The sequence below is a fragment of the Xiphophorus maculatus genome, chromosome 6 (assembly GCF_002775205.1).
Source record: "Xiphophorus maculatus strain JP 163 A chromosome 6, X_maculatus-5.0-male, whole genome shotgun sequence".
NCBI classification, from domain to species: domain Eukaryota; kingdom Metazoa; phylum Chordata; class Actinopteri; order Cyprinodontiformes; family Poeciliidae; genus Xiphophorus; species Xiphophorus maculatus.
In genome coordinates this window covers 2655593-2780541 of record NC_036448.1, presented here as the reverse complement: position 1 = coordinate 2780541, position 124949 = coordinate 2655593, and the positions used below count along the sequence as shown (strand labels likewise).

At 40.5% G+C, this 124949-nt stretch overlaps 4 protein-coding genes and 1 long non-coding RNA gene across 6 annotated transcripts; 4 read left to right on the top strand and 1 right to left on the bottom strand.

Annotated features, from left to right (window-relative positions):
- The first annotated feature begins 7320 nt into the window (after positions 1–7320).
- LOC102217170 (adseverin-like) lies at positions 7321–27660 on the top strand. The gene is made up of 17 exons (XM_005802351.3): positions 7321–7428; positions 10992–11179; positions 12421–12575; positions 16669–16830; positions 18729–18878; positions 19253–19342; positions 19490–19622; positions 20554–20642; positions 20727–20942; positions 22086–22219; positions 22305–22395; positions 23752–23922; positions 23996–24170; positions 25887–26002; positions 26143–26220; positions 26373–26433; positions 27008–27660. The coding sequence occupies exons 2-17, from the start codon at positions 10999–11001 to the stop codon at positions 27166–27168; spliced, it is 2163 nt and encodes a 720-aa protein (XP_005802408.1). The 5' UTR covers positions 7321–7428; positions 10992–10998; the 3' UTR covers positions 27169–27660.
- Positions 27661–28667: 1007 nt separating this feature from the next.
- Positions 28668–49988, top strand: wls (wntless Wnt ligand secretion mediator). Of its 2 annotated transcripts, none has more exons than XM_005802348.2 (12): positions 28668–29049; positions 33501–33773; positions 36974–37098; positions 37665–37826; positions 37945–38081; positions 41314–41482; positions 45119–45216; positions 45312–45375; positions 46369–46512; positions 47462–47545; positions 48208–48361; positions 49166–49988. In XM_005802348.2, the coding sequence occupies exons 1-12, from the start codon at positions 28944–28946 to the stop codon at positions 49273–49275; spliced, it is 1626 nt and encodes a 541-aa protein (XP_005802405.1). In that variant the 5' UTR covers positions 28668–28943; the 3' UTR covers positions 49276–49988. The 2 variants fall into 2 exon arrangements, with proteins under 2 accessions (XP_005802405.1, XP_014325487.1); XM_014470001.2 differs by having other exon boundaries at positions 28684–29049; positions 48208–48376.
- A 1526-nt stretch (positions 49989–51514) lies between these two features.
- On the top strand, positions 51515–84381 carry LOC102238393 (guanine nucleotide-binding protein G(I)/G(S)/G(O) subunit gamma-12-like). Its single transcript, XM_005802347.2, has 3 exons — positions 51515–51843; positions 79235–79343; positions 81644–84381. Exons 2-3 carry the CDS (start codon positions 79251–79253, stop codon positions 81767–81769), a joined length of 219 nt encoding a protein of 72 aa, XP_005802404.1. The 5' UTR covers positions 51515–51843; positions 79235–79250; the 3' UTR covers positions 81770–84381.
- Positions 84382–90371: 5990 nt separating this feature from the next.
- gadd45a (growth arrest and DNA damage inducible alpha) lies at positions 90372–93800 on the bottom strand. Its single transcript, XM_005802345.3, has 4 exons — positions 93622–93800; positions 92587–92688; positions 92284–92506; positions 90372–91307 (listed from the first exon to the last, which is right to left on the bottom strand). Exons 1-4 carry the CDS (start codon positions 93669–93671, stop codon positions 91194–91196), a joined length of 489 nt encoding a protein of 162 aa, XP_005802402.1. The 5' UTR covers positions 93672–93800; the 3' UTR covers positions 90372–91193.
- LOC111608777 lies at positions 92562–94500 on the top strand. Its single transcript, XR_002752844.1, has 2 exons — positions 92562–92649; positions 94245–94500. It is a non-coding gene; the product is annotated as an uncharacterized LOC111608777 (long non-coding RNA).
- The last annotated feature ends 30449 nt before the right edge of the window (positions 94501–124949 follow it).

Here is a 124949-nt window from a genome sequence, read left to right as displayed (position 1 = left end):
TTCGACCCCACGCCTCTCCAGGGGCTCTGCTCCTAGGCGGCATCTGGTGGAGGAAGTGGGAAGCAGCAGGCTTCCACAAAAAACAAAACAAAACACCGATCCTGACACCAGGCCTCAAATTCCAGTTCAGCCATGTCTAAACATAGTACAGATTTGCAAATAAAAATGTATGCAAAACTTCCACCAACAGCCTTGAGGCCTTTGCAAAGAACTTGGAGTGAGGATTGCACCTTAGATTGCCTCCTCTTGCTCAGCAGACGGACTAAAGATGGCCAGTCTCAGCCTTGGCGCTTTTTTGTGTCCAACTTGTTACTTGGAAGACAAAATTTCCAAAAAATTGAACTGCAAAGTTCCCCAAAGTCAAATGTATTTACAGACAATTTACTAAGATGGGGGTACCTCACCGCCCAAGACCTGGATTTCCAACATGGCTGCCAACCGGGAGGAGGCCCCGGGGAAGACCCAGGACACGCTGGAGGGACTATGTCTCTCGGCTGGCCTGGGAACGCCTCGGGATTCCCCCGGAAGAGCTAGAAGAAGTGGCTGGGGAGAGGGAAGTCTGGGCCTCCCTTCTGAAGCTGCTACCCCCGCGACCCGACCTCGGATAAGCGGAAGAAGATGGATGGATGGATGGATGGGGGTACCTCACCGCCCAAGACCTGGATTTCCAACATGGCTGCCAACCTACCGATTCGTTTAGAAAAATAGACACAGGGGTATCTCAAAGCACAGTTTCTGGCTCCTCCCTCGTTTTAGTTTAGAATGTTGAAAATGTTAAAATATGCAAACTTCAAACAAATATCCAAGTACACATGGAAAAGCTCCATATGTACTCACTGATCTCATTGTTTCCTCGTACAAATATTGGTGGACTGTAGTTCCAACAGTTTGTATCTCTTTACAACAACATCATCATTTGTGGGCGTGTTTATTTGTGTTTAAATGTACAAGATGATTATTACCTTGTATTTGTAACATAGTTGTACTTTTCTTTACCTGGATTGACTTGAATAGGAAATATGAAAACAGAAAGTAAGAAAAGGACTGTACAGTAACATAAGTGATGAAATGATATTGCTAACAGTAAAAGCAGTCAGCTCCTGTCAGAAAGCAAAGATGCGTAGCATTGCTTCTTCAATAAGGTTTGCGAAATTTGAATGTGTTGTCATTTAAATTTTGAAATGTGTTGTCAAATGAAGCCGTTGAGTCTTTGCTTCAGAGGAAACTGAAGTTAATCAGTGGATTTACAAAGAAGACGATCTGCATGCATTTGCACCAGGTCACATGAGAGCTGCTGCAGATGCCAGAGCGTGGGTTGTGTGCCATGGTTAACCACATCGGCACTGGCGCTCTGCAGCAGCGCTGAAAAGTGTGTCTGGCACGAGTTAACCAGAGAAGGAAACTCATAAGGTCACAGTTTTTCAATTTGACTCTAACAGATTGCACAGGACAATGGATAATAAAGCAGTAATGCTCATTGTTTGCTCACGGCAGAATCAGGATGTTAGCTCTGTGGGCTGAGCAGGCCGATAACGTCTGTCATCCAACAAAAGACAAACTTTAAAGGAGCAACCTTCCAGCTGCAGATTTATAACGTACGGATTTTCTTCACTGGTCTACGTATTACACCCTGACAGATTCATTTGTGGCGTTCACAGTAATAAACTATCCCTCTGATATTCATGAAGAGGCATTACATTCGTTCTGGTCACTCTGTACAGGTAACAGGATCCATGCCACAGATTCTTTCAGCTGGATTTGCATGAAGATCGGCATCAACATGTTGCTTTACCAGGCAAAGCCCTGAGGTTTGCCTCAACATCGTTAAACACCCTTATCAACGGTGTGTGCTGTGAAAGGACAGCGTTATCTCACTCCACAGCTACTCCACATGCACCAGGTTACAGCTCATGCCCTCCTGCCCCCACACACACACACTGAAGTAATGTGGGGGTGGGGGTGGGGGTGGGGGGGTGGGGGGGGGAAGTTATGACGGCTGTGTTAGGCTGCAGGCTAAAGGCTGGACTGCTGCAGACATAACAACCGTCTGAGCTGGAGCTGAGCTCTGGTTCTACTGTAAGCTGCCATGAAATTCACACTCATGATGTGAATATGTCACTGATCATTTGTGTTGAATACATCAAAGTGTGTATCCTGTTTGCAGTGGCAGAGCTAGACTTTTAAAGTTAGTGGTAACACATACAGTATGTAACAGACATATGTATGTGTATATCTGAGCGTATATTTTAGGTGGTATATATACCACCTAAAATGATCAGTTTCTCTGATTTGACTTTTTATAGGTATATGTTTGAGTAAAACAAGCATTGTTCTTCATTTTATGAACTACTGACAACATGTCTCCAAAATTCCAAACAAATATTTATTATTTATTTGCAGAACATGAGAAATGGTGAAAGCAACAAAAAAGATGCAGCGCATTCAGACCTCGAATGATGCAAAGACAACAAGTTCATATTCATTTAGAAACAACAACACTTAATGTTTTAACTCTGGAAGAGTTGAGACATTAATATTTGGTGGAACCAGGAGATTTTCAGTGAGGTTCAGTGAAGTGGGCTCTTCATTTTTTTGTAAACAAAATATATAGATCTAAAGCTCAAAAAGTCAATTTTACGCAACACTGCCCCTTTAAACTTTAAAATGATGCTCTCTATCGTGTAATTTTTTATTTTTGTATATATCACAAACAGTCTTATTTAAAATCCTCCATTAAAGGTGTGAATACTTTGTGTCATTTGTGGGATTTTTGCTTCAAGCCCCCCATGATAACGATCTAATTCCTGCTGGTCAGGGAGCATTGTCCATGAAGCTCACCAGGCCTGCATGTCACATCCTGTTTGAGCCCCTCTCCCCCCACCCCCCTTCACCAAATCCACACAGTAACAACAGCGTGGCACCGGTGAGTTCCAGCTGCCAAAAGGTCAAACAAATCATGACACTGAGATGAAACAGATATATTTGCTTCTGCTTGTGTGAATTTAACAGTGCTGTCAATCGATTAAAGAAAAAAAAAGTAATCAAATTAATCAATATGCTTAACTAATAAGAGAAAAAAATGGTGGTTCAGATTTTCACCATTTATAAATATGCTATATATAAATATGTTAAATATGTGTTTATAAACACGTTAAATATTTAGTTAGTGAGCTAAATGTTTAGCTTGGAAACTAAATATTTAGTTTGGAGTAAAATATTTAGTTTGCAATGTAAATATTTAGTTTGGAAGCTAAATATTTAGCTCTGACTAAATATTTACCTTACAAACTAAATATTCAATTTTGAGATAAATATTTATTTTGGAAGCTAAATAGTTAGCTTGTCAATTAAATATTTAACTTGAAACTGTGACATTTATAAATAAAAGAATAACACGGTGAAAATATGACTGAACAATGAGCAGAACTTTTTTTTTTCTTGTGACAGGCTACATAACCCAAATTTTAGCCATTTAGTTTTCTCTGTAGCTTCACAAACGACAAGTTATCCTCTTTTGTGCTCCACCAGAATTAGCATTTTGCAAAAATGTGAAGTCTTTTCTCTAGTTTTTGTTGTTAACGTATATATCACTTCCATTTAAACATCTGTTTGTCTAGAGCGCTAACATAACGCTTTCACAGGCTTTCATAGGACGTCCTACATTTTTCTCATGACTGCGTAAAAGCTTTGCTCCTTCCATGAATCTGAATCTGCATGCTTCTCCTCCGGTCTAAAACGATGAAAGGATCTGTGAAGACATCCACACTAGCTTCTCTCTACCACCATCAGCAACATAACTTATCACAATGAAACAGAAGAGCTCCTCATCACATGCTTGTCTAATTCAGTTAGTTTTAGTTCAGTGGTGTCCAGAGTCGGTCTTGGAGGGCCGGCATCCTGCATGGTTTAGTTCTCTCCCTGGTTTAACACACCTGGATCAAATGACGGCTCGTTGAAGGCCTTGAGAAGAACACTGACCTGCGGAGGAGGTCATTAAACCACGAGGGAGAGAACTGGTTTGGGCACCGCTGCTTTAATTAGTGTCAGAGCGGGTTTGCTAGTTTTTAATTAAATATTGTTTAGTTTTCATTTAGTTTTAACTTTTAACTAACCAAAGTTTTATTTTTTTCATCCGTTGGTTAATTTTTAAGTGCAGAATTCACAAAGGTCAAACAATTGTATTGTGATTGTATATACATGGATTGGGTAGTGCACAGGTGTCCAACTCCAGTTCTCAAGGGTCGCTGTCCTGCAGTTTTTAGATGTGCCACAGGTACAAACACTGGAATGAAATGGCTTAATGACCTCTTCCTTGTGTAGATCAGTTCTCCAGAGTCTTGCTAATGACCTAATTATTCTATTCAGGTGGTGCAGCAGAGGCACATCTAAAAGTTGCAGGACAGTGGCCCTCCAGAACTGGAGTTTGACACTCCTGGAATGAATATTCAGCAGAAGATGCAATTTTTCAAAAAGAAAAGACAATGTATTCAATTATGGCGTTTTATCACAGCTTTTACTGCTGCCACTTTATGGACTAAGTGCTGCCAGGAGGAGTATGGAGTGCCAATTTGCCAACATATATACAGTATATACTGTATATATACTGTACATATATATATATATATATATATATATATATATATATATATATATATATATATATATATATATATATATCAGTTTGACTGACTCAAACACAAAAATGAAGGCTGTTTTATTTGTAGCTTCAGTATGTTTAAGTTAATTTTATAAATGTATGACATACTTCCAGTTAGTTGAAGTTTTTTCCCCATCACTTGCAGTATTTATTTACAGTTTACAAAAATATTTTTTTCCTCAATTTCAGTTTTCATTCTTTTGTGCCTTTCAGCTAACTGTAGTATTGTTGCGTCTGACATGAGTAAACACGTAAAAGCAGAGAGAGCAGCGCAAACAGAAGAGAAGACCTGTTCCAGCCTGAGGGATTAAACAGTGATGAGTACACACACACACACACACACACACACACGGCTCCGCTCAGCAGGTTCTGACCTGCTCCCTAACAAAGTAAAGCACCTGTAAACTATTTTATCTGTTTACAATGCGCTAAAAGCAGCATTTTTGTCTTTTTCCTGCTGGACTGGGGTGGGTGTTTACTGCTTTTTATTTTTGTTTTGTACAGAGAAATGATGCTTCTATTAAAAAAAAAAAATTCAATTGCAAAGGGAAATAAAATAGATTAGTGGTCTCATGTATTTAGAGTTTCTGGAGGTTTTTATTCCTATGGAACCTCCTGCAGTCCTGATCTGTTGCATTAACATAACAGGAACTCCGACTGAAGCACCTTCTATTCGTTGTATTTTTTTCACTTCTATATTGTGCGATTCTTGGAAAGTTGAGTCAAACACACACACACCTGACTTACCTCCGGGAATCTGAAGTAATTACCCAGAACATTAAAACCAGCTCCAAGAAATTAGCTAGGCGAGGTCATCTAGGTGGAAGTTCTGCTTCCACATTTTTTCACAGTGGAGTCACAAATATCAGTGTTGGGATTTTTACATGATAGACCAAAACAAAGCAGTGTGTCATTTTAAAGTGAAAGCAAAATAATGCATGGTTTTTAAAATAGTTTCCAAATAAAAATCCGAAAGGCTTAATTTGCATGTCTGCTTTAGTCTAGAATAGAATAAAAATAAACTTTATTGTCTTACTGGAGGGAAATTCAAGTCTAACAGCATAATTAAATTCATAAAAAAATATGTCCAAGATTAACAATCACAACGATATTAGCAATAATAATATAGTGTAACAGATTATAATATAAAAATACTGTAACATTATTAGAATAGAAATGTTGAACTCATGATTGAAGGAATATGACTTCTGATGCCATTAAAGCTGCAGTACGTAACTTTATCAAAAAGATTGTTTTACATATTTGTTGAAACTGTCACCATGCCATGGCAGTATAATATGAGACAGATAATCTATGTACATGAAAACCTGATGCATACACATACACACATACATCCCTGTACTTCTTCTTTTTTTCCTGATTTTTTTAAAGTGCTAATAGCCTTTTATTGACAGTTTTTTTGTTGTTAAAAAATCCCAAAAACAAAATATGTTGACCATATTGAAAAACTATGTGTCATTTCTTGGCAAGTCGGTGGTCCACACACACACACCTGCATACACAACAACAAAGCAACCACTCAACCTAACATATATGATTATGGACCATGGGAGGAAGCTGGAGTACATAGACAGGACCCACAGGCACACAGTTTGCATGTCCCTCTCTCTTCCTGACGCATGAAGCCTTGGAGCAACAAAATGAAAACCACAAGGTGAACAGATGGGTGACTGCTTTTAAAGGGGAAGGGTTATATATTTTTTTAGGCACTCAGTGAGATTTTATAGCACAATCGAGTAACTATGTTAACATCAGTTGTTATAAAATGCTGTGTATGTCAAATATAACTTAAAAGAAATTTGACTTCTTAAATTAACAACTACAAATTGGGCCTCTGTCTCGTTAAAAACTCCTACTCTTTCTGAAAATTCCACCTACAGGAAGTCATCACAACATGGCTCCTCTATTAACCCTTTAACAACATTTTTACCAGCGTTATTATGAGAAGCAGCTCCTATGAGCTCATTTGATGCACACTTCCACCAGATGTTTGCTAATTGCTGCTGGCTAGTCTGAAGGAGCTGAGAGGCGGAGTTGTGGGCCAGGGCTGCTTTACCAGAAGGACTCTTGGAAACTGCAGCTCTGAGGAGGAGCTGCATCTTGTAGGCGGAGCTAGGTCCACCCAGGCGTTTTGCACAACTGAATAGTTACCATGGAGATTAAAGGATTTCTCAAGAAATTTGACAGAATGAAAGCAACCCTCCATGAATGTTTTTGATGAGGGAATAACATTACAACATGATGTAAAGCTAAAAAAAAAAGTTGAACATTATTGCTATTAACATATCAATAATTTAAGATAATACTGCCACTTTAAGGCATATTTGGCGATTCCCAAAAAGAAGAAAAGAAGAAAAAAAAACAATGCCAGGAAGTTGGCAGGGAACTCTGACCAAATGATAATGAGTTTAAACTTTTCACGCAGAGAGATTAACTCGGGGTGAAAGTTTTTTCTGTTCTTCCTCCCCTTTCGGTGGCCATGATGTTGACTGATATTTAAAAGCTGAAGTGGTTTCTAAACAGCGCAGAGTGACAGGACTAAATCTACTCCTGCTGCTGCTGCGGACCAATCAGTGCGCCTCCGTCCTCTGACACGGGTCCAGCCTTCCTCTTCCTCCTCCTCCTCGTCTCTTTTTTTTAAACTTCACGGTAAAACATAAAGACCGTCCTCAGACGGCCCACTCCTTCACCTCCAACCTCCAGCGGCACTTCTGCTCCTCTGCTTGTGTGATTCATCCTAAAATAAAACTGTGAGTGACCCGTTTGCTTTGGGTTCTGAACATTCGGTTCAGTTTTTGTTACAGAATGATTCTGATGATTACTTCCAGAGTTCTGACTTTTTCTGATCATCTGCTGCTTTCTTTGGGCTCTTTGCTTGTGCGGGATTCGCAGGATTACTGCGAGATTTTCCAGATGTCTGTGTGTGTGTGTGTGTGTGTGTGTGTGTGTGTGTGTGTGTGTGTGTGTGTGTGTGTGTGTGTGTGTGTGTGTATGTGTGTGTGTGTGTGTGTGCGTGTGTGTGTGTGTGTGTGTGTGTGTGTGTGTGTGTGTGTGTGTGTGTGTGTGTGGGCGCGCGTGTTTTTTTTGGGGGGGGTGGGTCTGGGATTGCTGGGACGATCGCAGTGTGAGAGCAGGAGGTTGTAGAGGTTGGGGTCAGTTATTGGTGCACATCTTGGTGTCTTTATCCGCAGTAAATCAAATAGAGTGCAAAATACGGTTAAAGTGCGCAAAGTTCTTGAATCTTATATACTACTCGGGGGGAAAAAAGAGAAAAGAAAAAATGCACTGGAAACTGGAGTCTGTTTTTATTTTTAATGCATATTTCATATTAAAAATAATAAATTAAGTCTGAGATTAAGAATGAATGAGTAAATTTCATGCATGCTCTTCGCTCCATGCCCCCTCAGTGTAACTGCAGTGACTGTTGATAAAGTGCATTAGTCGCTGCAGTGGAGACAGCGGGATGGCCGCGCTGATCGATCTGCGGAGATCTTACAGGAAGTCCGCTTTCCTCTCTGAAACCTGAGCTGGATGAGCTGACACTCAGCTGAGCACACTCCTCTGTAATAACAGTCCTTAAGGTTATTATGACATGTGTGTTTTTCTGATCAGCTTGGCGCACATCATGCAGCCTGACTCCGTCTGCTGAAGTAGACGGAGTCAGGCTCTCAGCAGCTGTAATCCCGCAGACGTGTAATCTGGCTCTTGTGTAATCACGGAAAAGACAGTCGGTATAATCTCTGAAAAGTGAGTACCGACACTCACTTTTCAGTTTTTATTTATTAAAAGTCCCAGACTTAGTAATGCTTATTAACAGAGCCGGCCAGACGAATACGCAACTAAGCCGCTGCAGGAAGCCTCCAGGCCACCGGGGGGCGTCCGAGAGCTCCTGAATGACACAGGAAATATCTCAGCATGTTTTTTTCCTGTAATGTTATTTGCAAAGCAATCTCAACGAGTAATGGACTATTTTCACGTTAACACGTTCAGATTCTGCAACACTCTACTTATAATAAATAATATCTGACAGGATGAACTAGTCAACTCAAGAAATGTATTCTTGACTCATTGTTGTCTTAAATGTTCATCAATCTGTGGGCCCCACAAATTAAATTCTACCGGGCCCCATTCAGTCTGATGGGAATCCTAAGAGCTGCTTAAAAAACAGATGCGACTTTAAAAGGTTGGTCAGTCTCATCACCATGGCTACAAGGTGATTAGCCTGTTTGTTTGAGCACAGATGCTGATTACATATCTGTTGATAGCTTTATAGATGTGGATCTGTCCACATAAAGATGTGGATATACTGTAGCTTATGCACTATAAGCTATATAGGGTTATAGCTTACGGCCCGGAATCAAAACAGGAAGAGTTACTTTTTACACTTTCAGGTGTTTATTTAATAAAATAGTACAGATGGAGCACTCATCTATGATTAAAAAAAGCAATATTCTGATTTATTTAGCATTTTCATCAAACAAAATATTTAATTCACAAGTTAAATATTTAGTTTGTAAATTAAAGATTTAGTTTAAAAAACAGCTGAATATTTAGTTTGCAAATATTAAATGTTTAATATTGAGCTCGAAATTAAGTATTTAGTTTTTGATTTCCAATTTTGACTTCCACTGATTCACGTCCTGCTAAAGATCCCCCTGGCGGCTGAAGAAAAATCCACAGAAAAGCGGCAGCTGGCTAAAAGCCACATGGTTCAAAGAGTGGGAGAAAAGTAGCGGCTGATAGTCCAAAAAAAATCTGGTAGCATTTTTTCTGTGTGACAGGCTAAATCAACCAAATATTGTAGTTCATTTTTTACTGTGTAACTTTACAGTCGGCTGCCCATGCTCATCATCAGTATGAATATCATAATAAATTCATAACTTTTAGTGATGCAACCGATCCCAGGGTGGAATAATTTTCCAACAAATTACATTAACCCCTTAACTGGCGGCAAAAAAGGCAGAATATTCAAACAAACTAGATTTGTCCCATGGATGGGATACCGCCAGCTAATGGGTTAATGAACTGCAACAGTAAGAATTAGATGCACCAGTTTGAAATGAATGCACATCGTCTCTAATTAAAGGAGGGTCAGAATTATACATACAGGCTCAATTATATCCAAACACACCCACCTTTATTTTGATAGCACTTGGTATAATTCTGACCGTCAGCTCGACCTCTCTTCCTATCTAGCTCATTCAGATTGCGTTGATCCAGTTTTTAAAAATGGCCGCTCCATTTTAGTAGAAATGAGGTCGGCTCATTGTAAAACTTCAGTGTTTCTGAAACTTCCGGCTTTCTGTGTTTCAACGCCGGTTTGGTGTGCTTTTGGTATTATTCTCCTGTTGGAGCTCCTGGATGACAAACGTTGGTTTTAAAAGGTGGAGCAGCGATACAGGCAGTAACTGGAACGTCCGACAGTCACAGCAGTATTATCGGTCAGCAGACAGCACTAACCAGCACTTGATGGACTTTGATTAAGGTCACATTTTGGGTTTTCACCGGTACCTCAGAGACCCACTGGTTCCAATATGGGGTTCCAAAACTTTTTTTTTGGGTGGGACATCTTTTATCATTATTCATTTATCATTTTTCATACCCTGTTGGTGCGGCCAGTGCTAGTTCACCTCAGCAGTAAGTGACCAGATAGGACACCTAGAGCATTTTCACACAAATGTCATTGTCATGTGTTTTTTTCAAAAAGCCACAACATCCTCAAAGGTGAGCAAAGTGTTGGGCTAATGGCGCCGTGGCCAAGATACAATAAATCAAGTTTCACTTCCAGGTTGTGACCAAAGAATGTTAGCAGCTCACTTCTAATGCACACTAACGTTGTTTTTATTTGTTCTTAATACCCGACTGATGCTTTTGCTCATTATTAGGGACGCACTGATCACCTTTTTCACTTTCGATTAAGATAACACTACCTGAGGATGCACTTATCCCCAGCAGTGGGGAGAAGTGAGGTTTTTCAGAACTGACTTATCTAGTTTTATAAAAGCACCAAATATTCAAATAAGACAATAGATCACAAGTTAATAACTGATAACCACAGCAGGTTCCGCTCTCTCTGTTCTTCACTACATCCCCTGTTTATGAGCGCTGCTCAGGAAACACATCATGACACCGATGCTAAAATAGAACCTACTTGTCACTGTGTGCTTATGCTGGCTGTGTGTTTTCTGACTCTTTACCATCTACCCTGCCTTTAGGTTCACAAACATCTATGTTCTGCAAATTCTTTCCAGGCTAAATCAGCTTGAACTTTAGTCTCTCCTGCATCTCCATGTTTTCCCATCTCTCCCCTCAGAGCCATCATGGTTTCCCACAAGGAGTTTCAAGACGCGGGGAAGAGCCCGGGGCTGCAGGTGTGGCGCATTGAGAACATGGACCTCAAGCCCGTCCCCAAAGGGCTGCATGGCAGCTTCTACACGGGGGACGCCTACCTGCTGCTCTTCAGCACCTCAGCACCGTCCTACAACATACACATGTGGCTGGGTGAGACTGCAACACACACATAAAACACACATAAAACCCCAAGATGACTGAGAGAGCTCCTGCAGGACAAAACGTATTCTAAGTCTGCCCTGACTGTAGATTTTATGATTTCACTATTCATTTTCTAATGCAATGTTTATTTCTTGACATTGACTAACGAAACTATTCATAGCCATTTGAACATTTTCAAAGAAAAGACAAACAGGACAATGATTCTAAACATACAGCCAGAGCGTCAATGGAAAGGCTTACATAAAGGTGTCAGAGTGGCCCAGTCAAAGTCCAGACCTGAATCCATTTGGGATTTGGTGGCATGACATCACCTTCTTAAATGAATGGCCCAAGTCATCTTTTTCCAGAAGTTTTTTTTTTTGTCCAAAAATGACATAGGCCAATATTTTGGGATGGTGACCATATCTGAAATTTCCGAAGAATAATAGGCAGAATATTTAATATTCTGCCTATATATATTTGCAGCTGCAGCAAAATATAGTTCTGCAGTTCTGACTCTGGGGGATTGAATACAAATGCACACCACACTTAAAAGAAATTTAACACCATGGGTTCTTTTTCTTACTTTTACTTTAGACCAATGCACAACTTTGCATCGGTCTTTCACAGTTTATGCATTACAGTGCTTTTTAATGTCTTGCTATGATAATTCTAAATTTCACTTCCTCTCAAAGGTGATGCAAGTATTGTGCATGCATGCAACACAGTGCTTACACACAAAACAACCAAAACAAGATGAAATAGCAAGATGAACTTGCTATTTAACTTGCTATTGTATTCTCTTTTGTATCCAGAAGAGGATATAAAACATCCTCTTTTGTATGGCAAGCTGAAAAATTCTACCCTGAAAGTCAGAGCTGCTTGTGAAATTCCATTAGCATTTTCTCTTCTCTGTGGTTTTCATTTTCCGCCCCCCCAGCGCAGCCAGTCAGGTTTAACTTCTCTGAACATTCTGAACTTAAACCTGGAGTCAGTTGTTCCCTGAATACTTCAGCTGCAAAACAAGAACAGGGACCCAAAAACAGAAACCGCTGTGTGTAATGCAGCAGGAAAATGTCTTTAAACCACAGAAATACAAATAAAGTCTGGTAAGGTGGAATAAAGCAATGTGTCATTCAGGATATGTTTGTTTGGTTAATGTGACTAAACCAACCTGAGAGCAGCCGTTTGCTCTGAAAGAAGCTCAGTCCTTCTGAAACACAGAGAGCTGCTGTCTCTGTCCTCTGCAGGCAACGAGTGCTCACAGGATGAGAGTGGAGCGGCGGCCATCTTTGCCATGCAGCTGGACGACTTCCTGGGCGGTGGGCCGGTCCAGTACAGGGAGGTGCAGAACTATGAGTCCAACACCTTCCTGGGATACTTTAAGTCAGGAATCAAGTACCAGGTGAGCTTCGCTCTCTGACTGGGCACAATATTATCTGGCTTATATGTATTTTAACCCGATAATATAAAACATGTTTGTGTTCTTTTCAACATTGTTTTCACCTTTCCTTTGTTTTTGATCCTTTCAGCTGTTAATCAAATACAATCAATAACTTTCTTCATTGCTTACCTGTTTACACACATCTTTTAATAAAAAGTTGGAACATTTCCTGGCGTGGAATAAAGCAAAATCCTGAAACAGTTGAGTGAAAATCAAATATGTTGAGACGTGACCTTCATTAAAATAATTTCGTAATCCTGTATATTTGCCTTAAATAGCTGTTTTAACTATTTTTCTATATATGCATGTCTTCACATTTGGAAATAATGTTGAAAACCTCACTTAGGGTTCATTTGCACTCTCATAATCATTACAATTCCTGTTTCTCACTAATGTCCAGCAGAGGCAAAATCTCTGCTGCCTTTTGTTAAGAAAAGAACTTAGGAGATCGAAGACTGCATTTTCATCTTATAACTACTGAAGCTGTTCCAAAAATGATGGAAGTCCCTTTGAAGTTGAGTATTTTAGAGATAAATAGAAGGACCATCAACCTTACAGAAAATAGAGGGAATAAATCAGTGGTTTTCAACCATGAACCAAGTTATAGAGAAGTATTTCACTATCAGTTGGCACGAGTGAGGATTGTTTTCGAACTCATACCCCCTCATCATGGAAACAACATGAAGAACCGGCATTCACTAGAACACAAACTAATAACACTCAAACAAATATTAAAAGTTTTTCATATTTTACACTTTATGTAAAAAAAAGAAATATATTTTAAACTCTAGAACAAAGATAAAAATAACATACAAATAAATTCAAATAAATGAATTTAAATGATAAATTTGATAACTCTTTGGTATCATTTGCGAGACTGTTCTTTCCTCTTGGACTCGTGCTGATTCTCTTATGTCACAGCCACAAACGTCACTGTATTTTATCGCTTAAGTCTGTCACGTATCACGTTATAAAGTAGTGTTACAGCCCTCCCCCCCCCCCCCCCCCCTTTTTATGAGGAGGGGAGTAACACGACAGTCACAATCATTTGACAGAGTCCAGGTGAATGTTGTAAAAAGGAGGGATTTATTGATAACGAAAATCCCCGAAGGCTCACACAAACTGTGGGGGAGAAACGGGCGGTTAGGGGGGTGCCAAATCATAGAAAATAATAAAACAAAACAGGGCCTAACTACCGTCTGAACTAAGGAAACAAAAGAAAACAAAAACCCTGCTTATTTTATCTAACAAAAGTTTCCACCAAAACTTTACATGGGTGGCACCCACCTCCTTTCCTAGTGTATCTAACAGAAAATACACCTACGTGATGAAATGTACAGGGTACCCCAAAATTTACCTCGCCCTCTAACTCCCACCACAAACCTTCCCACAAAGAGCAACAAGACATGCGTCAGGAAACAAAGCCAGCCGGCAGCTCTCCCCAGCTGGGCTGCTTAAATAAGGCCTCCCTGCATGCTGATTGGCCCATAGTTGATGAGGATCAATCAGGGGAGATTGACAAGTAGTAATACTTCTGTAAAGTGGGTGGAAAAGGATGCCTTGTTTTGAAAACTAGAAATCTGAAAGCTGTAGCATGCATGGGGGGATAAATACAAATGCATGCCGTACATTTCATCTTTTTATTTCTTAAACTATGCATCATTTTTCTTCCAATTATTTAACATGTGCTTCTTCTTTGTGTTGGTCGATCACATAAAATCCCCATGAAGTTCGTGGATGTAATGTGATGATGTGTGTAAACGGCCAGGTTGTAAATAAACTTGTCTACAAGGAAGCTGACAAGTGGCAGTTATTTTTTATTTTTATCACACAATGTAAAGCATGTTTTCAATGCTGATTTATTGCTAATTAACAATTATTTACTAAAAGGACGTCCCATCATCCCGGCATCATGCAGCTCATCAGTCACAAAACTTTATGTTCTATAAATAAAACAAAACTTCAGCACTGAGTTGACGACTGAATAATGAAGTAAATCTCTTTTTGTTTTGACCTTTTTGCTGCTTCTAGTTAAAGTTTTACCAGGTTAAATAAAAGGGAACAAAATTCACATACACTGTGAGAGTCAGAATGACCAGTGGAATGAAAAAGAAGAAGAAGAAGCTATGATCAGATGACCTACACATAATTACCCTGTTTAATGATTGCTATGTCTTCTGAACTTTGGCACAGAGGAAGTTATGATTAGAAGTTCAGAGAACACGCAACACGTTCCGCTGAGAGCCACTTCAGCTTCGGGGTGTGTCTGATTTTGATTGGCTTTAACTCACCCAACCAGCTAGTTCAAAGGGGGACATCTGAAGCACAAAGCCAAACCACTTTTACCAGCCATGTGTTTCTCATTCAGACACACATGCACACACAGTCATGTTTTCATGTCTTGTGGGGACTTTACATTGACCTGCATTAATTTTCTACAGCTTAACCCTAACCCTCACGTACCTTACTCCTAACCCAAAAACTGCATTTCCCCTCAGGGGGATCAAGAAAAATGTCCCCACAAGGAGCAGTGGTCCCTACAACCTCACATTGTAGACAGAAATAGGTTCCTATAAGGATATAAAAATCTAGTTCACACACACACACCCACGCACCCCCCCCCCACTAGTGCACGCATTTACACACACACACATGCACACGCCCACGCCTGCACACACACACACACACCCACACACACACACCAACAAACTACACCTACAAGCTGAGCTTTAGCTGAATGCAATTAGTTCAAATTCTTGTTTACTACTTCAGTTGGAGTTTGGAAACTGAGCTGCACATGTTGGTCCAGACGTCCTTTCACAGTGAAGCAACAGAACCAAACTTCATCAGCTTTTCCAGGGCTGGCAACTCCATTGTTGGGAAACAACAGGGGCTGCATTGTTACCGTGGAAACTTTTAACAACCACACAGCGGGAAGAACAGCATAAATCTGGTGTTCATTTGGAGGTCCAAACAGCGAATGCCTCTGAATTTAGTAATCCGTCTCTGGTTGAAGGTCTGACTCATGCCACAGAAGGCTCCACTGAACCAGCCACTGAACTGCATGCTTCCCTTTGTTGTTGTTCTCATGAAATGACAGCTTTAGTTTCCATCAACCTCCGCTGCCAAAGAAGTCACACTGCTCCTCTCCAACACGTCCCATCAGGAGCTAATTTGCATGTTTTCTAAAACCTGGTTTTGCTATGCTACAAAAGTAACTAACAAGTAACTGTTGAGCTACAGCTAGGAGCTCAACCATTGCTTAACATTGATTTTAAAAGAGTACTAATTCCAGACTATTTCACTTATAAGAAGAAATTTCCCCCATGTTATAAGTTAATTTATCTGCCTAATTTGGTTATATTTATTCTGTAGGGTAAAAAAGGTCCTGTGTTAATGAAAAGCAGCAGAAGGAGCCATCAAACAAAACAATGTGACCGGGGAGCTAAAATATACTGAGGAGAGAGTGGGTATAACAGAGGAGTGAAGCAGGTGTGGGAAAGTGAAGGAATGATGAACAGCTGGGACAGGGAGCAGGATGGTCAGCTGAGAGTGAGGTAAAGAAGAAAAACAGGGACAAAACACAAACTGAACTAACACAAGGAATAAACTAAAATGACCAGATATAAGAAAGCAAATGAGAGAGAAATGATCAAAACAGAAAATACCTGAATCTAAAAGTCCAAACATCTACAGATCAGAACCGTGTGACTGAGTGTAAAGTGCTCTGAATGGTCGATGTGGCTCCTGTTCTAATAAATTGTTTATTTATTCGATCATTTTTAATCAAGTGTGGTTAAAAGTTGAAATTTTATGTTCTGTGGTTGAAACTGATACAATGCATGATATTTGCTTGATGATTTTGATGATAACATTTGACAAAACGGTTATTTTATGGCATAAAGCTCTTTGAACTGCCTCGTTGCTGAAATTTGCTCTACAAACAAACTTTATTTAATTTGAAAGAATTCTTCTCCCACCACAAAGTACGTGTTTGGACCGTGTGATGAGTTTGGAATGCTCTCCAACATTCAGCTGTGACTTTCTTCTGCAGAAAGGGGGCGTGGCTTCAGGCTTCAAGCACGTGGTGACCAATGACATGAACGTGAAGCGCCTGCTGCACGTAAAGGGCCGCAGAGCCATCAGAGCAACAGAGGTGGAAATGTCCTGGTCCAGCTTCAACAAGGGAGACTGCTTCATCATCGACCTGGGAAAGGTGAGAGTCCGTATGATGCTTCTGAATGTCCAGCCGGATAAATGATAACTTCATAAGTTGTTCAGAGTATAAGGTTTTATGACTATCATTTTGGTTCTACTGGTGGTTTTTTATAAATTTAAAGTGAAAGTGTAGGGTTTTTGAGATTTTTTATATCCATCCCCTGACTTAGACCTTTTCTGTGATTAGTTGGAGGGTTGCTTAGTCTTCATACTGTAGTGGTAACCAGGGATACAGAGGAATCAGTGAATGGACCTTCCATACTCAAGTGTCTTTGAGACACACAATGCACTCAGGTGATCTCCATTCACTTATTGTGAGACGACTAGCACTAGTTTGCTGGACCTCTGTTGAATGAGGTCAATCACTGTAAAGGTGAATGTATACATATATATATATATATATATATATATATATATATATATATATATATATATATATATATATATATATATATTCTGAAATAATGTCATATTTAGGTCATGTATGATCAGACCACTCCGGAAAAATGTGTTCCGGATTCTTTAAGGATCCAGAACACATTTTTGCAGTGATATGTCTCTCCACTGGCTTTCTTTCTTTAAAGAAATGCTAAAAACCACCCACTATCTTCCCTTAAATAGTTACTTTCTTTACTTTCTCTCTTTGAGGTGAAAAAGACTAAAAACACCCACTATCTGCCTTCTAGATAGCTACTTTCTTTACTTAAAGGTGAAAAAAGATTAAAAGTAGCCAGTATCCAACTTTTAGATAGTTACTTTCTTACCTTAAAGGTGGAAAAAGAATAAAAATACCCACTATCTACTCTTTAGATTATTATCCTTACTCCCTACTTAGTATTAACCTTAGTTCACCAGCAGTCTGAGCCTGTCCCAGCAGAAATAAATAGAAAGCAAACAAACAAACAACAACAACAAAACCCAATTGAAACAGTCCTCACTGTTAAGGTTCTTATGGATCTGGTCAGTAGCCAGTCATGGGGACGAGACCTCAGACTCCCTTCGTTTGATGTGGAGGTGGACTGAAGTCAAACTCCTAATGTATCTGATCTCCTGTCGCCCTCGATCTCTCCAACTCGCTGGATCCTGTTCGTGACGTCAAAGAAAACTTTCAGTTTTCTTTAACAAAGAGTGAGGAAAAACTGTTTCAAAACCCAAAGAACCAGAGAAAGAATACATTCTTAATCAGTATTTATTCAAAGGCTTTACAGCATTTGAAGTCTCTGCTCACTGAACACAGTCAGGAGAAAGAACCTGGATCAGAACACAGCATACAGTTTTATAGGGAGGGTTTCACTCCATTCACATAGCTTGACAATCTACTTGGTTACAGAACAGATTTGAAGCACACGTATCTTCTTTCACTAGAGGAGTCAAGCACATCATGAGGGTGCAATGTAGAAACAATTTAATAGAGAAAGTCTTCTGACGCCATTTCTCTCATCTTGGTGTGACACCAAGATGAGAGAAATGGCGTCAGAAGACTTTTTTATGGGAATGTTCATTACACAGGAATCATTATACTGCATTGTTTTACTTATAATCATGTGGTGATCTTAACATTTTCCACTACAGGGGATAAACAGTTTTGCAATACACTGTATCTGGTGTTGAATAAATGTAATGTAATGTTTCAATTGTTGATTTTTGTGTTTTTATGATGCACTTCGAACTGCTTCGTTGCTGAAATGTGCTATACAAATAAAATTTAATTGGATTATATAATTTTGAATTAGGGAAAAATTGGACGGAGGGTGACGGCCTGTTACTCTACACCCAGAAGGTCTTTTGACTCCTAAAGTCATAAATGATGCTACAGGTGATGCTCCTGTCTTCTTGTCTTTCCAGACAGTTGAGGGTTCAAACATCCTTTCCTCTCTTTTTCTCCCCGTCCTGCAGGATGTGTATCAGTGGTGCGGCAGTGAGTGTAACCGTTTCGAGCGGCTCAAGGCCTCCCAGGTGGCCATCGACATCAGAGACAATGAGAGAAACGGCCGAGCCAAGGTGCACATGGTGGAGGAGGGAGGCGAGCCCTCTGACATCATAGAGGTGAAACATTCTCACATTCCTCTTTTTTTTTTTACCCCATTTTTCCTGATGAACCACATCGAGCGTGAGCCTCAAACAGGTTCGTTCTGTGGAATTAATGTTGGTCGGCGTGGGAACGGGTGGACACAAAGATGCTCTTTGTCTCTGTGCCAGTTCTGTGCCACGGTTACATCGTAAACAATTCCTTTACATCGCAGAGGAATAATGAACCCGAGGACAGGAGGGAAGTTTGAGATTGATCTTTTTTTTAAGTTTAGTTTTGATCTGGCTGATGTTAGAGGGACCTCACATCAACCAGTCAAACTGCTGCCATTCTGCTGATTTCCTGATAGAGACAAAATCACAGTGACTGACTTTTCAGCTTGTTTGTTCAGGCTCTAGGATCCAAACCCACCATCGCTCCCAGCACTCCTGATGATGACCAGGTGGACACCTCCAACAGGAAGAAGGGCGCCCTCTACATGGTAAATATTAAACTGACTGTAAAGTCTAATAACTGCATGGAACCTCCTAAAACAAAGCTGTTTTACTCTACTACAGTCTACAAACCACAGATTTTCTGTTTGCATGTTCAATGAATTTTAATGTGACTGTGTGTTGTTGCTCTTCAGATCTCAGATGCCTCTGGCTCCATGAAGGTGACGGCTGTGGCTCCGTCCAGTCCCTTCAAACAGGCCATGTTGTCCCCTGAGGAGTGCTACATCCTGGACAATGGGGTGGACAGGAACATCTTTGTTTGGAAGGGTACCAAAAGTGTTCATATCTTGATGATGTAGCAGAACAATTATGAAAGCGACACTCCTGGGTTTAAATCCACCCATCATTGGCCAAAACACCTCATTAATGTTGGACTATTGTATCTTTGATCTTCAAGCTCGCCACATTAGCTTGAGGAGCAAAGCTGCTTGATAAGTTTGACTGACAGTCTATCAGAAAGATGAACATAGCAAATTTAGTTTAATTTGAATTGAATTTACTTGGTAGGGACAATGCACATTAATTGACATTTCTGGAAAAGCTCCAAAATTAGGCAAGCATTGCTCATCCACCTCATTTGCTTTTGCCGCTCCTCTCTCATCTGTCTGACGATGGAGTCGCGGATATGATCCTTGTCTGTTATGATCGATGAAAGAGATGGTGTGAACTTCTTACTTCTCACTTTTTTTTTTTGGTAAAGCTCTGCCTCCAAGAAGACCCCTTTAGAACTCTTTCGGGATTCGGGGTCAAAATTCACACATTTGAGTGTTTGAGATGCTAATCAGGTGACCGTGTTGTGAAAACCAAAGTCTTGCTGCCACCGTTGTACGTCATAACAACTGTCCAGAAGTAATAATTAAGAACAAAAGTCCTGCCAGCTGCACTGTATCTAAAACCAGAGGGGACAGTTTTGCAAACATGCAACACCTCAACCAAAAAAAAAATATGAACAAAAGTCTATGAAAAGAATAAATCACAGCTAACATAACGGAGCTGCTACAATTCTAGAGCACAACTTAAAGTGATAGTAAAAATCCAAAATAATATGATTATGACAATGATGAGTGGAAAGCCATACATGAACTAAAACTACATTTTAGTTCTTGCTGTCTTTTTTTTTTTTTTTAACGAATCATTTAATTAAATTAGAATTGCACCACAGTATAAACTAATGGCCTTCTCCTTTTAACTTTAACAGGTCCAAAGGCCAATGCTTCTGAGCGTAAAGCCGCCATGTCTGCAGGACAGCAGTTCATCAAAGACAAGGGTTACAGCAATAAAACACAGGTAAGGTCCCTGCATGCCTAACCAGTCAAAAACGTCCCACAAAGTGTTGATAAGCTAAAGCTAACAGTCAAGTTACACCTGCAGATTCAAGTCCTTCCTGCCGGAGCAGAAACGACCTTGTTCAAGCAGTTCTTCAGCGACTGGAGGGACAAGGATGAGACAACAGGACCCAGTAAGGCCTACGCTATCGGTCGCATCGCCAAAGTGGAACAAGTGCCTTTTGATGCCTCCACCTTGCACACAAACACAACCATGGCTGCCCAGCATGGCATGGTGGACGATGGCAAAGGCAAGATCCAGGTAGGAGTGTGTTTCTAAAAGCAACCTGGCACAGAGAGTCGGGTCGCCAGCCTGTGTGAAAAACAGGGTTATGATAGTTTTTGGTTTTTCAGGATAGTTTAGTTTAATTTTGCTGTTACTTTTTGTTTGTCTAATGTCATTAGTTTAACTAGTTTTAAGAGTGTGTTTTCTTGTTTTTATTAGTTATTATTAGTTACACTGCAAAAACACAAAATCTTACCAAGTATTTTTGGTCAAGCTTCTGGTGAAAATATCTTATTACATGTGGAATAAGACAAAACTAATTTACAAGTAACTTTTTAACATGTCCCAGCTTGTTTTAAGTCAATAATTCCTTAATATTGATGAAAACGTACTAGCTCTATAGGCAGATTATTTCACTTACGACATGGGAAAAATGTGTTGTTATAAATAATCTGCCTTTAGCTACTTGTAAGTTAGTTCTGTCTTATTTCAAATGTTCTAAAATATATACAGTATTCCAGAATCTAGAGAAAAATACTTAAAAGTTAACTATAATAACTTTGTTAAAAAGTTACTTGTAAGTTAGTTTGTGTTCTTGCAGTGTAAATATTATTTAGATTTAGCTTAGTTTTTTAATGTAGTAGTAGTTTTAGTTTTTCATATTTTGGTTAATTATAAGGTGCAGAATTCAAAAAGATCAAACAACATGTCTTTTTATTATGATTATGTATACATCAATTAGGTAATGAATACTGAACAGAAGATTTCATTTTCACAAAATGTCTTTAATTACAGTTGAACAACTGTAATGAAAGACATTAAAGACATTGTTAAACACAAGTCAGTTGACTTGTGTTTTCTCTCAGCTTTTGCTGTCGTCATTTTGTTCTGCCGACAGCTCACATAAACTGCCTGTGTGGGAAAATATATCAGTTTCACCTCAGTTTGAGATAGATTATTAAATACAAAACCAAAGACTATTATTTCAATCATTTCTGTATGTTTTAGTTAGTTTTATAAATGCCCAACATAGTTCCAGTTAGTTTTTCCCCATTGATCATTGTTTTTATTTATTTCCGTTAACGAAAGTGTTTCCTCAATTTCAGTTTTCGTTATGCTGTTCGTTCTCGTTAACTATAATAACCTTGGTGGGAAAAAAAAACATTCTCTGGTGTTCAGATCTGGCGAGTGGAAGGCGGGGATAAGGTCCTTGTGGATCCTGCTACTCACGGCCACTTCTACGGCGGAGACTGTTACCTCATCCTCTACAGCTACAGACAGGGGAGCAGGGAGCAACACATAATCTACACCTGGTGAGGAACTGGAACACAGACAAAGTTAGAAATGCTGGCGATGCGTAGGAGAATTCCTCAGACTGTGTGTGTGTTCCTCCGTCAGGCAGGGGCTGAAATGCACGCAGGATGAACTGGCGGCTTCAGCTTTCCTCACAGTGAAGCTGGATGACTCAATGGGAGGATCCCCAGTTCAGGTTGGAACACGACACACACAGACACCTCTTGGCTATGCAGGCAAACAGAGCATACTGGTATCTAGTTCTGAAAGTCATAGATCATAATAACAAACTACATTTACAAAAGGGGCAGTGTACAGCTCAAACAAAAATGTCACAGTTTGATGCACTCTACCAGATTAAGCTAAGTTGCATCTGCAAGTCCCTTAAAAGATAAGGGAAGATTTTCTTTTTTTCTAATGAAAAATGTGATTAAATTAATATTATTTTGAAAACTGAAATTTAATGAGACATTAAAACCTTCAGAGGACTGAAAATATGAAATTTGCTTTATTTTTAATGTATTCACCCAACTTTAGGTACAACTTGACAAATAGCTGTAACTTGATAAGGATCACATAAAATAGAACTCTAGTGCCATACTAATCTAAAAATCCAGTCAAATATTAATTGTTTTTATCTTGTAACCAGGTTGCTATGTATTGCAAATTCTTTGCTCAGGTCCCTCTTGAAAATGAGATCTAGATCTCAACGGGGTTTACCTGATTAAATAAAGGAATATTTGATAACACAAACAAAAATAACTACTGCAGATACACACCAGAGGGCAGTGTGACTTAAATTTTTAACAAACTATAATTTCACAATAGCGTTTTAAAAGAACACCAATGTATAAGAATTTAATTCCTTAGTGATAACAAGTTTTAAAGTTATGCTAAAATAAACCTACTCTACTGAGTTTTTATGTCTTGACTCATTTGATGCAGGACTTGTTAGCTTCATGTAATGTATAATCATTTAACAACCATGGCAACAAGTGAATGAACAGTGAATTACAGGCATAAGAAGAAAAATTTCAAATAAACAGAATATTGAGTTGACTGCCTTTGTCAAAGTGTTCAATGACATCTGCATGCATGCAAATATGAACTGTGGGGAAACCTATCACAGTATATCATGGTTCTGTTGGTACCATGACATACTACTGAAACGACCCTCTGATCCAGTACATGACTGGTTTGAGTTTTACCTAAAGAACAGACTTCTTTGTGCCAGTATGTGATTTTTCATCAGACAGAAATCATATGAGGGGTACCCCAAGGTTCCATCTTAGTGCCCCTCTTATTTCTCCGCTCGGATTATAAGAAATAATGCAATTAGTTACCAGTGTATGTAGTGGGAGTAGTGATGGACTCAGGCTTGAACCTTCAAAGTCACATAAAGACAGTTATAAAGTCAGCCTTCTATAACCTGAAGAACATTTCCAATATGTGGAACTGCAATTACTGCAACTGTGACCCAGTTGCAGTAACTAGAGAAGCTGCTGCCCTCTCCTTTGGATTAAATAAATAACTTAGTTCCACTTATCCACAGGTGAGAGTGACTCAGGGTCAAGAGCCTCCCCACCTGATGAGCATCTTCCAGGGCAAACCCATGATCATCCACAGTGGCGGAACTTCTCGTAAAGACGGGCAGTCACAGGCCGCTGCCACTCGTCTTTTTCACATCCGCCAGAGCTCATCCGGTGCCACACGGGCCGTGGAGGTGAGTTGGTGTGCAGGGATGATGATTTATGGGGTGTAGCACAGGTTCTAAGTTTTCTTTACCTCCGCTTCAGGTCAAGGCCTCTGCTTCCAACCTGAACACCAATGACGTGTTTGTGCTGAAATCCCCGAAAGGCCTGTTTGTGTGGCGAGGCGTAGGAGCCAGTGAGGAGGAGATGAACGCAGCCAAGCATGTTGTGGGATTTTTGGGTGGCAGTCCCAGCAATGTGTCAGAGGGCAAGGAGCCAGGTGGGTATCAAAGTCAATGTAGGCAGATAAAGACGATTTAATGAGATTCTTACCAGCCGACCAGCTCTGGTTCCTTCGATGGACAACTGGCTATCAAAGTTATTATAGTTAACTAAAACTAATGAAATAACAAAAAACTGAAATTGAGAGAATATTTTCATTAACTGAAAAAAAAAACACGGCGATTACTGGGGAAAAATAACTAAGTGGAATTATATTATGCGTTTATAAAACTAAATATATATATATTTTTTACCAGTCTTTCGAACTGAAATGACTGATATTTTTTTTGCTCACACAAGCAGTTTACCTCAACTGACTTGGCTAATTACTTTACTCCATACTCCTCCTGGTGGCCACGCTACACACAAAATTTTGACAGCAAAATTTGGGAGAAAACACTAGTCAGTTGGTTGTTCAACAATAATTTAATACATTTTTTGAAAATAGAGTCTTCTGTTCAGTATTTACTACCCAATCGATGTAAACATAATCACAATACACAATACAATACATTGTATAAAATAATAAAAGACAGAAAAACAAAGAAATAACAAGAATAATTTTATTACACATATGCTTCAGGTCTGGTTTTAATTTGACTAGATGCAGATGATTCATCTAGTCTACCAGAGCAAGAAGGCTGTGATTCATTTCCTGTCATGAATACCACCAGGTCATGAACTCCTAAACCTAACCCGTTTTTTAATGGGTACCGAGATGGGAGCCAGGGACAGTCTTGGTGTGGAACAACAAAACCAAAAGACAACATGATTTTATTTTGAGTTTTATTATGTTGGGAATTGAGGCATGGGGCCAGGAGTGAAAGAAGGACTTAAAAGGGGCAGTATCATGTAAAATCAACTTTTTTGAGCTTTACGTCATGTTATAATGTTATTCCCCAATCACAGACATACCTGGAGTGTGGCTTTGATTCTGTCATGCATGTTTGAGAAATCCCTTAATCTCCATGGCAGCCATTCAGCTGTACAAAACACTTGGTTGGACCTAGCCCCGCTTTTGAGGCGCAGCTCCTCCTCAGAGGTGTAGTTTCCAAGCTTCTGCCTCAGAGCAGCCTTCTCCAGCTCAGCTCCTTTAGACTAGCAAGTAGCAATTAGCAAACACCTGGTGGAACTCCACATCTGCTGAGCTCATTATATGATCTACTTCTCAGTAAGTAACTTGCTAAAGGGTTAATAGAGGAGCGACATTTTGATGACTTCCTGAAGGCGGAGTTTCAGAAAGAGTAGGAGTTTTTAAAGAGACCCAATTTCAAAGTGGTAATTAGGAAGTAAAATTTCTTTTAAGTCATAATTATATATATGACATTTTTACAGCAGTAAAAGGTAACATAGTTATTTAATTGTGCTTTAAAATAGCACCATATACCTGGAAAACACATTACTGCCCCTTTAACAAATATGCTGACATGACTATCTTTGCATTTGGCAAGTGCAGTCCCATTTGTCTTGTGCTAGACATCTGACCAGCAGTGCAGCAACAGGTGAGGGTGGGGCAGTGCTGTGTTAGTCAATGCTCCATATGAGAAAGCTCTGGTCAATCCAGTCCTTTTTTAAGCGTCTCACTACCTGAGGACTTGAACTCATTGGACTAGCATAAAGAAAAATTACATACCTTCAAGCAAGCAGATAGTCGGCTGCCCAGACGGAGCAACCTACTTTCAGTTGACAGCTGTTGTTTTTTCTTCCTTTCCAGCTGATTTTTGGTCTACTCTGGGTGGCAAAAAGGAGTACCAGACGTCAAAGAGCCTGCAGAGCACAGACAGACCTCCTCGTCTGTTCGGCTGCTCCAACAAGACCGGAAGACTTATTGTAAGTGGGAAACAACTTCCTTCATTTTTATCCGGAGATGCTAAATATATATTAGTTAAAGACATTTTATTATTGAGCTATAATGCATTAGTAAAATCTGCATGCTGTCAATCTGAGTTTCCATTTGCACTGGTGCTCAGGTGGAAGAAGTGCCAGGAGACTTCACACAGTCAGACCTGGCCACTGATGATGTCATGATCCTGGATGCCTGGGATCAGGTAAGATCAGAGTTTTTTCACTCCTGAAATGTAATTTTAGCACGTAAAGCTTCACAGACTGTGCAGAGTCATGGTTTTGATTTGAGCATCGCACTTGGCCGTAGGCTGCCTGATTGAACTTTTTACTTATTGTGTCTCTTTGCTCCCCGCAGCTCTTCCTTTGGGTTGGCAACGAGGCGAATGCAGAGGAAAGAAGCGGGGCTCCCAAAATAGGTTGGTTACATTAGAGCTGTAAACAAACACAGAGGGGATTCTCTTCTGTTAGGTGCTCTGAATGAACAGCTGGGGTGGCTCTTAAATGAAAGATGATAAATGTATCATGTTTTGGTCATTCAGGCTCCCTAAAGAATTATCACAAAGCTAAATTTCACGTGTAAGATGTGTGACAAAAATAGACGATTCTTTTAAAATTGCTGGAAACGTAAGTAGTGTGGTTTTCAGGTTTTTGTTTGACAAAAGGTTGCTGTAAGATGTGCTGATTCCACTTATTTTACATCCGTCTTATGTTAGATTCAGATCCAGGAGGGAAACCCAGATTCCCCCTAGCGTCACATTGTAGCTCCTAACTTCGTGGACAGAATAGATATTCATGCTGGGTTTGATTTGTCTTAGAAGTCGAAGTTCAGAGCTGAGCCTTGAGATGACATGCGTGCTCTGCAAATAAACTGAATTGACTTGATTAAGACTGAATTAACTAGATGTTAAAACTTAATTTTAAATGTCTAGTGTCTGCAGAGTAGAAGCTATAAAATTCTGTTATTTTCTCTTTTCACCTCTCGTATCGCAGCCAAGGATTACGTGGACTCGGATCCGTCTGGTCGAAAAGGACTGCCCATCACCACCATCAAGCAGGGGGCGGAGCCTCCCACGTTCACTGGCTGGTTCCAGGCTTGGGATCCCAAGATGTGGGACAAGGATCCACTGGAGAGCATCCGGGCCCATTTCTGAACACAGAACTCCAGCCTTGTCCTTTGCACTCTGGCTCATTATCTTTCAGCTCTCCATGTTGCAGATTAAGTCCTGCTTTATTCAAATACCTAAGTGCCAATAATAATGTTACCACATTTATCAGGTTCGCTCAGCTTACAGTCAGAGTTTGTTGCCTTTGTATAACAAGGGATTATAATACCTACCAAGAACCTCAGGTAAACGTAAAACAAAATGAAAAAGAAACAAAAATAGCACATCTCCTCTGTTTCTGTGTCCTGCCGGCGTCAGTCGACAAACCCGCCACATCTGTTTGTGTCTTGTTTAGTATGAAAAGGTTGTGCAGAACACACTCCAGTTACATCCTGCATTTCTTTGTTGAATTTCCTGCTTGTGAATTTTAGGACCCACCGTGTGACATTTGTAAACGCAAAGTGTGTTCGATCCCATTTTAAACGATCCTAAAATGTTCTTGCGAATGGCTTTTAAATAAAACTTTGTCGTTGAAACCTTTGGGTATGTGAACATTTTAAAAGACGGGAAATTCAAATGTCACCAAAAAATCGGATCCTGCAACATCTGCCAAATAAGTAAATACATAAAAAAGGAAGACAACACCTTAATCTATATCCGCACTGTCCTTTTGAAGGCAACCAGACTCCTCCTGTAATCTGGAACAAACTTCCAGAAACCTTTAAAGATGCTGAAACCCTGAGTTTCTTTAAACCACGGGAAAAAGCTATTTGTTTACACTTGCACTCAATTAATATTAACTGAAACATGAATTTCAATCTTATGTTCCATCTTTACAGCATCTTTATTGCCCCACTCCAATGCAATGTTTTTTTGTTTGTTGTTTCATATTTTCATCATGTAAAGCAATTTGAATAGTCTAGTTGCTGAAATGTAGAAATGTATTATACAAACAATTTGCCTCGCCTTGACACTTATACCTCACTTACAGCATCTCAACGCGTATAATCTACAGAAAAAAAATGTTTATCCTAAAAAAAAACTGGCAGCTCACAGTGGGCTGAATCCAAGTGTATAAATGAGTAGAAAACTGAGTGGAAGGTAAAAGTGTGGCAGACAAAGGTGTACACAAAGCAGAACTAACTTCAGTGTTGATTTGACTGTGCAGTAAAGACAATTCAGGCATTTGGTGCAGATTCACAAGGCATGGACTGGAGTCAGTGCTTCAAGAGTCCACATTTTAGCCTTAGAACAGAGAAGAACATGAAATTATAAAACATGCTAATTTTGATGTATATACATAAATATGAAAGCTGGGGGTTTTAGCAAACTACTATCAACGAACTCATAATATTGAAAGCAAATGTGTTAAAATTCCATTCTTTTGTTAAATTATGTTAAGATAGATGTCAGTGGAAAAAGTCTATTGCCGACTATTGAACACTAGGTGGGATGGGACCCTGAAAGCTTCCTTTAAATAGCCCGCAGGCGGGGGCGCAATTCCAGGCATCTGGCAGCACCGTAACCTGCATTACCAGCCTCTATTGCAATGCGGTGGCGCTCCGCAGATCTTCCCCGGTCTAGTGTGTGTTGGCTGTTTGGGGATAAAGCGCGGCGCTATTCGGTCATGTGATTCCTGCCTTTTTTCCCCCTCCTTCGAAGTTGAAAGGCAGGAGCAGAGCAGAGGAGGGGGCCCAGCTCAGCTCAGCTCGTCTTTCCTGCTTGTCGTGGATGCAGCCTTTTCTCCTCCTTCTTCCACCACAGTAATATTTGCTTTTCGCTCGTTTTTTTTTTTTTTTATTCAACGAAACATTTCTTTCACAATGGCGGGAGCTATCATCGAGAACATGAGCACCAAAAAGTTGGTGATACTGGGAGTTACTCTGCTTTTGTTTCAGGCGCTCGCCTTCATGGTCGGCGGGTTAATTGGTAAGTTTTCCTCCTTTATCCCACTTTATCTGCTGCTTAGCTAATGCTCGCCTATATGTCCGCGCGACTGTTTAAAAGCATACGGCAGAAACGGGGGAAAAAACGCGGAGTTTAAAATAGTTTGTTGACGTTGCACTTAACTTTTATCGGTCTAAAAAAAGCTTTTCACAGAAATAATAGCCGACCTGCTCTAACTTGTAGCTAACAGCGCTGGCGGAGAGAACCTTAAGCTAAAATCACTGCTGCCTATCAAAGTGTTGGCTGCATGCTACGACTGCTGCCTTCCTTTCTTTGAACGGCACTGGCGGCAGGGCCGGATTTCGCAAGATGTGGGCCCCTGGGCTAAGGCCACGCTTGGTGCCTTACCCATGTAAGTTTTTCTCTTTTTTTTTTATTTATCTTTTTCGAAATAAAATGGCTTGATAGTCAATATATTTAGTTTACATGGGAATAGTTTAGTCTTAAAATGTCCACATAAACCTGACACCTTTTCTATAAATAAAAAAATCTTAAAGTCACAATGCCAGGTTTATAACATCCAAGAATAAATCACGATAAGGAGCAATGGGACAAGTTTTTCTCAGGTGTATATCAGACACGACTTGTTAAAGAGATCAGATTTTATGTTTGTGCTTGCTGAGGCCACAATAAATATAACTAATCACACTCTCTAAAGTTAGCCATATCTGTTGATTCATTGACTGTTGATTATTTCAGATATCATTTTATCCCGAGATTGAAACAAGTGTGTTATGTTAATGTCAGTCACATGGTTGAAGTGACGTACTCTGAGCAGGGTATCCCAGGCATGCTGCTGGAAACATGCAAACCCCGCCAATCCCTGGATGTAGTACTTTCCTATAGAAACTTTAATAAAATACTGCGTTTGCAAGCAAAACAAAAATGTGTACATATTTGCATGTTTTTGGGGTCCCCAAAACATCTGGGCCATGTAAGCCTTTGTAAAAAATGTGACTCGGTGGCTGGGAGTGAAAACTGGTTAAAACAGGAAAGGTCACGCCAGATATTTAAAACAAAAACTAGTTGAAAATTATGTATCGACTTATGTGAAACATATATTTTGATTATATTTTTAAACCAATATGCAATATTCAAGCTTTTTAGAATTGCTACAGAAAACAAATACTGGGGAAAAAATGAACAATTTGTTAAATGCAAAATGGTAAAAAGTGTGAACCATGGACAATATAAAAGGGAAAGAGGTGGTGCTGTTAGGTGCTGAGCTTAACAGCAGTTTGGCCCCAAAATGTCATTCTGCTTAGGGCCTCGTTCTTCCAAGTTAAGCACGGCTGTCTCCTTTAAATTTATATAGTGTGTTTGCACTACTTTGAAACAAACTCAAAAGTTCTTTCCTCCAGTTAATTTATTCAGTCTCACCTCCTCCTCCTGTATGCATCGTCTGCTGTGGGTGGGACCCTGAGGCAGAATCTCTATCTTCCTTTTACTCCCCCATGAGTGTCTTCCTTTTTCCCCAAATTCCTTCCTATTAGAAAATGGAGCCGACATTTTTCTTTCTTTTTCCGCCTCATGACGGCGATGCACAGAAACCCCCCAAAACCCAGCTGTCAATCTTCAGTTTTGCCTTCAGGTCTAAAGAGGAGTTGCTGTCAGGGTTCCTCATATCCTGTCGCTCCCACTCTCTCTCTTCCTTTTTTTTTTTTTTAACTCTAACACACATTTATACTAAGTGGGAACTTCCACAGTCCCTCTCATCTCCAGCTACTTTTCAGATAAATTGGCTTGTTTGGTTTTTTCCTGGCTGAGATGGTTTTAATGAAGCCAGATTCTTTTGTGTTTGCTCGCCGGCCAGGGGCTGCGGGAGTAATTGAGAAGAAAGCTTTTTCTTTTTTTTTCTTTTCCCCTCTTGTTTCCTGACACACCCGGTGGCATGGCATGGGGTTAAGCGGGCTGAGGGGCGGCCATCATTGTGGACCTGCTGGACTCGCAGGTCCACTTGGTAATTAAACTCCCTGAGGGCTTGGGGGGGTTAATTCTGTTTGATGTCCTTTTGTTGCCGTGTATGAACACCAGTGGATCTAGCTTATGTTTCATCAGTAAATGTAACTTTTTTGAATTGGTATGTAATAATGCGACACATGTCATATAATATATAATTTCAACATAACAAATCACAATATTTAAAATCTGATTGTGCAATTGTTGTTTATTACACTATAAAAAGTTTTAAGTAAAAGAGGTGGTTGGTTAGGTGGTGAAGTAATTAAGAAGTTACAATGAACTGGTTTTGATGCCATAGACACCAGGCACCAGCAACTTTTTTTAATTATTAAAACTCGTTGAAGAAATATTTTTTCCAGTACCGTATCTGTACTGTTTATGTTTGAAATATGAAATCAAAGCAGAAAGACTAACACCTTTTAATAATTTGTTTTTTTATAATAATAAACTGTATAATATTGTGCTGATTATTTAAAAATGGCTTGTTTTGGACTGTGGTCAAATTATTGAGATTGGGTCATGGGAAAAAAATATATATATACATGCATATATAAAAAATGCATATATATATGCATTTTTTTACCCCTCCAGGGGGTCTTCTGTGGGCTCTAGTGTCCCTTATATGAAAGTAGGCTGAGAGAAAAGGGGGGAAGACATGCGGCAAATATTGTCGGGTCTGGGAGTCGAACCCTCGACGGCCGCGTCGAGGACTCAAGGCCTCCAAACATGGGTCGCGCTAACCACTACACCACCACGGCACGCCCAGGAAAATATTCTTGTCCAGTTGAAGCATATGCTGAGGAACTGCATAAAGTAAAAAAAAAAACAACACATAAAAACTGCATCATATTTAATTACAGTCATCATCGCATCGTGAGAAGAGTGATGGAAATTTGGGTTAATTGCTGTCATTTTTGTTATCAACATATTCAACACAGTTTAATATTTTCTTAAGTTTGTTCAGTCTTAAGCTTTTCCCACGCTGATATTTGGAGTCGATGCTCAAAGTTGAAAATGAAACAGATTTATTTTTTATCATCTTGCTCTGCCATATATGTATACATAGTGGCTTTAGCTGCTGTATAAGTTTTGGTCCCTGTGCAGACAGTCCTGAGATGTTTACTTGCTGTCTGCTGTGATTAATGCAGGGCCTGGCTCTGCAATGGGTTGAAGTCATTTGCTGTTATTGCATCTCTGTGGCAACTTCATTTATTTTAGCGCAACTTCTCAGACAACATGGCCGACTGTACCGGTTGACTTCTTCAGCTGTTCTGTGATAATTAGCGGTGCACTGATTGCAGTTTTCTGGCTGATCAGGCCTCTTTTAAAAGCCTGACTTGCCGATTCTGATTTTGGCTGATACCCATGGTTTTTGTTGCTAAATATAATGACAAATTTACTAAATTTGAAACAATAGCTGCATTTCCACTACAAATGTTTGCCAAACCTTGTTGATATTACGCTAATGTCACACTGTTTCCACTAAATAAGAAACACAATTAAAATCTCAGGTGAATAAGCTTACCACGATAAATCATTAAAAAAACCTGCTGCGCAATCATCTTCCTACCACTTCCTGTCGTCATTGTTTTTGTCTGTTCCATCAGTAGTAATGTCCGGCTGATCATGTGACTTGTGTGATGCAAAAAAAGTATTTCAATTTCAGTCTTGTTAAATACATGGGCCAAAAAAGCCGCCTCATCCCAGTGTGACAATTGTGTGTGTGTGTATATATATATATATATATATATTTTTTTTTTCTGAAAATTGCAGTGATTCCATTAAGCAGGTTTATTTTTGTAATTCCAATTTGCACAATTTTACGGTTAATGTAAACGCAGCTGTTGGTGTGACTGTTGTTAACTGTAGACGTTACCCAGTGCCCTGGTCAGTCTGACGGGCGCTCTCTCTTACCGCATAGCAAAAGGGGGAAGTGGCTGATTTTTGGACCTTTGTGGATGTAGATACGATCAGTAGCTAAGATTGGTTTTATGGGGAAGAATCTGCCAATCGGCCAAAGTTAAGAAAATCGGGGGCTTATCGATTGGTGCAATTCTAGTGGAAATAAAATCGATTCAGTTAAATTTCTTTAGCCGTTGCATCTACAACTCAGGAAATGAGCCTTATACTTGTGCTTCCACCTGGAAACTGACATAGTTCACATCCTACTTTGAGCTCTCTCAGCAGGAACTAAATGTTTTAGTGATGTCATGTGAGTAGAAACTATCAGCTTCTTGTGAAGCTCATGAATCTGAATGTAGAAAGTGGTGCTGCCTTCCTCACTGACCTCTTATTGCCTCAGTGATCAGGAACTGTCTTTACGTTGTTTCAGAAAACACTTGAACTCATCAGCTCCAACCTTATTCAGTTGCTAATTGCATTCAAACCGTGCAGCTGTAGAGGTTTCAGAGTAAAGCTTTCCTGCAGTACTTATTGTAACGTTCATCCCAACATTTCTATCTGTCCCACAGCTCCCAGTCCCACCAGTGCGGTGGAATACCTGACAACAAAATGTGTGGACAAAGACAAAGATGGACTGAAGACCAAGTGGTTCATGCCATGGGGTGGTAACCAGTGTAAGAAGATCAGGACGTTCGACGAGGCCACGGCTCAGAAGATCGAGGCTAACCACATTGTGTTCGCCGCGCACATTCCCATGCAAAAGAAAGAGATGAGCCCCTGGTTCCAGTTCATACTGGTCATCCTGCAGTTCGAGATCGCTTTCAGTATGAGCAACCCGATCGGTGAGAACCAAAGCAGCTTTATGAAGCTTTAGGAAGGGCTGCAGCATCAGGTTTTACTAGACTGAGAGGAAGATACTGAAGGTTAGAATTAAAAGGTATTAACTTCTATCTAGAAGTCATTTTATGAAGTTCTTTTGTAATTTTTTTTCCTGCATCTCTTTTGCATGTCTGGAGTTGACCAGCTGTTTACACTGTGTGACAAAAAACTATTCCTTCTAACTGCCTGACATTAAATCACACTGGATTGACCAGTTGAGATTACCCAAATTATGTTCATTTGTTTAATGCCAAAAATAAGAGATTTTATTTTGTGTTTTTGATTTCTTCAAATTCAGATGTTTACATACATTTCTTAGTATGTGGAATAATTGTGTCTGAGTCTTGCATAAACATTTTAGGTTTCCTTCAACTAGCTTGTTATGGTATTGCTATATGCTGTATTTTAATGGCATACAGCAAATGATGAAAACATTTTCCATTGCATTTAAATATCTGGTTTAATTTGTCAACATTTTGCCTTTAGTGTTTTACAGTTTCACAATCTGAAAGAAAATATTCTGTAACTAAAAAGCTCTTGGCAATATTTACCCTTTGGCAAATCTAATCGCTCATGTTATAAATTCCAGTGCAGTTCCTTTTTTCTTCCTTTTTTTTTTTTAAGCCTTTGTTTGCAAACGCCAGAGGAATTCAGAGGAATTTTTACTGTCAGACAGTTTAGTCCTAATGTGGATCCAGTTTGTGGAGTTTACCTTTGACCTCATCTTGCATTGTCTTAAGTTGTATCAGAGGATGTCTCTGCAGCTTACCTGTTCTGGTGGAAGACTGAAGCAAAAAGAGTAAAACGCTGGTTCTTATACTGAGCTTATGCTGGGAAAGAGCCTCTAACTGTTTCATTGTCTAAATGGTAAACTGTTGAAATGTGAGTCTTTTTGCAATCTAGAAAATAAGAATTTGTTTAGATTTTTTTTGTACACTTTTGAACCCAAACCGAGAAATGGAACCAATGGAATGTTTTTGGTAAAATATTTAGTAGAAACGTGTCATTTTGTTGGAGTTGCAGCTCAGCCTAAACAACGTCAGCCGAGTCATGAAGATAATTTCCTGGCTGTCGGTGTTGGCAGGCTTCACTGGGAATGTGTCAGGAGTCTGAGTTGTTTACAGGCTGGCCTACTGACAAACAACTTAGTGATTCAGCCAAGTCCACAGATGCCTCTCGTTGCCAGATGCTGCAGACTCATTTTAATTCGTCTTTTTATCTCTCTGAGTAACTCGAGGTGCTTTGGTGCTCTGGGAGACAGGTGCGCTTTATTCGGTGTTTCTGACAGCGGGATGCTGTGTGACACAGTCAGGAAATATACTTTAACACTGTTTAACACCAACGTTCTGTTGAACCACAGCAGTCTGTTTCAATTGTGATGCAAAGTAACAGGAAATGTTGACCTCTAGCTACGGTACTTTTGTTACTGTTACTTTTTTTTATTCAAACCATATTTGCATATTATGGAATTCAGAAAAAAAAATACAACAGGAAAAAATGGAATCTGGGGGAAAAAAAAGGGATTTGGATAAATAATAAAAGGGATTTCATATTGCCCTATTGAAGCCAGTGGAGCCAGGTGTGCCGTATTTATTTAATTGGCCTTTTAGACCTGTACTAATCCTGATCAAAGCTGGTGATGTCAAAGGTCAGCTGATTCTGACAAATGAACACAAAGCATCTCCTGCTTGGGCTGCCCTGTTTTTATTTTTCAGTTTTCATCCCTGATGAGTGTTGCCCATATTATCCATGTCACCTACCTGCCCCCCCTTGCCTTCCCCCTGACCTGTGTCCAGCACTCACACAGCTGTTGAGCAGGCTTAGTTTCCGTGGCAATAGCCTCTGGGTCGGAGTGGAATGTTTGCTTGAAGAGAGCTGACATTTGAGGGTGTCGGGCTCGACCAATGGCACGGCGGAGGAGCATTGCAGAGACACTCTGCTGCCAGCTCTCATCTGGTTCTCCCCCTTTCTTTCTTTTTTTCTTTCCTTCTTCCTGTCCTCCTTTCTGTCCCCTCTTCTCCAGCTCAGGCCACTGGGTTCCTTTCTCTTCTTTAAGCCTCGTTTCCTTCGCAGCACAAGAGGCACTCCTGAGAGCTGGAGGAGGAAACACTCTGCTTTGAAACGTGATCTAAAGATGGAGTTTTAATGCATAATAACTTACTGAGCTGGGATGTTGAAAACCAGCTTGGGGTCTAGTTAAAGGTTTTATCAAGCAGATTTGGGCCCCTGTGGAGAGAGGAGGATAAATAATTAAGCATCTTGGAGAAAACAATAATTTAAATGTGACTGTCGGACCGACTTCAGCACGTTTTGCTCAGTAAGTTGAGCTGCATGGCTGTCTGTCACCAGGACCTAATTTTGCTGTGCTGACTCATCATAACCACTGACAGACAGATGATGTAAAAATCAGTTGATGCTCTCGGTGCACTGAAGCCTGATGTGAATTAAACTGTCGGAACCTTATGAAAAAAACATTTATACATCAAGATGCACTGATACGATGTTAATATCCATATCGGTCCTGATATTGGGAAAAACTAATTCAACATAAGAGCGGATCTATTCAGTCTAATTCTATGCTATGCACTCTGAGCGATGTTATACTTTATTTTACATTATATTCAGAATTCCTTAATTCATTTTCTGGACCATTTGACAGTTCTATTTCTAATTGCACTGACTGAACACGTTAAAGTTGTTTTTACATGTTTGACCGAGTTTGTGAAGCTGTTGGTGTATTTAAGTGAGCTGTATTGATGCAGAGTTATCAAACACATTAGTAATTCAGTGCATTCATGTCTGTCTTTAAAGAAAAAGTTTTTGTTGAATACATCATTGTTTTTCTGTATCTGATTGGCCGATACTAAACCTCAGATATCTCTATCGATATCAGAACTGAAAAAAGTGTATTGGTGCGTCCCTGATCTTAGTGGTTTTGCGACATTTATAGCCTCGCAGATTTTTTTTCTTTATTGGCCTCACCTTTGCTGCAGCCATCCTCCCATCAACCCTGTCCAGCTCCCCTGCTTTAATGGTCCAGCGTAGCTGTCAGCCATAGTATTTTACATGAAGGCCAGGGTGTGAATACTTTTAAAAGACATTAAATCACAGAATTTGGTGCACCTGCTAGCTTTGCTATCACTGTGGTGATTGTCATCTCCAGTGGACGGAGCAGTAGTCACCATCGATGCTAGCCTGGCCTACAGAGACGATTTGATCAGCGAGTGGACAGAGATGGCTCACTCGTTGGAACATAGGAACCTGAACTGCAACTTCACCTCTGAAAAGGTAAAGAAATGCTGCGGAGTGTAACAAAACTCAGTTTTTAACCTGCAATGTTACAGCACATGGAATACAACTCATTCTGAGACCGCTGACATGAACTTTACATGTAATTTTCTAGCTGGGATTGCTTTAAGAGGTAAAGATTTAACTTTTGGTTTTTAAAATCATTAAATTGTCTGGCATCATCCTTCCTTACTAAATTAATTACATACACACAGTTCTTGTTACCTGTGCAGCACTTTGGTCCCTTTATTGTGTTTATTAGTTCTGTATTATAACTAATACAATTATATAAGCATCACACCATGTTGATCCTCTACTGTTTTTTATGCCTTGGTTTAGAACAAATAAATTTTTTACAGTAAGATCAATCTTTCATTGTGTTTTATTACAATTGTGTGCAAAACTCTTCATGTTTCAATTTTGATGTAAATGGAAAATCACCTCATCCTAGCACAAAACTTTTTTTTTTCCCCAAAAAAATTTCCTTGATTCCATTAAGCAAATGCATTTTTGTGGCAGCCAGTGATGAAAGTGTTTCCAACCTGCAGCTGCCTTTGTGTTTCCAGACCGCTGACAACGAGGGTCGTTACTACAAATGCGACCTTGTACCGTTCATGGAGGTGGGCAGCGTGGCTCACAAATACTACCTCATCAACATCCGCCTGCCGGTCAAAGACAGGAAGACGATCAACAATGGGATCGGGGAGATAAGAGACATTCGTCTCGTGGTAAGCTTTCCTCTGCTGCGTTTTTTAGATCAAATAGCGGTGACTGTGTGTGTTGGCGTTGGAGACCATTCACAGCTGAAAAGAACACTACATGACTGATGGATTTTATTTTCTCAAGAGCATCCATCAGAACGGAGGCTTTACTCAGGTTTGGTTCGCCATGAAGACTTTCCTCACACCCAGCATCCTCATCATCATGATCTGGTACTGGAGGCGGATCACCCTCATGACCAGACCACCCGTTCTCCTGGAAAAGTAAGCCACTTATTTCCGCAGTTACAAAAGAATATCCATCCATCCATCCATTTTCTGTTCACCCTTTGTCCCTAATGGGGTCGGGAGGGTTGCTGGTGCCTATCTCCAGCTACGTTCCAGGCGGGAGGCGGGGTACACCCTGGACAGGTCGCCAGTCTGTCGCAGAGCAACACAAAGACATACAGGACAAACAACCATTCACACACACACACCCCTAGGGAGAATTTAGATAGACCAATTAACCTAATAGTCATGTTTTTGGACTGTGGGAGGAAGCCGGAGTACCCGGAGAGAACCCACGCATGCACAGGGAGAACATGCAAACTCCATGCAGAAAGACCCCGGCCGGGAATCGAACCCAGGACCTTCTTGCTGCAAGGCAACAGTGCTACCAACTGCGCCACTGTGCAGCCCCTTAGGGTTTAAAGGGGCATTATTATGTACAAAAGAATAGAAATATAATTTATTGTCCTTTAGAGAGGGAATCCAGAGTAAAGGCTCTCCCATGCTTCCTCTGAGCAAAGTGGTCATGTGGTTGCAAAATGTTCCTTTCTTTTTTCATTGCTTATTCTTTACAAAAGCAATATCTAAAATGCTGCTTTTTAAAAATGTTTTTATTTAATTTTTTTGCTGCTTAATTTGTGTTTTTAATGTTGTAAAGTGTCCTAGGGTGTTTAGAAAGGTGCTCACAAATAAAATGTATTATTATTATTATTATAAATGAGAGGATTGTCATTTAAATAAAATATAAATATTTTATTCAACATCAGCAAAATATAACAATTTTCATTATGATTGAAGAGTTTGGTTTAAAGGGGCATTATTATGTAAAATGTTGTTTTCTCATCAAAAACATAACTGCAGTGTTGCTTTGACTCTTCCATTGGATATTTGAGAAATCCTTTTGTCGTCATGGCAACCATTCAGCTGTACAAAACACCTGGGTTGACTTAGCCCCGCCTCTGAGAAGCAGCTCCTCCTCTGAGCTGCAGTTTCCAAGATTCAGAGCTTCTGCCTCGCAGAGCAGCTGTTCCCCATGATTCCCCCATTCTGCTCCTTTAGACTAGCTGGCATCAATTAGCAAACATCAGGTGGAACTGCACACCAGCTGAGCTCATTATAGGAGAGGCTTCTCAGTGCAACGCTTCTAAAGACGTTGTTAAAGGGTTAATTGAGGAGAGGTGTGATGAGTTTCAGAAAGAGCAGGAGGTTTTAAAGAGTCAGAGGCCCAACTTCAAAGCATTAAACTACGAAGTCAAATTTCTTTTAAGTCATATTTGACATTTATACAGCATTTTTATAACGACTTCATTGTGCCATTTTTATAGCACAATGTGCCTGGAAAACACATAATTCTGCCCCTTTAAACTATAACTCTTTTATTTATCTGAAGTAGTTGTATGATGTTTGACATGTTCAATTTTAAAAATAAATCTTTAAGATCAAAAATAACTGTCTGAAAGGTATGATTCCCTTTGGAGGACCCCCTTTCTGACACTAACAGCATGAAGCCAGTTCATGCTGTTGGCAGCAGCAGCATAAACTCAGATCTCCTCTTTGCATCATTGGTGAGTTTAATCACCTGCAGTGTAAATTTTGCTGCATTAAACCAGAACAGCAAACATTCAACACCTGGAACAGCGGCCTTTAAAATGTGTCTCTGTCTTTCTTTAGAAACGCCATTCAAATGCTCACATTACTAGAATCCCTCGTAAAATCCAAAAATTAGTTGGACTTGTTGGGAACAGGTAGTGTAAGAGCCACGCTGGTTGCAGTGTGAATCCGTCCAGGGGCCCGGTGTTTGTGTAACTTCCTGCTGTGCCGGGACCACGGATCAGTACAGAGGCAGCGGTCTGCGCCGCAGGAAGCAGCCGGCCAAGTGTGAAACACGCTACAAAATCCTCCAGCACTCAACAGATGCATGCTGCACATGCAACACACACACACCGGCTTACCAGAAAGCAAATGCAGCCCACACACACACATGGATCCATGTGCACACAGTCTCTCTCCACCCCACTTGTCTTTTCCAGCTCAGCGCTCTTATTCCCAGATGACAAGCAAGCTCTTAAGAAGTGTGACTCGCCTTGCCCTATTTGTGGATAGTATATGATTTTTTCATGTTATAAAAGCTTCACTCGAGGTTCCTGCCATGCTTAGCCTCTAAGGCATCAGCATAAACCTCTGATTCCCTCTAAGTGAGGGAAGCTTTGGGTTAAAAAGACTCACTATGTGATAAAACTACATAAACTGCATTAAAATGCCGAATTTTTGTAGTTAGGGTTGATACATAAAGGCCCTGGAATGATGATGATTGTTAGAGATGTGAACCTTTCAGTGTCTTTTAATTCCAATTTTTAGGGTTGCAATTCTATTCAGGAACGATTTTTCATTCCGAATGAATTTATTTTGGATATTTAAAATGTCTTCCAGTTCCAGTGTTGGATGTTTATTAGAATTTAAAGTTTACTGATCTTTGAGAATGTGTTCTTTTAGTTGAAAATGTTCTCAGTACAACAATATTTATTGTTTATCGCAATAACTTCAAGGAAAACTTGTCAGCCAGCAGACTTTACCTTGATGTTTCTTTCCATCAGGGTTTGCTAAGAGAAGCTTGTACCTGCATGTCTCAGGCTACCGCCATGTTTTCTGCTCACATCGCTGCCCTGTCATTTCCACATTGCATGCTGAGACTTGCCTGCTCACTAATAAGGACCTTCGAGTTGTTTTTATCTTTTTCTAAATGTCTGTCTGCTATGGACTCGTTTTTCTCACAATCGCCAAATGAAGATACTGAATGTAGAGGCTTCTGTTAGCAGAGTGATGTGAGGGGGGATATATTAATATGTCTAAATTACTTAGAATATCAATTTCCCCGCTGATTATTATTAAAGTATATCCTGATTCTATTGTTTGATATTAGTATTTGGTTAATCTGAAACATTTACGTTTGACAAAACAGTATAAACAAAGTAAATCTGTGAGAAAGTAAATATTTTCTGAGCTCCCTCATCATGACTCCCAGCAGCCTGGCTTGGTGCGGTTTGTTCTTTAATAAACCTGCTGTCCAGCTCAGCTTCCTGCTGAAATATGAACCATCATAAAGATGAGAATCAAGTGCCAGCAGCTTCATTCCCTTGAGTAGCTGACATTCGGTTGCCAGGGAAAAGCCATCTTGTAAAAGTTTTTTTTTTTTTTTTTGCTGCTTTAAATTGTATTCATGTTTTCCCAGGGTGATCTTTGCTCTGGGCATCTCCATGACGTTCATCAACATCCCAGTGGAGTGGTTCTCTGTGGGCTTCAACTGGACCTGGATGCTTCTCTTCGGAGACATCCGACAGGGAATCTTCTACTCCATGCTGCTGTCCTTCTGGATCATCTTCTGTGGTGAACATCTCATGGTACAGTCTCTGTTAAATGCTTTTATTAGTCAAAGGAAGGGAAAAGGGTATACAATACACATCTCACTATGCACACATACTAATCAATAGACTCAATACAATACTGACAAAACTTTGCGCAAAAAGAAAAATTACAAAATTCCAATCCAGCAGTTTCAGCCCTTTTTTTTCCAACAGTAAAAAATGTAACAATAAAACAAAAAAAAGACAAATAAATCTAACCCCCCTTCCCATCTTAGCTCAAAGTCACCCTGAGAGAAAATGAAAAAAAAAATCAAAGTAATCGTTAATCAGATATGAATATTTATGGGCCTCTCCCCAGCCACTTCTTCCAGCTCTTCTGGGGGAATCCCAAGGCGTTCCCAGGCCAGCCGAGAGACAGAATCCCTCCAGCGTGTCCTGGGTCTTCCCCGGGGCCTCCTCCTGGTGGGACGTGCCCGGAACACCTCACCAGGGAGGCGCCCAGGAGGCATCCTGACCAGATGCCCGAACCACCTCAACTGGCTCCTCTCGATGTGAAGGAGCAGCGGCTCTACTCTGAGTCCCTCCCGGATGACTGAGCTTCTCACCCTATCTCTAAGGGAGAGCCCAGACACCCTACGGAGAAAACTTTTTGGCTCAGCTCTCTCTTCACCACGACGGACCGGTACAGTGTCCGCTTGACAGCAGACGCTGCGCCAATCCGCCTGTCGATCTCCCGCTCCCTTCTTCCCCCATTTGTGAACAAGATCCCGAGATACTTGAACTCCTCCACTTGGGGCAGGACACCCCCCTGACCCGGAGAAGGCACTCGACCCTTTTCCGGCTCAAGACCATGGCCTCGGATTTGGAGGCACTGATCCTCATCTTGGCCGCTTCACACTCGGCTGCCAACCACTCCATCGAGAGCTGCAGAGAACGACCTCATGAAGCTAAAAGGACCACATCGTCCGCAAAAAGCAGAGATGAGATCCTAAGGCCACCAAAACGGATCCCCTCAACACCTTGGCTGCACCTAGAAATTCTTTCCATAAAAGTAATGAACAGAATCGGTGACAAAGGGCAGCCCTGGCGGAGTCCAACTCTCACAGGCCGGCAATGCGGACCAGACTCTGACACTGGTCATACAGGGACCTGACAGCCCGTATCAAAGTTGCCCGGTACCCCATACTCCCGGAGAACCCCCCACAGGGCTCCCCGAGGGACACGGTTGAACGCCTTCTCCAAGTCCACAAAACACATGTAGACCGGTTGGGCAAACTCCCATGCACCTCCAGGACCCTGCCGAGGGTGTAGAGCTGGTCCAGTGTTCCACGACCAGGACAAAAACCACACTGCTCTTCCTGAATCCAAGGTTCGATTATCCGACGGACCCTCCTCTCTAGGACCCCTGAATAGACCTTGCCAGGGACGCTTAAGAGTGTGACCCCTCTATAATTGGAGCACACCCTCCGGTCTCCCTTTTTGAACAGGGGGACCACCACCCCAGTCTGCCAATCCAGGGGAACTGCCCCCGATGTCCATGCGATATTGCAGAGTCTCGTCAGCCAACACAACCCTACAACATGCAGAACCTTAAGGAACTCCGGGCGGATCTCATCCACCCCCGGGACCTTGCCACCGAGGAGCTTTTTAACCACCTCGGCGACCTTGTACCCAGAGATTGGAGAGCCCAACCCAGAGTCCCCAGGCTCAGTTTCCTCAATGGAAGGCATGTTGGTGGGATTGAGGAGGTCTTCAAAGTACTCTGCCCACCGGCCCACAATGTCCCGAGTAGAGGTCAGCAGCACACCATCCCCACTATAAACAGTGTTGGTGCCGTACTGCTTCCCCCCTCTGAGACGCTGGATGGTGGACCAGCATCGCCTCGATGCCATGCAGAAGTCTTTCTCCATGGCCTCTCCAAACTCCTCCCATGCCCGAGTTTTTGCCTCAGCAACCACCCAAGCCGCATGCCGCTTCGCCCGCCGGTACCCATCAGCTGCTTCTGGAGTCCCACAGGCCACAAAGGCCCAATAGGACTCCTTCTTCAGTCTGACAGCATCCCTCACCGAAGGTGTCCACCAACGGGTTCGAGGTTTGCCGCCGCGACAAGCACAACAACCTTGCGGCCACAGCTCCTATTGGTCCCCTCGACAATGGAGGCACGGAACATGGTCCACTCAGACTCCATGTCCCCCACCTCCCCCGGGACATGTTCGAAGTTTTGCCGGAGATGGGAGTTAAAGCTCCGTCTCACAGGGGATTCTGCCAGACGTTCCCAGCAGACCCTCACAACACGTTTGGGCCTGCCAGGTCTGACCGGCTTCCTCCCCCACCACCGGAGCCAACTCACCACCAGGTAGTGGTCAGTGGACAGCTCCGCACCTCTCTTCACCCGAGTGTCCCAGACATACGGCCGCAGATCCGATGAAACAATGACAAAGTCGATCATTGACCTGCGGTCAAGGGTGTCCTGGTGCTAAGTTCACATATGGACACCCTTATGCTTGAACATGGTGTTCGTTATGGACAATCCATGATGAGCACAGAAGTCCAACAACAGAACACCGCTCGAGTTCAGATCGGGGGGGGGTGTTCCTACCAACCACCCCCCTCCAGGTTTCACTGTCATTGCCCACGTGAGCGTTGAAGTCCCCCAGCAGAACAAGGGAGTCCCCAGGAGGAGCACTCTCCAGTATCCCCTCTAAGGACTCCAAAAAGGGTGGGTAATCTGAACTGTCATTCGGCCCGTAAGCACAAATGACAGTCAGGACCCGTCCCCCCACCCATAGGCTGAGGGAGGCTACCCTCTCGTTCACCGGGGTAAACCCCAACGTACAGGCGCCGAGATGGGGAGCAACAAGTATGCCCGACGCCTCTCACCTTGGGCAACTCCGGAGTGGAAGTATGTCCAGCCCCTCTCAAGGAGACTGGTACCAGAGCCATACGTCGAGGTGAGACCGACTATTTCTAGCTGGAACCTCTCGACCTCAAACACTAGCTCCGGCTCCTTCCCCACCAGAGAGGTGACATTCCACGTCCCAAGAGCCAGCTTCTACAACCGAGGACCGGACTGCCAGGGTCCCCTGCCTCGGCCGCCACCCATCACACAATGCACCCGACCCCTTTGGCCCCTCTCACGGGTGGTGGACCCATGTTTCCTCTTCGGGCTAAGCCCGGCCGGGCTCCATGGGAAAAAGCCCGGCCACCAGACGCTCGCCGTCGTGCCCCCCCCTCCACGCCTGGCTCCAGAGTGGGGCCCCGATGACCTGCGTCCGGGCGAGGGAACACAAAGTCCAATGGTGCCGTTCATCATTGGGGTCTTCGGGCTGCGCTTTGTCTGGTCCCTCACCTAGGACCTGTCTGCCTTGGGTGACCTTACCAGGGGCATGAAGCCCCAGACAGCATAGCTCCTAGGATCATTGGGTTACTTAAACCCCTCCACCACGATAAGGTGGCAGCCCAAGGAAAGGCAGTTTAAAGATTACTTTTAGAAAAAGAATATGACAAAATCTGTTGGTTTTCTTGAAGCTTAGTTACAAATTTGGAGTTAATGAAGCTGCAACATACACTTTAACTTTCAGTGAAGTAGTTTTATGTCACATTTTGTGAATAGATGTGTTTTTTTTCACCCCTGGTGTGATTGCCTTTGTGTTTCTCTTGCCTCTCTCTCAGGACCAGACGGAGAGAAACCGTTTTTCAGTCTACTGGAAGCAAGTCGGCCCGATTGTGTTTGGTTCCTTCTGCCTTTTTATCTTCGACATGTGTGAGAGGTGAGATGCAAAGTGTAATAAAGAAGAAAAGAAAAGATGTTTTCTATTAACAGACTTTTCTATTAACAAGACTGTCACTCTTTTTGTGTCTCTAGAGGTGTCCAGCTAACAAATCCCTTCTACAGCATCTGGGCTTCAGACGTAGGGACGGAGTTGGCCGTATCCTTTTTAAACCCGGTGGAGCAGAACCATTAGAGGAAAAAAGAAAATTAAAAAGCGTAAGCGGTTTTAGTTCAGAAACTAAAAAAAAAAGATGTTCTTGCTTCTTGCATCAACTACCAGAATCGACCAGCACAAGATACTGAATCAATCCAGATTATCATAAGGAATAATTCAGGGGTACCACATGGTTAGGCATTGCATAGAGACTCATTATGATGCATATATGTGAGCTTTGCTGTTTTAGTCCAGCTTGCAGATATGATTATATATGATCGATTTTTATTTATTTATTTATTTTGAGTCCTCATGACTTGAAGGCATTTTGGCCTCAGTTCTTCTATTCACCGCTCTGAAATAATTGCCGTATTTTTCGGACTACAAGGCGCACCGGATTATAAGACGCATAAAGCGAAACAAAATACGGTAGTCGGATAGGTCAGACTTTATTCAAATCATTAACAATAATTATTATTATTACACAAAAAAGTACACTCACTTTTTCAATCATTCATCTTCTACGAATCCATCAAATTCCTCGTCTTCGGTGTCAGAATTTAACAGTTGGGCGATAGCGGCATCAAGCGAGCCTGGATCCCTCTCGTCATCATCCGATTCAGTCTCATTGCTGTTGCTTGGCCATCTTGCCTTGTTCCCTCGGAAACTCTCCTTCATGTTCTTTACTTGACGCAGGTCATCTTCTTGTTTCCTCCACTTCCGTACCATTGGTTCATTAATATTGAATTGTTTCGCAGCTGCTCTATTCCCATACGGGTACACTGTTCATACATAAGGCGCACCGGAATATAAGGCGCATTGCCGATTTATTTTGCAAATATAGGGATTTTATGTGCGCCTTATAGTCCGAAAAATACGGTAATCCATGTATCGTTTCTCATGACAGACAGGCCAGTTTAAACATTAGCGGGACAATAAGAATATTTTAAATGTGAGTGCTGTAATCTTCATCTTCCTTGACCAGTTCATCCTCAGATGTCCTTCATATTTGTGGCAGGAATCTGTGCCTGTCTCTACTTCCTGTTCCTCTGCTTCATGGTGTTCCAAGTCTTCCGTAACATCAGTGGTAAAAGGACTTCACTGCCTGCCATGTCCAAGGCCAGACGCCTGCATTATGAGGTGTTTTTGGTTTTTCTGATTTGTTTAATAGATAAATACACACATACACTAACATTTCTATATCTTTAAGCGGTTTTGGGAAAATTGGGGTGCACCGATTGTAGTTTTCTGGCAGATTGGCAATTTCAATTTCGGTGTATTAGGCATGTTGCAAATTCCCTCCAAAAAAACTCATTAAAATTTTGAGATTGACGTCAGAATTTCTTTTTAGAAAAAACTTAAGTATGAATGTGAAAAGTAAAAAATTTGCTAGAACCCCTCACCCCCCTGAAATGTTTAGATTAATTAAAAATTTTCTAGAAAAATGATTTCCAAGATCCTTCTAGAAAATTTCTTGGGACTGGAAGCATAAACAATGAAAACGAAAAATGAAGTGCATGAATCCTAAGAACTCCCACTATTCACACATCAGCCAACAGCATCTGCTGAGATGGAATTTTTATTTTTTTATTATTATTTTTTTTATTTCAATTAAAATTAGACTGAGGTTAGGGATACACGTTTTGATGCACAAATGGGATCAAATTGTTACGTTGTTCTTTTGGATTCAAAACTACTACCTGAATTAAAACTTGCATTTCATAAAATACAGGTAGAGACAATCTTTGGGAAAAAGAAAACACTTTCTACCTGATCAGTATTGATTACATTATTTCATTTTAAAATAAAATCCAGTAAGCATTTTACAAAACAGTACATGTAGATTATATTGTCTTCAAAATTGAATTGTAAAATAAACTCAAACTGATTAACTTGAAGGATAATAATGTTCCTGGCATCAGCTTGTCTCATGAAACTAACACCAGTCAGTAGATTTGGATGATCAAAATTTATTGAAATTGTTCATATTGAATATTTGCATTCAACATAAACTCCTCCCATTTTGGAATGCAAGTTGATGATTGCTGTGTTTCTAAATCCTGTCACTTATTTCTCCCCCCATTTTTAGGGTCTGATCTTCAGGTTTAAGTTCCTCATGCTGGTCACGCTGACCTGTGCTGCCATGACCATCATCTTCTTCATCATCAGCCAGGTCAGACTTTTGATTGGACGCCTCTGGGTTTTTGACTCGTGTGAAGAAGCCTGACAGAAACCATGTGTGTAATAGTTTCACGTCAGAAGACTTCTTCCTCGCTCTAAAAAGTATCCGCTGATCTGGCAACGACTCAGCAGATCCAGATCCAGACTAGCAAACATCTGCTAATGCAAGTGAGAATCTGCTGAGCTCATTATCGGAGCTACTTCGCAGTGCAGAGCTGATAAAAACATTGTTAATAGAGGAGCCATGTTGGGATGACTTCCTGAAGGTGGAGTTTCAGCAAGAGCAGGAGTTTTTAAAGAGAGAGGCCCAATTTCAAGGCATTAAATCTTATTTCTTAATTTAAATCATATTTGACATATGTAACTTTTTTATGACAACTGAAGTGAACATAATTCCTTGATTATGTTAGAAAATGAAACAATGTCCCTGCAGACTGGAAACCTCAGCTTCTTAGATTTCTGCAAAGTATGAGCTCATGTTTTTATAAATCTGAGCATAATTACTCAGCATTTTCTACATGTCACTGTTTACATCATTAAAGTTATTTTTTTTTTCTAATAAACATTGTTATTTTACTTGTAAGGCTACATAGCCATTTGTGTATTCATATTAAATTAAAGCCCTCCTCTGCAGTGATGTGTGTCTGATTCCAGGTGAACGAGGGCCACTGGCACTGGGGTGACCGCACGGTGCAGGTCAACAGTGCCTTCTTCACCGGCATCTATGGGATGTGGAACCTGTACGTCTTTGCCATCATGTTCCTCTATGCGCCTTCGCACAAATGCTACGGAAACGATCAGTCAAGTGGTCAGTGCATTGCTGGTAACTATGTTTCTACTGGCTTTTCTGAGAGCTTTTGTCTTTAAGTCCTCGGTCATTCTCACTTTGCTCTCTTATGGAGCAAGAGTCCAGCCTGTCCGCTAAAGCTCTGCATTCATCCAGAGATTTAGTTTTTTTGGGGGAGAGCTAGTGGTGACTGAGAGGGATCCAGATTCCCAGGGGAAATGAAGGCTGCTGTTGGCCTGAGATGGTGGTTCTATTGGACTCTGGGCTCGCTTCCAGGGAGAGAGGAAAAACGGTGAGGTGAGGGGGAGGAGAGCGGTACCAGGAAGAAATGAAAACCACCCATCTCTTGTCGGAGACGAGAAAAAAAACAAGAAGCTCTGAAGTTTTGGAAGCGTTCCCTGAAGTCTATCAAGCGTCACCTGATGGGAGGGGGCGCTCTTTCCAGATTCTGCTCATGTTTGAGAGAGCTGGAAGTGTTTATGCTGGTGGAAATTAACCACAGCAGCTTCATATGGAAGAGCCTGCAACCCAAATACTTTATAGAGGCATGTTTTACTGTGAGTGTTGGGGTGTGTGTGTCTGGGCCAGGGGGTTCTACCGGCTGATATCCCAAATCTTTGAAATTTTCAAGCCACAGATTCACTGTTGGACTTGGAATACATGCATCGTTTTTCCCCACTGCATAAATACAACCTAAAATCCCAAAATGTGCAAAGTTTTGAGGGCTACAAAGACGTCTGCAAGGTGCTGCTTCCCTGTCAGGACCAACATGTGATGGTTGGATATTTTGGTTCTGATGATTTGTGTGTGTGTGTGTGTGTATAGGTGATGGTGGAGCCACCAGCGGAGAAGACATCCAGCTGACCACCACCATCACCCATGTTGATGGGCCCACTGAGATCTACAAAATGACTGGGAAAGAGGCCCAGGAATAGTTTACACTCTGTCCCAGACGCCTGTCTACTCTCCACTATTCTCATACACACCTCCCACCCATCGCCTCCCCCCCCCCTCCCATAGCGTCAACACTCTACTAGACAAGCGGTTGCTCACTCCCATCAGTAAACATTAAACCTGATTAGATGGCGCCATGTTTCCATAGTCGTCCATGTAACCTTCATGCCGGTCCCTCTTATTTCACTGTCACTTTTTATATTATACGTATATGTAGACTGTTGTGTTTGTAAATGTTGCACAATGTCTTTTCCATAAAACTGGGTACTGAAAAGCTGCTTTAGCTGGATGTTGCATGTAGCAGCTGTCACACTCTGGTTTTTAAACAGACTGAGAAGAAGGCAGTGAAGACATTTCAGCCAACTGTCCTGCTCTACCGTGTTCTCCTTCTTATCCAGGCTCACACAGCAGGTGGGTGACAAGCTGCTGGTACTATTATTCTGGGTTTCTTTAATCACTGGGGGAAATGTACACAAGTCATTTGCTACATTGCTAAATTATTATGCATTCATTGTGTTACAATGTAGATATCCATATTGGTTTTTTTTTATAAGAGTGCTTATTTTCAGCTTCACAAACTGTAGCACCAAGCTTTGAGTGTTTGGGAGGTAAACTGTAGCCTTATACATTCTGTATTTAGTTTAGTTTTTTCCCCTTTTGTATGCTTATTTAAATAAAAGACTTTTACTCTATATACTTCTGTGTTCTGAGCAGTTTTTTTTTCTTTAACCACTAATGTAAGTAAGAACAAATACTTATTTGGAAAAGAGGGGAAAACGAATAAAGATAGACTGAAATGATTGAGTTGCAAACGAGAGGATCTTGGAACAGAATAATTCTGATTAGAAAGCAGGAAGATGGCGCCCTCTTGTGGCTCAAAGTAGAACAGGCACTCAAACCGGAAGGGATTCTTAAAAATAAATGAACTTTTTGCGAGAACGTACCTGCTTCAGAGGGATGGCAACTAAAGTGGCAAACATTTTTTGGATAGTAGTTATTTATCAGTGATGTTTGAGGTCAGAGTTTTGACATTAGGTTAAAAAAACACGGCAGATATAAATTGGAAGCAAGCGATATTAGAGATTGTACTAATAAAGTTTCATAAAATATTAGTTTTTTCGCTGTAATTGCATGTATAGTACTGATAAGAAGCGTCCGGGTTATTATTTGGTATAAAAAGTCTTTAATCCGTATTTATGCAGATTGTTTTCAGTCAAAATTGACATGTTTTCGTAAACTTCCGGAAGTTCCACACATCCCTCGCTGCAGCAGTAGATAACTTGATTCTGTGAACCACCGCTTGCTGCTGAAGTTGGTATCTGATTCATAACGTTCACTTACGCACTTGGGTGGTTTTACAGATTAGACTCGACTAACTTTGAACGTTCCAGATCTAAAAGCCGTACAACTTTATAGGGAGAAGAACAGTTATCATGAATTAAATACAGGTTCTTCAGTTTGATCAGTATAATATTTGTTCCATTTTCAAAAACGCGGAAAAGGGCATTTCGGGTTTTTTTACTCCCACAATACTGCACGTAGACACAGCTCAGTGTTTCCTTACAGTACGCACTGGGTCTAAATGGAGCTCATCTGTCCATCGTCTTTACTGCATGTCCTTGCAGACTTGTAAGGGACCTAGTGCTCACCACTAGGGGTCACACAGACCAGAGAATTTAGAAGGGCCAATTAACTTGACATGTCATGTTTTTGGGAAGGAAACAAGAGTACCCAGAGAGGAGAACATGTAAACTCCATGTAGAAACAGCATCGGCTGGTTGGTATGCAAACCAAGGACCTTCTTACTAAAAGGCAACTTATCACCACACAGACGAGTTCGTATGTTACCCCAGTGGCTTCTCTCATGGTACTCTGGCTTCCTCCAACAGTCGTCCAGTGGCATGGATGTTGGGCTAATGGCCTCTGTGTGTCTCTGAGCCTGGGTCTTCTGTGATGCAGAGGCAAAATTTATAACAAATCTATCACAAGCAACAAGAAATTTAAAATTGGGTTATGCTTTCATATTATTTTCTATTCATTTCCATGTTAATTTGCATGTTTATGTTTGTCATGACTGATTTCTACAGAGACAACAAATGTTTTCCAACTGTTTAAGTGGGACTAAGTTTTTTTCCCCCTCCAAATTCCTTAAACTAGGTGAAACTGCCCTTTACTGAAACTTCAAACCAGACGCTAACTTCAAAGTCGCCGAGTCCCGTGTTTCGGGTTGGTCCGCCTCTCTGTCCTCCCGACAACATTCGGCAGTTTTCGTCCAAGTGAAGGAGGAAAAAAGGAAAGCAAACAGTGGGCTGACCACTCGCTCTGACACGCCACGAGAAAGTAGCCGCGGTTTAAACACCCACGGAGGCTGTGCGAGGAAAGTGAAGCTGTGGGGCGTCTCGGCAGAGAACAGGTGGTTTTATCCGCGGTGAGTTCACAGAGCAAGCGCCGAGAGGGAACGGTCTCCTCCCAGCTTCCCCACGGACACGGCTCGGCTCCAGTCAGTCACCGGGAACCTGTCTGACCTGACTCCACGCTGCACCGGGCAGGTAAGACTGACGTGTGTCGGTGTCGGCTCTCATTGACAGCCGCCCGCTTTGAGTAGAAGCAACAGTTGGTGTTGAGTGTGGAGACGTTATTTACTGTCCCCGTCTACATATTGACTCTGCGTGTGTCTGGGCGGACAGTTTGGTGCCAGTTTCCACGCAGCTGCTGGCTCTCCATAGTAAACCGTGACTCACTGCTTTCACCAGTGGGCTCTTCAACAGGTCTCCTCAGCACGGTGGGCCTTTTTGCTCCTCTCCCCCCCACAGGCTCCACCTACCTTCACAACAGAGGGAGTCCTTTTGAAAAGCAAATAGATTATTCTAGAGCAGCTGCACTGATGTAGATTAATCAGCCAGGCTAAGGATGATGGTTTCCATCAGCGCTGCTGGGATGAAGAGGAGAAGAAGGAGGAGATGTTTACATGTGGGTCATCAACAGCTCTGTTCATACACACACACACACCCTCCTGGTCATTAGGAGGACAGAATACAGACCAACCATTGATAAGGCCGACTCATTAGTATCCCATTCAGCTCCATCAAAGCCTCCTCTACATACCCATCAGCCCGAGTGGCCCACCTCAGGCCCAGGATCAGCTCCATTCCCTTTTTGTATGTCCTCTGTTGGGGTGCACCGATATATTTCCTTAATGTTAGGAGATCAGGGATTGGCCAGTTCATCTAATCTACCTCCACAAAGGTCTGAAAGTCTCCCCCAGTCCCTTTTAGAGAGGGCTCTGACAGACCCGCCCACCAAGTCATGTCTACGGTTAATAATCACTCCACTGTGATTAACTTGGCAAATTTGCTATATTTTCTGAATTTTCATACAAAAAAAACCAAACAATTGGAATCGGCCCAAATCGGAAACGGCAGATCAGGCTTTTTAAAGATCAGGTGTTGGCCTGTCATGATGACAAATTTTGCTGGATGACGAATTGTCTGAGTAATTATTGCGATAATAAACGATAATATTTGTGTTTTGACACCATTTATGAGTAATAAATTGAAAACAGCATAATAAAGCAAGTTCACCCTCTCCGAAACACAATAAACTTTAATTTTGTTCAGAACATTTAACACCGGAACTGGAAGATATTTTAAACATTCAGAATAAAACACAATAACCAAAACACAATAGATAATACAGGAAAAATCTCCACTTACAACCAGAACCAGAAGTAAAATGGATTATGATGTCTCTAAACATCATAATCCATATTCATCGTCAGAATGGAAATGATCAGCCTGATTTTAATAAATTACGCTGTTAGTTGATACATTTCTTATTGCGGCAGGCTTATATCGGTGATCGGCTGGAAAACTGCAATCTCTGCACGTCTTTTCCTCAGGTTTTATTTTGAAGAAATGAACAGTTTATAACAAGCAGCCTGCAGCCAGGAACATAGTGGCATCGTTGTTATTGATGCAAAATATATGGGTATCAACGTCGGTATCCGACATGTTAAAAATGTGCTGACGTTAATATTTATTTCCATCTTTTTGCTCTTTGTGTTTTGGGAGCGTGGGTCATGTGGTGTTTGTCTGGAGGATTTTTGGGGTGTTTAACTGAAGCAGAGGAGGCAACGTCAATGATGTGGTCATTTAAATATTATATAAACTCTATAATAATTTTTCCTTTATTATGTAATGCTTTATTTTTTTTCCTTTATTATCATTATTTTCTTCTTCTTCTCCCTCTAACATATCAACAAGATCACTCTGTACAACAAACACCAAATGGACTACACATGACTGTTTTCTTCTTTCACACATTTTGTTTTCTTTCTGTGTATATTCACTCAATCTTAACGCCTGTATTTGATTTGTTTACATGACAATAACAAAGAAGCAAATATCGGTTATTGGCCATAGCAGCAATATTAATATTGGACATCGATAATATTGACCCAGATCTTCACATCGGTGCATCCCCTTGTAGTTGCTTTGCTTTTTGAGATGAATTCTGCTCATGCTCTGATTAGAAGTCAGACTTTTCTGTATTGGACCAGACGTCCTGGTGTTTTTACTCCGGCTGCATTGAAAACGTTGAACGAGTGAGTTCGTCGCGACGACAGGGCTGATGCGGCTCATGGAAATGGATCATGATGTAAAGACCGTCCTGCTCGATGCAGGAAGCAGATGTGGCTCTGAATGTGTGGAAGTGAATTTCAGTTGGAGTCACAAACCCAGGGACACCTGGCATTTTCTCAGTCTGCGCCAGAATGCTGCTCGACTCGCTCAGCAGCTCTGCGGACAGGTTCTGAAAAGAGAAGCGAGGCGACGCCAGGAGCCGTCTCAGCAGCCGGGATCCGTTTCCTCATAGCGCCGGCTCTGGAATGCCGTCTGTGCACAGATCGGTGAGGCAGGACGTCCCTCACTGATTCCACTACTTCCTTCGCTGAATTAGCGATTCATGATGTTTTCCTTGCGTGTTTCTCACACTCATCCAACAGAGCATGAAGAGACAACGGCACTCAGCAAAGAGTTAGAGCTGCTCTCGAAAGTTTACACACCCCGGTTAAAAGGCCAGGATTAGTTGGTGTCATAAAATGAGACGTGGATAAATAATTACAAACTTTTAATGTAATTTATTCTTTAAGGACCCTGTTTGCATGAGCTAAGCCACTTTATGCTTCAGTTTTAACACTTATCTATGTTATTGCTTTATATCAGCATCCCACATCTTCTACACTCTCACATAGAAAAGTACAAATGTCTCAGACTCAGGTAATCTGTTGAATTTAGTTCTGGAATTTGAATAGGCCATTTTAAAATGTCATCTTTTCTCTCATGAGGTCATACTTCTGCTGACCTGGATTCATGCTTGGGCTCAATGTGAATATTTTTAACCTTCATGTTTCTTTGTTGGCAACCACCTGCAGAAAAACAATAAAATACCCCCAGAGCATGATTCTGCCACTACCATGTTTCGGTGTGGTTAGGATCTGTAGAGATGGACTGAGGATCTTTGGGTAATATTCCATTTACACGCATTTAGGGCCACATAATTAGGCCCTTTACGCGGCCCTCTATATTTAGAGGGCCACATAAATTGGACCTCAAGATAACAGTTGTGTACTTTGATATTATTTTATCAATCAAATCAAAGCAGTTATCTGTATCCTGCCAAATTACATCAATGTGAAAAAAAATGTTCCGTATTATTTAATTTTAATAGGTGATCACTGAATACAGACAACTGTTTATTAATATGTGAACAGTTTGTTAATGGGGAGCTTTATCAATACATTTCCTCAACCGGCCCTTTGAGGACATTCGTGCTCTTGATGTGACCCAAATTTAAAATGATTTTGACCCCTTGACCCCGAGCATTCTGGGGGATTCCAAGGCGTTCCCGGGCCAGACAGGATGCAGAATGCCTCCAGCCAGGTCTTTGTATTCCCATGGGTCTCCTCCCAGTGGGATGTGACCATGACATCCTTTTGATCCCTTGTAGCCTCTTCACGCCTTTAGCTAAAGGATCTTCTAGGACAGCTGAACCTTAAATCTGCTTTGTCAGATGCACTGTAACTGATGGTCTCCTGGTTGTTTACATTACAGAAAACTCCACTGTATCTCTGATACCGTCTGAATCCGTCTGATTCATAAGAAAAGTAATGCAATATGAATATGAGGCTGGCCTCATGTTCAGGATGGACTACTGTTTGAAGGTATTTAAAGTTGAAATGAAACCTGTAAAAACACAAAATCTTACTAAGTATCTTTGGTCTAGTTTCTAATGCAAATATCTGAGTTCACTTGAAATAAGGCAAAACTAACTTTCATGTAACTTTTCAGCAAGATATAGGAGTTTATTTTTAATCATTAATTCATTAATATTGATAAAAAGTGATAGTTCTACTGGAAAATTATTTCAATTAAAACAAGACTTTTCCCCCCTTTTGCTAGTGGAACTAGTAAGTTTTATCAATATTAAGGAATTATTTGTTTAAAACAAGCTCCTATGTCTTGCTAAAAAGTAACTTGTAGATTTCATAGAAGTAAATTACTTGTAATCAACTTACTTATAAGTAAGTAAGTTACAAGTAAGGTCTAGTTACTGAATATATTTTCAGTAACTAGATTTAGTCTCAGAATTGACACCAAACTATTTAACAAATAACCACTTTGACTTTTCTAAACGTATCTTAGGAGAATGGAATGACTTTCCTTTCCTTTTCTGTCAGGTTTGCAGTTCAGTGCACTAGGTGTGTTGAATTAGATGTGGATTATTAACTCCACTTTAATAACAACAGCAGCAGTGATGGAGGATATTCTGCTTTGTGTGTGGAATGCAGCCCCCATGAACCAGATCTAGCGTTTCATGTCTGTATCATTTAGACCAGCGTTTCCCAATTCCGGTCCTCAGGCCCCCCTGCTCTGCATGTTTTAGATGTGCCTCTATTCCAGAGCAGCTGATTCAAATGATTGCATGACCATCAAGTGCTGCAGAAACCTGTTGATCACCCATATATTCAATCCAGGTGTGTAGCAGAAGGGAAACACCTAAAACATGCAGGGCAGGGAGGCCTGAGGACCAGAATTGGGAAACACTGATTAGACCAATCAGACTGCAGTAAATTCTTTAGAACTGTATTAGATGAGTAACATGATATGCTAATGAGTTTCAGCTGAAGGATCTGATGGACTGAGGAGTTTCATTCTCTGTCCTTCAGATGTCAGATTACCACCCAGATATTGGTTTAATGAATGACATTCTTGTAGCAAATGACTGTGGAATCTGTTATTCTTTTAGATCGTACTGCAGTGTTTGATACTGCTGACCATAGTATTTCTCTGGTTTGAAACACTGGTATGGAACTGAGGGTTTAGCCCTGGATTCAGGTTGTTCCTGTTTGAATGACGGAACATACCAGGTAAAGGATAAAGGAAGTGGACCAAGAGCCTGGATCTTGATTTTTTGCAAGAAATGATTCTGGTGGGGTTCTTCAGGGCTCAATTCTTGGTCCTCTTCTTTTTTTTTCTACCTGCTCCTGTTGTGGTGTATTTTCTTTGTGCTTCAACAGCTGCCTGCCGTCCTTGACTCTGGTGGGCTTTGACATTTATCACTGGTTGTAGTTACCTCACCCGCCACTGCGCTCTGTATTGTAAAGCTATCATTTGTCCCTGCCTATGAGGCGATATTCATACTGGATGACTCTGGTGCACAAGTCTCCTATTGACCTGCTTCCTAATTATTTATGTACTTTCATTCAGAGAGCAGAAACCAGTTATGCCTTCTGCTCTAAGGATTGTTTGCACCTCTATGTTCCTTGTGTGCGAACAGAAAAACGTAACAATTTTAGTTGTTCTGCACCCTCAGTTTGGAACGCCTCACAATCTGAACTAAAACTCAGCTTGCTCATGTCATTGAACTCTTTTTGCAAAATAATAATAAAAAAAACACCCAACAACATCTTTAAATTAGTGCTGTCACAACTGCTATGCTAGACGTTTTGATTTCAAAGTGTTTTTATCTGGTTAAATAAAGATTTAATAATTAAAAAAAAAAAACCTCAGTCATAATAATACCCACAACCCACGTAATAACTTTGGTTGTCTCGAGTCATTCATCAAACTATGCAACAAATTTTGAAGTAATTATGGATTGGGATTTCAAATTAAACTAATCAGCTCTGTTTTAAAGAACTTTCTTATTTTTAAGAAAATATTTGTGTGACCACAAAGTGAAAAGAGGAGGAGCCTAAACGCTTCTTCACATCACTGTTTGTGTCACAGCTGAGTATTTGCTTCGCTTGGTTTCCGCCCTATGCAGGAGTAGATGCAATGAGAGCGGCAGAGACGCCACATACAGACACACCCATCAGTCGGTTTGCTAGCAGAGCTACTTTAATAAAACTCTCAACATGGGTGGGGATCGTTTAGTTTGGCCTGAAACAGGCCAGGTAGATCACATAGTGAACAGCATAAGCATAAGGAGCGCTAATTTACTAATCGAGTCATCAGCCTAGCAGGAAGTGTTGTTGTAGCAACAATCTCAGATAGGTAGGAGAGGCAGCACCTTCCACTCCCCTCATCTCTGAAACTATGTCATGGTTTTCAGATGGTGTGTTGCGATTGCACCTCGGTTTCCTCACTGCTGTTGATGCACTTTCTGTCTGCATTTCACTACTGGTACGTAATGTCTCCACACAACAGCAGAGCACCTGAATGCACCTGAGAGCTGATGGCTTATAATGCTTCAACCCCACAGCCTCTCCTCAGAGGCAAAGATGTCGTCTTATATGCCACCAACCAATCCTGAGGCTTTCTGTGACATTTCTTTACTAAAACTAGAAGGTGTGTTAATATTTCCAGAGAGGCTATAGTGTTTTTTTGTTTTTTTTGCAGGAACATGTTGGACCTAAAAGGTGACACCAATAGTACTTTTCTGACTCTGTACTCTGTTTTGGAATGTAACTCCAGGCTAAGTTCATGGTTTCTGCTGTTGTACCAAACATCAGGTTTCACACGACTGATTAGTCAACTCAGTGTCGCCATCTGGAGTCTTCTTCTGGTTGAAAGCATGTTGCTCTGCACAGAAATTATGGGGTCATAGAAATTGGAACATTTTGTCACATGACACGTGTGTGTTATGTATTTATTGGGAATTTACTTAAAAGATCAATACTAAGTAGTGCGTTACTGTAGAAGTTTTAATTGAATTAAATGAAAAAAAAGGTTTTTTTCTCCGCAGATTACATTACAAATAAAATTCTAACTTTGCATTATTTGTCCTCAGCCCATTTTATAATCAGAAAAGAAAACCCAGTGTAACCCTGGTTGGGTATATTTAGTTTTAGAACCAGATTTTAGTTCTAGATTAGCTCCTTAAATCTGTTCTCAAAGCGGGTACAGAATGTCTAATTGCAGAAGGGGTGAAATGATCAGCTCCATTTAGTTTTAGTATAAATTCTGCTGTTCTTTGAAAGCGTCAGAGAGATCAATAAAGAACAAACGACAAATTTGAAAGAGAACAAAGGCCAAAGAATAAGTTATATAATCTGGTGCTGAAGCAATCCGTAAGTTTCACGATCTGTTTATTATTCCACCGGATATCATTCCGTTTCCTTCTAATTGATAACACTGCAGACACTTCAGAACACTAAATACACTTACGTCTCTATACTGTAAACACAGAGCCACACATCGCTGGCTCTGATTGGACAGAGAGCAGGAAGTAAATGTTTGGAGTGTAAACTGTACCCAGGGCTGCTGGGTGAGATCAGATCTGGAACAGTCAACGTTTGTTAAATGAGCTGTAAATCTAACCTGGTTTCTCTTCTGCATTCTTATAGATCTCTGCAGAGCAAAGGGGATCGATTATCTTTACAAAAGTATTTACACCCCACCCTACAACAATGCTAAGTTGGATCCTTTAATGTGGTATGCATTTTCCACTTCACTTTAGTGGCCATAAATAAAACTAGGTGCAACAAATTGTCTTTTCAAATCACCTGATGACTTTTTGGACAAAAAAAAAAATCTGTTAAGGCCGAAATTGGAATCATCAGGTTAGTCTTTAAAATTGGTGCAGCCCTGTTGTTTATGTTAGAACAGGGTAAAAAACTTCCGGTGACAGCATGAGCTGCTTACGGAATATTTCCTTGACCTCCAGACGGCTCAGCAGATAGATTTCATTAAAACACTGAAGCTGGTGTATGAACAAGAGGTCTGACTTCAACATAACCTGCAGGTGTATGTCTGTCTGCTACATTTTTGGTTAAAACATTTTTGTTGTCCGTGTGGTGAAGTTATGGTGGCTGGAGTAGCAAGAAGTTTTACTTGAGAGAAATAGTTCATAATGGTGTATGGCCCAGTTAAACTAACAGTCATTTCTAAAATAAAAAGTTACTGAACTAAATGTAAGTAGTTACTACTCACCTCTGGTTTTGGGATTTTTGCTAAAACATCCCTTCATGGAAGTTTTGTAGTAGATCAGTGAAATCTTGTCCTCACAGAAAGGAAAGGTCAAGATTATTTAGTTGCATGTTAACAGATGGATTTTTAGAATTTGTGTAATTGCTTTTATAACTTTATCACATTGTTTCCGATCATCAGTCTGTAGCTCCGCTTCCATTACAAATGTGCACAAAACTTTGTCAATATTCTGCTGATTCTGAAACAATACAATTTCACAATTGCTGTGTTTTTATTAAAGAATAAATGCAATGAAAATCATGTGATTTCCACGCGATAAATCGTGTTTGTTCACACAATAAATCATAAAACATGCCGCAATGACATTCTCCTACTACTTCCTGTTGTCTTCTTTGTCTTTCGCGCCAGTAGCAACATCCGATTGTTGATCATGTGACTTGTGTGACGCGAGAATAGTGTTTCCATTGAAGCTTAGAAAAAGTTTAGCCAAAACCTATTATCAAAAAACTTTTTTTTTAAATTGGCATGCTTCCATTAAGCAAATGTACTTTCAAAATGTCAAACTGTTCAATCATATGGTCAATGGAAACACAGCTACTGAAGAGACTGATAATTATCCATGTTTATACCGGTTTATACCTTTGTGCAATACCCTTTTCTTGCCACATGGTGGTGGTGTCTGATCTCTTATCTTCCTCAGGTATGTCATCTTCAGGGGTTCAGCTCATTAACAGAAACCGAAATAATGAAATAATGTACTGTAAAGTTTTCAGGGGAAAAAAACGTTAGCTTTGCTCCCTTTGTACTTTAGTAAGTGTTTCTACACGATGTCAGCTTTATAACTTGCCTGATTTTTCTGCTCCTAATTGTGCAGACCTGTGAATGAACATACCATCTGTCACCCTGGCACTGCCAGGTGGTCCAAACATACTGGAAACCGGTCCATAATGCTTCATCTACTCCGTTTGTTCCCAGGAGAGAACCAGAACGTGTGAAATGTGTCTGAAAGAGGGCTAAACCTGCAGCACAGGACATTGTGCAGCTTGTTTTGTGTGTGTGTGTGCGTGTATGCGTGTCTGTGTGTGCTTCTTCTGTGACATGAATAACTTTTTCGTCATTTGTCCCATTAGTCAGTTCAGTTTGCATGTGTATGGGGTCCTACATATCATATTACTTTCAGGTTTATTTACTGGAAGGACCAAGTCGTAACAAACACAAGCATGGTGTCATTAATCAAACACACAGGCTTTTCATGGAAAAATCAATCATTTACCAACTCGATCCAACGAATTTTGTAATTAATGCATTTCTCAGAATATCAGAATGTATGTTGTGTTTTACATACATCGCGTTTCCTTGGATGCATCTGAGTAGAAGTAAAATCTGATTTATGAAGCCTTTGACAGAAAGCAGTGTGTGGTTTCCTCTCGCCCCGGGTTGGTAGAGCCGGTAAAGTGGGTCCCTCTGTCCTGTCTGACTGGTTGAAGAACTTCCCAACTACTCCCACGTACAGTAAGGCTTGCCCGCTGCAAGCTCCTTTCATCCTGTTTCCTCCGGCATTCACTGCATTTCATAAGCCAGAAGTCCAAATTTGGGTATGTCTTGTGAGAGTGGGCGATAGTTCAGCTAGCATAAAGCAGCTTCCTGTTAGACAGGTATGGAAGAAGAATAGAAGGATAACGCTAACAACATGCACATATCGTGACCGGGATGAGGGAGGGGCATGACCCTTTGACCTCCTGGAGGAAAGTAGAAGCTGCTGCGGAGGCGTGCAGCCCAACTTTGCTCTCCAGTGACAAATAAATCATTAACGACTGCTTGTGGTGGAATTGGCGTGTAAATTTGTCCCAGAGCCAGCGTCACTTTGATGGATTCTCATGTTTCCTTAGACTCCCAAAGCATCTCCAAACAAAGAGCAGTGTGTGCTTTGTCACTGAGGCCCAGTCGGGACACCTGTAGTTAGAGGGCAGAACGTCTGCAAGTTTCTGAAACAAGAAACCAAACTCCTAAAAGTCAGTGGAGCCCGCAGTGTGTGAGGCAGGACGCACAATCCTACCCTGTCTTCTTCTTCTTCTGCACAGGCTTGCTGTCTGTTCACTCGCTCCGGCCAGGTGCTTCATTCACACTTCGGAGGACCTCCAAGTTTTTGTTTGCTGTGATTTACAGAATTCATTGTGCTCTGAACAAGGCCTCCCATTTTGCACCAGGGATGCTTCCTGTTCAGTAGCTTCTCCTCTAGTCAGCTCTCTGACACACTTAATCTGGCAGTCTGAAATATTTGCTGGACAAATTAGTTTTCAAGCATCAAAAGACGGAAGTGAAGGGTAGATGAAGATGAGGAGGAGGAGAAGGAGGAGGCAGGGATCATTTTTAAAGGGAGTTAGGGGAGGACTGCAGAGGAAGTGACCCACAATGTGAGCCCCTTCCTGCACCCAACATGTCTCTGAAACAGTGGGAGCAGTCATTCATGTAGGTTCTGATTAATCGCAACACATTCCCCTTTGTGCCCTCTGTCTTAGTAAGTCTGCCATTTATTTGTCCTTTTTCTGTCTTCAGATGATTGAACAGAGATCGTTGAGATGTTCTAAGCTTTTAGAACAGGTTAGGTTCTAAAAAAACAACTACTAATTTAACCAAACTAAAAATATCAGTTGTTGCCAAAGTCTCCAATAGCTATAAAAGTTGCTAGGTTTGTTGCTAGTTGTTTTGTCTAAAAAGTTGCTAAATATAGTGATTAACTGTGCATGTGACCTGGTGTGTGGATCAGTCAGTCCTCTCACAGCAGAGCAAAAGGGGATAGTGTCTGATTTACAGACCTTGGTGGAGGAATTTGAGATTGATGGATAAAATCAGTTTCACATGTAACTATCGACTGATTACCAGAAATGAAGGAAATCTGTGCGCTCCATAACCCAGATTTTTCCCTGACCTGTTTGCTGGGTTTCTTGGTCTTCTTGATGCTAAGGTGACACCTGATTTTATTTAGGGGTATCAAATTCAATAAAGGGCTGCACAGTGGAGCAGTGGTACTTTTGCCTTGCAGCAAGAAGGTCCTGGGTTCGATTCCTGGTCCAGGGTTCTCCGGGTTCTTCTTAGGTGTGAGTGTGTGTATGCATGGTTGTTTGTCCTGTTTGTCTCTGTGTTGCCCTGCGACAGACTGGCAACCTGTCCAGGTTGTACCCCGCCTCTCCCCTGAAACGTTCGCTGGAGATAGGCACCAGCACCCTCCTGACCCCACTAGGGACAAGGCTGTACAGAAAATGGATGGATGGAAATTAAATAAAATCATAAATGCATATAAATTCTAGAATTATCCATTTAATAGTTTTGAAAACCACGTGTCCTTCTCTTTATGCACTTGACTTTACTCTACACTTTGACGGGAATTTAGAGGGATTTTTTATGCATCTTTCAGATTGCTAACACTGCACATTTTATAGAATCAAAACCAAAAGTACTTTTGTCTTCAGTGTTTCCTCTTCTCTTTGCTGTTACTTTAAAATCCCTGTGAGCTTCATCCCGAGCAGCATTTCTAGTTTTTGTTTTCAGATGGGTCACATTTGGAATCTCAGTTTCTGAGTCCAGCACGAATTCCTGTTTTTTTCATTTTCCACCTCATCCATTTCTCCCTGTTCAGCTGAAGAGCCCAGCATCAGGTTGTTGAGTGCAGTTGGGGAAATTTCCACACAGGAAAATGAGGGAGTTGTAGCCCGCTTCATCAACAGCAGGACAGTCCATTTCACTAAACATCTCATGTGGTCACATTTGTTACCAAACAAACAAAATGGATCATTCATGCACAAACTATTTCCATGTTGTTCATCACAGAACCACATGACCCACAGCTTTCCACAGCTCTGTGTTCATAAAAGGATTTTCTCCTCTATCTGTTTGCCATGACCTCAACCTGTCTTCCTGTTCAGCTCCAACTAAGGCCTTTAACTGGGCCATAAACGGGTCATAAATTCTCTAATCTGGACTTTGAAACGGTGAAAAACAAACGTGAAGAGTTTGCTATAAGAACGTAATGATGATGACGATGCTGATCTCATATATCATCAGCAGATGTTCATTCTGCTGCTGTTCTTCATATTTTTTTATTTGTGCATGTGTTAGAATTGTTGCAGTGTTACCGTGCTGTTGGTTCTCCTCTCCACACATGCATCAGCAGGCTAATTTCACTGGGCGGTGACTTTCTGTTTCTTGTGTGACTTGTTTCGTGAGCTCATGTGTAATAATCTGCTGATCATCCACATGCCTGGCATTCCTGTTCCTGTTTGTCCAGAAACTGCCCCTCATACGTACTGATGGTGTGAATCATGGGGTTCTGGCAGTGCTCACAGATAAAAAAAACAACAAAAAACCCAAAGATGACTTTATGTTTTTTATGCCCCTTGTTTCCTGTCTGCTGGTTTTTAAAATCGCTTCAGGATCACATCCCTTTTTAAGTTTCACCCGTTCTTGCAAACTTATTGGCACCCCTGGTAAAGATGTGTATACTGCCTCGAAATAAATTCATGTTTTATAATAGCGTCATAATATCACATAGTACATTTCAGAAATATCCAATGTTTAGTTCAGGTGCATTTATTGCTGGACAACAAATTAATAACAATACATATGCATGTATATCGTAATAGACATGTGATCAATATCAATAGATGGCAGAATATCCAATATGTAGAATATTCACTGAACTGTGAAGAGAGAGAAATCTTCCTCTCTGTACCATATCTGTAGATCAGTTCTTTCAAACTCCAATCCTCACTCAGAATGGACCAGGGACCAGGAGAATTAACTGCTCCTCAGCATGTATTGGAGTTCTGCAGTCCTGCTAAAGGTCTAATTATCGACTCAGGAGAGTTGGAGCTGATATGCATCTAAAGGTTTGTAATACTGGAATTTAGGGTGGAGCAAAAAAGCAAACCCTGGTCTCGGTTCGGTTGAAGTGAACTCTGCTTTGGTTTGAATTTGTATCTGAGCGCCAAGTGCACTGGAGACCGCTGCAAAAGAAGCGCAGGGCATTCTGGGTAAATACAAGCAAAACAAATGTGTGCCTAGCACTAGTGGGAGACAATAGCTCATGGTCTGACATGTTGTCTGACCACACTCTCTAATTCCTTTAGTTTTGGGTGATTCTTGAATGTGAAATCCATCTTGTCCACTGATCTTATATCTCCCTCCACAAAGGTTCTAAAAATCAGCCTCTGTCGGGACACCCCCCAACCAGGCCACGTCTGCACATTGGTGGTTAACACTAGTCATCCCACAGTTGCCAGGCTAGCAGCTTTGCTGGTATATGTAGGAACATTTCAGATAAATGAATTGGTATTGGGAAAAATCGGAATCAGCAGCTGATCATCAATCATCCAGGAAACTGCAAACAATGCATAATGATAAAACAATAAGTCATAGATTACTAGAAACTGATCATCTTAGAAAAAGTCAATCTAAATTTACATTTATGTTAAAGAAATTAGAGATTCCAATCCTTGTGCTTTATGGAATTTTATTTCCATAATCTTCTCATTATCTTTAAATGTAACCATGTCTGCATGTTTGGCCCTCTGTGTTTCCTTTAGAGGTTGGAAAAAAGGACAAAACCTGTGTCCCTGGTGGCCTGTTGACCTCTGACATGTAAGGACAAGGTTCAGAGGTATGCAGACAAAACCCTTTTAACGTGTGCGTGACACACCAAAGCAAGCGGTGCTTCTCAGATGTCACTGAATAAATGATGCTGTGGCAAAACATTGACTTAGCCATGTTGGACTGAGGTGTATGTGCGTGTGTGTGTGTGTGTGGGGGGGGGGGGGGGGGGGGGGCTGGTTGTGTGTTGCTGAGTTTCCCCTTTCTCCCCTTATGTTTCAGTTGAGCTGAATTTGCATTTATGATCTTTAGCTGTTTTTGGAATCTCACATTCTAATGGAATTAAATCCCCTCTATTAGAAAACATGGAGGGGATGCAAATATAATCATGCAGAAACAAAAATTGTTTAAAAGACAATAACAAAACACTTAAATAAATCTGAATAAACATACATAATGTGACTTTACTGAAGTGTTGCATAGTGGCAGATACTAAGCGGGGTGGGGGTCCCTGATTCATCAGAAGCCTCTGCTTGAAGAGCGCTTATTCATTAGTGGTCAGTTGATCTGTCCGTCATTACTATACCGAGTTACAGTTAAGTACAAAATTATTCATATTTCAGCAGATTTAGAGTTAATGTAATCTTTTAATTTCCAGAAGAAAAGGCAACTTTTTGGAATCTAGAGTCCCAATTTTAATCTCACAAAGAAACTGGGAAGGGAGCTAAAGATTATGGTTATGGCAAGGAGGCTTTCCAACACCAAAGACTTGGGACTTCATCACCAAAGACATGTGGAAAAATGCTAAATCTGGTTAACGGTTGGAGGAAAGGTTTTCCTCTTACTAAAAAGTTTTCCAATTATCACTTAAATCAGCTAAAATAATTGACATGGCATGTTTTTTTTTTAAACTTTCCCTTTTAAAATGTGTTATCTCCTGGATGGTGGTGAGAGCATCAGGGTTTCCCCTGAAGCTTCCAGTCCTCGCAGCTCAGAAGCTAATAAAAGGGACATATAAACACAACAGATGTATGCATGGACCTGAAGCTGTGTATACTGAGTGTATTTTTTTACCTTGTAAAACAACATCTTTACAGCCAAATAACGATTAGACTTTGCACCCCGGGACTTACAAATTCAACCCTTGTCTGCAAGACAAGCACGGCATTCTTGTTGATGTCATCCTCTGACTAATCCCATTTCCTCTTTCCATAAAATACAAGCGCCTTTACAACCTTTAAGTTGTTTTCTAATGACCTTTCATGACGTGGAACCCATCAATGACTCCATCCATGCATGAAGTTTTTCTTAACATCTGCTGCGACCGACGAGCATCATAGCAGACCTTTGGCCTTCTTTCTTCCACCTTTGCCGTAGTGGCAGGACAAACGCAGGCAGTCGAGCTCAGGGGCGGGGCCTGGAAAGACTGAATACATTTGTTTATTGTTCCATACAGGCAGGGCTGTGTCGGACCAGAAATGGACAGCCATTGTGTTGTGTCTCTCTGCCTCCATGGTGAATAGTTGCTTTCACAGAGAGCGAGAGGGGAACCGAGGCGAAAGGCAAGCCACTCACAATAGCTTTAAGTTTTACGGTGTTCCTGTCGCCAACTCTAGATTTTTTGGCATGAGACCAAATGCAACATACACACAGCTGCAGGCCAGCCTTCTCCAGCTGAAATACCCCCACCCCCTTCATAATACACACAGACTCTTATCTCTCTGCCAACCTCGGTCCCAGGCCTGCAGCTCTCTACCCGTTCATTCATTCCTCCTCCGTGTGTACATTTCCAGCAAACTCCACAGGGCTTGCGCCGGGTCGCCTTTTGTGGAGTTTCTGGTCAACAATGGCGTTTGTTTCGCAAGGGCAATGCAGTGAGATGCTACCCTGTGTCTCCTACATGCCACCCTCCGTGCGTCTGTGGTGACGTCTGAACGGCATTATCTGTCAAAGGTCTCTGTTTGTTTTTGGGCTGTTCTGGGGTTGATAATGTCTCATTACCAAGGAACCAGAGGCTCATAGGCACCACCGTGGAAACTACAGAGACCATGCTAATCTGGATGATAGCCAGCTGGCATTCGGAGTGCTTACACTTAGCAACAGTTGGGAGTTGTTGTAGTCAGAGCCTGGCTCACAACAGGTGGCTATAACTCAGACCTGTGGACTATTTTTAGTTGAACCTCCAGCTGATATCACAAAGCTGCTCTCTGCTTCACATCCTTTGTCTAAAGCATTTAGTTTCTACATTTTTGGCAGGAAATTACATATTCTTTGCCACTAAAAATGATCAAAGTATGCCTTCATCCCCGTTTACTACGATGCCTTAAATAAAATCCACTGAACCACTTTGCCTTCTGACGTAACCTGATTGGCAAACAGAGTCCACCTGGGTGTAATTTTATCTCAGTATAAACACAGCTGTTTAAAGAAGGCCTCGGATGTTAGTTAGAGAACATTAGAGAACAAACAGCTTCATGGAGACCAAGGAACACAGCAGACACATCAGGGAGGACGTTGTGGAGAAGTTTAAAGCAGAGATGGGTTGTAGAACAATATCCCAAGGCACAGAGCTCTGCTCAGTCCATCATCTTTAAACAGAACGTATAGAATGACTGAAAACACAATAAGACATGGCTGAGTTTTTTATTTAGGTTTTGACAACCATACACAGTCTGTTACCAAATCAGCTTACTGTCACTGAAAAAAACCCAATAAAGTTTCCTGTCAAGGCAGGACACAGAAAAGCTGGTGCATGTCTTTGTTTTCAGTAGATTAGATTATTGAATCGGTGTTTATGCTGGTTCCTATAAAGATAAAAAATCAATCTGGCTGCTGCAGCTCATTTATAAAGCTGCCGACAAAGTCCTGACCAGCACCAGGAAACCAGGAGCCTGAAGTGTGCACAAGCAGTTGTTTCTTTTGAAAACATTTTTTGTTTCCAGCAGCTTTTGACTAAAGAATAAACAGCTGAAAACATTTGTTTTGTTCATTCCTCCGATTGTCTTTTCTTTCATGTTTGTCTGTTATTCCTGAGATGCTCTGTAAGGAACAGTGCATTGTTTCGCCTAAAAGCTGTAGAAATCAACTTGCCTTGCCTGGAGTTCTTCCCGTCTTATCGCAGTCATCCTGTCAGCCAGTCAAAGACCCTGACATGGTCAGATTTGAGTTTTCTATCAACCACTGTCATATTCAGGCATTGTGAAATAACATCATGTTTTAGGACTCGTATTCACCCACTTGGCAGTCTGCCCCACGGCTGCACTGCTTATCCAACGTGACACTTGGCTTTTTTCTGCAGTCCTTGAACATTCCGTGTGTCTGAAAAGAGTTCATGTCAACTTGGTTGTCTTGTAAAACCTGCAGCCAAACTTGTCTGTTTGAGACTGAAATATAGCCTCTGTGTGAGGAGTCAATGTAAAGTGAATTGCCCTTAAAAAAGATGTTGTTTATGTTGCACTTACAGGGAATAATAGCATTCAGTAATATCATTTATATTTGAATTCATATTTCAATGGTATTACTGGCTGTCTAGACGTTGGGAGTGTGGTGCAGTTGTGACAGAATGCTGGGTGTATTTTTCTCTTGTCTTTTATGAAGACATGCACATTACAGGACTGAACAGCTAGCTGGATTCTCAGAGGTTGCACAATGTAGCTTTGGATTTAATGGCAATTTTTTTATGATGGTATAACCCAAATTATTTGACCTCTGCCTTTAACAGAATTCTTATGTTTTGGGGTTTTCTTTTCCTTAAATGTTTTGGATCCTTAAATAAAGTAATTAACCTAAGTAAATACAACAAGCAGTTTTGAAATTATGTTTTTATTTCCGAAGAAGAAAAAATATTTGCAAACTAACCTGGTCTTGTGTGAAAAGGTTGTTGTACTTCGCTTGGCAGTAACAGCTGTAATCAGGCAAATATTTCCCATTGGTTGATTCTATGGATCTAACAAGTATCTGTGTTGGGCGTGTGGCTAATAAATTTGAACCAAAAAAAGTGTTTAATCACAATTCATTTCACTGAGCATGCAACTGAATTTCTACATAATGCCAAGTTAGTTTGGATAACTTTATTTAGTAATAAATGAAATAATAATTTAAAAAAACAGGTCATTTTTATCTGCTCATGGTTTTTTTTGTCCATTGGTAAAACATTTTGACAAAAATATAGGAAGTCAACAGAGTAAGGGTTAAATTTTTCGTATTTTGAAGCATTGCATCAGATAAGGTTGATGGAAACAGCAAAATTCTAAAGAACTTTCTCAATTTTGCAAAAATACTTTTTACACTCTCCTGAGGCAGTCAATGCAGTAAAGTGGAGCTGGGAACACATTAGTTGAAGAAGTTCTGACACAGTGAACGCTGACATCCACTCTTGGATCTGCACCTTACCAGATGCACGACACCTCCATCAGGGGAGGGGAAGATTCTCTACATTTTTCATGATATTTTGAGGCCCCTACATCATGTTTATTACAGCCAAGCGCAGCGTCAACGTCTGATGATTTTACTCTTTGCTCAGCCTGCTTGATTCGCTCCTAACTAGCTGAGTTGTATTTTTTTTTCTGACATTTTAAAAGTTCACTCAAAATTGGCATGACAATTTAGATGGAAAAATGGCTACTGTAACTTTTGAATACATCCCTTCTCCAACACTATCCATCAAGTCATCCTTTGTCTAACACGCTTATCCCTAGTGGGGTGTTGGTCCCTCTAGCGGTTAACTGGCGAGAGGCGGAGTCACCTGGACAGTCAATCATGCCTGAATCAAATAAAGGGTTAACGACCAGATCTTTGCAAAACCTGCTGACATTCAATGGAGGCAATTCAGCCTTTTGATTCAGATGTGTTGGGGCAGAGATTCACCCAAAAGTTGCAATGCTGCAACTTGGACGTTTTGGATGTTGCAATACTGACGCTGTAGACCTGATATAGAGGAAACTCTTTCACAGCACTGTGAGCTGTTATTTTCCTGTCGCTCCTTCAAACAGTCCTGCGTATCTCCCTTTAAATATCTGGTTCTGTCAGAATATTAGATGTCCGTCGGATAACTGCAACCAAGCGGTTGCGAGGCAGTCATAAAAAGCGGTAAGTGTTTGCATGGGTGGGGTTCATGTTAGCATCGCTTATCTCAGCAGCCATACCTGCAGCTCCGTGGTTCACCAGAGTTTCCATCAATGAACACACTGTACAGTTCTCCTTCAGTGTGTTGGTGAGTATGAGCTGACATAATAACCTCAAAATCTACTGCAAACTGATGCTTCCATAACATCCCTCGTGTTAGTAACTAAATGTAAACTTTTTTATTTTTTTGCTTCTGGGGTCATTTGAATGAACTAATAAGCCAGAGATCTGCAGTCTGGAAAATGATAAACAGCCAAATAACATAAATACAACAAATGTAGATTTGAGCAGTTTTTAGTTGTTTGTTTGCATGAATTTTCATAACATTATGACAGTAGAAGTACCAGTTTTTAGATGTCATTTTTATTTATTTATTTTTGTCATTGGGTTTGAAACTATGCATTTTATTTTACATGCTTTTTATAGCTGGACTAAGGACAGAAACATCTCTGTTTCTAAAGGTTGTTGACCTAAAGGATTCATTTCAGATGAATTGTAAAATAAATAGATTTGAAATGATTCAATGTAAATGAGACCAAAAGTAGAAGAAAAAAAATCATATCCTTAAGTCTCTTTCTTTGTCCACCAGGCTGTAACCAAACAGTTTAAGTCCTTCACTAGACTAGATTCTATGTGCAGACAGCATGTGTTGTTTAGGAATTTTGCAGACCAGCATTTATGTATTTCTCTGAAGTGGAAGCAGAAGTCGGGGATCAGAAGCCAAACCCCATTTATCTGACTTTTATATTTAGAATTGCACCACCATCAGGTTTAGTCAAAGTGAAAGTTTCTTTCATGTAATTCTTCTTCAGATGGAGTTCTTTTTACCCTTCACATGCACACAAGTGGCTCATGATGCAAACATGCTGTTTTGGACTTCCTCCAATCCACTTGTCCAAGGGTGCATTCATACCAGCCTCATTGAGTCCGTTTTAATCAAACTCCAGTTCGTTTGGAGAGGTGTGAAGGCGCAATCGAATTCTGATGTGGACCCAAAAAACGAACTCTGGTTCGGTTGAAGTGAACTCGAGTGTGGTTTGAATGTGCAGCAAAAGGAAGAAATGTTTTGGTCAACAATCAAACAGAATCTACTGGACTATGAGGTGGGAAAATGCCCTGATTGTCACAATTCAACCTTAGGTTTTCCAATATTTCTGCATCTAACTTATCAACTTTGAGAACAATAATGTTTAGTAGCAGCCTAATGTGTCCCGCTCATTAACTGGAGCCACAACGAAGAATAATCAGTAGTTGCTTTTTCATTGACCAAATAGTTGTGCAATTTGACATTTTGAAAATAAATTTGCTTAAGGGAAATGCCAATTTTGTCTTTCAATAAAAAGTTATGATACTAGGGTGAGGAGTTGTTTTTTTTTAACCATATCATTTTTTTTTTTTTTTACAAAACTGCAATAGAAACACTTTCTTCACATCTCGAGTCACATGATGAACAACCGAATGTTGACACTGACTTAAACCACAAAGAAGAAGACGACAGGAGGGAGTTGATGATGGCAGAGCATGTTTTTTCAATGACTTATCTCGTAAACAAACTTCCTCACGTGATTTTAGTTGTGATTTGTGTTTAATGGAAACACTGCAATTGCAAAATTGTGTTTTTTCAATAGCAGAATATAGACAAAGATTTGCACACATTGGTAACGGAAACACAACTAATGTCATTCAGCTCTCCTCTGGGTGGTCATAATGTTATGCCATGGTGTAGATGTTTCTAACAGCTTGTGGTCTTAGTACTTGCTGTGAAACATCACAAAGCTCCTCTCTCATCAACTGTTGCTGCGAACAGAAATCGCCGCGTTCCTTTTTTTCTGGTGGGAAAGTGGTGACGTCACTCCCAGCGTTACGAACAGCTCTGCTGCCTCACCCCTTCTTTTCAGAGTCTCCCCCCTCTTGATAAACACAATCCTCCTTTACTCAGCAGCAGGACTGATGACTGAGTGTTGTTGCCCCTGATAAGCCCGGCCTCCACCTGAGAACATGGCCGTGTTTATAGTAAAGCAGGTAGAAGTGGCTCTGGGTCGTGTTGGAGGTGCAGCAGGCGACAGTTTTTCAGCCAGCTGGAAAAGTGCTGACTGTGTGTGAGAAGGCTACTTTTAGCACAGCCTGCAGAGGGAAAGTCTGAAAGAGGAGAATTGCATGTGTGTGTGGGTGTGGGCGGGGGTGGGTGTGTGTGTGTGGGTTTTCACAAGGGAGAGCTAGTATTCCGGTTTGTGGCTGGAATCCAAGTTTTGAACTCTTTTGTTTGAAGCTGCAGACAATCTGTCTACATATTGCAGTTCAGCCGTTTACAGTTCACACCAGCTGGTGGAATCAGTAGGTTGCTTTTTTTCCCCATCAATAAAGGGCTACATCCAATTCAGTTCACATCTGGAGTTTAACAGATTACTGCACAATTATGTACATGCAGATGTCTGGAATAACAAGAAGCGATCCAATGTGAAAGAAAACAGTAAGCTGCTGCCTTATTAGGGAGATGGTCACACATGGGGAATGAGTTGATGTTAATGTTTCTAAACTGGTTGGGTTTTTTGTTTTGGAAAAGTCTTTATTATGTTCATTAACAGGTTCTCCTCCAAACAGCAGAACTCTGTAGGGGTGCATCAATTTTCTTAAAGGGGCAGTATTATATGTTTTCCAGGCACATAGTATCATTTTATAGCATAATCAAATAACTATATTACCTTCAGTTGTTATAAAAATGCTATCAAATAAGACTTAAAAGAAATTTGACTTCCTAATTTTTTAAAATTGGGCCTGTCTCTTTAAAATCTCCTGCTCTTTCTGAAGCTTTGCCTTCAGTGAGTGATCACAACATGGCTCCTCTATTAACCCTTTTGCGACGTTTTTACCAGTGTTGCTCTGAGGAGTTGCTCCTATAATAAGCTCAGCAAATGTGAAAATCACAGATAATTGTGTTCTACTCTCTCACTGCGCTCTTATTTTTTTTCATCTGGGAAATAATCCAGACTCACCTCACTATTTTTTTATTTTTAAATAACCTACAGCGACGCAGTGTGGCACTGTCTAAATTTACACCAGTCAAACGCAACTCAGTTAAAGTTAGCCTTCCTGTGTCTACATTGTAGATACCAGTGCAGAACAGACCAAACTGTGTCATCAACCCAGCATCCATTGCACAGGTGAAAGAATGGCTGCCTGAAAAATATAACAAGAGATATAAAATTTGTGAAGTAATTATGAGTTTTTGCATATCACAAACAGCATTTTTTTTAGTTGACAAGAAAATTACAACATATTTAGACCAACATGTTCAACTAATCATGGATGCCTTTAACAACAGTTGACCCACTGTTGCCAACTTGGCGACAACTTTAACAACTTGTCAGACAAAAAAAGTCTGTGAGCCTAAATCGGAATCAGCAGGTCGGCCTTTTTAAAGATTGGTGATTAGTCAGAAAACTTCAACCGGTTCACCCCTAGAAATTTAGCAGCTTTTTGCTTTGTAACGGCCCGCGTAACTTAGTTTTTCTACTACTTTTTCTTGTAGAAAATTTAAGATCAAAGGCCTTGCTTAGCAGGAACTGAAGAACGCTCCAACACAACGCAAAGGATAAAAAATTGTGAGATTCTGTCTACAGAAGAATTGTAAGAACTTCAAGAAAATTGCTTGTAATGAACATCTGCAGAATTACTGCAAACTTGGATGCTAGTTCCCTGCTTCACTCTGTATTCCTGTAAAACAAGTAGACTGTCTTACCATTTTTCAGTCTGCTGTGTAATAAACTCCAAAGAGGTTGAAGGTTGGTTGAAGCACCAATTATGTGGTGAGTTCAACCCTCGGTCTGTCGAAGCATCGTGCAGACGCTTGCTGGGATTGTATCTTTTTATTCCACTGTTTATTCCAAAGTGTTAATGAACTGTTTTGATTAAACTCAGGAGATGGATTTAACTTCAGGGACATTTTTCATTGTCATGTTTACTTTTTCTTGAGGTTCTCTTTGTAATTGATGTTTCTGTGGCACAATGTACAAGCGCCGATGCAGCGCCATGTGGTGCAGCTGACGAAGAATCACTGATCCGATACAGAAAAACTGCTGAATTGACTTAAGGTGTTTCTGTTTTTTAAACACAGACATAAATGTATTGAACTACTGATTAATTTGGTAACTCTGCATCAGTACAGCAAACCTACATACACCAATAACTTCATAAGTTTGGTCAAATATGTGAAAATAACTTTAATTTGTTCAGTCATTACAATTAGCAGTAGAACAGCCAATGTAAAATAAATAAATAAACTGAAGCTGACAAACAATAGGTTGACTATTTTGGTCAAATATGCAAAAATAAAAGGCAATAAAAGAAATTCCTAATTTCACTTCAAAAAGTGAAATTAGGAATTATAGATATAAAGTAAAATGAATAATTAAACATGATATTGCTCAGAGCACAAATCATAGAATTAGACTGAATAGATCTACACATTGTCACCGATAACTAATCTAGATTGTTTTCAATATTGGAAACAATACAGATATTATCGGGTTGGAGCAGCTCTAGTTGATTTGCTCCAAAGCACTAGATGAAAACACGCCTGATTTGCATTTTCTTCTTTTTTTGGTGACATTTCAAAAGTTTGCTTGCAATTCGCATGACTATTGGATGGAAGCATGACTATAGTTAGCTTAATTTGCCATTATGAACTGCACTTAATGTAGTTGTGAATGCATGTGTGTGAGCATGCTTGTCTGTCCTGTGTGTTGACTTGAAATGGACCCTGGTGTGTGCCCTGCCTCTCGCACAAAGAACAGTGTTAGATATAACATTTGGTGGGTATTCTTTCCCTAAACTAACAGTTAGTTTAGATGAAAATTCAGCTGTACATGGGAGACTTTGGAGACCAAATACTTCTCATGGCTCTCATCACCTCTTGTTAGCCAAGAGTGAAGTGGATCCGACAGCTCTTACACCTTAGAGTAGCTTACTCCCAACAGTGTTACTTTATGACAAAAGCCACAGTGGCGCTAAAAGCCTCAGATTCACTGAAGAGACCACACATACTGTACAGCTGATGGGACCGGCTCCTCATTCGCTTCTTAATGGAAGTCTTTGTGTTCGTCAGCAACCCCTTTAAGAGTTTTCTTTGGGTTTGTGCCTGAGCATAGTAACAGTTTGAGTCTCAAAACACGGGTTTTCATCTCTGAGTGGTTGTGTTAATGGAATTGACTCATAATAGCTCCCTGTTCTTAGCGCTTTGAAAACTGCTAATGAATCGCATGTGTTGATGATGTGTGTGTGTGTGTGTGTGTGTAAGGTACAGTAGAGCAGTGTGGTGTTGGCAGTAGGTGGTCCTGCCTGACTGTTGGTAGGGGTGTGTATGTGTGTGTGCGTGTGTGTGTGTGTGTGTGTGTGTGTTATGTTGTTAAGGGGGTGGTCTTCTTTCTGATCCTTTTACAGGTTACAGTATGTATGTGGTGGTTCTTAATGCCACACTGGAGTTCAAATGTTGGTGCCTCTCTTAGAGCCTCACATCATGCCGGTGCTGCTTAAAAGCTGGCATCACATCACAGGTTCTGCAGACTTTGGCTGGTTTGATCCACTTAGGATGCCTTTCCTGCAAAACTTTATTCTGTGTTAGCAGAACTCTGCATTGTCTCTACATTCCCTCTCTATTGTGTGTAACACAATAAAGATGTCTTGTGCAAAAGAATAGTTGTATGTTGTTTCTGTCGGCTATAGAAGCAGATCTCTGTCAGACTCTTAAGATTCACAAATCACATTCCTGCAACCTGCAGTCTGATTCCAGTCTGATTATGTGCTAAAGTCAGCTTTAATGCAGCTTAGTCAGTTCAGAGTTGCATTACCTTTCATTAATCATAATTAATTATTTTGAGCCTGTGATATCACAAAACGATGGTGAATTTTTACCCTTAAAGACCTATAGTTGCAGGTCAAATTGGAGTCAGTTCTGTGGATTCTGCCACTTTCTGTCCTGCTCTGGGGTTTGTAACCACCCCAGAAATTCTTGTGGTACATTCAAACAGTAGGTTTTAAAACTTTAAAACATTCAGACATTTTTTGCATTAAACAGTTAATTGACATAGAAGTTGATATGTTTTTGCGGTGAACTACCTGTTGGTTACCAGCTATGAAGCACATTGAAAAATAGATGAAGTGAAACAGACATGGATTCATTAAAAGTGGTGAGTAATAGCACAACAAAGGTTTGAATAAGCAGCTAGCATTATGCTGAATTATAAGTGGCTTTATCTTGATTTTTTTTTCTTCTTCATGCAGTGCTAAACTGTTGAAGCCACTGCTGGGATAGCAGGACATGAGACTTTCATGTTATGGGGTATTATGTAAATACTGGATAATGTTATTATTTTTTCGTTTAAAATATCTCCCGTTTTAGTTATTCCAACAGCAGTTTATCAGTCTTAGTTCTGCACTATACTCCCCATTGTTTTTTTAAATTCATTGCACTTTATTCGTTTCCCCGTTTCAATCCCACTTGTGATCTCTTGTATTTGTGAACCTTAATTTTCCACCATCAAATATTGAGAAATCCACAAAAAATGCTGAATTGTTATCCTTGCATTTATGTGTAATGAACAATAACTTCTACATAAAGTGATTCTCATGTAATAGAACTCGCCACTGTCACACACACGTTTCTCTTTTACACGACAGAAACACAGCCCTCTATGTAGATGATGAAAGGATTTTTTTCCCCATCCTGCCTCCTTTACGACTGAGTCATGAAGGTTTTCCTTAGGATGTTCACACTGTGTTCTGCTGGAAGAAGCTTTCATGTCTCTTTGAGATGGTATCAGTTAGCCGGTTGAGTCATTCCGGGCTGTGCTTTCTTTAGACTGATTACTTTTCCTTGAATGGAAATTAAATATTAATCATACACTAATTGAAAGAGGACCCAAAGTAGAGAGTTTACTTCCTTCCCATTTCCGTTTTCCTTTGTTGTAATTCTTCCTTCATCCTTTGTTCCCAAAAAGTAGAGCTTTCTGAGCGCTGCCTGGACGTTATCCATCATGCACAAGATCATGTGTACACAGGCTGCAACTACATAAACCAACTACATAAACCAACTACATAAACCAGCCAATAACTGGAATATATTCCAGTTATTGGCTTAGTTCAAGCAAGGTTTCAGAAACTGTTGGAAGTGGACATGTCACCCTGTGAACTGTTACATTTACCGCACATTCCTTTACTGCTGCTGTTTGAAGTTACTGAGGTCTTCATTATTGAGTTGGATAACCTTTTGCACAAATCAAAAAATTTGCGGTAATATTATTATGTGATAACTACTGCTGTTATGGCCAGATAACTGATATTTCCCTTTGTTATATATATATTTCCTTCCACTTTCAGCAATGTGTAAAAGTGACCATACCACCTACGGTATATTCTGCTTTAAACCTGCACTGCATCACCATAACTGTCATGACTGAACAAATACACAAACAAGATGGAAATAAACATAAATCCTTATATTGGCACAGTTTTACTTATTGGACAGATACCGACTTGTTAAAAATATCAGCTATTGACGTCGGCTGATACCGATGTAGATTCTGATATATCTGCATCTCTAGTAAAAAATACTCAGCGATGATAATGATGATGATTGCACTACAGTAATGAAGATGAGCAAAAGGCTATTTATCAAAGATTTGTTGAACTTTCAAAGCAATATCTTTATTATAGCTTGTAAATTATAACAAAAATGCATGTCTCGTAAAACATTAGCATGAATGGAACTTAATAGTTTTACTATATATCCACTACTATTATTGTGTCATTCTGATGTATTGCATTAGCTAGAAAATGACCTCCAGTCCTTACCGAGGTCATCTGTTGTCTCATCTTGAGGGGCTGATGTCCAATAACCTCCAACTATCCACAACATGCTGGCAAACTGCAGCAGATTTCATACAACATTTTAGTCAGTCCATGATTTTTAAAGAGGAACTGTGGAGGGAACCTATACTTGAAGCTTTCCAGTTTCCTTCTTAGTAGTAGGTTTGGTAAATGTGATGTCTCAAGAAGGCATTTGCAGAAACTTACAAATGTGGGGTTTTTTTTGTTTTGTTTTTTAAATGGGAAACTTCAGACAAACAACAGTAGAAATAACCCAGAGAGTAAAACCCGCAGCATGGTAGACGGGGTGATGTGTCCGGTCTTGTTGTTCCTGGCTGGTCTGGTAATGATTAACAGGAAGTGGAACCACAGTCCAGACTGTCGTGCTTTGCTGTCATAAATGCATCAACCTCCTAAAGTTGATCTATCAATCCTCACATCTTTATCTTATTAAAGGCTTTAATCCACAGTCTAGTTTATTTTTACTCCTTGTGTGTTGGATCCAGGTTTATGACCTGGGTTTCCACCTTGGCTGCTTGTTTTTGTGGAGTAAGTGCTGGTGCTTCACAGAAACAGGAAATGGAAAAGAAGGGTCCTGCCATTGGTTGAGTCAACCTCACAGGGGTTTACAACCCATCACCTCAATGATGTGGCCACATCATGTACTGGCATGACATCAGAAGAAGTCTGAACTGCCAGAAAGAGTTTCTGTACTTACAGAACCTGCTGCAGGAGCTCATGAGTAGCTGATATCCCAGCTAGGTTTGTGTGAAGAAATAAAACAAATATGTAGCTATTAAAAAAAATCTCTGACCTGTTTCTGACCTGACCATTTTCTTTATTTTGCCTTTGTTTAATTCCACCTTGGTGCGACATGTGAGACATCCCACATTCTATACAGCCATGCTAAAGCTTTTCTTTGTTGTTCTTGTTACAGTGTTGTGCTCACCAAGATGTCTTCTAAAGCTCCGAGTGCCAATAACCTGAACCAGGCCCGGCAGGTGGTACAGCAGCTGAGACTAGAGGCGAGAATTGACAGGATAAAGGTAAACCACAGAACGAACATCTTCATTGGAAGAGACTGTTGAACCTTGCCGCTGTCTGTTTTAGGGTTGTGCTCCATTTCCTTCCTTGCCCCCAAAACACACCACTTGCATCCGACATTTTCACGCTACGATCAGATGTTTAGATCAGATGTTGACTCTGACTCAACAGTCCATCAGCGGATTCCCGATAGCGAATATTCACGTGAGAGTATGTGCTGGAAATCCTGCCAATGTAAACACAAGCCAGTCTGGCACTAAACACAAAAAGCTACTCGAACAAATTACACTACTTTTTTTGCTAGTAAAAAGATGTTAGCTTTTATTTTCTCTCAAAGCAGACGTGTGTTGCTTTACTCCATAGCACTCATGACATTATACCAAAACAGTCCTCAGGTCTATCTCGGTCGGACAGTCGGAGATGCAGTCGCAGAGAATCACGAGTGATCGACTTCACCATGTTCCAATTGTTGCATACATCATCTGACCGGATTGTTCATCAGATTGAATGCTGGTGTGTTTTGGCCCTTAGGCGCTCTGTAGTTCTAGTTGTCCGACAGGGAAATAAAGTATCACCAACTGGATTTGATCCAAAAGTTTCCAGCAGGTCAGACTGAATCACAGAAGTCAGGTAGTAGAAGAATCAACGCTGACCAAACAAACACAATATCCGGGTCCACAAAATATTTGAAAGTGATCAATAATAAGTACTTTTTGTGTCCTATCTTACCATTTATCAAGACATTTAAACATATACGCTACTATTTGAACTGTCCCTTTAGTTTGTGGAGAAGATTGTAACCCTGTAACAATCTTCTTGTTATGTCATATAACACTGACATAAGAGTCAGTGTTATTATGTAGGATGTCTTGACCACATCACTTTGATTTGGTGTCCGATAAGAACATCAGAAACATTGACTCACATCTATCTGATGGCTTTAAACACTGCATAACACTGGACTGCTAACATCTTAACATTTCTCCTGTCTGACTCACTCAGACAAGATGCAGATGTTAAACAATTAATATTATATCCATGGAGGCCCATATCCACCGCAAACTAGCAGCCATTATCTGCTCACATCACACTGTTTAGATTTATTTGTATGTTTTAATTTTAATCACATTCATTTTCTGGGCATATAATTCTTGGCGCTCTGATATTTGTTTTCCAAATTTCAATTTAAAAAATGTGTGAAATGCTGTCAGGAAGTTTCACAGTTTGACGACTGTTCAAAAGCAGACAGGATGTTATGCAGAGACAAAAGACAATGAAGTAAGTGATTGCGTAAAAAACCTCAGAACAACATGGAAGACGTCAGAGTCCACACGCCACACTGCGAACAGAGGCAGGGTCTCTGGATAAAGGCTAAATAAGAGGAGGAGGAACCCACTTCTTTTTTGCAGTATTATGAGAGACCAAAGCTTTTAGGAACAATGCTCCGATGAAGAAGGAAGGCTCCGACTCAATCAGATCATCTGCATGTGTTCTTTCCAACTTCTGGTCAGCTGAAAGCTGCTAGTATGGAATGGGAGCTTAAAGGGGCAGTGCTATATATTTTACAGCACAGTCCAGTAACTATGTTACCTTCAGTTGTTATAAAAATGCGATATATACCAAATACGGTTCCATAATTTAACACCTTGAAATCAAGCCCCTGTCTCTTTAAAAACTCCTGCTCTTTCTGAAACTCCACCTTCAAAAAAGCATCATATTAACCCTTTAACAAAGTTTTAACCAGAGCTGCACTGAGAAGTAGCTCCTATAATGAACTCCGCAGTTTTGCAGATCCACCTGGAATTTGCTGGTTGCTGCTGGCGAGTCTGAAGAGCTGAGTGGGAGAGTCACAGGGAGGGCTGCTCTGTGGGAGGGAAGCTTGGAAACTGCAGCTCTGGGGAGGAGCTGTGCTTTGAAGGCAGAGCTAGATCCACCCAGGTGTTTTGCAGGGCAGAATGGTTGCCATGGAGATTAAAATATTTCTCAAACATTCATGAAAGAATCAAGGCAACACTCCACATTTGTTTTTGATGAGGGAATAAGATTGAAACATGTTGTAAAGCTCAAACAAGTTGATTTTATACAATAAACAGGAAACTTGTTGGGATGAGTTGACTGAGAGGCTCTCTGAGTGATCTGGTGTGTCGCCTTTGCTTACTTTACGTTTCACTCACTGCCACGTTGGTTTGGATTGTGGTTTTTCCAAATCAGCGATCCAGATGTGTTTGTGCACTGAACATCTCCAAATGTGAGAACTAAAAACGTGGTGTTTTTGTTTCCTGTTTTTTCTTTCTTTCTCCAGATCTCCAAAGCCTCCGCAGACATTGTGAAGTACTGCAGCGAGCACCAGAAAACCGACCCCCTCATCGCGGGCATCCCTGCTTCAGAAAACCCCTTCAAGGAGAAGAAGTCCTGCACTTTATTGTAGTGGAAGTCCTCTGGCCTTATCTATTTTCTTCTGCTTATCAATGTTGCTGTATTGTTCATGTTGGGAGGGGTGAGAAGATCTGTGATCATATCATTAGGTGTTTTAACAGTTGGTGCAGAATGCTGTGCGGCGGCTCCCGTTTGGGGGATTTTGACCAAAACTACTGACCTGCCACTGTTCAGGGTGAACTTCAACCACTTCAGAAATCTTTGTCTGCGTGGGTTTCATAAAATCTAAATCTTATTTTCTAATTCTTCTACCAGTAAAAGCAGCGCTCAGTGATGGCTTTGCTCTGTCAGTGTTTATCCAGTTGTGTCTCCAGTGGGCAGTGACTGTTATTTGCCTCTCTGGTTTGCCTTAAATGGACGCCAACAACCAAAGTCTCCCAGCTGGCCTTCTCTATAAAAGCTTCACATGATTGAGAGCCACTGCATCAGTTTTCCACATGTAAGTGCAGCTTGTGCCACTAAATTTTTGGGATCAAAATTTCCAAATGTTGCCATGACGTATTTTATTGAGAGAGAAGCAGGTAGTATTAAATCAAAGAACATGAGAACAGTAGTATCAAACAGCCGGTCACATCTCCAACTAACCAATGACAATCCACATTCCATTGAATATCCTGTCAGGATTTTTGTTAGTTTGATAAATTTCACATCGTCTTTAAATTATTTAATAAAATAATTGAGGCAGATATATTCTCCATGTTGAATACATTTTAAATCCATTCATCTTGCCAAGTTTTGTGGGAAAGTCTCCTGCTTATGAAAACACTGAATTAATCAATAATCTCAAAATTTATTTATTTTTTTTACTCTGGATCAAACTAAAACGTTAGATTTACAGCTTCCAAATTTAACAGATTCCAACCCCTTCTAAAAACTATAATTGAAGAAAAAAATTATTTTATATATGTACAGTACATATATATATATATATATATACTGTATATATATATACTGTTTTGCAGTATATATATATACTGTATAGATATACTCAAAATTGTTTTTCTGGTCTTCCTGCTGTGATTAAACATTGATTATTCAATTTTTAAGAGGTGATGTCACTCTGTGTCTGTGTGAAAGAAAACTATTTTCATTCATATTTTTAAACTAATGATAAACTAGCGGTTCACACAGCAAGATTTTAAAATTGTCGTCCGATTTTCAAAACACGCAACGATAAAAATCTTAGCGATATCAGATTTGGTCTTGCAGTGTGTGTTGTAACGCCACACAGTAGGAGCAACTCACACACAGATTCCACTCACCGAAATGCGAAATTTAAACAAACATGGCCGACTGGGAAGAAGCAACGATGTTTTGTGGAATATATTTAATGAAGACATTTGCACCGTCTACCAGACTTTCTGGGGCGTCATGACGGTTGTTTTATCTTTGGCATATTTTGGATTCTTCTCCTCGCGTTCTGATTGGCTATACGTCACATCCAACACCCTTCCTGCTCCTTCGTCCTCAGGGAATATCACACACACTGCGATATCTGACCATAGATGATCCAACATGTTGAGTTTCCCCAACATCCTCCACAGCGGACGGGGTCTCTCCTAACACACCATGCAAAATTAGTGGAGGGGGAAAATTGGGAGAAAAATCGGCACAAAAATCTTGCCGTGTGAACCAAGCATTAATTCTTAATCCAAAAATAAAACAAAGTAATAATAATAAAAAAAAAACAGGAAGTCCTCCTGAAGTTAGAACTCCAACTAAGAAATTTCCCATTAAACCCAACATAGCTCCATTCTATCTTCAATGTTTTGGTAGCTGACTGGAGAAAAGAGGCCACACATTCTGGTTTCCAGTCAAATTGGAAATCTGGCTCATCTGTTGATGCATTTCTGTATCTAAGCACACCTGCACACCCACACACACGCACACACACACACACACACACACACACACACACACACACACACACACACACACACACACACACACACACACAGCTCTAACGCTGGCTGAACAAAACTCAGCAAATGTTGCAAACCACTGTGAGCTCCACCCATCAACTCACAGTAAATAACTGGTAACGTCAGAACTTTTAATGGTTGTAGGAGCAGGTGATAAAAGCTTTTCCATTCATTCTACCAGATCTGTTATTGGTTGAGGTAGAGGTGGGGGGAAGGGATGGTGAAGGGGGGTCAACATGCCTTATCTGCTGTGGTAAATTTAAATAGTAGGAATAAAATCAACCTTACCCATGTTTGCCTCTTATTATGGAAAATCATTTTACGTGTTGTATTTCCTTTAAAAATATTTTTTTTAAAAGAAAATCTTTCTTCTTCTTTTCTTGTTGCCTTCCCCATACGTGACGCTGATCCACTGTCCTCTTCCTCTACGTCTGTTTTTCTTACTTTCAGTGAATGGGCTCTGTGTGTCGCTGCCAATGATGATTTGGGAACAAAAGCTTAAGAACACAACCGCCATGTGTTGCCATGTCTCCATTCAATCTGTAACTCTTGTTGTTCCATTGAGAGATTAATTTAACTGTGACCAAATGCTTTTTTTCTGTTGGATAAATGTGTTTATTAATTTACCAACATTGGTATGGAGATTTGATGAAGCTCAATAAAGTGAAACATTCCTACAGCATGACGCTTCACTTCTCAGTGGACTAACGATACAGGAAGCTGACTGGGGTCTCTTATGATGCAGGCCGGCTTGTTGGCACCCTGGTAAAGGCGTCAGCTTTTATTGCAGTAGCATAATCTCTCTCACTGAAATGTTTTAACCTTTAATATGATTCCATTCCATTTACTCAGCCATGGGGAAAACATCCTAGATTTGTCCAACTGTTTTGAACAAATTCAGCTCCTGCTGTCAGTACTTTATAAACTCGACTCAACCAAAGGTTCACATAGACCGAATAAAAAGACACACCTGTTGTTCCCCCTGCTATCTGACGTTAAATCAGACTCAACTTTTCTTGCTTTGTCAGAATTATGAAAAAATATTTCTGTTTTCTAATTCCACAATAATGAGAGAACATGTCAGAGACTAAGTGACTTTATTTAGTTGACTTTAATGAATTATTAAATAATGATTGTTAATTAATAATTAATTTAAACACCTAAATGTGTTTAAATTAATGGAAAATAAATATTGAAACACACTTAAATTTAACCACAAATTAATTAATAATTATTAATTAACTTTTTAATTGTTCTTGTTCTCTCTGTGGTCTTATTCCCCCTCTACCAGAAACAACCAATCAGGATCTTACTGCTGTCAGTCATTCTCGTGTACACACTGCTCATACCCTCCCCCTTGCTCTCTGTTGCACTACAGCTGGTTCACCATAACAAAGCCTGTTATGAGTGCTAAGGCTAGTTAGCATGGCCGCCAATGATGGAGAATAAACAGTTTTCCTGGAACGTTTCTCCACAGTGCGTTCATAAGCATGATTGATAGCATTAAGCCCCTCCTCCTGGCTCTGATTGGATCTTTCTGACCGGGAACGCTGCATCCCTTCAGACAGATATAGTAGCACAGGAAGGAGCTTCATCTCTCCACTTATTATCTGTCTCACACTGTCAGTGACTTGATAGTTTTAACTTTAAGCTGAGCTCACAGCTTGTCTGCAGGATTTGGTAGGGACTGATTCTGGTCCTGGAAAAATGCAGAAAAATTTTTGTGTTTTTTTTTTTTGGGCTGCATATTTTGCATCATTATCATGTGAGAAAGACCAACTGACATATAATGTTCAGTTCACTATGTTTTTTATAACTTTAAACCAGGCCCACAGCACCACACATCATCCCCCATAATTAACAATGGGCATGAGCTGCTTGTCCACAAATTCATCTGTTGGTTGACATCTGATCAGACCACATGTTGCTGTATAAATGTTGCCTAAAGTTGCTTTTGGTGACCTTCAGGTGCCACTCTTTGCCCGCTCACTGTGTGTGTTGGCAACATAACATGGCTCCTCCTCCAGCCTGGTGACTGAAAGTCATGAGCCTCTGTGTGTCATCATACTTCTATTCCTCCAGCAAAACACAAAGTCATTATCATAAGAAGCTCTCAGAAACTCCACCCTGCGTCTGTAAAGTTACTCAGTGGATGAATTTGCTTCAGCAAAACGTTTCATCAAAATGTTCCAAATGAGGAGATGCTGCTGAAATGAAGATTTATTTTAAGACTTCATAAACATCTTGACCAGGAGTGTCTCAGCCTTTCTGTGGGCCCACTTCCTGTCATTAGTGGTCTATTCCTGTCTAATTTGGGAGCAGGAGCTGTGGCCCTCTCACCGAGGCCCTCAGAAAGCAGGGAATGCTGGAGCTAAATTTAGAACAGAGCCAAGGCCCAGTTTCTGCTCCTGGAGAGCAGAGGAACTATTTTTGCTCATCCTGGGAGTCCGCCGGGTTTCTCTGACCTTGTTTCTGTCCAGCTGGAGGCTGCTCACACTGCAGTGTGTTCTGTCTTAACACAATGGGAAGATCATACAGGATCATACACACCACATGGTTAAAGCTGCACATGTAGCGCAGAGGATGCAGTGGTTCTCACACACAAAGCAGCAGCAGCAGCAGTGGTGAAACGTTGATGCCTCCTTTATTAAAAATCAGCAGTTTTTTTGTTTTTTTCCCCACAAATGAGACGCGGTGATGCAGGATGAACCAGGTGTGTCTGCGGTGAGAAAACAAGAGGAAAAAACAGCTAAAAGTAGCACAAGTTGTAAAAACTTAACATTAGTTAGAAAGTTATATACAAAAAGTCAACTTGAAGTAATAATGTAAAAATTTAAATAAGTTAAGGCAACTTTGAGAAAAAAATCTCTTAACTAATCACTTTTAATCTAATTCAGTTAACTAAACACAGTTAACTTGATAAGCGTTGTTGCAATAGCTCTTATTAAGTGTTTAGTTAAAGATATATAACTAAACTGAGTCAAAGCAACAAGGAAAATAGTCATGCTGAGTCAACATTTTTCTTTACAGTGCACAGCTAGAGCGTCAAATTAGAAATGTGAGCAAAACTTTCTTCAATCTTCTGGTACTGTCAAAAATAACACATTTTCACCATTATAGTGTTTCCATTAAATAAGAAATAAAATGAAACTCACACATGAATAAGTCATTAGAAAACTTTTCTTGCTGAGGTGCAAGGAACAGTGAAACATTTGTAACAGAAACACAGCTGCTGAGAACAATGCTAAATAAGCCCTGAACACTCAGTGGCCTAGTGCAAGCCCGATCCAAACAGCCTGAATACTGGGCACCAGCACTCTCTCTGCCTGCCAGTGGGGGCCTCCGGTCCCGCTGTGAAAAGCTTTCCTGGTTCTGGTGTCAGTGTGTTGGAATGTGCTGCGCTGGGACAGAAGAGGGTGTGTGTGTGGGTGTGTGTGATTGGGCAGACTGCAGAGGTTCAGCTATCTGGTCCCTTCAGTCTTTTACATCCCAACTATAACAAAGACCAAGCAGCGTCTCAGTTTTAGGGTCTGGGTGGTGACATTATTAGCTGCTGGCGGCGGCCTCTGGGTGTTGCTCTGCTCCTGGTTCCTCTTTCAGGGAATGGGGATCTCTGGATGTGAAACTGTGGCCCCTCCTGAATCTCTGCCAGCATTTTATAGACTTTCCACTTACTCTGCAAAACTGAGCGGGCACTGGTCTGCTGAAACAAACCAAACCAGAATGAAAGAAATAATTAGGGCTTATTTTACTGCCTTGCAAAAAGAAGATCAAGATCAAGGATGCTTTCTCGTCATCATGTGTTCACACCAGTTCAGGAACGTTTAACAGCAACAGCTTGGAGATAAATTCAGGAGCAGTATCTGGCTTAAGATAGAAAGCTTTATGTTTGCGACAAGATTGAAAAAAAAACCCCAACAAAAAACCCTTGTTATAATAAGATTTATGTCATTTAAACCAAAATATCTGCTCTTATAAAGATCAATGGTTGTAACAGTAAATCAGTAACACGTCTTGGGATTTTTAGATGTCGCCTACAGGAAACTGTGAGATGAACTGGAACCCATTTTGACTTTTTAATAAGTTGTAATCTGGTAGAGGAGCACATTTTTATATCTTATTATGAAATGTTCTTGTTACAAGGCCATACTCTTCCCGAATTTATTTTATATCTAGCAGTTAAACGCTTCACTAGCCTGGGGACGAGACTTTAATGTGTTATTTTTGATTAATTAATTACATGAATTTTGACATGTCAACATTTTTTGCACAATGAATCAATTCACTCGTTTCTGGTACGGCTGTAAACCCAAGCAACTTCTGCAAACCGGTCTAAAGAAAAGTTTTCTGTTTTCAAGCTGTGGTTTAAATTAGTTAGGTTATTAGCAAAGCTACATGTCTATTTATTCAATAATTTAGCAGCAAAAAGGGGTTTTCAATTGAAAATGTTGCTTATTTTGTTGATTTTTGATTAAAATGTGATTAATTGATTACAAACCTTGCAATGAACTCGATTTACAATTTAAATCCAGTCCCGTTACCAGTTCGCACATAATGGAATTTTGTTTGGCTAAAAATAAAACTAATACCACCTGAGTATTCACACCCAATCACTCAATCAATCAATTTCTCAGTCACCAACTGAGAAACCAGAAACAAACATCACATTTTGTTTAGTGCCGTCACCAAAATCATTATCGTTCAAAATCAACTCTAACCAGGTGGGGTTTTATTCTAGATCTAAAGGAACTCAGTGTTTCAGCTGTTCTGCAGTTTTATGGAAGTTTGCTCCAGATCTGTGGTGCATAGAAGATGGATGCAGCTTCTCCATGTCTGGTTCTGGTTCAACCCTTGACCTCTTCCACATTTTTGCGAGTAACGTTTCGTAACACGAGGCTTAAAATAACCTTCAGCCTCCGATCACAACAATACTGTGTTACATCAGAGAGCGCCACACACCCCCAGTCACAGGACAGGTGACCTTTCACTTAGAGCCAACCGACACCATGGAGCTCTGAGGAGCGGCTGGAAGGCAGAGAAACACTTTGAGTCACACATTCCTGAAAAGCCTTAAGGACTTTCCAATGATTTCTAAAGGCCAGAATTAGCGGGGCAGTAACTGTCTGTAGGCTGGAGGGAGAGTAATGAAGACTTTATGTTGAATCAGATAAATGCACAAATGGTGCCTTTATGCAGTACACCAAAAATAAAAGAATATTATATCCATTATGGCAGGAAAATAGCAGCTTCTAAACAGACTTCTCTTATTGCACTTTTTATGCTAAGTGCTCCCAGTGGATTTTGGGAAATGTAGTGAGGCAGAGTGGAAACCCAGGAAGGACACTGAAGTAAAAACCTTGTAATATTTCCTGTAAAATGTATTTTTTAAAAAAAATGTTTTTCTGCTGACGAATAACTTAGAACATTTATTTCCACTTATTATCACATACAGACATATCAGCATGATAAGAACGCCATTACTCAGCATTCTGAATGAGGCTCGCTGTTTTCAAACTCCAGACATTTCATTTAGTTCTGCTGACTGTCAGAAGTGATCAGCAGAACTAAAAAAGATCCTGGCACTTTGTGAGTCCGGTGAGGAATTTAAAAGAAAAGGTCCAAAAATAGTTTAACATCAGCCATTCCACTGTGGACATTTAAAACATTCTGCACAATATGTTTATGATATAAATTGGAACTTTCATTACATATGCACACAATCAAGAAACGCATGGACAGCCCTGAGCATCCTCTTTATGAAACTTTCAGAAAAACAGTCTTCAGTCAGAGGTGTCTTCAAATTTGTTGTAATACAGACTGCTACAGGAGATCAACAAGAAGCTTCTTAACGTATTTCAGCTAAACTGTGTTAGACCAGCTGTAGGAGGGGTTACAATATAGTTGCATAATTATCTTTCGTAGAGAAATATATAAAAAGTAGAGATTTATATATTAATGTGAAAATTTCTTTCCAAAGAACTGAAACTTTCAGTGGGGTGTGCAAACTTTTTAACATGACACAGCAAAAATAAATGCCTGATTAATGACTGTTTCTAACCTGAAATTCTGCCAACCTTCCGCTGGCCGCTCTCACATGACCTAGATTGTGAAACTCCCTTTCGCCGATTATGACTTGGCACTTTCAGAGGGGGTTGCCTGCCTTACATCAGCCGAGTGACGTCACCAGCAGCCAGCTTCTGGAAGATCACCTGCTGGTGTGATCATGTGACTGCTGGGTAAAAGAGGGGGAAGAGGGGAGGCGTCAGCGGCTCAGAAGGGCTTACACAATGGCCTGCATGCCAGAAAACACTAAACTGTTTCTGCTCTGCTCTCTTCTGACCTGCAGCAGTTCGGGAGCCGCCAAATCAAAACTTAAGACGCTCAAATCTTACACAATCACAGTCTGACGTCTCTGCGACTCGCTTTTCTTTAGAGAGTCATTGAGCTGTTTGGATGAATGCGCTCGGTCCTGCTGACCGCGGCACAAGCCTGAGCAGCGGCCGGGTTGGGCCGGTCATTGTTTTGCTTAGGCCAGGGATGGAACCGGGGCCACAGCGGGGCCGCAGTGGCCAGCCTGACCCCCTGCCGTCCACACGTGACGCTCTCTTTCACTGCAGCTCAGCATTCAGCAAGGAAAACAAAACAAAACAAAAAAAAAATCAACCCCACACATTTTACATTTTGTTTCCAAGAAGACTTTATTGACAGGAAAACATTTGTCTGGTACTCAAATTGTGCAAGTTTGTAAAAAATAATAACATAAATATGCATAAATATAATTAGAAATAACTTAAATTTGAACAAAAGTACTAGTTCACTTAGAAAAAATAAAACAACAACAAAAAAAACAGCTTGATAGATATAGAAGAAACAGTGAAACAGAATGAAGGTTTTCCCTTTTGAAATCAGAACATCAACCTGAACATGAACGGCTGTGATGAATAAGTTAAACTGCAGCAGCTCCAGTGTTTCAACAAGTGCTTTATTTCTGCAGAGAGCCTGAGGCCTGGGTCCGCTCAGCGGCTCGGCAGCTCCGCGCTAAGGGGTCGCTGTCCCGCTCCTCCCCATCGCCACGGAGACGTTGCCAAACAAACAGCGTACAGTCCTTGTGTTCGGCTGCGGGGTGTCACACTGAAAAGCACACAAGCTTCGTAACACTTCCACCTCCAGACGAATTGAGGCCGCCGCCGCTGCCTCGGCACGGCCCGCGGACGTTAACTCCAAACAAACCCAGTTCGAAGTGGAAATCCCGACCCCACGCTTTTTTTTATTTTGGTTTTGAACACATCCCACACTGACAGCATGTTTTTTTTTTCTCTTTCTTGTTTTTTTTTTCGTTTAGGTTTTTTTTTGTGCTCTCTGCAACCAGCGTTGCAGCTGACCTGTTTTCTCTGGTGGGAGCATGGTGTCAGGTGGGGTTTAAAGCATGCCTCCTGTGCAGATATGATTTGGTTCCGAACAGGGTCTCCTCTATGCGGGGCGGTCCGGGGGAGCTCATCGCTCGGGCAGGTTGATGATGGGAACCCACTGGTCCATGCACCGGCTCTCTCTGCAGAACCGGTTCAGCTTGCTCAAAGCGGGGTCCTTCCATGATGTGGAGTGAGGGCTCTGAAAGCAAGAAGGAAAACTGATGTCAATCATCCAAACTTCATCTCTGGCTCAGTGTGACTGCTGTGGTGTTTCCACCAGGGGGCGCACCGACTGCAGTTTTCTAGTCGATCTTTAAAAAGCGGGTCGTTCAGATGTTGGCGCATAGCAATGGTTTTTGCCTCAAAAGTCGCTAAATATAGTGACAACAACTTTACAACAGTGGGGTGGTCACCATGGAGACGTGACCTGGTGGGCGGAGCTAACGGTCAGTGCTCTGTCACTGAAGAGCAAAAGGTGACAGTGGCTGATTTTCAGGCCTTTGCAGAGCTAGATAAGGTCCAGATAATATCGGTTTCACATGTAAGTATCGATCGATCTCCCAAAATTAAGAAAACCAGAGCTGATTTATCTGCCGGCTGATTTGTCTGTGCGCCTTTACTTTCCACTACGCCAATTTTATAGTCTACCACAAAGTCAACTGTGCAACAGGAAGAATTTCTCACTTTCCACCTTTTCTTAGGGTAAATTTCACCTGACACTGCAGGGCAGCCAGACCCACTGACTGTTTCCATAAACATTCAAGACAAGAATCACTGAAACAATGAATGAATAAAATCTAACAAGTGGACAAAACCACAAGTGCATCTCTGTGTTAAACGGAGGTGTACCAAAAAATTAATAAAAAGTTAGTAAAAAATGTAAAAAGCTCCTAGATTCCTAGAAATTTCCAAAGCAAATGTATTTTCTTTCAGCCCTGAGTCAGATCTCTGCCAGCCCCTGTTTCTGCATAACGACAGATTCCACATGAAATTCTTCAGATGTCAGACGAAGGAGGAGCTCTGCCATCGCTTTATCACAGGCACAGGAACAAGTGCGGACAAGTTCCCCTCTGAGTAAGAGTTTCGCTCACGTGCCCACAGCCAGGAGATCAAAGGTTCCATCCCAGACACAGTTACGGCCGAACAGGACAGAAAACACGGCGAGCAGCACTCACCGTGACCAGGACGCAGTGCAGGTCCATGGGCTCCCCGCCGCTCTGCTTCCCTCCGCCTCCCCCCAGGATCTCTGCCAGCCGGTGGGTGTTGTTGACCCTCAGGATGTTGATGTCGTTCTCGCAGCAGAAAGCCTGAATGAGCGTGAAGTGGATCTGCAGGGCCACGTCTTTAACGTCGTCCTCGTCAGTGGCCAGGATGCACAGTACCACATTGTCGGGGTCTCTGTTGGAGAGGAAAGCGTTAAGGCGAGGTGGCGACCAGCAAACCCTGCTAGAGATACAAGCATCGCAGTCTGTACTCACATGTTGAGGGACTTGGCTGCCTCGTAGACACCAACCGTAATGCAGCCCTGAGGCAAGGCAGAGGTGAGGACTTCCTCCAAGGCTTTCGCCACCGTATCCATTCTGCAAAGCACAGACACATGCATGTTCATAACGGTGTTGTGTCAAACCGAGGTCCCTCCAGTCCTCAAAGGTCCCTCCACGCTGCATTCAAGTCAAGTTGTGTAATAGACTACCAATAGTGAAACAAAGAAAAATGTGATCCAAAAGGTTAACACTATAAAAGTAAGATTTTCATTTCATTTCATTGGTGTAAATGGACATTAAAGGATTAAACCATATTTTTTTTACTGACTTAAAGATCGTCACCTTCCTAAAATAATAGTCCTAAAATAATAATTAGCCTTTTTTCCACAAAAGATTACTTCAGAGAAATTCATATCTCTTTGAAAGCAAAAATAAAAGTCTATTAAAACATATTCAACGTTGCTACTCTAGATTTTAGATTGATAGTAATAAGGATGATTTTACTATAGCGAAGAATTTCAAAGAGTTATGATCATCTAATAACAATCAAAACTCGTTATTAAACAAAGCACAACAGTAGCAATGACTGTTCGGGAAATGTTGCAGAAACAGCGGCGACATTACATCACGTCATGGTTTTTCGATACAGACAACCTACTGTACGAGGTGTACTTGAATGCATCACGAAGTGCAGAACTCAATGGGAAATATTGGAACTCGACACGACATAAAACTTCTTGCTAACCACCTTCTCCGTTTAAGATTATTGTAACTAATACCCTTAATATTAGCTAAGGCTATTAGTGAGCCTTAACTAATATTAAGGCTGAAGTGACTTTAAACAGCACATGAACCTAAGAAGACAATACCGAGTCTGCTACACTACATTAAGCTCAAACCAGCCCATCTACAGAAACTTTGCAGCTCCATATTGGCTTTTATCCGTCAGAGCGGTGCTACTACTGTTTCATCTACTGTGGAACAAAGCTACTAATGCTAAATAAATCATGCATAACAAATGACATTTACCTTTCTTGAGAATAATCCCCACTTAGTTCCTCAAATGTCATGTTGTACATTAAACTCAATCCGACCGTCTTGCAAAAAAAAAAAAAAAAAGAGTAGCGAACAGCCAAGCTTTGCTGGAGCCTTCTGGGACTCTACTGACTTTATCTGAACTCCACGGCGCTGCGTCTGACAGATAAATCTGGCAGCTTCACATTAAAACAGTCCCGAGGCAGCAGTGTTCAGGAGGCGATTTACATAGCTGCGATGATTGGTCGGTTGCAGAACTAAAAGCGATGGGATTGGACAGAGACCCGTGAGAGGCGTGTCCGTGTGTAGTGGAGTTACTACCGAAACTTCAGCTGTCTCGAGCCTCTGACAGAAAAAAAAAACCCTTTCTGTTTCCAAGCTGCAACAGTGATGTCAAGATAACTATCGTATTCGTTTTAATGGAGGAATTCTAAAATCCTCTAACTTTCCTCCTTTGTCGCATCTGATTCGGTTTTTCTGTAGCCCCAAGACTGTGTAAAAAAACAAGCTAATATAAAGAAGAGGCGAAAATTTTAAGATATAGGTTCAAAATAATATTTCCTCCTTTTCCTGGCTATTTAAGTTAGCAACGACTCATGTGTTTAACTTTTGTGCAGAACTCACCCCAACTGCCGGTCCAGAACGGCTATAACCTTCAGCACAGCCTCATAGCAACGGGACGCTTCCCGGAAGACCTGTCCTCTGATTGGTCTGTCGTGGAGAATGCGAATCCCCTCCCGGAAGCAGCGCGCGAGATACAAGGTACTGGCGCGAGAGTGACCGGAAGATGGAGCTGAGCTCAAAGAAAACTGAAAACACAAAACTTCGAAACATGTGGAAAAACCGGCTCAATAAAACCCATTCTGCAATATGCTTCTGTTGAGTCATTTCCCATGCTCTTCTTTATTGATCATTTTTATTTTCTTTTAAAAAGAAATGCAGTCAAAGAATGCAATATATTCTTTGAACATGTAAGAGGATCAGCATCACAATGAAATGACATGTTTTGGTATTAGGCTCTATATAAATATACTGATACTCAAAAAGCTCAAATGAAATACAAAACCAGCATACAAAGTGTTGCCCGACCTTTTCTGTTGTTGATCTATTCTGGTTTGACTGTAACATGTAAAATTTTATATTTCACCCTAACTCAAAATATGAACCAACACAAGGATACAAGAATAAAGACTAAGATATACTGAGGATCTAAAGAAAACAATAAACTATGCTGCCCCCTAGTGTTTTAATTAATAGTAAACCAAAATTACCAGGGTTCTTGTTCCAAGAAGAAAACCAGTGTGATTCATCAATTGATAATTAGCAGATTAACAACACATGTTAATATAAATTCATATTAGTATGTATAGCATGTGTTACTAATATCAGTCAGTCTGGCCACTCACATATCTTGAATTTTCAAACATTGAATCAACATGTTCTAAAGGAGGTCGTGTATTACTGTGGACATGTAATAATGAGAAACACAATTTCAGAGGTGCAAATAATTATCTTCTTTCTCCCATATTTGGTCGTCATTAAGTTTTATATGCAAGACAGACATATTGGATTTCTAGTTTGCAGTGCCTGAAAACCCTCATTCTTTAATCTGGTTTGACTATCTTGTCCTTGTTGCCGTCCACTGTGGACTCTTCCTCTTTTCCACGCTCCACCTGTTGCCTTTTCTCTGGTGTTAATGTCTGATGTTTTTAAATTAAGCTTCTACCTGTTTGGCAAGCTGAGGGATCTGTTCAATCACTTGGTTCAAGTGATCAAGGTGAAAAACTTATTTAAAAGAGACAAACTAGTAAAAGTCTTGTAGTTTCTGTATGTTTGTTGTTCTGCACTGTGTGTAGGATTCAGCTAAAGATGCTGATTTAGGGGTCTGTTTGCTACTGAAATGTGATATATCACTAATAGTGGAGGACATCTTGTTTTAGTGTATTTACAAACCTAAAAAACTAATAAAGTGATCTAAACTGTTCTGAATGAAGGCAGTTTTAGTATGTTCCAGCAGGAGGCGTAACACAACCAATTTCTCAGCTTCTACTTCTGTAGTCCTTGCCCTCTCTCTGCTTTGCATTGACAACACACCACCATCTGTTTACATTAACATCAACATTTAATATACGGTTGGAATCAGTAGTTCACATACACCAAATAAAATACCTTTTTTTTTTATTATTGCCTGAAGTCAAATCAGAACAAACATCTCTTGTTTCAGGTCAGCTAGAACGACCAAAATTATTTCTCTTTGCTAGACGCCACAACAATGAGAGAAAGAATATGTCAGGAGTTTATTTATTTCTATCTTCTAAATCATAAGTTTACATCCATTTGGTAGCATTACCTTTGAACTGCATGACTTCAGTCAAGCCTGTTGGCTTCCTTCCACCAGTAGTTTGCTGCAGTTCTGGTCATTCCTCATGACAGAAACGATGGAAGGGAGTCAGGTTTAAAGGACACCTTCTACACAACTTTTCAGACCAATTCTCTAAAGGACTGAGATCAAGGCTTTGTAGTGGCCACTAAAAAACATTACTGTCATTGTCCTTAAGCCACATTTTAACCACTTCCTGTAAGCTTAGGGTTAGGGTCCATCTGGAAGACGCATTTGCTCCATTCGAGCATAGATGGCTTTAGGGAACGGCCCAGACTGGGAGTCAGCTGCTAGGTGTGTTCGGATGTGTATATAGGAGATGTTTTTATGGAAGGAGCATTCATTACATTAAATCACGAGTTACTTCTCTTGAGATAGTCATTGTTTAAATCTCAATGTGATTTGATCTAATGGTTTTTGATCACCTACTTGCTTTTTATTTTGTCCTTTAGATCTTGCCATATTTTCTATGGCAATCTATAATCTGTTTATTATTGTTAGTATTGCTGATATTGTTAGTGCATTCCTGTGTGTTTGCTTTCTGTTTTCGTGTATTATGTTCGTTGTGGTTTTGGATGTCGTTTCTGCAGTTGAGGCTTGTCCACTAGAGGGAGGCAGAGGTCAGATATCGGAACAAACCTTCCCGTTTTCAGCAGTTGTGAGAGAAACATCTGGATCAGCGCAGACCAGCGAGTTTAACGGCTCTGAAATATTTGGAAGATGTAAAATATCTTCAAGAGTTAATTCATGGCAAATCAGGCTTATTGGGGCAGAATTAGAAACTTATTTATTAGTATAAATCGTAATTGAAATTTTTCAGGAAAATTATTAAATACTCTGGGAAAACATATTTGTAAAATAAATAAATTAATGACTTAATGAAAAAATATCTGCAGTCTTAGAAAAGCAGTAGTCTTAAAAGCTAAAATCAGTAATGATTAATGTGCATGGTATAAATAAAAAGTAAAAGGAATAAAGTTGCCTAAATTATGAGTAAAAACTGTGAGTGTGATCTAGTTTGATGTGAAGAAGCCTGAGAATGAGCAGGACGTAATTTATGACGATGAACATGTTTAGCTTTAACTGGACTGTGAACACATGGCAAAACAATCAAGGTTTGACTTAAATATATTTAGCATTCATGTCTATAGCAACAGAAAATGCCTCAGAGAACAAGACTATAATCAAATGCTTAATTTAACTCATCTAAAAAAATCATACAGAATTATTATTCACTGAAATATTTCAAGCATTTTTTTCTGCTCTTTGTGTCTTGCAGCTTCTGAAAACCCCAAATTCATTTTTTTCTGAAAATTTTACTATCACATTAGATTAGAATAAAATAAAGAGATTTAAATAGAGAACATACTGTATATGGTTTACACACTCAGGGGAAATACTGCAGACATGGCAGCTGCACATGAACAGAGACTGAGTTTGCTTCAGGAAGGAAAGCCACATATGATAAATGCTTAATATATAAGCGGGGTAGCATACTATATCATTTTATTTCTCTTTTGCAATAGCAATGTTCTATATTATGTCAGAAAAAAACTTTCTGTTAAGAGTGCTATTTCCAGGTATTTTAATGGAAAGTTTTGTGGAAGGAAAAACTCTGGCAGCTGTTTGTTTGGTTTCTTTGGATCCCTATTAATCATTAGAGTAATTACGGCTGCCCTTCATACTCTTCTACAGGTTAAGGAAGTTTTTTCATTCATGTTAAAACATGCCTTGGGTTAAAAATCTGTAAACTCTGGGTAAATTCTGTAAAGTTGGTTATATAAAACATTTGGTATCTTGGATATTACAATATTTCTAAAAGGGCTTAAAAGAGTAATTTCAGTCTATTCAAAAGATTGGGGAAAGATTCACAAGGCATGAGCTGGAACTAGAGTTTAAACAAGGCAACATGAACAGATGTGTCCAGAAAACAGCTTTGCAACTGTCACATTCCAAGTAATAAGTCACAGTGCAGTATTTGACTTTCATTCAAAATAAGTTTTTTCCATATTTGTTAAAACAGTCACCAGGAAACATAATCTGAAACAGCTATTGTGTGAAAAGATTGATTTCCTCCACGTCTTCCCTGAGCTGCTCCTGCCACCGAAGAAATGCACCACTACCCAACCAAAAACAACCAATGAGAGTCAGGAGGAGGAGCTAAGTGCTGTCAATCAATCTCATGTTGTCACTGCTAAATGTGTCAATAGTGAAGAAGCAACTCACCGTTATCGGAACTGTTTATCCATCGTCATCTGTGGCCATGCTAACTAGCGACAGAATCTGCTGATGGGAAGAAGCTACATGGTAACAGAGATCAAGGAGGAGGGCATGATTGACAGCAGTAAGACCCTCCTCTTGTCTCTGATTGGTTGTTTGTAGTTACAACTGAGAACACTGGGAGAAAGAAAAGTAACTTGATTTTTTCACAGATTATCTGTCTCACACCATTCTGTCTGACGTGGTGGCAGTTTCAACAACTATATATAAACATTAAAAAAAAAAAATAAAAGTAACTTGCTGCAGCTTTAAAGAGAAAAGACCGCTCAGTGGTCAAAAGTTTTCTTTTCAGATTAAAATAAAGTTTGGATTTCATTTACAAGTTAAGGTCCCAGAGTCTGGAGGAAGAGTGGAGAGGCCCAGAATCCACATTGCTTGTGGTCCAATGTGTTGGTTCCATGGTGATGATTGGTGGAAACATGTCATCTCATTTCATCAAGTCCAACGTTAGTGCAGCCACGTGGGCTTTCGTAACTCCTCAGCAGATCCACAGATCACATTTTACCTCCCTCTGTGTTTCAGTGCAGAAACGGCTCATCTGTCTGAACTGCAGCTGATCCAGCAGTGATTCCAGAGCAGCAGCAGTTCTGCTCACTAAAACATCCTAACCCCAGACCATTATGTCAGGACCCCCAGATAGACTTTAAACAGAAACCAACAATACAAACAAATGTCCCGCACCTTGCAGTGCAGTCCGCCTCATTCATCACTGGACGGGTTTCTGCTAATGTACTTTCATTTGAAAATTTAACACGGACCCACCGACGGGGGCGGGGACCTAGGCTGTAAAACAAATGGGAAGAGGTGTGCAAATTGAAAGCTTTAAGACTGCGTGACAACCGTGAGAAATAGAGGCGGCACTGACACGGCCACGGGAAAAAGACAAAAGATAGCTTTTGTTGTTTGTTGTTGGCGCCCAGTTCCTAATCTGGTCAGAGATGGGAAGGTTCTGTCTGAGCGAGCAAAGAGAGAAGAGAGAGAAGAAAGCAGGCGGGATCCTGGTCAGCAGTGATGAATGTTGTTGAATCAGAAACGAGGCTGAGTATGATGCTTCTCTCTAATGGCCTGATTGCTCAATTAATTCTGTACGGCTCTGCTGGCCTCCTCCATGTTGAAAACGGCCATAATTTCACCCAGATTAGTATAGATACCTGCTGACAGTCGCCACTGCTCAAGGTATTTCCGAGGTATAATTCATTCATAATGCTACAATGCAGCCCATTTATCATTTTGGACTTTTCATCCTCTAACTTGCCACTTGCTCCCTCCTCTCATTCCGAGCTCCTGGCTCTGCTGGGGCAGGTGGGAGGCGGAGGAGGGCGAACTCGGCCCTCCACGCTGCGGATGTGCTTTTTGTGCATACACGTATGTAATTTATTACAAACGTCAGGTAAGTGTTGAGGTATAAATGCGCTCACTCGCGTGTGTGCGTGAGCAACGACGTGTGTGCGTTTGTGTACCTGGGCTTTATATCCTTATGGGAACCTATTTCTGTCTGCAATGAGGGGTTGTGGGGACCATTGCTCCTCATGGGGACATTGTCTTGGTCCCCATGAGGGGAATTGCTGTTTTTGGGTTAGGTGTTAGGTCTGTGATGGTTAGGTTTAGAGTAAGGGTTAGGTATGTGATGGTTAGGGCTTGGGGTATGGTAAGGGTTAGGCTGTAGAAAATGAATGGGAGTCAATGTAAAGTCCTTACAAGTCATGAAAATATAACAGTGTGTGTGTGTGTGTGTGTGTGCGTGTGTGTGTGTGTGTGAGTGTGGTGTGTGTGTGCGTTTTCAGGGGCTGCAGGGCCATGGTGCGAGGTCGGCATCATCTCCTCTTCCTGATGAATTAGCTGGCATATGCAAGCGATGAATTACCAGGCAACGGGAGTCAATTATCCAGAGAACACGGATCCTGCGCCTGTGGCCCCGGGGTCCCTTTTCCAATTCAGAGAGTGATTTTCCTAAAATGTCGAGGGGGGGAAAGGAAGAGGAGACAAGCAGTCTTGAAGGACTGCAAGCGAGATGACGAGGGGTTCTAACCCCCACCGCCCTCCTATTACAATATATACACACTCTCACCCTCCTCACCTCTTCCACTCCTCCGTTCTCTGTCTCTCTCTCTCTCTCTCCCTGATCAAATCCACGAGGCAAAGAGCAGTGTGAAAATGCAAAAGGCTATTATCAGGCCTTCAGAGTCCACGTATGCCACTTATGATGGATGAGTGTGGGATTTAGAAGGGCCTGCCATCAAACACACACTATTTGGCTCCATAAGTAGTCCTCTCTATTCCTCACCTGTCTCTTGTAGAAAAACAGGCCTCTGTGGAAGACGTTTGGGACTTTGGACAATCCAAGCTGTCACACTTTCCTTCGCCATTTCTGCTCCTTTCACTACTGAGCTACAAAGACACAGTGCTTGCTTTTCGAATTGCAATGAAAATAGGATGGCTATGATGCTGTTACAATGGCATTGTAAACTGTAAATACAAAAGTTTACCATAAATGTGCTGCAGGTCCTTTCTGCAAAAGAATTAACATAGAGAATCTGAAAAAACATAATGCATACATGGATGGATGGATGGATGATTTATAGGAACATTTAAAGTGAGGAGGGATGCATGATCAATAATGGATAATGTGATACAGCTACAGATGAAACCAGAAGTTTACATACACCAAAATGAAAACATAATGCAGCTTTTTGTCCTGGCTCTCTGACCAGCGGCGGGTCCGGCCTTCTGATGGCCAACCTGCCTGGCCCGAAGTTAAACCAGACCAATCGTTTCAGGTCAGTAAGAATTACCAAAATTATTTCTATGTGCTAAATTCCACAATAATGAGAAAGAATATGTGAGAGATGTATTTATTAATTACTTTCAAATGATAAGTTTACATACCTCTCCTTAGTATTTTGTTGCCTTTACTCTGTATGATTTGGGTCAAACCTTTTGGGTTTCCTTCCAGAAGCTTCTCTCAGTAGTTCTGGTCTGTTCCTCCTGACAGAACCGGTGGTACTGAGTCAGGGTTGAAGGTCGCCTCCATCCCACACATCATTTCAGATCTTCCCACAAGTTCTCTACAGGACTGGGATCAGGACTTTGTGATGGACGCTAAAAAAATCTTTGACTTTGTTGCCCTGAAGCTACTTTGTAGCTCTTTTGGCTGTATGCTTAATGACAGTTATTTCATAACATACCTTCCAGTCTGGACAGCAGTCCTGCATTTTGGTTTTAAATCAACACAGAGAACAAGACCAGAGGAAAGTTGTTTATTCAATTAAAGTGAAGTACTGCAGTGAACGGATTTAGACTTTGTCTGTCTGTAACCACATCACATCCAAAGACCTGTCCACAAGTTTGATCCTTCATGGAGCTGCTTTTCATAAACCAATTTAATCACAATGGCTGAGCTCCGAGTGAAACCAAAGACCATAAGGAGGAAAAAGAAAAAGAGGATAATATAAGCTCAGCGGGAGAGAGCACAGGCAAACGTCATTAGCAATTTGAAATCCTGAAGTGCTAAAAGAGGAGAAAATACCACTGACAAAAGATTCTTAAGTTAGAATAATGAGTTGACTTCTATAATGTGCATCAAAGCTGGATGAGACTTTCCAGTGAGACAAAGAGGAGGCATGTGCAAAAAAAACCCCAAAACAAAACAAAACAAAACAAAACATAACAAAAAACAGAAAGCAGCAGGGTTTAGTTGGCACAAGTTTCTGCAATCTCTTATCAGAGCAACCTTAAAACAAATAGGTTCTGGAAATGATCTGCTGCAGTGGAGCCTCAGCATATTCAGGGTTTTAATGTGCAATTTGAGTAGAAACTTCATATGTTTTCTTTAAACAACAAAAGTAACTACATGATGATAGTTTGTTTGTTTAGTTTTTTTTGTTGTTATTTTTTTTTAGCTGTAACTGGTTTGCAAATAATGGTCTATGTCATTATTTGCCTAAAACATATTTTGGAAAGTAAGAGGTGGTGATTTTTTTGGGCCTGATATTTTGAGCCGTTTCAAAGAGGTGACAAAATGTAGCTCTGCATTATGTAGCTGTACTTCACATAAAAAGGAGAAACTCCAGTTGGAGAGCAGATCAAGCAGAGAGCAGAACATTTTCAGAAACTCAGAGAGAATCTCTTAAATCCTATTGCTCACCACTGCCAGAAAGCTGGCTGAAAAACAAAAAACCTTGTTCCAGTTCTCCCTGGTACACAGGGATGATGAGGTTGGCTGTTTGGAAATATTTTAGCTAGTGAAACAGCAAACAGTAATGGTGTGGAAGATAATTTTTCAATTTTATTAACATAATGCTGTTTTAGAACTCCGTTTGACAATTTGACCAAAGGTCATCACAGTGTGAGAATCTGATCTTGATCCATTTCAAGTCTCAACAAACACTAGAACTTTATAGATTCCTGTAAATTTCTGATCAAGTTTTATAGGAATCTAAGTTTGATCAGTCATATGAAAGTTGTATTTATCTTACTGCTGCAAAACTCTAACCATTGATTTTGACATAGAAAAAAAGAAAAAAATTTCTAAAGATTACCGAATCAGAACTAAATCAAATGGCCAAATGAGCAGGAAGTACAAGGACAGGATGTGAAGGATCTTTATTGCAGCTTTGCCTTCACACTCATATGAACTTGAACAATCTGACACTATCCAGTCTTTTCTGCAACAACACGTCATATATTCATAAACATAAATGCAAAGGATATTATAATTATAATTTGTTTTAGTTAGTTTTATAAATGCATAATAAAGTTCCAGTTAGTTATAGTTTTCCCCCATTAATTGTCAATTTATTTATTTCAGTTAACAAAAATGTTTTCTTAATTTCAGTTTTTGTTATTTTGTTAGTTAGCTGTAGTAATTGAAAGTGAGCCATTCTGGATTCAAAGAGTCAGAGGAATTAATGAATACTTAAATGTAATAAAATATTCAGTCTCTGCTGAGCATAATAACCAAAACTAACAAACTAATTCAATAATATTAATCCCATCTGAGGTTTCTGCCTAGTCTGCAGTTTTTGACAACTTACAAGCGTCTCTTTGATTTGTTGCGTTGGATTTTAGCAGAGCTGTCCGGACCTGGATCTGTGCTACTCGTCACAGTCCGGGTGTTCCTCTGGGACAGGCGGCCCCGTCACTTCCTCCATTACCCCCCTTACATCCTCCTACACACCCTCTAACACACACACATCATCTCCATCCGCCCCGAGGCGACGTGCGCTCCACAATGGCATACGGAGTGGTTTGGGAAATGATGGTCATTTATAACTGCCTGACGCCGTTTCCCACTACCTCAAACTGCCTCACACACACATTCACACAATCCACTGTGGAGAGTTTGAGGACCAGGGGGCTGGGAGGGGCCGAGATACAGGAGACAAAATGAGAACTAAGAATATTAAAAATATTAAGAATAAAGTGTGCAGATAATTGCTGTGCCAAGTTATAAGACAATAAGCACAGGGTAGGTAGATACAGGTTTTATTGAAGGATTCATAAATTCATGAGACCAATTTGGAACTATTTGGTCTGCATGCAAAATGCTTTCACTGGAAACCACTGTTCAGACATGGTGGTGGCAGCATCATGCTGCGGGGGTTGCTCCACTTACAGCTGCAGATCCAAAGACCTGCAGCTGTAACTGGAGTGAATGGTTTGTTCTAAGGTTGTAGTTGCAACATGACAAAATGTGAGAATCCGCAAGTGGGGTGAATACTTTTACAAAAGAGAACGGCTTTCTGAACTGGAAACTTCTTATTCATCTATCTGCACATTTTATTATTCAGAGCTGCAGGCGGCATCCCTGCAGGTCAGCCCAGGTCAGGAAAGACCACAGAGAGACACACTGACCAAACTCTTCCACACTCCAACTCACTGCTTTAAAGTTGGCTTTGTAATTTCTATGAACATACTTGTTAAAGCTGTCAGATGGCCACTGATGACGCCGGATAAACAGTTGTCCTGTAAGTTGTTTCTCCCCCATCAGCACAATGAGCAGCGCTAAGACCCTTCTCTGGGCTCTGATTGGTTGTTTCTGATAGGGAGCACTGCATTTCTTCTCTGTCTCATGTTATACTGTCACAACAAAGAGTCAGTTTTAACAAATATGTAAAAAAACAAACAAACAAAAGTTAAATCAGCGGTGTCCAAACTTGTTGTTACATGGGCCAAACTACTCACAGTCCAAAAATATGTTTTTATAAACCGAAATTACCAAAATGTTTATTTTTTTTAACAATCTCAACAATAAAGTACTTGTGAACTATTCTATTTAAGCAAATAAAATCTATATATTTTCATAAGAATAGGATCATGGATCCACAAGTTGAATAAAACTAAAAAAATAAGATATAGGTCAGTCTTTATTAGAAAACACTTGCTGTATTTATCCAGGTTTTAACAGAGCTTTTAAAAGCAGTTTGGGTGCACTAAGGTGGACTTTAGAGTACATGTCAATGAGTAGAAGTTGTCCTAGTTACCATGACAATAGAAGGAGATCTGACAACTTGGAAAATGTGATCATTTTGTTTTGCATCTAATACTTTTGGAAGTAGATTTTCATTTAAAAGTACTTTTGTCCTAATTTATTCTTGAAATGTGGTCGGGGGCCACAGAAATTAGTCAAGGAGCCGCAAATGGGGCCCCCAGACTCTTTACACACCCTTTAGTTAAATAGTGCATCTTTAATCAACTTAAAATCCAGTTTTTTCAAATGCACATTTTCAGCTTTCGAGGTCACAGACAGCACCTTTCCATCTGAGGGGTGGGGGGTGGGGGTGGGGTGGGGGGGGGTGAGCCAAACGTATCATTAATATCTGGAACTTTTCAAAAGTTGCATTGATTAAAGAAAACTATCATGAAAAAAAATTCTACCTGCTATCAACAAATGAGCTCAAAGAGGGCAAAAGAAGGGTAGAAGCCTGTTTTGCTCTAGTTTGTGAAATGATCACAGCTGACAGCAGCTGTCAGAGAGCCAGTGTGTTTATTTAAATGAATTTGCTTGTAACCGACATGGATGAAGGTCCAGCGGTGTGTATTTCATTGGATATCTGTTCGCTGATGAGGCCTCGGCCCTTCGCCGCGCTGGATGGGCTGTCACTTCCTTAATTGCCTGAGCCTGACCTCGCCCTGCTCCGCTCAACTGGTTAATTACTGGGCCTTTTCCAGGCAGACGACTGGAACTCATTTGACTCCATTCAAGCTTCACTGACGTGAAAGGAGAACTTCTGACATTGTCACGACACGACGCAGACGGTTTGTCCTTCTAGACAAATTTCACATACTGAGAGCTTCGCTACTCTAAAACAAGGAAATGCTGACGGCAGACAGCAAATCATGCAAAACTCACAACCTGTTGTCCTGTTAAACAGCTGGGTATGCCTTTCAATACGACCAGAACGAAGTAAAAACATGAAGAAACACCCAAATATCTGATTTTAAGCCATTTTAGATTCCAAATCTTCTCACCTAAAGCTACAGTATGTAACTTTTATATGCAATATGTTTTTTCACATATTTTCTAAAACTGTCACCATGTTTGTGACAGTACAGTATAAAACAAATAATCTGTGAAAAGATAGATCCCCTCCACATCCTTCTTGAGCTACTACTGCTGTCTAAAGAAATGTACCGTTCCTGACCGAAAACAACCAATCAAAGCTAGAGGAGGGGCTTAGCGCTGTTAAACAACTTTGTGAAAGTGCTGCTAAATATGCAAACGGTGGAGACACAACTTAGCCTTACAGGAAAACTGATTTTCCCAATAATCATCGGTGGCCATGCTAATTAGCCTTAAAATTCACAACAGGCTATTATATTTCTTATAAAAGTGACATACTACAGCTTTAAATAAAAACAAACGAACAAAAAAAAAATCCACAACTGATGTGAATCAACTTGACAGCATGAAACTCCTCCCGCCGAGAGACGAGGACGATATGAAGAAGCCAAAATTGTGCAGACTCAATTAAAAGCTGATTGAAGTCAACTGAAATGCTAATGCAATGCTAATGAGCAAAGGGAGGGAGCGCAGGGGTTTGCCAGGTAGGAGGTAAAGTTTGGTTAGAGTGCGCGCTGGCGAGACAGCAGGCAAATGGGCAACGCTTGGCTGAGCAGTGAGCGGGCTACCCATGATGCCTCAATGAGAAGAGGAACATTAGGCGAGCGAAAGACGGCGAGGCGGGGAGAGGAAGAGACTTCCTCTCTACTCCAAGGCTAATGATTGCTGATTAATTTCCAAATTGCATTTTACTTTGTTTTCTCTTGTTTATGTTTCTCATCAAAGCCATGTCTGTGAGTTTTAAATGACTTTCATACTTTGGGAATGAATTTGTATTTGTTTGTCTTTGGAAGCTCCATTAAGCTCCAGTTAAATGCTGCTTGAGTCAGAAGTCATGCAGTTATATTAGCTAATGAAAAATCTGATCCAATGGTCTGTCTTTGCCACATGTTATGGAAAGAATAGGATTTCAGTTCACCCTAGCTTCATTGTGCCCTGTGTTCTTCACTGTTTTCACCAGAAATCTCATACGTTAAATTGAGGGTCTCAAAAGTGTGGCGCAGGGGCCACTGGTGAGCCCTGCACTGATTTTGTGCGGCTGCTGACTTTAATTCAAAAGTGATGCAAATTTAGCCCAACGGGACAAGTGGTTGATACAGATGGAAGCCTTTTATTTTTAATTGGAGCAGAAAGATAACAGACTATTTTCAATATTATTAAAATAAAAGGATTCATTTTTAAATGATCACACTTTTTGCTTTCCCCCCCCAGCCAGGACACAATCTATTCAGTTCCATACATCAAGCAACATAAACCCGACACATATTTCGCTTAATCTGCAAAATCTTCAAATCTGGAAATCCCTTCTCCAGTTTTGACTATACAGTAGTTTAAATATCACTTACCAACAGAAAAAATCAGTTTATTTCAATTGTTTATTACATTGTCAAGTTGGTTAAAAAAATAAAATAAAATAATAATCACAATATAAGTTTTTATTAAAAATATGACTTTTTTTGACCCTCAAGTACTTTTGACTTGACAATTTTGACCCACAAGACAAAACGTTTAGACATACCTGGTTTAAATACATGAAAAACATGCAAATATTTCATAGCCTTCTGGTTCAACATATTTGAAGATTTAAAGCAATAAAATAGACTAGAATGGCTCAAAGTAATGATGCCATGTTTCTGTGACTGTGAGACATCGCCACACTGACCATAGTTACTGTGACATTTTGGGGCTGTCATTGGACCAACACCTTTATGATGGTGTCTTATAGGGAAGTGTTTAAAAATGACAACCATGAAGACTATATTTAAAAAAACAGTTGATGTGTTCCTAACTCTTCATCTGTTTTAATTTCCCTGTCTGTGCTGGACAAGAAAAGTGACTCTAGCCAAGAAAACAAATACTCCTAAATCTGGCTCTCCTGTCCAAACTTCACTTCCTGCTACCTTCAGGTAAGAAGAGCCTTCAGGTTGAAAAACAATATTCTAGTCCTCCAGATGTTAATTGATGTGGGTAAACTTGATAATGTAACCCAATAAATACTAAGCTGAGTAATTACTGTGTCTGCCTCACAGTCCTAATGTGTTCTTTTACTGTCAGTGCAGGTGTCATTGATTGTTTTCTAAGATAAAAAATAAATCCTGATCCTCGGTGCCCACGGTAATAAAGTCAAACAGTTCCTCTGCGCTCTCCTCTTTATTCTGCGCTCTGTGATAAAGACTTGCCCCAGTCTCTGCTAATGGTGCCACTCCATCTTTTCTCCCACAACAACAACAATCCCAGCTGCTTCATTTGCTGCTGTCAGTGTTTCCAACTTAAAGACCCTCGGAGAGACAAACAGAGCAAATACCTTTTTTTTTATGCACATACACACGTTCCCATATGCAATCATCAGCTGAGAGAGAGAGAGAGAGAAAGTGATCATCTCTGTATCACCCTGATGTGTTGGCGGCGAGGAGGAGCGTCACAATGCCAGACGAGCGCGCGGCGAGGGAAAATGGCAATATTTAAAATAGGAGACAAACTCCATTTCTTTTTGAACCAGATATTAATGATCTTTCATTTGGATCTCATCACAGATGCGGCCGGGTGAAAATTGCATTCCTGGAGCGGCAGAGGTCTGGGGAAGACGTGAGATGGGATAATAGCCAATAGGTGTTTCTGGAGAGAAGGGAGTCAGAGCGAACGAGGAAGGAAAGACAGAGAGAAACAGAATTGACAAATTCCCAAGATGGGTGCAGTAGGAAAAAAGGGGTAGGTGTTTGGAGGTGGGCAAAAAAAAAAAAAGGAGAGAAAAGATTGGAAATTGAAATTTATGACATTGAAAATGACTACGACGGAGACAGAGTCCCTCTCTGCTCTCCCCTCTTTGGTGGCAGCCAACCTTGCAATGAGGGCAGATCAAACAAAAATAGGCTGTTGAGGGGGCAGAGGGGGCGGCAGGCATTGAGCACTGCGGATGGGATGGGGGGTTGTGGGGGGAAGGTGGGGAAAGCGGCGGCCAAGGTGGCAGGACAAGGGGAGGGATGGAGGGATGGGGAGGAAGGTGTAGACAGAAAGGAAGGAGGACATTAGAGGAGGGAAATGGTGATGTTGTCAGTGAGCGATGTAAATCGCAGCAGATACATAGTCAACAGATACAGTCGGCTGGCTGTGCGGGGCCGGCGCCCGTCTCAGCCGCCGTGGCACTGACAAATGGAATGTTTTCCAAGGACTTAATCAGAGGAAAATGGGCTTTCATCTGCTCGCCTACCCGCTCTGCCTCTCGCACGGAGAAATGATTGCCTGTCGCTCTTCCTCTGCCTGACTCCTTCCTCTCATACAGTCACAGAATGTGGCCACTGAACCCTGCAGAGGTTACAAAAATGACATTTGTCAGACACTCTGATGCAAGAGGAACATCGAGACAAACACAATCACATTCCAATCGGTAATGGTCTTCGACTCATGGGTGTTGGTGGGACGTCTGCAATAAGCGCTTCTGGAAGCCTTGTTGCAGAATAACAGAATCAATTTCAAAATAAAAGTAGGATTAAAGGAATGTCTTCAGTGGACTTAAACTGAACTGGTGAAACTTTGTGTTCTGTGATCTCCCGGTACATTTCATACAGTCATCATCCACTCAGTAAAACCTATTAGGTGTCATGAAGGCCTCATTTCCTACAGTGCCGTTTGATATAGCGCATGTCTGCAGGCCCACAGGAGCAGCACAACAGACAGAAGTGACATGATCTATTTCTCCCCTGATGAATGGACCAATCTGCTGCCCTGTTGCCCTGTCCGCCTAATTTATTACGATGTGACACCATGGAGACTTTTTCCATGATGATAAACTTGCAGCTGTATCATCAAGTAATACACCAAAATGTCAGAATCCCGTTCGCTAACAGTTCAGAATAACTTTCGGTAGTTACATTTTGGACCAGGTTTCTCCAGGAAAAAGCAGGACAGAACACTATGAGTTTTCCTGGTTCAGTCATGATTAGAGGTGAGGGAGACTCAGAGTAGAGGTTCTGTCTCAGTGGACAAATAACCAGAAAACTTACAACCCAATCAGAAGGAAGAAGTTAAAATTGATATTGGGAATTCCACAATAAATTTTATTGATGTTTAAAACCCCCAAAACCAGCCGGTTTTATCACAATTTTTAGCGTTGAATTCTTTTTTTCGTTTTTTCATTGAGAGTAATAAATATCAAATTTGAAAATATGATTGAAGGTTACTGTGAGCACTTTAGTGATAGAAACCACACTTCTTCATGAGAAAAGTTAATGTGAAGAAGTATTCATTAAGAGAGAAGCTGACGAAAGAATTAGTGAGATAAAAATGTTATATGGCATTGAGAAGAGTGATGCACATAGGAATAAGAAGGATGAGTGAAGAGTCCAGCAGTTATGGTGAGGTAAGTAAGAATGGCTTAATTCTTTAACTATCTCCTTACATTTGATCTGAATTTGGCTCAGATGAGTTTTATTAAACGTACCACCTGCTTACAGAAGCATTGACTGCTGCTTATGGTGCAGAAGGAAACATGAAGTAAGTTTCTTAAAACTCAGAGAGACTAGTTCTCACTTTGACTCTTTGGTAAAGTTTAAAAACATTCCTCCCTAGGTCATAATTGATACTTTAATAGTCTTTTAGTAGGTTGATGGTGATTTGTTGCCTGCCAGACCAAACTGATTTCTTTGTGGCACCTTTAGGAACAGCACACACACACAGACACACACGCACGGCCACACATGCAGACACATGCACCCCCCCCCCCACACACACACACCCCTACACACACTCAGATAAATCCTGGTTGTGGACTGCCAGGCAGCAGGCTGCGCTGTGAGAGAGGCCGGTAATGGCTTGTTGAGCTTCTGTAAGGCCGGGCCCCGGGGCCGGTCACAGCCATACCTCACAGAGTATCGATCGGCTCGGAGCTAAGCGTGGCCCAGAGCCTTTCATCCCTTCTCCATCTCTTCCTCATCTCCCTCTCTCCCTGTTCTTGATCCTGTAAAGTTATAGCTTTACTCATGTCAGCCGGGTAATTATCATTGATCCGCCGCCGCGGACAGTGACAAATTCTGCTTTTGCTCTATTGGTTGCTCTGTAATCTGTCACGGCCTTCACTGTAGCACAGGGAGTGTGTGGCTGTGAAGTCTGAGCTCTTTAACCAAACACAGAGAAGCTGCATTCAGCTTCTATGCACCTCAAATCTGGAACAAACTCAGAGAAAACTGCAAAACAGCCGAAACACTGAGTTCCTTTAAATCTAAACTAAAAATCTAAAAATGTTCAGAGTTGATTTTGAACAGCATTAATCGGAACATAGACTAACATATTTGATATGTATAGATTATGTTAATTATGGCACTTGACAAAATACAATGTCTGTTACTGGTTTTCACATTGGTTGACAGTATGATGTGTTAATGATTTTTCATGTTTTCATCTCCACTTTGAGCTGCCTTATTGCTCAAATGTGCTACACAGATAAACATGATTTGACTCTAAGTGGGCAGATTGTAGTAGAAATGTTTGGCATGCTGATCAGAAACACAATGCAAGGATCAAAGTATTCATTTGACTAAATACTCGGATTGCTTCATGAATATAGTAGTATCTAAAGATGAACTTTTCCTTTACTCTTTTAACTGATGACAGACTTATTATGAAACGTTTGACTATGACATCTTACATCTAAATACAGCAAAAAGAAATATATAAATGAAACGTTGCTGTGTGAGAGAGAGATCAGGTTCTGCCCAGGGCAACTCATCTCTCAATTTTTCCTCTGAGATTTCATCTCTCTCTTCTTTTTTTTTTTTACATACTCTATCACACTCACAGTCACACACACACGCACGCCTACACGCACGCACACACTCTCTCTGTAAGAGTGCTCAGATGTCACAGGTTTGCATATAAGATGGTATCTTTTCCAGTGTAGATTTGGATCGTTCATACTGAATATGAATCCAGGTTAGGTCCAGTTAGGCGGATGAACGCTGCTGCTGCTGAGGGCCTTCGTCACAGGGCCAGGCTGTCTGTGTCTGGATGATTCAAGGTGACATGAGGACATGTACCACACATCCTGCAAGGACTTGAATGCACTTGGAAGAAGAAAGGGGAACAAAAGAGGCCTGATGGAGAACATCAAAGATACCTGAGTTAGATGAAGATAAATACAACAAGTCCTTATCCTTTTATAGAGCCAATATTCCTACAAATGCATTCCAAAACCATGTTAACATGTCATATCCTAGAGGAGCTAACGCTGTTATATATCTGCAAAAAGATGGCCGACATTTTGTTAAAGTCAGACTATTAAGAATGGGACATCACTAAATTGCTTATAAAGGTTCGTGTCCCAATTTAGGTCAAAATAGCATGTTAAACGTTTCAGTGCGTTTTTAAAATTCAATCACACATCATATTATCTCTCCCAGGATCAAAACTCAGAACAATTCTTTTATTAGAAGTTTATCTAATGTGGAGAAAATTCAGGCAAATTAAGAGCAGTAACCCCCTAAAAAGACCCAGCTCTCTCTTTAATCACTGATTGACTTTTCATCCCAACCATTCACCTTAAATACTGATGATTTTCTATAGTGTGATTTGGGCTACACACACACACTCACACACACAGAGGCCCCTCTGCACGCTAATCTATAGCAGACAAATGAGGCTGGGCTAACGGAGTGCGGCACTGAGAGAAAAGATTGACTCGGAGAGGGAGGCCTAATTAGCAGAGACTCATTAGGAGTCTTTAAGAGGCTGTGATTAGGGATGTTTGTTCACACAGCATGCTGCTGCTGCTGCTGGCCTTAATGAATGGGACAGATCACTTGCTAGTTTAGCCTAGAGCGTGACGGTGGTTGGAGGAGGGGGGAGCATGAAGGATGTGCACGGCAACATGGCTCTGTTCCAGGGAATCATTTATCTGCAGTTAACTGATATTAAACACAGGAAGGAGAGCATCTGTGGAGCACTTTTATGTTTTCTTTATTTGTAAATTGATATCTTATACCTACCGTGGTGTATTAGTTCCAGTGAGACCTAATTTTCAACGACTTTGGAATTTTGAGATGATGCTCAGAAATTTTCTGGAAAAAACAAGGAAATTTCTGAGTTCCAAAAGTAAAAAGATTATAAGAAAAAGATCAGAAATCTTGAGATTAATCTCAAAATTTCTGATTTTTTTTTTTTAAAGAAATTGACTCCTTTTTTTCTATATAATTTCTCCTATTCTCCAGATGCCTAATGAAAGAGCAAAATTGAAAACTAACTAAATTGACCAAAATGACAGAAATGCAGTGATTACAGACAGACGTTGCCCATTTACATCCTGTTCTGACTGCAGGGGGGATCATTCATCATGACTTACAGAGTTAGTCTGAAAGAAAAGGAAGCAACATTGACTTTTGCTGGGAGGGACTCTGGTGAGAGGACTGGGTCCCCTGTGAGAGCTTTGAGATGAAAGAGCATGTCAGTATCTGCTGCTTGCTGAAAAGACTAAAAATGATCTGTGCTGATAAGTCAGTATTCAGTAAGTTGCTTCAGTTTTCTTTAAAAAAATTGTTTTAATTCAGATGCCAACATTTTGTGAAAAAACACTGTAAAACTGACCAATAAATAGATTGGATTTTTTATTCCTTAATAATAAAGAAAACTTGTCTTTGACTAATATTTAAATTGGTTTGATGTTTTGTAACACTGAAATGTGAAAAACAAGCAAAAAACAGGAAGATTTGGCTAATTTTTCAAAAATAAAACATGTAGGAGCTTCTTAAAGAGACAGAGGCCAAATTTCAACATGTAAATTAAACAGGTAAAGAGGTAAGTTTTCATCTTCCAAAGAATAAACATGTAATACATTATATAACCCAGTGCAGTTAACTGAAGTCCCAAAAGACCAACACAAGTATAGTTACATGGTAAACAACAAATATTTGTGACTCAGAACTCAACAAACTGTTTCCCAACCAGCTTGGAAACTTTGACAGCCAATGAGTTTTCCTAACCTTAAGACTCTGAGATCTCTCAGTAATCACTACGAACGTCCCGCATCAACAGTTTGAAAGTGAACAACTGAGTGCAAGCTATCTGTAAACCCCAATCTACTTCACATAAACCTGATAAGGTCTACGGCGCCATTCCCCTCTCATTTCCCTGAGTCCCTCCTGTTCCACTTCCTGAACCAGGGCGGATTGTCTGGAATAAACTCCAATCCTCCTTAAAAGAAGAGCGCAGGGGATGGAGAAAGCTGAGAGGATCAAGGACGCCAGGGCCAAAGTAGAAGCTCTGTCTCCTGTTAGCTCTCTTATCCATCCATCCTCACGGCTCCATGTCTCCCCCTGCACTTCCCTCCCGTTGCCACTGGTCAGCGCTGCAGCAGTGCGCCTCTGTGGGGATTGCAGCAGCGAGCAGAGAGACTGATCCATTTATTTGTTTTCTGAATCTGGGATTTGCTGAGATAGATTAGACAACAAAAGCATATGGAAAAGATAAAGAACACTTAGGTAATGGATTCTGGCAGACTCTTCCAGAGAACTCATCCTCTTTTTCTCTCTCAGGCCGCACATCTTTTTCTCTCTGCTCTAAATATGCTTTTTTTTTTTTTTTTTTTTTTTTTTTAGGACAGAAGAAATTAAAGACTGCAAATATGTGTGAGGACTCTGCAATAAGTAAAGCAGCATATTATGTGGTGGACTGGAGGATATGCTTAAAAATATGAGGAAAGCTATTTAATGTTTATACTGAATAAAATTCTGTTATTTATTGAAATGTGAGCAGTTATGATTAAAAAAAGTACACAGCACTTTTTTACATACACTATAGAGGGTTTTGGGTGATGTACTTATTTTTTCACAGACTTGATGTTTCCAGCTGAAGAGGTAAGGTAACTGCAGAAAACAGTCTGTAGTTTTAAGCATCCAGCCAGTAGGACCTACACTGGATTGCAGTGGTATTCATACGCTTCGAAAGTTATTACATTTTGTTAAGTTATAATCTGTATCTTTAAAAAGTATTATACTAGTATATCTAAAAAAAAATTCAATATTGACTGGCAATAAATATTGCACTTTTTCAAATTCTTTTTAGATGTACTGATACTGAAGACCAATTGGTGGATAATTATGAACTGAAAAGAAGGAGATGCTTAGTCTTCAATGTGTTTTATAAAAGTTTGGAAATCGTGGCATGTGTTTTACCTCAATACTCCAAAATAAACCCAGTCCAAACTATTTCCTGCAGAAGTCAAAAGGATATTCGTGGGATCTGCATTTAATCTCAGGGTACAAGTGGCTGTTCTGTGAAGGACACACAGATTTGTTACAGATTCAGTGAAGTGACTCGTCGTGGGTTCAGAAAATTTACCCTGCTAAGAGTAGCAATGTTTCATAGTGATGTTACTCAAATAAAAGTTAAAAGTACAGTAAAAATACTCCCTAAAAGTTAATTTTTCCCCAAACATTTACTCAAATAAATGTAACTGATTAAATGTAACTATGCACCACTGTTTGGTTTGTAAATATAAAAACTGTTAAATATTCCTTTCCTTTCACAACAGTGAAAGGAAAGGAATATTGGTATATTGGTTGCATAAAATTCAGACCAATATACCAAGGTGTGTAACAGTAACATGGAAAAATGTTAAAAGTTGAAACATTGTGAACGCTTTACACTCCGCTCCTGTCTGAACTGATAAACTGGAGATTTTGAGCAGGAGTAATAAAACCCAGCAGTGTGTGATGCCACTTTGGTCCACTGCCGACACCGACAGCGCTTAAAATGTGTCTGTGCACTTCCTCTGCATGCAGTAAATTATTTATTATGCGGACACAAATTTCATTATTAGGTGAGCTTTAATTGTAAAAACAATAACTGGGATTTTAATGATTTCTTCTTGCTGCAAGGGAACAATATTAACAGCTGCTCCACTATGTGGGCTGGTAAAAATATGGTATTTGGGTGTTTTATTGTATTGAATTTGAGTTTTGGGAAATGATCTTAAGGTGTCTGACTTGGTGTTGCACGGATGGGTCCCAGAACCCAACTCTTTGTATCAGACAAAACAAATAGTGAACTCCATAATCTGTGAAAACAAATCCAGATTTTAACTTTATTCCGCATCCTGCACGTATAAAGTTAAACATGAATTTTTATGATTTATGTGTTTTGGTGGAAAACCTTTGTTCAGAAGAACTTCTTTCACAACAACTTTACAACGTTTGAACCCTTTTGCTCATTTTATGCTATTAGAGGAGAATAATTTCAAAGCGATTCAGAAAACACCTCCAGTTTCATCACATTAATGAAAAAACATCAGCACTATGCCTCTTTAATGAGTTTAGACTTTAAACAACACTTGGAAAAATGATCATCGCTAATAGATCCCAAAGAGTTCATTATTTTATGAGGGGATTGAGCGTGTGAGGCGCACACAACAACAGCAGCTCGCTCGCAGCAACACGGTTCTCTTTTTAAATAACAAGAACAAACCAGCTTCAGCGACACAACTCTTATGAATTATCACCTCCCGGCTCGTGGAGGTTTATGAATACAAATTGAATTTCCGCCGCAACCTTGTTGCCGTCATGCCTCATTTGATTTATTTCTTAATGAATATTTCTCTATTCAACTCGCGAGATGAGAAAACATCTCAGGACTAAAATGAGACCTTGCTTTTTATCAGAGCCCATTCTTCCCCTCGTCTCGAGGTACATTACACGTCTGCTCTCATTGCTGCTTGGATTGAACAGTTTGCTTTGGCAGACAAAAGAAACTAAGACAGCGGTGACAAAGTGTTATGCCTATGGATGTTTGCTCCACTAGGTAATGGTTGTACTCTTTTAGTTTTTCTAATTTGACCAATAAAAGACACCAGTATTTCTCTGTCTTACACTGAATTAAGAAACTGTCACCTGGGTTAAAGACAGATAAGTAGATCTGCCTGATGGATTCAGAGACTAAGCCCTCTGCATTGACTGTCCAGTGTGACAAAGATGCTGTTAATAACATTGCTCAACAGGCGCTGTTGGGCAGATTCTGCACAAAAACTATTTACCTGGTAATGTTGTGTAGATAATGTGCGACTGACCGCACACATGTTAAATAATGTAGCTGCTAGTTTGGGGCCAAAGAATTGAATTTAAATAGTATTGACAGGCTTAGCTGCCAGGGTTTGGGAGGTGTGCAGTCAGATATCCCATCCCCCTTTACGCCGTTCGGTTGAGAGGAAAGAATGAGCTGCTTCCAGCAAAAATAACTCAGAGGAATGAAGGGGTAAAATAAAAAGAAGAGGGAAGTAAGGAAACAGCTTTGGAGTTCCATGTCCGAGAAATGGAGGCAATGGAAGGCGGGAGCGGGAGCAGAGGAAGAAGGATGTTAAGAGACGGAGTAAGAGTGAGACATGGAGACATCACGCCATGGCCAGGGGCAGCCGCTCCAGTAAAGTTGTTAACGAGTGTATGGACAGGGGTGTCAGGCAGAGCAGAGGTCCATCAGGGAAATGAGACGCCTGGCTTCTGTTATGGCCCCAGGTGCATTATGGGAGGACAAAAGGAAACTTTGTCGGAAATGGAGGGGATGGAGGAAAAGACAATGGGAAATTCAATCCCTTAGCAAAATTTTTATCTCAAGATTTTTATTTTTTTTGTATTTTGTTTTGCTTGAATTAGGGCTATCAATCTTAACACATACGATTAATGAAAAGCATTTCAACATGTTAATATTGTATAATGTTGATTAATCTCATTACATTGTTTGACCTAAAAGTCTCTCCCACAGAGGGTTACCCAGCTCACAGCAGAGCGGCCTGGTCTGCAGTCAGCAGAGTCACAAACACGAGTGAAAAGATGAGCGAGGAGAATCCGACTGATGAGCTCAGCGGCAAAATTAACTTTTTAAAGCATTGATGGACATTGGGATGAAATCAAGGTAAGGCCTACTTATTGTATTGATGAATTACCCTTCCCCTGAAACACAACCATTTCATAATTACATTTCTAAATTACATTTGAAACAAAAGGACTATGTTTAAACTATCCTGAACATGAAAATCTGGAAAACTGAGATGTTTGGTTTGACAAAATAAAAGATTTTCTTTAACATTTTTAGGAAAATGTGCATTTTTACATTTTAATTCCATCAGATCAGTGTTGAAGCGGAAATGAATGCTCAATGAGCCAAGAGAGGCAGCTTGTTGTCTAACTTTGTTGTTTATGGCTGTCACTTGTGCATCAGATTTATTGATGCACAAGTATTGTGTTTTACCAGAAACACAATACAAGGTTCCGGCTTGGGACTCTTGCCTATATATTTTTTTAAAAATTCAATTAATTGGGTTAAATATATAACACGCTAAAATATATGTACTGTAATTGATAAATAAAAATTAATACATTACATTTCCATCTGTAATTTTAAGTGTTTGATACATTAGTGGTGCTAGTATCTGCAAAATATGGATTGAACTGCTTGGAATAATTAAAAGTCACATGTAGAGATAAACATATCTAATTATAATATGATGGATTGGAGCGGTTCCAGTTTGCTCTTGGAAATGAGTCTTCCTGACACATCTGATGTAATGACAGAAGTTCCTCAAGGTCTAGGTCTCTGACATTATGCTTTTTAGCTAATCAGACATTTCTTGTATGAAATTGCCTCATCAGCTTATACCGTATATTAATTCAGATGATTTTTCAAGTAATTGGGGGACCTGAAAAACACAGGAACATGCCATCTTTGATGCTGCTACATAAATCCAAAGGTTTACATAAATGCCTTTCGACGGAAAAGTAGCAGCAATTGTGGAGGACTGATACCTAACTTTATATAGAAACACGAATGATTGTTCTTCTCAACAACTGTCTTCTATGAAACTGTAGACCTTAAATTTCCTCTAACACAGAATTGTATCTCACTGCTGTGGACATTTTTAGTTCTTTTAAAATGCTGAAGTCAGCTAAAAGAAAAGGCGAACATCTGTTAACTTCAGCCAATCTGAGGATTTATTAAAATTTCTAACAAGCTCACAGTGATGGGACATCTTTCCACTAGGTATAAGGAAAGTACGACCCACGAGAACTTCACAGAACGCCACTTGAGATCCAAACTGATTTGGACTATAATGTTGGTGCAGAATGGAAAACGTTCCATCCAGCAAAAACCCTAGAAAGAAAAACACCAATGGGAGATCACAAACAGTTGTGTTTGTGATCTACAGCCATGATCCCTGTAGATCACGACTGTTTAGTCTACAGATCTCTGGTGTTTATTCCATTAAAACCCCAGGAAGGGTTATGTCTTAAACTTCCTCCAGACCTGATCTGATGTAAACATTTAGATTACAGGAGCAACACAACAAATGTAAGTCAGTCACCTCTCACACGGTTCCTGTTGTTCACTCTGTCGGGAATTTACATGTTTAAAGCTGCAAAAAAACAACCAACTTACCAAAGATATGAAACACACATCCTTAAGCTATTATGAAGAAACCTCAGATTTAATCTGTTATCATCGCTTTTAATGATAAAGACAAACATGTTTCTCTGAGCATTAGTTGGTTGTTGCACACACAGGGTGAGCGGCGGCCTCAGGGTGTGCACTTAGTGGGGATTGTAATGGGACAGCTTTAAGGAAGGATTAATGCTGTATAGTCAAAATGAGAAAAACACTATTGCAGAAACAAACCGGCTATAATCAATAACACAAATGCAACATAAAGGAGCCGATACATTCCTATCATGTTAATATCCACAAGTAAATAGAAAATTAAGCTTTTAAATTATGATTCAGATTTATTAATAGGAACTCTATCCAAACCACCCTGAACTTGGAAACAGTTATCACCATAAAAAATAATAACTGCTTGTACCATCCTTGACTGCAAAAACTATCATTTATTTTGCAACATCTGACTAGCATCCCATGCAGATTTGCATCTAGACTTTAACTAGGCCACTTATTTGAATCATTCAGAGGTGGAGCTGCTGGTAGTTGCTTCAGATAATTGTCCTGCTGAAGGACGAAGAGCAGAATTTATGGTTATCTCAACCACAACAAGTCATTCTGGTCCTGAAAAAGGTGAAGCATCACATTACCACCGCCATGTTTGTTACCTCTGACACATCATGACACGCACTTTACAAAATGTCACACTTTTGTCTTGTCAGTCTACAGAATATTTGTAAAACGTTTTGGAGACCATGAAGAGTTTGGTTTTTTGGGGGTAAATGTGAGACAGATCTTTGTGTTCCTTTAGGTCAGCAGATGCTTTTTCCTTGGAACTCTCCCATTTTGATCCAGTCTCTTTTTGTTATTGCTGAATCATGATCTCTGACCTTAACTGAGGCAGGCAGGGCCCACAGTGCTTTACATGGGTTCGTCTCTGACCACCTGGGTGAGCTGTCACTGCATACAGTGGTGGCTCCTGGGAAGCATCACCACTATTCCCTAATTCCTTCAACTGTACTTAATGGGTCTCATGTTGTCAGAAAAGTTCTGTTAATATGTTTTATTGATTATACAGATCTAACAGTTGTCAGGTGTGGGTGTGGATAGAGGCGGAGCCACTTGGCCAATCACTGTGATTGGCCAATCACTGTGATTGGCCAAGTGGCTGTGAACATCCAGCGATTGGCTGTTTCCTTGGGGAGTTAACTCACCAGCAAACTTGTGGAGCAAGCAGTTCTCCTCCAAATCAGGTGGTGGCAGCACTGATAATATCAATATACTTTCAGTATTATTAACTACTTTCAAGGCCTTCAAGAAAATATCTTGTCTTTAGTGAATTATTTTAAAATATGGATGTTGTACTCCAATAATTGAGTATCAGGTATGGCAGGTGAAACTGAACAAAAACAGACTAATTAATTAGTTAATTTAAAGAACTCCGTCTTTGCATAAAATACCACAGGCTGGTTTTGATAAATTGTTCTATGTTGAGAAAAAATTGAGATCCCAAACTTTTATTACTTACTCAGCTTTTCATTGTTTCATAAAATCTTTTTATCTGAAGCAAAAATGAAAAACATAAATAAATAAATCTCTAAGAAGCCTAATACATTTTTGCCAAACTGTATTGTGCTTTTACTGATTTGCTGAACTCACTGAAAGGCTGCAGTAAATAGAGAATTTCATTAATTATCACCTGCAAAATGTTGTTTTTATAAATGTTAGTCTGTAGAGAGTTTGTTTTACCTTTCATCTTTAAGTATGTCAGAGGATCATAAGTTCACATTTAATTTTCAATATTTTAATATAGGTCAGTCTAATATCTTCCACATTTTTAGCCATCTCCCCTCTTAGCCTGTGATGTTCCCTCTTTGCATGATAAACAGTTTTTCACCCCCCACAATATGTACGTGGCCCATATTCAGTCATGTGTGTTGCACACTGTATGGGAGCAGACAGATTCTGCTTTGGCTATGGCAGAGGAAAAAAAAAAAAACTAAAGTAAATAAACAGTTAAATTAAACATGCAGAGTAATAAGGTTAGCTGTTTAGGTTTTCCAGAGATTGATATTTCCAAGCAGAGCTGCAGGAGAGGGCAAACTTAATGACAGCAGACCTAATGCCATCAGGGGACTACGGAGTGTGTCCAATACTTTAAGCAATAGCGTTAATGGCGAATTTGAAGGAATTTAATTTTTGACTTCAAACGGCAGCGCCTCTTTGGAAAGCCGCCACCCACGGCCTCCGCATGGCCGGATTCTGCGGAGCTTCTGAACTCGCTTCCTCTCACAGGGAGGAAGAGGAGGAAATCGTGTCGGTGTCGGCGGGCGACGCGGGGAGGCAGGCGGCTAAAAACTTGGGAGCAGAACAGTCTCGCGACTTGCAGGGCGACGCTTGTTAGGCTCAGGCCCAGAGGAGGGAGCATGGCCAGTAAGTAAGGTTATTGGGAAATAATTAGCCTAGCCTGGGAATCAGCAGGGATAGCAAAGTCCTCTGGGGTAGAACGCCGATGCCCCTGGCCTCGTTTCCACAGCTAATTAACTTTGAAGAGAGCCTATTAATAAGGCTGTCTTTGTAGAAAAGGCCTGAAACTATAAGCAGAAAGAACTTTTTTGACGTGTCTGGAATTCAATTCTTTGCTGAAACCGAAAGTAATACACCAGTCATGCAGTAATTGTGAAAATAATGACAAAATGATATACTATTACCAGGCTTTACAGTATCTCAAAACTTCACCGACCTTCCCTTAAGAGACAGATTGTCCAATCAATTCCAACAAAACATTTTGCCCCAGATCGCTTGGTTTCCCCACTCCTGCCTCCTCAGTGGACGTGGGCCCCAGGAGGCCACGCCACGTCCCCGTACCTGTCATCCCACAACCAGCTGCTGTTGGCCCCAAAGCTCAGGCCTGCTGGAGGAACAGAAAAAAGGCCCCGGGCTGTGTGGGGTTGACGCAGGTCTCACAGCCTAATCACCTTCCTCCCACGACAGCACTCATCAAGACAGCGGCTTCAACAAATCAATCTCCTTCTGACAGTTCATTTAGACTGAATTAATTTGGAATTAGGGGCCATTACTGCAATTGGCAGGCGTGGGTATTCCCCGAACGCAGGCTGTTATCCTGCTTTGGGGATAAAGAGAAAGAGCCAGCTTTTGGTTTTTCTCTATCTTCAGAATCGTCTGGATCAGGCGTTTTTTTCAGTGCTGATCACAGGGCTGAGTGGGGCAGACATTGGATTTTCAGTTTAACTAAATGATTATTTTTCTCAATCAACAGACAGACGATGCTGATTGTTTGTGCTGTTGTGGTTTCTTGTTGGGGCCCAAAAGAAGTAAAATAGGTGTTTATACGAGGCATGTTACTTTATTAAAAGTTAAATAGAAACCCTGGTGGTTTTAGCAAAAATAAACCCAGACCTTTCAGGAACAGTGTCAGAACAGAATAAAGCAGTAATAGTATACATTTAGTATTTATTAGTTTATTTTTACATTTTCAGTGTCTATTACCTTTCTAGAACATGCATCAAACAAAAGCAGAAGCAACTATTTATTAATATTTTAGCAGTTTGTTAACAGGTAGTTTTATCGATACTTTCTGCCATTACCGACCCTTTCGAGGACATTTTATGGTTTTCTTGTTGCCTGTGAAGCTAAAATAAGTTTGTCACCCTGCTCTACAAGGTACAGACATTTAATGTTCTTCTGATATTCATATCCATGGAAAAAATTCTATATTTTGTCAAATGACAAGCACACATACCATTTTAATTTTACAAGACAGACCGACACAAATTCTCTATTTGTATGATTTTTGCTCAAATTTGCTTCACAGAAACACGACAATTTCAAACCAACTTGATTTTTGATAAAAGGATTTTGCTCTAGGATGAGGTGAAGTTTTATTTTAATCAAAATTATTGCATTTCGCAAATCTGCAGTGGAAACACGCAAGTTGTGTTCAACAACCGGATGTTACTACTGGCAAAATCAACAAAGAAGATGACAGGAAGTATTTGGAGGATGCTGGTGTGGCATTTTTAATGACTTATCGCATGAACAAAGTTATTCCTGTGTGATTTTATTTCCTTTTATAAAAAAATTAATTTTGACCAGAAAATCCTGGCCAATATAGCAGCACACAGAGGTTACAGAACATTTCATTATGTTTCTTACTTAATGGAAACACAGCAACTGCAAAATTGTGGGGTTTTTTTCACCAAGTTTTGCAACATTTGTAATGAAAATCCATCTATCCTGAAGGGAAAGAAGCATGCAATAAAAAAAAAGTATGCATTTGTTTTAACATGACAAAAATATGATAAATGGATTGAATATGGATACTTCACCACGCTGTAAGTTTCTGTGTATTTACTACCTTGAGTTTGCTGAACCATCAGCCTCTGTATCCGATTGAGAGTCAGTGTGCTGGAGGTTTACTCAGGGTTTATGCCCTCATGACCTGAGGTCTGACCATGACAGCTCATCTCCCTGGAGACGAAGCTTTGAACACAAAAACACTCCGACATCACACGTATTACGTCACGGAGGCACACACTGACTGAGAAAAATCCTTAAAACACAAAGCTGCCTTGCAGATTCGGTGAAAGTTTCATTTTACATGTATCATTTTGTCATGTTGTAGTTCAGGTTGTTGGAATTTCAACAAAGAAATTTTTCAAAAAATGTGTTTCAGTGGCAAAGATCAGACATAAAGAAGCAGAAAGTCTGGTGGTTCTTTAGGACTTTAACATAATAACAGTTCTGATCTGAGGACACATTTGGAAGATAAATGTGACTCACAACTAATACATTTCCAACAGTGTTAACCAACCAAAACAGTGTTTTTGTGTTCTTTTTAATCCATTTTATACTTCCATTCTGGATTGATTTGGTACCATTGGTAATTACATACATCAACTGTTGTGCAGTGACAAACTAGGACACCCAGGGCAAGAAAAGAGATGAAAAGTTTTCTTCTCATCTCTGGAGTATCATACAGTTTTGTTGGAGGTTTTTACCGTGATGCTGAATTCCAGAAGACGCCAGGCTGGACAGGAAATCTTTTTAAGAAACTGTGATGACCAAACCACAGTCCACTAGAGTTGGTAACTCTCTTGTGCATCTTTTATTTATTCATCCAATCACAAGGAAACTAGTTTGCAATAAAATGTTAACTGGTTGGTTGAAATACCAAGCAGGCACATTTAGTTACTTATGTACTTTTATCAGCTCACTATCCATATTTGTTTGTGCTTATGATTCATTGTTATTTCTTTTATCAGTTCTGATCCCTTTAGCTGCTAGTCTGAAGATGGTGGCCAGGAATGGCAGCACGCTTAAATCCATGCAGGTGATTGGACTACACCACCCTTTCCTGCTGGAGAGGGGAAACTTTTATTTATTTAAACAAGCTTTTGTATTTAAGTATATATTTTTTATTTAAATATTAATACTTTTGGTTTCCATTTTTGCTGTTTAGTTTAGTAACAAACTGTGTGTTATTTGTTATAGTCAATGGTTGTATTATGTTATAATGGTGTCATTTCTATGGGATGGTCAGTTATTGTTTGCTTGTGCTGCTAGTGAGTTTGTTCACATATTTTTGCTTTTGACCTATTTTATAAGTTCAACATTCATATCTTTAAATATAATATTTTAAGTTCAAATAAACCCCTATATTTCCAAATAAACCCC

Excerpts from the sequence above, each read along its gene's own strand:
- LOC102238393 (XM_005802347.2), top strand. The coding sequence starts at position 79,251 with ATGTCTTCTAAAGCTCCGAGTGCCAATAACCTGAACCAGGCCCGGCAG. Across the intron at positions 79,344-81,643 it reads CGAGAATTGACAGGATAAAG|ATCTCCAAAGCCTCCGCAGA; the intron begins GTAAACCACAGA and ends TTCTTTCTCCAG.
- wls (XM_014470001.2), top strand. The coding sequence starts at position 28,944 with ATGGCGGGAGCTATCATCGAGAACATGAGCACCAAAAAGTTGGTGATA. Across the intron at positions 29,050-33,500 it reads CATGGTCGGCGGGTTAATTG|CTCCCAGTCCCACCAGTGCG; the intron begins GTAAGTTTTCCT and ends TCTGTCCCACAG. Across the intron at positions 45,217-45,311 it reads ATCTTCGACATGTGTGAGAG|AGGTGTCCAGCTAACAAATC; the intron begins GTGAGATGCAAA and ends TTGTGTCTCTAG.
- LOC102217170 (XM_005802351.3), top strand. The coding sequence starts at position 10,999 with ATGGTTTCCCACAAGGAGTTTCAAGACGCGGGGAAGAGCCCGGGGCTG. Across the intron at positions 20,643-20,726 it reads GTTACAGCAATAAAACACAG|ATTCAAGTCCTTCCTGCCGG; the intron begins GTAAGGTCCCTG and ends TTACACCTGCAG. Across the intron at positions 26,003-26,142 it reads ACAAGACCGGAAGACTTATT|GTGGAAGAAGTGCCAGGAGA; the intron begins GTAAGTGGGAAA and ends ACTGGTGCTCAG.
- gadd45a (XM_005802345.3), bottom strand. The coding sequence starts at position 93,671 with ATGTACAACATGACATTTGAGGAACTAAGTGGGGATTATTCTCAAGAA. Across the intron at positions 92,507-92,586 it reads GCAGCCAAGTCCCTCAACAT|AGACCCCGACAATGTGGTAC; the intron begins GTGAGTACAGAC and ends CCTCTCCAACAG. Across the intron at positions 91,308-92,283 it reads TGCACTGCGTCCTGGTCACG|AGCCCTCACTCCACATCATG; the intron begins GTGAGTGCTGCT and ends TCTTGCTTTCAG.